Source organism: Mesocricetus auratus, unplaced genomic scaffold, assembly GCF_017639785.1.
Source record: "Mesocricetus auratus isolate SY011 unplaced genomic scaffold, BCM_Maur_2.0 Super-Scaffold_100691, whole genome shotgun sequence".
In the NCBI taxonomy this organism is placed as follows: domain Eukaryota; kingdom Metazoa; phylum Chordata; class Mammalia; order Rodentia; family Cricetidae; genus Mesocricetus; species Mesocricetus auratus.
Window position 1 is genome coordinate 25,731,274 of NW_024429267.1, and position 142,686 is coordinate 25,873,959.

General features: G+C 41.5%; 3 protein-coding genes and 1 long non-coding RNA gene across 6 annotated transcripts; all 4 read left to right on the forward strand.

The window, feature by feature from the left end:
• The first annotated feature begins 23,666 nt into the window (after positions 1-23,666).
• On the forward strand, positions 23,667-28,279 carry Ripply2 (ripply transcriptional repressor 2). Its single transcript, XM_005073668.4, has 4 exons — positions 23,667-24,096; positions 24,319-24,397; positions 24,728-24,792; positions 28,010-28,279. The coding sequence occupies exons 1-4, from the start codon at positions 24,005-24,007 to the stop codon at positions 28,164-28,166; spliced, it is 393 nt and encodes a 130-aa protein (XP_005073725.1). The 5' UTR covers positions 23,667-24,004; the 3' UTR covers positions 28,167-28,279.
• Positions 28,280-30,366: 2,087 nt separating this feature from the next.
• LOC101833334 (cytochrome b5 reductase 4) lies at positions 30,367-82,914 on the forward strand. 3 transcript variants are annotated; one of them, XM_005073666.4, is made up of 16 exons: positions 30,368-30,587; positions 35,329-35,482; positions 40,130-40,230; positions 41,896-41,977; positions 54,444-54,473; positions 56,955-57,015; positions 58,728-58,785; positions 60,222-60,315; positions 62,906-62,938; positions 63,519-63,641; positions 71,371-71,511; positions 72,756-72,908; positions 74,554-74,704; positions 74,984-75,070; positions 77,839-78,003; positions 82,361-82,914. In XM_005073666.4, the coding sequence occupies exons 1-16, from the start codon at positions 30,513-30,515 to the stop codon at positions 82,413-82,415; spliced, it is 1,563 nt and encodes a 520-aa protein (XP_005073723.1). In that variant the 5' UTR covers positions 30,368-30,512; the 3' UTR covers positions 82,416-82,914. The 3 variants fall into 3 exon arrangements, with proteins under 3 accessions (XP_012971575.1, XP_005073723.1, XP_021084975.1); XM_013116121.3 differs by lacking the exon at positions 72,756-72,908 and having other exon boundaries at positions 30,367-30,587; XM_021229316.2 differs by lacking the exon at positions 54,444-54,473.
• A 2,597-nt stretch (positions 82,915-85,511) lies between these two features.
• On the forward strand, positions 85,512-89,303 carry LOC110341556 (RING finger protein 17-like). Its single transcript, XM_040740218.1, has one exon. It carries the CDS (start codon positions 88,661-88,663, stop codon positions 89,216-89,218), a length of 558 nt encoding a protein of 185 aa, XP_040596152.1. The 5' UTR covers positions 85,512-88,660; the 3' UTR covers positions 89,219-89,303.
• Positions 89,304-90,795: 1,492 nt separating this feature from the next.
• On the forward strand, positions 90,796-111,501 carry LOC110341547. Its single transcript, XR_002383514.2, has 2 exons — positions 90,796-91,095; positions 109,943-111,501. It is a non-coding gene; the product is annotated as an uncharacterized LOC110341547 (long non-coding RNA).
• The last annotated feature ends 31,185 nt before the right edge of the window (positions 111,502-142,686 follow it).

The window sequence follows — 142,686 nt, forward strand, 5'->3', positions numbered from 1 at the left end:
ATTGCCCCAGACCTTGTGGATATTTTCATTAGCACATAGAGGCAAATCCCCAGCCACACTAGGACTTTCTGTTTCCTTTAAAAGAAGTGCAAAGTACAAATGTTTACCAAACCTAGCTTGTCTCTGCTTTCTGTTATGCTCTTAAATGTGTTTTGCTATAAATAGACCAATCAGGAGCAGAAACCACTGACGTTCAGTTCCATAACTTTTCTCCAGTCGCAAAGAAAGAAAACCTTGGTGGGAATTTTTCTACTAGCCATGGTAAGGTGACCTGTCTCTAGTAGAAAGTGCTTTTATATCTCAAAGAAAATGGTTTGTTGTTGTTGTCATTTTCGTTTTTTCTGGCAACTGTGTTTTTAAAAAACATTTGCCCCAAGAATCTCCTTTCCTCTTATTTAAAAAAAAAGTTCCACAGCAAAAGTCACATTTGTACAAGGACAGGCACTGGTGGAGACAACTGGGGAGCATTTGCTGATGTCCTGACTGTATCGTTAGCGTTTGTTTCCTGGAGAGCAGGGTGAGATAAGATGAGATCTTCAGAGTTACCACTAAACCCTGTGCAGGGCTTTGTCAGACTTGGATCTGACTCCCAGGGCACAACATTTCAGAACAAGATTTTTTTTTTACTAAAGACTTTCTAGGATATAGAAGGTGACACACCTGAACTGGGTGAATTTTTTGTTGTTGTTTGGAGGTTTTATTAGTTTGTTTTGTGTGTGTGTGTCTATGTGTGTGTGCATTTGACCTATATAAATTCAAGTTCAAAAGGATATGCAGGGTATCCCACACAATTGCATGAAGGAAGTTAGAAGTGGACATGACTGTCTTTATTTTTTTTTTTGCATCTCTTTTCCCCTAAAGCATAGTTTACTAAGAGAAGCACACTGTCCTAATGTGCCAAGAGCTTATCTGTCTGGTATTAGGCGGTGAGTATTTTACTTTCCAGGCTTTTTGTGATGGGGATTGACTCCAGGTTCTTACCCACCAACACAGGACTTCCCACAGACCTGCATCCTCAGGATTCTCTCCAGCATTTTATAGTTTACTTTAGCTTCATGACTGTTTTTGCTTTTGAGAGAAAACATGAACATTGCTAAAATATAATTTTTTAAAAATGAAAAGAAACATTAGCAATTCCAACCCTAACTACATTTAAAAAGATGTTTTAGCCTCTTTTTTCTAGTCACCTGTCTATGGTTGTACAAATGCCTACATATAATACCTAGATACTGATTTACTTCCAGGACTGAATTCATGCCATGTATATCTCTTGTTTCTATTTTCATTAGACATCATAAAATCAAATTTTAGTCTTCTACTCAATATTCTTGATCATATAACCTTATATTGTGTGCATTCTGTTTGGGGCATTGTATTTGGTTGTATTTGTATAATATGAAATGTGTGTGCTTGGGTAGATTATGTTTACTGAGTGTATCCATGGAAGATTAAAGGTCAACTCTGGGTATCTTCCAGTACCACATTTCATCTTATTTTCTGAAATAGGATCATTTGCTTAAACCAATTTGGCTGCACCAGGTAGCCAACAAGCCCTAGGGATCATCATATCCCCGCCTCCCCAGTGTGGGGTTACATGTGAGTACTGTCATGTCTGACCTTTACATGGACGTTTGGGGTCTGAACTCAGATTTTCATGCTTGCACTGCAGAAACTTTCTTTACTGAGCCATCTCAGCATCCCCTGAGCACAGGTCATTAGATGAGTACAATTTCCTTGTTTTTATGAATAATGACTATTTTAATGCGTACATTTTGGCATATGTCTTTGATTACTGCCTTCATATGGTACTGGGACGAGAAAGGATGAATAAGATATAGAAGTACAACTTTCAAAGGTTCACAGTGAATTCTGCCCTTACTGTTCTGAATGAGCATGCATTGACATCTGTGTAGAGCCTCAGGTCACATTCTACTGCATCCCACACCTGTTCAGTCTGACTTTTGCCATTAAAAAGTTTCCAGTGATCTGTGCAAAAAAGAAAAAAAGGGAACTCCAATGTTCCTTTAGTTTGCTCTTTTCACTTCTAAGTAAGCCCACCATAGAGTTGTCTTTTCATTTGTAAGTATATCATAGACTCACTGGCTGTAGTGGGGGCATGCCTGTAATCCCAGAGTTTTGGAGAGTGGAGACAGGGAGGTGAGATGCTTAAGTTGGCTTATGTAAAAACTTTAAACGCCAACTTTGGGTTTCATGAGAGAGTCACAAAGGGACAAACTAAAAGAGGATGTTCTTTATTCATTTGTCATCTCATTGCCAATCCTCACTCATTTAAAAGGTGCTCTGTTCTCAAACTTCTGTGTGATGTGGTTTAACTATTTATTATGCACATTCTTATCCATACACCTTATGCTTGTCACGAATAAGACTTTGATCTATTTCTGTGAATCCAATTCAACTCAAAAATGCAGATATATATTTTCAATTTGCTCTTTTTCTGAGGGGAAGAGCTTCTGAATTACGCCCTAGGTGCACAGGCTAGTAAGAAAACGTAGCCAAGAATAGTTATTAATAATAATAAGAGCCAAGGGTAAGGGCTGCTGTAATACATCCCACTCTCTTGAGACTCTGCTATGATGCCACAAATCCTGGAAAAACTGTGTTTGCACAAAGATGTGTGTTATGGGGAGTAGGGAGAAGAGAGACAGAGACAGAGAGAGAGAGACAGACACAGAGACACAGAGACAGAGACACAGAGACAGAGACAGAAGAACGTGACCTTTACATCCCACTGCTGAGCCACGAAACATAAGCAGTGTGGTCATAGAGCCAGAGGGAGAAACATAAGCAGTGTGGTCATAGAGCCAGAGGGAGAAACATAAGCAGTGTGGTCATAGAGCCAGAGGGAGAAACATAAGCAGTGTGGTCATAGAGCCAGAGGGAGAAACATAAGCAGTGTGGTCATAGAGCCAGAGGAAGAGAGAGCTGAGGCTCCATTCTGCAACCTGTCCTCTGCTGAGTTTGCGAAGTTATTAAACAGTCTGCTGGTCACACACAGGGCAAGGCTGCCCTGTTTCTAGTATAAGAACTCTACAAGTCAGCTCTTGGCTTCTGCTTCCAGGAAATAGCTCCAAGCCAAAAATCCTCGAGAGACCAGAGGAGGCAGAAGCTGCCACACTAGCCCTGTGCCTCTCCTATTCTAAATACACCAGTCTGGCCTGCCTGAGGGTGGGGGGAGGGGAGATGTGTGCATACATCCATGAGTACATCCCCTCATTCACTAATTCCTTATGGAACAAACACTAAGCTATAACATTTTCTCACCACGGTCAGGTACCTCCAGGTGTGAACTTGGTAGTGAAGGCAGAGGGCTTTCAGGAAGGACCAAAAGCCCCTACACTTTTTGGTGGTCAGTTCTGTATACTGGTATTTTAAAAACAAATGACAGATTGAAGAATCCCCACAAAATTCTAATTTGAAATATGCATTTGCCAATATACATTATACATTCAATCACAAGACAGTGCACAGATGTGTGTGTAATTATTATACTCCTGTTAATAGAAATTATGATTTTTCTATCAAGTCTCAAGTAACTTAAAATAGTCTAAAATCTCACTCTAGCAGTAACTTGGAGGTGGGAGACCAAGAGAGAGAACAAACATGTAGGTGCAGACGTTCTGGGAAGAACTGGGGGAAGGAAATATTAAGATTAAAACACTTTATATAGAAAACATTTAAGTTGGAAAAATATGGAAGAAGAAAAGAAACAGTAGAAGTCAGACTCAATCCTGTGGCATGCCTACTCTGTATTAATAAGCCTGGAGGTCTGAGGCTGGGACTGGGGATACAGTGGTGTAGTGTGCTTACAGCGTGGAATTTTGAACTTTGTGCAAGAGAAGGAGGAATAGTGGGAGAAGAAAACAGTGAGGGAGAAGAGAAGGAAGAGAGAGAGAGAGAGAGAGAGAGATGATTTTAGTTGTTTTAAAAAGATTTATCTGTTTTATTTTAGTTATATGAATGTTTTGCCTACATGTGAATATGCACAGCACATATAGGCAATGCCTAAGAAGTCAGAGGAGGGAATCAAACTGCATGGTACTGGAGTTACAGATGACTATGAGCTACCACATGGGAGCTGAGACTTGAACCCAGTCCCCAGCAACTGCTCTTAATCACTGAGCCATCTCTCTAGTCCCTGAATTTTAGAACTCACAATTTTTATAGTATAAACATTCCCCCTATGTTGAATTTAAAACTAGCAATGGCAGCTGTGGAAATTCCTGACAAGTTAACAGTTCCTGAGCTAGAGGAGGCCAGGGGGTCACAGCAAATCACCAGCAGATTTTGATTCTGAAATGGTCAAACTTCACATGTTACCAAGGAGATGAGTGTGATGCTAGGAAATATTGTCTTAGCATTAAATTTTATGTCATTTTACACCTCTGAAAATGTCACAAACATATAAAGGGCATAGAAGTGTTTTTTAAAAGAAAGGGACAGGGATGCAGAGACAGTGCAGTCAGTAAATTGCTTGCCATGTTGGCATGAGGGCCTGAGTTTGATCCCATGCACCACATATAAGATGCTGGGCACAATGATGCATGCTTATAATCCCAGGGCTATAGATGTGGAGACAAAGGTATCTCGGGAACTTATTATATAGCCAGCATAACTTAGCCAGTAAACCCAGGCCAGTGAGTATCCCTATTTTTAAAAAAAGTTGGACTGCACATGAGGAACAGCACCTGAAGTTGACCACTGACCTCCACACACATGTGCACTCAGGTATATGGGCAACCTACACATGTGTGTATCTACATACACATGACCATGCATATACATGCACACACACACACACACACACACACACACACACACACACACACACACACACAGGGCCATTCCTGTTACTGTCAGCTAGCTTTCTGTCGCTGTAACAAATATCTGATTGGTGAAGCTAAAGGCTTACATTGGACTGCTAGGAGTGCATGGTGGGGCAACTTTGTGATGGCTGAGAAGCAGGGTGTGTTGGGACTGAGAAAAGGTTGCCATCCAAACCTTTGAAGAGCAAGCCTCCACCTAGGCTACACTATTAAAAGTCTTAAAATTTCCACCATTTCCTGATAGCATCACTCTAGGGAAAAGGCTTTAATGCATAGGACTTTGGATAGGAGGGTTGTATAGTAGTTTTCTCAAAAGTAAAACCTTCCTTCTTGGAGGGAAGCTCATTAAGAAACAGGATGCTAAGAGGGCGGGTAAAAAACAGGTTGTTCTGAGAGGATGTGAAACATCCCATCCTTCAGGGAAGCTCATTAAGACAGGAAGTGAACTACTCAAAGGCTTCAGGAAATCCCTGAAACTGACCAGAATGACTAGGTTCCTCCCTCCCCAAGCATACATAAGCAGTAAAGAGTCAAACTGTCCAGAAGAGGTTGTGATCAGCTAAGCTGCCTGGAAGAAGAGGCCAGCCAAATTGCTTAAAGGAAGCAGAGACCAGCTGAGCTCTCTAGAAGAGGCTCAGGCCAACGGAGCCACCTTGAAAGGCCACTCCTTTGCCCATTAAGCTGTCCTGTAGAGTTTGCAGTAAGCTTGGGGTTTCCAGCATTCATGATCTATCACCCACATTGAGGGGGGTTTTGGAGATGCAGCTGTCTTTTGAGTCATTTCTGATCCTGTAACTGACCCCTCACACCTATTCCTGTAAATAAGCCCATTAAAAATCATTGGTTCACCATGTTGGACTTTGGTGGTATCTGTGCTTTGGTCCATTGTCACTTCCCTGCCTGGGATCAGTAGACATTAGTTTAAACGTCCCCAGTAGTGTCATATAGTAGAGTGGCACTTAAGATCCAAACTATAGCACCAACTACAGACAATTTTAGTAATCTCTAACACAAAAATAAGATGATGATTAACTTTTTATAGACTTTCATTAGAATTTACATCTGTATGTCTAAAAAAATGTTCCATTCTGATTTTAGTAATAGATATCTCTAGAAAACAGGGAGAACAAAATTAATATATATATGCATTTCATTGAAATGTATTTTTAGATGAGATCGGGTGCGTTCAGGGTGGAATGGCCGTAGACTTGAAATGTATTTTCAAAGGAGACTCCCCTTAGCTATCAGTCCCCTCCTCACTTACTGCACCACTTGTTTATATTATTACATCTCCTATTGCTGACTTTGAACCGCCTGTTTACCTCTTCCAAGAATCTATAATTATTACCCTACCCAGCTAACCCTGGGTAATCTTCCTGCTGGATACTCTTCACCACATCTGCACAGCCCATTGGACCATGTGGGTAAACACTGTCAGGGGCTTTGGGGGATTTTGATTTGGATACCATTCTTGGTAATCATGGGTACCATGCTGGTTAGGACTCCTGGATTATATGTTTCTAAATGACTGAGTGCTTTTAGCAGATTACCCCTGAAGTGTGAAAGAATAGACTTGGGACAGTCTGAATGAGAGACGGCAGAGGTCTTGGTCTGGTAGAAGATAACGGGAATGAAGAAGAATGACATCAGATTCCCAGCAGAATGTAGATGTTTGGTAATTTTGATTATGCAATATGTTTTATTCTTCCTTTCCTCTGATTGAGAGGGCTGGAGTGGAATTATTTCCTCACTGGCTGGGAGTTTTCAAAGACTGAGCCCGTTGTGCCCTTGGAGAAAGGGAACTGCCTATTCCTGCAGCTTTGATCTCTGCTCCAGACTTAATGAGCCGCTGGAATCTAATGGGAGGGTGCAGCAGAGGGATAAAGAGGTTGTGGAGTGAAGGAAGACTATGGAAAGAAGGAGCAAACAAGGGCAATACCAGAGAAGTCCTCAGAGGCTGGGAAACTGATCTGAGTTCCAAGAGAGCGGTCTGGGGAGTGGGGTCCTATTCTGTGATGGCTCCATGACTACCTAACAAAACCTCCCTCCACACAACACATGTGTCCTTGGGCTCTCCAAGCCATATTGTGTTCCTTCTATAGACACAGGAACTTCCAGCCTCAGACATCTCTGTGGGACACTATGACTGACATTACCAAAAGGCCACAGGTTGAAGTACTGAGGGCCACTTCCAGGCCTGGAACATGAAATGTTGTTGGTGCCTGATTTTGCTCTGGCTCTGCATTTGACTTTGCCCAAGCCAAATCCAAATTGACTCAGATCATATCAAGCTAGCGAGCTTGGGGATTTATCTGCGAAAGTAGCACAGCTTAACTTGTCGTGACTAATACCTAGATTCCAAAGCCAAAACTGAAGGCAGAGCTGAGGCTGCTTGTGAGTCAGGGCCCTGCAGGTGTCTCCTTCCTGACAGCAACCTGATTTCTTCATGGAGAATTCTTGGGGGTCAGAATTCCTGGCTCTGCTCTCCCGTTTCCCAGAAGCAGGGATGTCCCTTGCCTGATGTCAGACCACCTTATTGACTAGTGGATAAGTCTCAGTTATACTCAGAAGGTATAAACATGGTGGGGTTAAATCCAGTTTCCATGTGTATTACTTGTCTTTTCAGTTGCTGTGATAAAATGCTCTGAAGAAAGCAACCTAAGGAATGAAAGGTATGTGTTGGCTCACAGTTTGAGGGTGCAGTCCCATCATGACTCACAGTCTGAGGGTGCAATGTTGTAATCCAAGCAAGCCTGGCCCTACCCTTGGGAATTTGGCATAGTGTGCCACCCTGCTGAGCATGACAGGCTGCATACTCTGGCCCTTTAAGAGGAAAACTCCACCCACTTTCATCTCTCTTTTTCTGCTTGTTCACTCTGAGGAGGCAGCTTTCTCTCTCTTTTGTCTCTCCCTGTCTCTCTGTAGCTCTCCGTCTCTGTCCATCTGTCTCCATCTGCCTCTGTCTGTCTCTCCATCTTTCTCCGATAAACCTTTCACCAATAAGTTTTCTACAGGTCTCTGTCCCTCACGTGGGGGAATCATGGTCCCACCTCATCCAGTATTCACCTCACGCTGTATTCTAACAGAAGTACATCACAGTGAAGTCACAGTAGCAGAAGGAGAGAGCCTGGCTACATCCGTGGCTAGGAAGCAAGAATCATGAATGCTAAAGGAGCTTCCTGTTTTATAGAGTTCAGGATGCCCTCTCAAGGCCTGGTCCTGCCCATAGCTGTCTTCCCAATGCAATTAAGATAATCCCAGCAGACATGTCCAGAAACCCATCTCCCAAGGGATTCCAGATCTTGCCAAGATGATAGTAAGCACTTACTATCACACTTACCCTAGAGTAATATCTCCTTGGATCAGCTGATTTCAGGTGTAGGACAACTACAGGTATTGAGTCTTGAGATGGAAGCAAGAAGCTGTCTGACAACGGGTCTCGCATAGCAATACCTTCCCTAGCAGAATTCTGACCTTTCTGAGTGGATTGTTACCCTTGCATCAGCTTTTCAACTCTCCTTAGTCTTATTCTTTTCAGTCACCTGTGGGTTACACCTCTAGGAAATTCCCCTTCCGGTAAGCCATATTTGAGCTTTGTTGGGACACTCGGTGACACCATAGGAAGAGGGCTAGAAGAAGGGCAGCAAGAGTGAGATCCTCACCCTCTCGAAAGAATTCAGTTTCAGCCCCACCTGTGATCCTTACCAACTGTGGTACTCAGACCCCAGAAGGCATTGTGTATGACGTGTGCCTGCATACAGGAAGTTTGTTGTCACATGTTTGTAAGTAGACTTGTATGTAGGAACTAGCTCTTGTTCCATCTTGCTAGAATTAACATTATCAACGGGGAAAATAATTCCTCTAATTTCTTCTTTGTCAGTACAATCAGATTAGAAAGAATATCCACTTCCGATATTGTACTGATGTAGAGGTTTCCTTGGTTCTGCTTTACTATGACTTAACTTTAATGATATAATAAAAGAGAGTCTAGAAATGTGGATTGAGCAGACATGCTTTTCTCAGTTCCCTAATAAGTGCTGCTCAAAGGGTGTTAAGGAAACCAAAATAGGCTGTGTGCACAGAGACAAAGGGGAGAGGAGGAGAAGGCGGCCATGACTGACTCATCAGCCTGAGGAAAACTGACACCTGAGCCAGCATGGGAGACAGAAACAAGCTGACTCATGCTGCAGAGCTCTGGGAAGACTCAAGAAGTGAGCGGTGGGGTTCCTGGCAGAATGAGAATTTGGGGGAGACATTAAAACAGACCGACATGAAGGTGTATTTGCCACAGTTAGATCCCTTTCCCCACAGACCAGGAAAATCCCCCACTGTCCACCACAGCAGCAGACTGGGAAGGTCAGCCCTGACTGCTCCCTGGATCAGAGCACAGCAGTCACAGCCCAGGAACTTCCTGAAATGATGGGGCCATTAGTTAACCCATCACAAGCAAGCATCGTGCACTCAAATTCAGCAGCACTGTGGACAGTGAGTTGCTGTGTGTATTTCAGCACCTAAATGGAATGAATGTCATTGACTCTAAGGAATAAGGATTTTAGCATCAGATTTAGACTGCTGAGGCATCTAGTTTCATGGGCTGAACAGCCACGGAGGTTTTCGGATTCTGCAGGATGCAGATAGCCATTGTTAGAGGACCTAGCCCTTGTTACAGAAAGGAATTTATTAAGTCTCCCTGTATATTATTTATAATATTAATCTAGTAAATCCCCTATATTATATATAGTGTATAGCATATATTATATATATTATGTTATATATCAAATATATTATTATAACATGTTATATAGTATATATATTATAAATGGGGATTATTAGATTGCTTTTATGTATAAATTATATATAATAATATGTGTGTTATATATTAAATATATTTATATAAAATGTTTTATTATATATATGATAAAGGGGGTTTATTCAATTGACTTTGTAAAACAAGGGCTGCATACTATATATGTGTTTTTACACATATATATTATAATTGAATACACACATGTAAATCCTGTTCCTCTAGAGAACTCTATTGACAGACTCTCAGGTAGAATTTCAAGGGATTTATTCTCAAATATCAAAGATTGCTTTATTTTGACCCACATCCACCAAGTTAGTTACTTCTCTCATTGCCATGGGCAAAGAGAATCTTACAGGAGAAAATATTTATCTTGGCTCATGGTCTCAGGAAAACAGTCCCTTACGGAGGGGAAGGTGTGCTGGAGTAGCTCTCTGTCCAGGCAAGAGGAGCGTGGCATGGCCCCTCCCATCCTGGCAGATAGACACCAGAGAGCTCAGCTGGAACCAGAGTTGAACAACCTTCAAGGTCCACTCCCAACAACTTACTTCTGCCAGGTAGGCCATGGTCCTAGCCTTCCCAAATAACACAATCAAGGGCACTAGGTGTTCAAGCACATGAACCTGCAGGGGGCATTTCACAGTCGAGCTATAACACCCTCAAACAGAATTCTATGACTCAGAAAACCATGATTCAGTGTAGGTTCCCTAGATTGTTTTTGAAATTAAAAACTAGAGGCCCGCAGTGTCTGCTAATGTCTTAGCAGTAGCAACAGAGCTAGAAAGCCTCATTTTGAAACGATATTCATAGAAGTAAATGTGGACATGCCAAAAACCAGAGGTAAAAGCTTCTTGGGAAACAGAATATTTACATAGTTTCAGGGCATCTCAGCATAATTCCCTGTTGATCACTAATGGAAAACAACTGGACAGGCACCAGGCAAAAAAAAGTGACTGAAGTTAATATAACAACAGAGAGACAAATCCTCATGGGGAGACCTCCAGGATAAATGTCACTGCTGAGTTCCTCCAAAATTTACATAACATGGATTAATCATCAGGCTATGTGTCATGAATTTAAATATTTAAAACCTACAAAATAATTCATTGGTACGCTTAAAGATGCTGGGGTCATAAAAGGCAAAGAAAGGCTGAGGAATTGCCAAAGATCAAAAAGGAATAAGATTATATGTAAACTAAATCCAATTCATGGTCTCACATTGAACCCAGAGCAGGAAGAGAAGAGATGTAAAAGACAGCACAGGGACCACTGGCGAATATCTGAATATTGGCTGGGAATTAGATAAGTTATTACTTTGTATGAAAGATTGTCCTTGATTTTAGAATACAGACTCTATAAGTCAGGGGGTTCTCTAAAGGAACAGCACTCAGAGAATGAATGAGAGAGAGAGACAGAGACAGAGACAAAGACATAGAGAGACAGAGAGACAGGCAGAGAGAGAGAGAGAGAGAGAGAGAGAGAGAGAGAGAGAGAGAGAGAGAGAGAGAGAGAGAGAGAGAGAGAGAGAGAGAGAGAACTGGCTTACAGGACGTGGTTTTTGCAGTCCAACTATGTCTGTCTCACACTGGAGAGGCTGAGAATCCAGTAGTTGCTCAGTGTGCAAGGCTGGATGTCTCAGCAGTCCCGATCTGGCATTGAGGGCCTGGAGAGCTGCTGGTCTTCAGTGTACATGGGAATACCAAAGAAGATAGCTTCCCTGTTAGCGACAGAATGCACAACAACAGGATAGATAGACTTGGCAGTGAGAGTGAGGGCAAGCAGGCAAAAATAATTTCCTTCTTCCACATCCTTTTATCCAGGCTGCCGCCAAAGGTGCCATCCACATTTAGAGTAGGTCTTCCCACTTTGAACAGTGTGACCAAGAAAATCCCTCATAGAAGTGCCAGCAGCTCGAGTTTTAGTTGTTTCCAGTTGCAGACAAGTTGACAACCAAGATTAGCTGTCACATAGACAATGGGGTATTTAGGAGTAAAGGAATATAGACTCTGTAACTTACTCTCAACCAGTTGAGGGAGAAAATGAACATTAAGATAGAATCCATCTAGGTATCAGGAATGTTTAAGAATGAGTGAACCCAGGTGAAACATACTTCATTGTGGCATTTTCATTCATATTCTGCTCTAATTCATCTCCCTGCTTTTCTCATGCTCCCTGCCTGCTCCATCTCGTGGTCCCTGTCCTTCCCCCATATTGTCCCCTCTTCTGATTCCGCTGCGTACTCTTTTCTCCTCCTTACTTAAGATCTCTTCCTTCCCTCTCCGGAGTCCTTATCTGATTTTATCACACACACAGGCACAGAGATTTGTGTATACATTTACGTAATTTTAAATCTGGGCTCTACATATTTGCCTTCCTGAGTTCAGTTTCCTGCAAGTGTTGTGATAATTAGCTTACATGAAAGAAAAATAAAGTATCTTTCTTAAGTCATTGTTAAGTTTCCGCTACACAGTCTATCACCAAACAAATAATAATATTTAAAGAAACCAGGCCTGACCTAAGCCTCATGATCTCTATAACACATCAGTGTGTCCTCCTGAGCCTCATTGTCTTCACAGAGTTCCAGCTGAGGAACATATTTGGAACTAATAAGGATTCTTTTTACAAAAACAACTTTAGATTGTTACCTGTAACAGCTATGAAAATTCATCCTAAGGTTGTGTTCATTATTGTTTGCTAAAAATGTAACAGTAAATGTAATATTTGACAGAAACATAGATATTTGACTTATAATAATTCCTGGTCTTCAGTTTTTTTAAATTATAAACTGTCCTAGTATATTTTTATTTAGATAGTATTCTTAACTAAAGTATAATGAAGTAACATGACTCAATGGGAGAGGCTGGGTTAGTCCTAGATGTAAAATCCCCAAATCCTACTGGCTTGTAAAAACAAAGATTTGTGGTAAGGGACGTGGCTTGCTGTATAAGCACGATGACCCGAGTTCACTTCCCAGCACCACGTGAAAAGGTGGGTATGTGATGACTCATGCCTGCCCGGCACTGAAGGAATAGAGCTATCCCTGGAGCTCTCTGGATAGACGCCTAGACAAACTGTTAAGTTCCAGATTCACTGAAAGATCCTATCTCAGAAAATAAAATGAATAGTGACTGAAGAAGGCACCAGACCTGGCATTGAGTGCTGGCCTGAACACACACACACACACACACACACACACACAGCACACAGCACACGCACACACAGCACACACAGAGCACACACAGCACACCCCATTCCCCAAAGTTTATTCAATTTAGTAGGGGCATCTGGTTGACATCATCTTTATTGAAGCTGATATCATCTCTTCCATCCAGATAGGGAACTCTCTCTCTCTCTCTCTCTCTCTCTCTCTCTCTCTCTCTCTCTCTCTCTCTCTCTCTCTCTCTCTCTCTCTATCTCTCTGGCCTTGCCCATTGCCATTGGTTCTTTGCACCTCCAACCAGGAGTGGGACATATCACTTGTGCTTATATTTTATTAGCTGAAATTAGAGAGCCACATGCTTAACCCAAGAGGTCAGGAAGTAAAACTCCACTTCATACACAGGATGAAGATGCCAGAATATGGAGAGTTCCCCTATCCTCCAGATACAATACTTCTTAATGACATTGACCTTCATAATGAAATTGACCTCATGATTTCCCTTTAGTCTTCTCCTGAACTTGCTCTCACTTATTTTTAAGGCTAACAGATTTCTTGGTTAATAGAATTAGCCAGCTGTATTTTGTTATGGTCTTAGGAAAGGAATTTTTCTTGGGGTGATAGCGGACATTTGATTGTATCTGGTGATGGATTCAAGTCGCCTTGACCTTTCAAAGTCTCATTGATGTAGTCTGATGTGTTATCTTAGATGTGTGGAATAAGTAGGCAGGACTCTTAGGGATTCTCCAGAACACAAGGAGATTACCAAAAACTTCCTTTCTCTGACATACTCATTTGAGAACAGAGTTTTCTCCCTGTATTCCAAGCAAGACAAAATATTATTTAAAAAACTGAATACAAAGAAGACATGGAAAAGAAGATATCTTCTTAGGCTGAAAATTAAAGAGATTTACAAAAGAAATTAATTATGAAAAATATTTTTGTAATATATAAAAATATATTATCTATTATATAATGTATATAATATAATGTGTAATATATAAAATGTATTAAATAACAATGTTTTGTGGAGATTATAAAGATAAGTAAGAAAAAATAAAACTTGTATTATTAATACAGGATCATTGTGAGGACGCATTTCCTTGGCGGGAAGATGGTTTAATTACCCTTGTTGAAACACCAAATCAATTGCATTTCTCAGTTATAAGAGGGTATGCTCAGATAATCTCCTGAATAACATTTGGTAAAAACTAGTTACTGACTGGGATATACAAAGCAGCAAATAGAAAGTTCATTAAAGACACAAAATTAAAATAAACAAATTCATATTCTCATCTACTGGGAAGCGCAGGAGCCACCAGATATTTACAGATGGCAACTCCATAGACTCAACAGTGTAAACACAGTCTCAGACTTTTACAGCCTCCACATCTATTTGTTTCAGCATGCTGGCTCAGGAAGCTGGCTTATCTTCTGAGCCCCACTCCTCATGTCAAAAATAGCCCACCTGGGCTTTCCTATCTGTAGCTGAAGAAGCAGCCTTCCCAAAGGTACTTGATTCCTTGGTGTCTGAACAAAATTGGCATTCATTTAGCAAGAATGAGGGTGGGTGGGATGGTGATTGGATAGTTGACTAAAAAGATCTTATTCTACTGTTGCCACAAATGAGATGCCTCACTGCAGTGACTAACACTACCACAAAACATTGGGTAAAATCCTACGTGATACCAAGGTCAAAGTTGCCTACGGCTCAGTAGTCACTGAGAAGTCAAAGCATCCCTCAGAGCATTACAGTTTTCAATCATGTTTTCTTAAATGCTTATAGACAATCCACTGCTAGCATATATTATTCAACAATAAAACGTGGTCCCATTCAGCCTCACACTACCACGCTTTTGTTTACTTTCTTTGGTCATAATGTACTTGTCACTGATGACACATCCCATCTTTTTTTAACCATCTTTTTTATTAACATAATTTTTTTTATTTTTTTTATTTTCCATTTTAAATTTAGATAAGAAACAAGGTTGCTTCACAAGTCAGTTCGAGGTCCCTCTCCCTTTCCCTCCCCTCCTCCCGTGTCCTCCCCCTTCCCCCCCCCGTTATCCCCTCATTCCCCCAGGGAGGGTGAGGCCCTCCATGGGGGTGTCCATAGTCTGTCATTTCATATAGGGCAGGGCCTAGACCCTTCCCCAAGAGTTCAGGGTGAGAGTGCACCTCACATTGTTCTATGGGAGTCCAGAGTCCGTGTGTATACTTGGGATGGGTACTGATCTGCTGTCCAAGGCTCAATAGATTACCTAGGCCTCCTCACTGACACCCAGATTCAGGGGGTCTTGATCAGTCCCATGCTGGATTCCCAGGCTGATGCCTGGGATTCAAGAGTTAACCTTTGTCTGGTCAGCTGTTTCTGGGGGTTAAACCAGCCCAGTCTTAATCCCTTTGATCATCAGCCCTCCCTCTCTGATACTGGCTTTCTTGAGTTCAGCTCAGTACTTAACCAGCCACTAAATGAAGTTTCTGTTTCCCAGACTCTCTGGCCATAGGATTGTAGGCTGGCACTCCCCAGATCTATGTCTAAAATATATGAGAGAGTACATGCCATGTTTCTCTTTTTGTGACTGGGTTACCTCACTCAGGATGGTTTCTTCTAGTGTCCTCCATTTGCCTGCGAATCTCATGATTCCATTATTTTTTTCTGCTGAATAGTACTCCATTGTGTAGATGTACCACATTTTCTCTATCCACTCTTCGGGTGAGGGACATCTAGGTTGCTTCCAAGTTCTGGCTATTACAAATAAAGCTGCTATGAACATAGTGGAACAGACATCTTTGTTATATGAATGGGCATCTTTTGGATATATGCCTAAGAGTGGAGTTGCTGGGTCTTGTGGTAGGTTTATTCCCATTTTTCTGAGGAATCTCCATACTGCTTTCCAAAGTGGCTGAACCAGTTGGCACTCCCACCAGCAATGGAGGCGTGTCCCCCTTTCACCACATCCTCTCCAGCATAAATTGTCATTGGTGTTTTTGATTTTAGCCATTCTGACAGGAGTGAGATGGTATCTCAGAGTTGCTTTGATTTGCATTTCCCGGATGGCTAAGGATGTTGAGCACTTTCTCAAGTGCCTCTCAGCCATTTTAGACTCCTCTATTGAAAACTCTCTATTTAGTTCTGCAGCCCACTTCTTAATTGGGTCCTTTGCTGTTTTGGAGACTTGCTTCTTGAGTTCTTTGTAAATTTTGGAGATCAACTAACATAATTTTTTATAATTCTTTGGGAATTTCACATCATGCCCCTCAATCCCACTTATCTTCCAGTCCCTCCATATCCTTACCCTTGTAGTGTCCCCAGAAAGTAAACTAAAAAAAGAAATAATAAAAGTAAGATAAAAATAAAAAATGAAAAAATAATAAAAATTAAAAATAAACACATCACATCCTTTAAAATAACGCTTTCAATTAAAAATCAGGAGTTATTTACTCATTTAAGGAGTAAATAAATTTTATTCTAGAACCCAAAATATTCTCTAGTTTAGGTCACTAATAAGAGCCAGAAACAAATACAGAAATATATTATCCAATACAGTCTTGTTTTTTTTTCTGAAACAACCCACATACCATCTGTCTCGTATGCTAATATGAGCCAATCAGAAAAGAAATGTATTTGCTATGATGATTTTGCTATAGTTGCAATAATGTATAGATCATTTAGGAAAATGTTCCTTGGTCAGTTTCCTTCAGGTCTCAATTTAAAATCCTTTAGGGGACCTTCCCTGACTACCCTATACAGAAGAGGCGTCCTCTGGTTAGTTCCCACCACATCGATCTGAGGTCTGATTCTGTCTATAGAACCCTTGCCAGTCTGCTACTGCCTGGGTGCGTTTGTGTTCTTTCCAGCTTCTCACTAGGGGTGTAAGGACTAGGAGGTGTCTTCTGTGCTGTACATCCACACTTAGCACTCATCATGCCTGATCAGTGAGTATTGGGTAGTTGATCTACTTTTCTGAATGATCTCACATTGAAACACCTTATCTTGTATATCAAAAGCAAACTCTAAAATAAAGATGTTCCTGCTATCTATGCTATTTTGGTTAATGATACTTAGTGGTATTGGGTTTTAAATTTGGGTCACTAGAAGAAATTTAATAGAAAATATCAGATTTGCAAAAATAATAAAATATATTTTTACACTGGGAAAGACTAGTTTCTTTTTAAGTCTGTGGGTAGACACTTTCTCGCACTGTGTTTTATACTAAATATTTTATCATGTATGAAAAATTAATCTGTTTGAGACAACAGAGAGATTGAAAATATCTAGAAGTAGAGCCTTCAAGAACCCACATTTATTTATCTGTTCAAAACTGAGTTTCTGGAGTTGGTTTTTATCTTCATAAACTTCGGATTGTAACCACCGCTTATGAACATCTGTAGCTATAGTATGAAGCATTATCTATCCCATGCCCTCAAATGTTAATTATTCTTGTAGTTATTAACTGAGTAAGGCACCCCCCATCCCACATCCCCCCACACTCCCTCCCCCCTCCACCCCCACACACGGGAAGAACCCAGGGAAACGTGGCTGTTTTCAGTGGAGGCATTCCCATGCGTGAGTGTGATTAGCATAGACTTGCTAAGTCTCTCTCTGAGCCATCTGTGAACACCTTCTTGCTTTAAAACAACACACACCAGCTCTGCTCAGTTCTAAGTCAGTTTTTGTCACAGCTGGGGACCTGGGGACATTCTCCAGCTTGTAAATGCCACCTTAGATAAAGAATGTAGTCCTCCAATTGAGAAAGATCTTCATCAAATTAATTATCTCGATTGAATGTTGTTGCTATAAAATGCTGATCATGATGTTTCATCTCATTTGTAAAGGGGGAGAAAAGGGAGCGTTTTGGTTGGACAAGTGAGTTCCAAACATGTTCATCTCTTCAACCCTCTTGCGATCTAATAAGAAGTTCACATCACTTGGGCTTACTGTTGGCTCTTTGATGCAACGTCCGGATTGATATTAATGCTCCTTTCATGAGGGCAGCCTTGGTGTGAGGTCCGGGGCTGGCAAGTTAGCACTAATGGAGACCTGACTGACAAGACTTGGCAGGGAATAACAAGATGCTCTGGTCAGACACCAAGGTCTTTGCTGCAGACTCAATACTCTCAGACCTGAAGGACTTGCTCTGATTACCATGATAAATCAGACAATTCATGTGGAGCTTCCAGACAGTTGCCGCAGTAAAGGCATCTGGGCCTGCCTGGAGACCAGCATAAGCATAGGCTATACTTTAAAACAGATAATGATGTCATCCTAGGTATCATAGCCATGTTCTTTACCAATGATACATGTGCAAACCCTGATCTTTTAAAAATGGGTTATTTTAGCATGTATTCATATGTATGTTTGTGTGTACACTCAGATGTTTGGAGAGGCCAGAAAAAGGGTGTCAGGTTCCCTGGAGTTGGAGTCATAAGTGATTGTGAGTGTTGGGAGCTGGAACTCGGGTTCTCTGGAAGAGTAGCAAGTGCTCTGACCACTGAACCATCTTTCCAGCTCCCAAGACACATGTTTTTTTCAAACCTGCAAACCTGCAACATTTAAAACAGGCTTGATTGTTTAGTTCATCAAGACCAAACTGAGAGCAGTCAAGGGGTCCATCCTTTAATGTCAGTTCATTGTTTTGCATACAGCTAAATTATATAGCCATCTATGTTAACAACGTTGAGTTAATCACAGAACTGTGCACACCTCACTACAGTTACATTTCACAACTTCTCAATTACCCCTGAGAGACCCTCCATACACATTAGGTTCAGGGCTTTGTATTCAATTTCTCATAAGTTTTCCAGGAAAATATAGTTATATAATTAACCAGAATGCCAAAAATGTTAATACATTTTACCCAATTGGTATTCAGATGGGAATGGGTAATTTTCCTGTCAGGGCACATATTTTATATGTGCAATGTTTAAACAAAAAAGTCTACTTTCAGCTGGGCATTGGTGGCACACACCTTTAATCCTAGCACTTGGGAGGCAGAGGCAGGCGGATCTCTGTGACTTCAAAGCCAGCCTGGTCCAGGACAGGCTCCAAAGCAATAATACATAGAAACCCTGTCTCGAAAAAAAATTCTACTTTCTTAGACAGATGTACAGCCTTCCTTACCTGTACAGTCTTCATAAAACCATGAAGAAGAGATGAGTACAAAGTGCCCTCTGATTACTAGCGAAGCCAGCGTTATCTGGGGGGGGGGCACACGGTGGCGGCAACAACAGTGAGTCGTGGCGATGCCCATTCTTCACATATCTCCTTGCAGTGGGAAATAAGCCATACCCTGTGAGGTCATCCTGTCCCTGGGGAAGTGTGCCACAGAAGGCCACATTCAAAGTGGGTGGGTAGTTCACATTCTGATTTTATCTTTTTGTTAGTGTTTTTCAGACGCTGTTGCTACTCAATTTGTTTAAAATGTGGTTTTGCTTCTTCCTGGCTTTCTCCTTGGGGACCATCACCTAGCTCTTTGCCTCTCGGATGAACTCCCTTTCTCATATCAGTCTTGTGTAAAAATAAAGAAACGAATAAGACAACATGCTAAGCAAGCATATGCAAAGTAAATTTATAATTTTTCTCTAGTAGAACATAAAGCTTGATGGCTTGGATGTCTGTGAAACATATAGCTTCCTGAAGTATGGCTGCTGTGAGCTTTTTTGTTCATGACCGGAGCCTAAATTTGGGATGAGGGAGACGGGTGGGATCAGGAGGCATGATGTGAAAGACACAAAGAATAAAATAAAGAAAGAAATGGAGCTGCAACAGATGTGTGAAGGAATGGTACATCACCATGACTGCTGCTGTTGCCACCGGGTGCCCCCAGATAGAGCCGGCTTCACTGGGAATCAGAGGGCCATCCCTACTCATCTCTTCTCTACAGCTTTGTGAATACTGTACATGTAGTTAAGGAACACCCAATAGTGTGTGTTCAATAAATGCTTGACTAAATGAAGTTTTTAATATCCAGTCCTAATAGATTATGGAGGTTGATCTCTAGCTCATGGGTGTGTTTCGAAGAGCACGCTTAATATGTTATGGAGTGCATGTACTGCAAATGCGCTCGTGGTGCTCAACATGGAATTCTAAAACTTAACCTCTAACATGTATATGTTAGACTATAGGTCGTATTATCTATCAATCTGCATTTTATCATATGTTTGAAATTTTATTACACTTTAATTATTTGTGTATGCGTGTGCATGCACATGCATGCATGTATGTGCGCATTGTGGAGGTCAGAGGACAACTTGCTTGCAGAGTAGGTTCTCTACTTCCACCATGTGAGTCTCAGGGATTGAAGCCCCTGAACGCAGACTTTCCATGAGCATCTCAGCAGTCCTCTGTGTGGCTATTTTATAAGACTTTATATTCCCATGATGAATCAAGCTTAAGAAGTATGTGCATCCATTCTAAAATAGTAAATATGATGTTCTTGAAAAGTACACAAGTGTTCTTGCCTTCTGGAACAGGTTAAAATTAACAATCTCTTCATGATTTATCTATGTGAGCCTATCTTTGATGAAAATGATAAGCTGTGCAGAAAAAAAAGAAACACTTCATAAATAGAAAAGAAAATAGTATTTTGTCCCTGGTGCCATGAGGGACTTGGCTTCAAGCCTCACACAAATAGATGGTTTAATGAAACCAGTGTAGAAATGGAAGGTTTGGAACTTTCGTAGTTCTAGTAATCTATATTTGTACTTCTAAGTTTAACATGAACTTGGCCAAGAACTATTCTTGCTAATTCTTATTAACTGGCTCTCTCTTTCCCTTCTGGGATGCAATGTTCTCGGGTTTATGTATGTAATTACCATACTCTCCTCCCTTCTCCATGCAAGATCTATTCACCTTGACTGTCAACTTCTCAGCTATTTGATTGCTACCAACACTAATTTCCAACCTCATTAGGATCTTCCTCCAGAGTTATTGAGCTCATTTCTTCTTTCCTCTTTGGGGATCACAGCCATCACTCAGTCCCCCCTGTCTTGAGGACCCTCCTCTGCTAATCTGCATTCCCCTTCTTTATTTTCTTCTCAAGAGGGTACTCTCAACATTCTTCATTTCTTTAGCTTGAGTCTATAAATGAACTTGCAGGAAAAAGCTTCTGTCCCTATGCATTCAAGCAATGTTGCTAAAGTCATAAAGAATCCTTTAGTGTCCAAATCTAATGAATATCTGTCATTATTTTGTTTGGCTTTCTTCTTTCTTGTTGGAAGTCCTTTACCTCATCTTCAAATGTCACCTGAACCTTGACTCAATTTTTATTGCCACCATTCCTCTTCAGTGATTCTGTTGATGCTGGGTCATCTAAGGAACGTCACCCTCCAGAGCTCTGACCTTGGTTTGCTCTCACAAGCTACAACATTTCCTTAGGAAACCAGGCAATTCCTGTTGTTGATCACCTTTTGTTGATGTTCCCACATTTAAGTCTTTAGTCTTAAGTTCTCTGCTCCATCCCAGCACTCATAACTCTGTTTGCTTCCTGGGTATCTTCATCTGTACTCATCAGGACTACTCAGAAGCCACCAGGTCCGTCTGCATTCTTGTCCCTAGTGTGACTGTGTTTCATGCACAGGAAGGGCAGTGAAATGAATATCCATTCAGTAGCAGCAGGGAGAAATGTTCTCCATATACTTTTTTTTTTCTGTTTCTCTTCTTTGTGGGAACATGGTAGAAATGCATTTCCCTTTGAGATCAATGTGTCATCTTGCTAGTTTAGGACAGGGAAGTGTTTGGGGGGGGGTGGGTCTATGTGTCAGTTTAGGCACACAATTTTCCTTGTGTCTTCCTGTTAAAATAACTGGCAGAATTCCAGTGATATCAAGCTTCCTCAGCTTGTCTCCAAGAGACAAGAAGCTTAAAAATCAGCCTTCTACTAGACAAAACAGGTTGTATACAGGATAACTGAGAAATTCGCCCCTGCTACATTAAGCTTGTGAAATTTTGTAATTATTTATTACTACCATATGACCAGTCTATGCTGACTGATTGAAGAACCTGTATCAAATTTGGTTTTTTTCCTCTCTGGGCCATTTTAAAAGCAGAAACATGGAAGTATCTCTTCTGCTCTGGGTCTGCAGTGATCTCGTCCTTGCCCGAGCCAACACCACCAGCATTCCACTCTCCTGCTTATAGTCTTCAACCAGGACTTACAGAATAAAGTCAGAATGTCTGAGCACAGCCTACAAGATTCCTAACAGCCCAAGACTGCCCTGTCTGTCTCTTTAACCACATCATCAGCAATCCTCATCCCTTCCCCTCTTACCCAGCTACTCCACACACAGGCAACAATATTCTTAAACTGATCCTTCTAGAAATCCCACTTAGGTTTCATTTGCTCTAAGCAGGCTCTCCTAATTGTACCTAAAAGACACACTAAGTCCCCTTCACCTTCATTTCTAAATGTAAAATGCTCTTTAGAAATTAAATATGTTCTTTAAAAAATCATTGTTTTTGCAGCCATTGTAATGACCATGGATTCTCTTCCTGAATAAGGAGAGAACATTTAAGTCATCATATGTAAAAAAAAAAAAAACATGTTTAACACATCTCACATGCATCAAAGATATTTATTCAACTGCAATGGATCCCTTCATTAAATAGGTCACATAGGTCACATATGTAAGACTATTATTATATTTGTATTACATTCATTTATGTAGTGTGTGTGTGTGTGTGTGTGTGTGTGTGTGTGTGTGTGTGTGTGTGGCTGTGGAAGTAGTGGGTTCTCATGCCACTGCTGTGTGGGATCAGAGGACAATTTGTGGGAATCAATTTTTTCCTTTTACTGTGCAGGCTCTGGGGGTCGAACTCAGGTTATTGAACCTGTCAGCAAGCATCTTAACCTGCTGAGATATCTTGCCAGCAGGTCATAATATTTTTTAATCATTTTTGTCATCTGTCAAGGGAGGGCTTACTGTGTGCCAGACACACAAGCAAGCATTTAATAAGCGTTGTTGCTCCAAGCCATTGAGTCAAGCAGTAGACATCTATCGTCTCTGATAGGTAGATCTCATTACCGAAGAAAACGGTACCTCATCCTCCTAGTAGTTGCATTATTGCAGCTCCTAAGCAATAATTAAACTGATTATTTTCTTATGAAGTGACCAGGTGAATGGAAGTAGTACTACAAGTCACATCAAGGTTTTTAATCAGCAGTGCTTGAGGAAATTCAATTTCATTACTTAAAATGCCTTGGCAAGAAGTTGTAACATTTACCCATTATATTTACTTTGAAACAGAACATTTTTTAAAGCCAGGATCAATGAGCCTCTAAAGATAAGGAAGGGTAATTCCCAAGAACTAGTACAGGAAGAATAAGTGATTTGTTTCATATCCTGTCCTTCCACGATCCATTATCATCTACATCTCTCCCAAACTACAAAAGGATTGTGTAACTATGCACTGACAAAGTACCAAGTGAAGGCAGTGGTGTCGAGATGATACACTCAGGGCTTGCTGGAGGAGGAGAGACGAGAGTTTGGGAGAAAGCCATGAGGATGTGGGGAGGCACTGGGACCACATGACAACTGACTGCCCTGCATGGCTTACCAATCGGATCTTCACATTCATCTCTTGTAGCTGAAGAGTTTCTGTCCCCGTCAAATAACAGGCCGATTTGGGACAGAACGTATTAATACAGTTTTTTAAAAGTACATTTATTATTGATCCATATTTCCACATACAGAGACACTTGGGGTTTGTGTGTGTGTGTTGTTGTTGTTGTTCCAGAGGGGAAAAACAAAGGCTATTCTTTTTTTCTTCTTACTCCATATCCAATTTTTTGAACACAGGCTGCTGAAAGCCAGCTGCATTTGCTGAAGGCCAAAGAGCCCAGCCAGAGTCAGCCAATTACCAGCCCTGGGGCATTTTTGCAGAAATACACAAAACGTGTAGAATCGCTTAATTCCATCCCCTCCTAACCTCTTCACATGGAAATTGGCTACTCGGGCACATGCTGTTTTTCTCCCAGGCCGTGTGTCAGGGGGGTTATTAACACTGGCTCTTGCAGCCCGTTCCTGGGCCATTTGGGATGTGCACGCGTTCACACCAGCACTCGGCCCGCGGCGCTTTCACGCGTTGCCGTTTTGTTTATGTGGAGCGAGGGCAGCCGGGGTGCGAAGGTCTGAGAGCGCAGCGGGCCGCGAGGACTAGATAAAGGCTGGCTGCGACACTGAAGCTGTCCCGCTGCCATGGACCCGGCGGAGAGCGCTGAGCGCGCGCACAGCCCAGGGTGCCCACCACCGCGCAGCCTCTGCCCGCTACCGCCGCCTGAGCATCCCGGGTACCTATCAGGCCAGATCCATCCCCGCACACTCTCCACCCTTGTCCCATGCCCACTGCCCTCGGAGCCAGAGGACCGCCTGGCCCCACGCATCCTCCACCTCAGCCCTCGCCCTGTGCCCGCTGCCCTTGCCCGTGCCCAGTGACCGTGCTCGGTCCTAGTTGTGAGCCGTGGCCGGGCTCACGTTCTTTATGCGCGGCTTGCGCGATTGCCATCCTGCAGGTCGGAGGACTTCTGGAGACCTTGGCTTAGAACCTCTGGCGAGAGAGAGGAGCGGGCGGAGCATCATGCTGCAGAGGCGGTAAGTGACAGCGACAGCGTGGTCCGCAGTGGTTCAGGCTGCAGAGCATCTCCACTCCCTTCCCCCAACCTAGGCCTGAGGACTTAAGGCCCAGGGTGACCTGAGCTCCCAATCTGCCAACTGCTTAACAGTGTGCCTGCCCAGGCCCTGTGAGTATGAAGGCAGGCTGGGAAATTCTCTCAGTGATGCAGCCACTTGCAGATGAAGAACTGGTTTGAGAGGAGGCCCAGGGTCACAGTCCCCACCTGAGTCAGAGACACTGGGTGACATACACCTTCCCAGTTTCTTCAAAGAGATGCATGGTGACTACAATTATTCCTTTCCTACTAGTTGCCCACTGGCCCTGGAGTGACTGAAGCCTCAGGGAAGCTTTCGCAGTACAAACATCCTGTCAGGTGAGTCACCAGCCTTACTGAAGGTCTGCAACTCCAGCCCTAGGGAGGATATGGGGACATGGTCATACAGCCTAGTTCGGTAGCTGGCTCTGCATTTTTTTCTCTCTTGGAAAATTTACCCTCAGTTACTCTGTGTTCCCATTCTGAGGATTCTGTTACTCTGTTACTCACGGAATGGGAAAATACAGGATTTATTACATAAAAGGACTGTCAGCTGGTGCACGGCGAGCAAATGCCGGAAGAACCGGCTACAAGAGAGAAAACAGACTGATTAGAGAAGCGAGGGCTGGAGCTGGGGATGTAGTTCAGTGGCGGTGAACTTACCTGCCCTGAAGGAGGCTCTGGGTGAAAGGATGGGAGATAGCCTGTGCCGGAAAAGTTGTTTTGAATTTTTATTTTAATTTTTTTTATTTTTAAAGGACAGTGTGAAACTGCCTTCACAGCATGCACAGTGTATGTATTACTTTCTTGCAAACTAAAAGGGGTCAAAAGTGACCCAAGACTGGTCTAGCTGTTTGCTGTTTTTGTTTGCTTTATTTCTTTGCCATAAAAAGTCGGCCATCCTGTAAGATTCTTTGTAGCTTTTTCCCTTTTATTTGAGATGAAATGTTTATAATCGTGCTGTGTTCTCGGGACTTTTAAAAGAAGACCTGTGTTAAAGAAAGCCTGGCCTTTGACTGTGTGTTTGATATGTGTTGGTTACCTACATATGCTAAAAGTAATTGAGGGACAGCAAATGACAAGTGTTGGAGTATTTACTGTGGTCAGATTCTTTTTAAGCTTTTATTTTTAAGTGTCTTATTATTTTGCCTGCGTGTATATATGTGAACCATGTGTATGCCTGGTGCCCTCAGAGGCCAGAAGAGGGAGTAGGATCCCTTGGAACTGGAGTTGCAGAGGGTTTTAAGTTGCCATGTGGGTACTGAGACCTGAACTCAGGTCCTCTGGAAGAACACTCAGTGTCTTAACCACTAAACCATCCCTCTAGCCTTCCTTTGGTCACTTTTGAAGTGAGTTTAGGGCCCTAAATGTGTAATCGTTGAGGGTTTGGGGACAGTTCACAGAGGGTGTGTTATAAATTAGTTATGGTTACTATGTTGAGTCTACAAGAATCAGATAAGGGGACGTTCAGATCAAAAGAAATGACATTGAAAAAGAGAGACAGGATATTTCAACAGGATGGCTCCTGCTGGAACTCCAAAGACCAGGGTTTTGGCTGTATGTAGCTGCAATAGTGACAGCCAGGTAGTAAAAGGCCAGAACCTTTAGAGTTGTGTCCATAGACCATGGACTTTACTCTGTAGGAGGTATCAATGGCTATTGGTTTTACCCAGAGAATGGTGTAATTAGATAGATGTTTCAGGAAAATCATTAAGGGACTGGAATAAAGACTTTAAAGTGATGTTGGTAGTAGCTATAAGTAAGAAATGAAGGAAAGCCTTTCTACGCCTTCAGAAACGGAAGTGGGGCTTATGGAGATGTAGGAGGACTTAGGCGGCAAAGCTGGGCTTTATACTGCACTGGGAAGGGAGGTGGAGAAGAGCTAAACAGCCAGAATGCCTCCCACATTTGTGGCTGATGACCAGGTGAGTGCCATCCTATGACAATGCAGGTGTGGGGAATGAGGAAGCCAGTCTGGATTTTTATTTGTTGTATTGCGTGTGCCTTTGGGTATCCAAGCAGAGTAATTAGAGAGAGGGAGTCATGGACATGTCAGGAGCCTGCCTGAAAACCTTCCCTGCAAGCACAGGTGAAAGGCTGGGTGAGGTCATGGGAGGGGGTGAGGTCATCCCAAAGATGTGCAGAAGGAAGAGGTGATCATTCTCAAAGAGAAAGGCAGCCTCCACCTAGAACATGGAGTAAGGTTGGGCTACGGAGGTGATAGAAAAATCAGAAGAGGGGAACTCAAAAAAGGATGGCATCCCTGGAAGAACTGTCCACAGAGAAATTCTGACCAGAGTGTGATGATACCAGCTGACCATTTTTGGGGGTGTGGGGTTGGCAATTTCAGTTACATATTAGAACATATATTGGTGTATTGTAAGCAATTCTTTATCTTTGCTGAAAAATTAATTGTAGTTTTCTTATTTAATTTTTATTAATCTCTGTGTTGTGCATCTCATGCTTTTTATTCAGTGGTCAGTTCTTTGAGGATAGGGTCCTTGATTTACTCACTTTTGACTGGTGAGTTATGTTGGAACAAGACCTCCCTACCACATTTATTAGATGCATAAATGCTACTTGGTTAAGCATCTGGATTATAATGTGCCATGCTAGAAAAAAATATATATATACATACACACTGTTGCCTAGCTTCCCTTCTTTTAGAATTGAGCACATTAGACAAAATATAATCTTTCCTTGGTTAGATACACTCAATTATATGTAGATGGAGTTCTTTGCTCTACACTAAAATGACTTCACAAGAGTTGTCTGCTCAACCCTGTCTATTTCTTTTCTTTGGATGAAAACTAGAAGTGGACCACTAGGCCAGATTAATAGTGGTCAATCTTTTGAAAATTCTGAGGTAATGACGCTTACCTGCAAATTAATTGTATAAAACTTACATAATTATTGATACATTAATATAGTGTTCCCAGATTTGATTGGATGGGAGAGAAGAGGAATTGGGAATGAAGACTGGTGTTGGGGCAGATTTTCCACCGAGTAAGTGTGGAGGCACAAACAGGCTTTTGAAAACAGTTCTTGTACATGTCTGATCAAGTATATTAGCTGTATCTATAGCAAAAAGCTGTATCTAGAGTTTTTGCTGGAAAATGGGTTCAGGGTCCAAGGTACTGCATTCCTTGTAAAGCTGGCTATCACCCATGCCCATGTGTTTGATGTAGTGCTGGGGTGTATTTGCCTTCTAAAAACTTTAGAAAATTATTCTTCTACATTTTGTAGAATAAATATACACATAACTTGAAAAGTAAGATAAGCATTGATCTTCTACTTCTAGAGGCTGTAGCCAGTTTTTAAATCTAACCTATGCTCAGATAAATATGTGAAAGAATCAACCGTTTATTTTTACTTTGGCAAGCAGACTCTATGAAAGCTGTGATGGTAGCTGTTTTCAACTCTCCATCTCAAGGCCGTCTCTAAGATGTGTAAACAAATTCCTAGGCATAGAGATCTTGTAGAAATTGATCACTTTGTGGCTATTAGGATCCTGGATGCAAAAACATAAGGTTGGTATGTCTTCTGCTTCTTTCAGACTGTTCTGGCCCAAGTCCAAGTGTTATGATTACTTATATCAAGAAGCAGAAATTCTTCTGAAAAATTTCCCAGTTCAAGCTACAATTTCATTTTATGAAGATTCTGAGAGTGAAGATGAAATTGAGGGGTTGGCCTGTGAAAGTCAATCTAATTAGTTACTTCTGGTGACAACTGAGTTGCGTAGGATTTGAATTTTTTTGTATAAATGTATCATAAGTTTTAAAACTAATTTATTTGTATAAATTGTTAATAAAAATTTTGTAATCAGTATAGTGTTTTGGCTTTTTTTGTCCATACACTAGAATTAAAAGTTGGGATTTAAGATAGGCATCATGTACAAATGTTCTGCTTGTGTTATAAACATCTGTGGTTCATAAAGGATACTTTGGTCTCTTTATTAAATTGCAAGTTTATCTTTAGTCATAATTTTTCAAAGAACAATAGTATTTGTTTGTTTGTTTGGTCTTCGAAGACTGGCTCTTGCACTGTATGCTGTTTGCTATTGATCTCATTTGAATGTTGTAGTTACCGATGATGTAATCTTGGTAGTTAGTGTAGAAGATTGCATCATGCTGTGAGTCTCATATATATTACTATATGTTTGCTCTATGATGGTGAAAATGCTTCAATAAGTTATCTATAATTGAGAAAGGAAAACATTCTTATGTCTCTTAATTTTTAAGTAGTACAATTGATCAGTGAATAGTATGACTCTCCATCTAATACTCTCCTTTTGTCCTTGATCTGGTGTTCAATACCTACTGTACATATTGAGGGATTCCTACAATTAAAACAAATTGTTTACATTGGAATGATTTGTATGGAGTTTAAAAAATTCAGAGCATGAAAGTATTTTTTCTTGTCCTAGGTAAAGCTGAGATTTGGCAGACATGAACTTTAACATTATCAGTTTTCCTTTTGTTCTAGTTTACCTGCTCACAATATTCTGATATAAATATTTTCTTATGGAAAGTAAAATCAGTTCTCTAGTTTTTCTTACACAGCCATCACATAAGAAAGCTTACCCTATCATTTAATGAGACAAAATGGGCAATTTTCATGGTTAAGGTGACATACAAACTATAATCACGATGTCCTTTTAGTTCATACATAAACATCGTATTAACAGTTCAACTAAAAGTAGGCGTATTTTTTATTAACTTATAATCTGAGCAACCTGTGAGGATGAGGCAGAAAAGCTCAAGCTTGATGCTTGCCTGGCAATATCTTTAAAATATTTTCCTGCAATATTCCAGAATAAAAATTGGTAAGGTGGAGATGAGAGGTAATTAGCTAGCTAAGAAATGCCTCTTGCTTGAATGACTAAACATATCCACAGACTTTCCCTTATAATAGTAAAACATATCATCATAACTTTGACTGCCAGGAACTCTAGAGACTGCATAATTCAAATAAATAATGTGTCCAGAGTCAGGAAAAAAATAGTACCCAACAGAGAATGGATAGCATTATTCAGAACTGCTCTTTGGGAAAATGTTCTCTTTCTGTTGGATTCTACTCTATGGATCTGTGTATTCACCCAGATACATGCAAAAGATGCTTCTCTTGTTAACAAATTAGGATAGTATAAGGTGCCCTGTCTTGTCTTTCCTTAGATACCTATTAGTAATCATATGTGTGGTGTAGTTTAGATACGGCCATTTATGCCTACAGAAACCTAAGCCCATGCAGCTAGGTAAATGTTCCTTTAAGAAACTAAAAGTAACTTACACAAACCATTAAGTGTAAGGACGACACCAAAACCAAATCACTCCATTTAGGGGTGAACTCCTTGGAAATTTCAAGGAAAGTGAAACGTTATGGGAGGAGGAGGAATGTGTGAGTGTGTGGATAAAGCAGGATGCTGGAAACATCTTTTAGTTGTTTTCCAGACAGGGCATGTGGAAAGGTGACGCTGTCTTCTTAACCCACAGCAGAGGCTCCTTGCATTTGGCTTCTTAGCTCATGAAGTTGTGAGGTCCTGTTTTTCTCGACCTTACAGTAGAGAAATACTCAGCCATCTGAAAGTTTTGATAGTGCTATTTCTTCCACATCTCGGGCAGCTTGATGGTGGTGTTTATCAAGGGATAGGAGCTGATGTTCTGGGTGACCAGGGCTCTGCAAGAAAATACCCTCGAACTCGATCAGCACCAGGGTTAAGGAACAGCTTCACCCACTAATCTTTCAGCAGGAAGCTGTCATTTCCCTGTGGTGCTGAAGTTTCGGATCAGAGACTAACTGAGCATGCGCTTCTACCGCAAATCCCATCCCCCTCCTCCACCCCCAGCGCGGGCTCCTTCCCTCTGACTCCGCCCCCACCCCGCCTCCCGTGAGCGTGCTACGTCATGGCGCGCCTGACCCTTGGCGACCCCGGAAGTGGGTCGGGGGCTTGGCCTCTGCCCGGCCGCGGAGCCGGAGCAGGCGGTGGTGGCTGCTGGGGTCCCGCCAGGCGAGCCTGTCTGGTGGCGGAGCCCGTACGCGGCCCGGGTAGCGGGCCAAGGATGCTGAACGTCCCTTCCCAGGCTTTCCCGGCCCCCAGCTCCCAGCAGCGCGTCTCCTCCCAGGGTCGCAGCAAGGTAAGAGGGGAGGCCGTTGCTTACTGACTCTTTGGTGCTGCTGAAGCTGCCGCTGTAGGTCAACCCGGCACCCTGCTTCCGGCGTAGTTGCTTGCCTCCCTCAGGCTGTCCTGTCCAGCCCTTTGTTCTTTACTGTCAGAAGGACAAGGCTGAGCAGTAGCGGCCCGAGAGACTTCACTGCAAGGCTGGTGGCTAGGGAAGACTGGAGTCTGTAAACCTCCCATCAGATTTACCGCCACCTCCCCAAGTCATACTCCCCTATGTATGTGACAACCAGTTGTCCCAGCACTGCCTCTTCTATGGCCACTCCTGGCTGACTCTTGAATGTGATACCATGCTCTTGAATATTTGTCGGATGTGGTTACTGTTAGCAGCAGGTGGGATACGCATATATATTTACAAAATTCAGCAAAAATTGTGCCTTGTGTTCATTGCAAGGCTAATGCTGTCTGCTTATGGAAGTTTGGTACTTCCTTATTCAGTAACCACATCTTGGTGTTTTCTTTTGGAACTTCTACCTTCTTGGGCCACTTGATTTCTGTTTTGAGTTTTACTTTCTATGACTTTGGGACCTCCACTGAACATCCCTATTTTTCTCCACTTAGACCTGAAGTTCTGACCTTAGATCAGAAAATGAGTTGAGATTTACATTTGTTTTTCCGAAGTCTGTGAACCCAGCTTTAATCATGCACGGTATTGAGATGTTTTATGTGCTCATCGATGGCCTTGTCCTTGGTACTTTTCCTATGGCCATTGAGTCTTCATAGCTACCATACGGAGTGGGGCCTTTTACTGTCTCCATTCGGGTAAAAAGAAATAGGTTAACAAAGGCCTGACATTAGTCATATAGGCTCGTGATGTGATTATGAAATTTCCTTCATTGCAATCTCAATCTAAATGCTTGACTGCATAGTCAAAGGCTACCCGTTGCAGAATGAGAAAATCAGTTACTGCCTTTCTCCACAAAAACTGTTTTCAGCAGTCATTTAAAGGAAAAAAAACTTTTGAGCAAAGGCAAAAAGCTACATAGATGTGGTAGCGAAAGTGTAGTGGTTTGAGTGAGCAGTTAAGGCATTTGACCATGTGGTCCCCTCTTGGTGATGCTGTTTGGGGATGTTACGGAACCTTTAGGAGGTTTGGCTTTGTTGGAAACAGCGTGTCACTTTGGGCAAGCTTTGGGGGTTCGTAACCAACCACAGCTCCAGTTTTCTTTCTGTGATTCATTTCTGTGTGCAGGTAACATGATCAGTCAGCTCTGGCTTCCAGCTGCCATGACTTCCTCGCCATTACTTACAACCTGTCTCGAACCATAAGCCAAAACAAACTCTTTCTTCCATAAATTGATTTTAAACACAGCAGCAAAAAGTAACTAATACAGTATGGTGTGGTGAAGATGTGGTCTCTGGTTTCAAGGATCTTAGTCTCATAGGCCGTACAGATAAGTAAACAGACAGTTATAATTCATACTTTAATAAGGTGTTATCACCAAGAAAGGGTTGGAGTCAGATTGGAGAAACACTGTGAGCCAGTACTTGATACCAATGGGGTAATTTATTCCCATTCAGCCAAAGCATTTGATAAAAAGGAGCTGAGGCTAAAACATAATGCGAACCATGACCAAGTTATAAAGGCTGTGACTAACAGTTGAGGGATTTGAAGACATTACTATACGGAACCACTGTAGAAGGGAGAGCCATGATTGGTTTTGCTTTTCCAAAAGACTAACTGCTCTGGGAATCTCTGGAGAGAGAGCCCAGGGATTTTCTCTGGGATAGGAATTGTTTTTCACAGTCTTCATTCTTTGGTTGGAATTGTTCACCAGAAGGGTTTCATGAATAGTCAGAATGAAAGTGTAGAATGAGAAGATAGGATGTACCCCAGAGCTACTGACCTATTTATTTTGGAGGTAAGTGAACGCTTAAGATAGATAGGACTCTGGAAAGTGAGCTATACAAGCTTCCTAAGTGTGCATGCTTCTACGGTGCCATTCTCCTGGTACTTTGTAATGAGGTAGTTGGACAGATGTAAAAAGTGGCCCTATTCGATACAGATTATTCTACTAAACTATCTTAACTAATTAAAATACTGGTGTACCTGTGTGTCAGTACACTTTGTGCCATTGTAAGAGTGGGTAATGGATAAAGGACAGATTTGTTTATTATAAGGGGAGGGTAAAAACACTCCTATCTGGCCAGGGTGTTTTTCTTTGCTGGAATGTGGTGGAAGGCATCATAGGGCAATAAAGAATACAAGGGACTGTGTAGCTTCAAACTTGTTCAAAATTTACATATAAGCCTTCAGAACCTAAACATCTTTCAATGGGCCCCACCTTGGAGAATGAGTTTATTACATGTGTTTTTTGAGGGAGCACATTTGGACCAATCCTTCACCCTAAAACCTTGAAAATTTATTTATAAAAGAAAACAGAACTCAGAGTATCCTGTTAGTATATCCTATAGGCGGGGGTTGGTAGACATTTTCTGCAAAAGCGCTCCACTATAAATACAGTAGTCTCCCCCAGTTCATGATTCAGTGTCCCGTATTTTCTGTTACCCACAGTCAACAGCATGAGTGGTCTTGTCCTCTGTCTAAGGTGCATGTACTGCCCATCCCTTAGTCACTCAGTAGCCATCTATTTTGTTATCAGATAGACAGTTGAAAATGAAAGTTCTTGTCTTCAAGTTACCATTCACTCACTTAGTAATGGCCCAAGTTCTGGAAAATCTCCTGTGCCAAAGAAAAGCCATGAAATATAAGTGGAAATGTGAGAGTTCTTAGTAGAAAAAGGAAAAAAAATGCTGAGGTCACTAATATCCACAGTAAAAACTACTTTCCATGAATTGTGAAGGAAAAAAGAAAATGTATGAATTAAAAAAAAATATCCTTAGGATGTTTGGTGCTGTCCTTGGTTTCAGGAAATCTTTGAGGCAGGGTTAGCTAATCTTGGTAGGAGGTCTCTGTAGGGAGCTCATTGCACAGGAGGAAGTTGTGCTTGGTAGTTTCTACATATGCTATCAGCATTCACACTCAAGGCTAGAAGATGACTTTGCCAGTTCCCCTGTGTCTGAGGCGTTGAGGTCCTTGACATTGCTTCGGTGTTCTCATATCTGTGACACATTCACTTACGCCTTCCTCCGATTCCCATTCCCCTGCACAGTGCTAATATTTTCCAGTGCTTGATAAACTTTACCAGTGTGTTTATAGAAAACATTGTCATACAGTAATTTCTGATGTTCTGTTTATATTGATAACTCAGAGAAGGTGCACTTTAGCCAATCATTGGTGTATCTTCTGTCAAATCTCTTGATTGTTAAGGTCACAAATTTTGGTTCAAATTAGCAACAATAACATAATTAGTAACAGAGCTAGAACCTGGACATTCCAATTTTTGACTTTAGAGTCAATACTGTGTCTGGTATACCATAATACCATTCTGAGGAAAATTTGTGAGAGCATTTCTAAGTCCTATCTCATAGCTAGGTATACTAAATAGTATTTTGTTTAAAATTGTAGGCATCTGAATTTCCTGGACATCTTGAACTAGACAGAAGGGCCCCCTCCCTCCCTGTAATGATAATAATGATAAAATCAATTAAAATTATCCAAAAGTTTAAAAAAGTAAAAGAAAATGAAGGGGATGTTAAATTTATAAATAAATAAATAGATAGATAGATAGATAGATAGATAGATAGATAGATAGATAGATAAGAAAGAAAGAAAGAGCCAGATATGGCATCTTACCCTTGTAATCCCAGTACTCGGAAAGGTTGGAGTCTACCAGTTTGTGAACAGGCTGAACAACTACATGTCAGAAACTCCCCTTTTGAAAACAAAGTAAACTTCTAATATAGTGGAACAAATTTGACAAACCTCCCCCCCCCCCATGCACACAGAAGATGAGAGGATTTATAGAATTATTGGGCTCCAGTTTTATCTTTTTCTTTTTCTTCTTTTTTGTACTTTGGTATATTACTAGGGAGTTTCTTTTCTCTTTTTTTTACCTTTTTTTATATTTAAGTTAGAAACAAGTTTATTTCACATGTCAATTCCAGCTCCCTCTCCTTCTCCTCCTCCCCATCCCTCCCCACCAGGCCTCCAAGTCCCCCACCCAATCTCCACTCAGATCCCCAGGTAGAGGATTCCCATGGTGGATCTCCTGGATGTCATGTCATCCAGGGTAGGGTCTAGGTCCTCCTTCAAGAATCCAGGCTGAGAAAATATTCCTCATTTTGGGATGTGCACTCAAAGTCTATTTGTATGCCAGGGGTAAATACTACCCAAGGCCCCATAGATTACCTAGGCCTCCTCACTGACACCCACATTCAGGGGGTCTGGGTCAGTCCCATGTTTTCCACACAGCCATCAATCTGGGGTCCAAGAGCTCCCCCTTGTTCAGGTAAAGTGTTTCTGTGGGTTAAACCAGCCCAGTCTTAACTCCTTTGCCCATCAGGTCTCCCTTCTCTCTCTCTCTCTCTCTCTCTCTCTCTCTCTCTCTCTCTCTCTCTCTCTCTCTCTCTCTTTCTCTCCTTCCATCCTTCCTTCCTTCCTTTCTTTTTTTTGAGATGGACTCTTGAGTGTAGTCCAGGATGTCTTCCACTTTGCCATGTTTCCACTTCAGCCTCCCAGGGTTTCTTTTTAAAGGAGAATAAAAGGACTGATGTAGCCGCAAAACAACTCGAGGGAGGAGGAAAGGGAAGTGGCCCCCTTGAAACTGGCTGTAATTTCTGTTTTACACTCTTAGGTACCTTTAAAACAAGGCAGAAGTCTTATGGACTGGATTCGACTGACCAGAAGTGGAAAGGACTTAACTGGACTGAAAGGCAGGTTAATTGACGTAACTGAAGAAGAGCTTAAGACACACAACAAGAAAGACGACTGTTGGATATGCATAAGAGGTAGGTGGTGATAACTTAGCACTTCAGAAACTTGTTAACTTTCCATTGGTAATGTACTGAGCCAGAGTCAGGATGTATTTCAGATTTTGATAACAAAATTACCTCACTGGGCGGTAGATAATGTCATTCTCACTTTGGACCATATTCTTCCTTATAACCTTTTACATTTTGATGCAGAAGACAGGAAACTTCTGAATGGAAATCATTCTGTAGAACCCCTATATTGCATTCCTTTGAAAGGAAGCATGTGTTCGCCAAGTAATTTACCACCATGGCGATGGGGTTATAGTGTTCAGTGGTACCCAGCATGTGGACTGAGTGCCCATCAGAGCCTTGTGGTGGAATACTGCTAGAAAACTGTCTCTGAGAGCCTAAAGGAAACCGTGTGTGTGTGTGCTTGCTTGTGCACATGTGCACTTGTGAGAACACTGTTCCGTGTGTGTCTGTGGAGACCAGAGGCTGATGAGCTTTTGGTCCAGTGAGACATATACCACACACATACACAAAGAATCAGTTCATTAGGAAGACCATGTTAACGTGTGGTTACAAAGCTTTAAAATACATAACAGACACTAGTATAATTGAGGGATGGAATTAAAATTTTCATTGAGAGTTGTAAATTTTAATCCTGTTCAGCAGTTGTGAGAGCTAGACACAGTAATGAAAGCAGTAGTAGTGTAGTTTCCTTATTGAACACAAGATGGCGAAATTGTCACAGTACTTACACTTTTAGGCTTGAGAAACTCCCATCTTTGTAGTTGAAAAATAGTTACACCATGTTTTACCTTGTGAACATATCTCTTCCCATCGTGTCTTAGGGCCAACTTAATTAGCAATGGTAAAAATTTTAAGTAAGTGAAAATGCTGTTCTATAATGGCATATACTTGCTATATACATGATCAACATTAAAAACATTTATTGAATGGATACCATCGAAAATTTCAATATTTATTTGAATGTTGAGACCAAAAATTAGTCTTGAATGTTTACCTTTACTTAGCTGAGTGTGTCAGACTTTTTTGGGGTCTTGAAATCCCCCTCATCTTTTAACAATTGATGAGAGTTGCTTTTGTTTGCATGATGTCTCTAACATTTCCATTAACTAAGAAAAGTAAGGAATATTAAAAATTATTTAATAAAGGTAATAAGCCCACTGTTTGTTGTAAATGGTATCTATGTTTCTGAAAATAACTTTTCTAAAAGAAAAATACAGAAGTGCTTCATTTTCTATTTTGGTAAATATCTCTAATGTATAGTTTAATAGATGACAGCTCATATGTGTTGTTGTGTTACTGTCTCCAGTCTCATATTACTTGTCTATGTAACTTCTGGAAAACCCCACATTTATGAAAGATTAAGAATTTTAAGCAAACATAATATTTTAGTTTTATTGGGAAAAATTTTCCACCTTGGACCACCAGAAGTGTCTTCCTTGAGCTTCCTCTGGAGTTCCTGGGCTCTATTATGAGACTCTGTGACTTATGGAAGAGAAGAAAGAAGAAATGAAAAATTCTAGTTAGTAACATGTGGCCCAAAGTATGGTGATACCATTGTGGTTCACATGCATAGTTACCTAGCCTGAGAAACTGTGGCATCTTCATCTGGGAGACAGATGAATAGACACAGGTGTCACTTGGGTAGGGATTGTCACAAAGATCTGGGTATGAGGTTACAGTGGAGTATGTTGCAGTTCTGAATCTAGTCATCTGAGGTAGTGTGGCCTGATACAGGTTCTGAAGGTTGATAAAGGCTTTCCCTGTCTCTGCAGAGTTGGCAATAGGACTAAAAACCAAGCTCTCCAAAACTGAGACATTCAAAATTGCCATTGAGGGGAATACATGGTGTAATACTTAGTACATACATAATAGACAGTGATGAGCATTTTACCTAGCCATCAAACAAAAAATACTTAGGCTTGCAACAGCATGGATGAACCTTGCAGATATGCTATTGGAAGAAGGAAGCTATAAAAGATTATGTTTTCTGTGATTGCACTTCTATGAAATGTTCAGAATAAGCAAACCTAAGCAAACAGAATGGTGTGTGTGTGTGTGTTTGTGTGTCCACATGGCTTTTACCTCTATCCCATTTTGTGTATCTTACTGTTCTGCATCTGTCTGGCTTCTCCACCCTTCTTCTTCCCACATTCTCTCTGCCCCAGAAGTTCTGCCTGGCTATTGGTCATTTAACTTTTTATTAAACCAATTATAATGATGTATCTTCACATAGTATAAAAGAATATACCACAAATGGACTAGAGAGAAGGCTCAGTCATTAAAGGCTAGGCTCAGAGCCAAAAATATAAGAATATACCATAATATTTCTTCCTTTTTGTCCAAATAAAATAGAAAGGTTTTAGCTCTAAAGTGCAAAACTAGATACATGGCTTGGTTACCTTTACTTTGTAATGCCATGCTACTTGCTCTGCGTCCCTGGTGTCTTTCTGTGTCTCTGCCCTTCTTCTTCCCAGTGTCCTGTCTCCCCTGAGAATTCTACCTAGCTTTTTATTAAACCAGTCACAGTGACATGCATCACACAGTGTAAAGGAATACTCCACAACACTCAGATTCCTGCCGCCTTGACTTCCCTGCGGTGATGGACTGTCACCTGGATTTGTGAGCCAAAATAAACTTTTGTTCGAGCTGCTTTTGTCAGGGTGTCTTACCACAGTAACAGGAAAGGAGACTAAGCTGTCACAAATAGCAATTATTTCTATGTAACAGGCAACAACATGCTCAGATCTGCTGCTTTCTCATGTCCCAGTCAACGTTCAATGTCCTTCTTTTTGTTTTCCTTTTTTTGATTGTTAGGAAATGCCTTTTAAAAGAAGACAAGATAGATTAGGTGGGTATAAATCTCTGTATCAAAGGAGATCAACTGGTTTCCTTTCTATTTAGCAAATTACAAAGACACTGCCAAGTGTGATTGGCTCTGATATGTCTTAGACCAAGAGCCTTCACTGCTCTTGGTGATGGTGGGTTCTGTAAACATCCCCAGCTTTGTCCCTCTAGAGAGTGTGATATTCTCAGACCCACAGAGTGGTCCTGGATTGTCAGAACAAAGGAAAGAGTACTAGAAGGTTATCAACTTGATGGTCTGCCAGGCTGTGGAGAACACGTGGGGTATGTCAGATGTACTGACAAAGCTATTAAAGCTACTTGAAAAACTAGCTCCCGAAACATGTGACACCACTCACACGGAGGACATCTTGTCTTGAGTAATCTGATCAAGACTTGGTTGCCCAGAAAGTTTGAAATTCGTCTAAGAAGTATCCTGTGTCTTAAAAAATCCTATTGGGAGTGATTTTGATCCTGTTACAACTCACATTTCTGAACTATGGGTTTTGAAGCATTAAAGAACAGGAAAACATCCTCCTGAATATGATGGACTGCTAGATTGTCTGTGAATTCACCACCTTCTGTGTTTGCCTCTGTAATTTTGTACTGAACTCTGAATTATAAGTTATTTCCTAAAATAGAAAAGTCACAGTAGCGTTTTTGGATTTCCAACAGCCTCCTCTTCCCTCCAAGATGAGTATATCGAATGAACATTTTAGTTGCTTGGGGTTGTTTAAATGTATGAAAGTCTTCCTGAATGAGAAATCAGTTTTAGATATTCAAACATAAACACTTCTAATTGCACCTTTGAATTGCTTTTACAGCTGGATTAGTCTGCTTTCTAGTACTGATATAGAATGCTTGTTTCCTTGATGAAGCCTCCAGCCAGCATTTCCTGCTTTGTTCCCTGCTCATTTGTTTTCAAAGATAAAAATGTAGTTGAATGCATGCATAGATTAAATAAATACTTGGGGAAGGTCAAAAGATGAAGGTCTGAAAAGCTTTATTCTTTGGGCAACTGCAGAGATGAGACAGGCCACCCTCTATAGAGCAGGCCAAATGCTCATCGTGGCTTAGCCTTACTAAAGATCTGACTCATGAAGAAGAGATCCATCTTTCTCATCAGACTCTTACCAGGGCAGTAGACAGCAGTGGGGCAAAATGTTATTTCTGTGTGGGGGGTGTACATTAAAAAATTACATAGTTTCTTTGTGTTAGGAGGCAATTCCGTGTGGTCTTTTGCATTTCTTTGTTTTATGAGCAGAGACAGTATTCTGGTCAATATTTTCATGGATGTTTGAATTCTAAAAAAAAAAAAAAAACCTGGTTAGTGGGACATCTTCTCCTAGAACAGAACCAGATTACTCATGGGTCAGTTTAATAATGAACATGTCCTCTCCGGAGCAGAGAGAAGACACTCTCACTGGGAGTTAGGACCTGAGTTTCCTAAGGCCCAGATTCCTCTACTGCAGGAGTAGGGGTGTGCAGCCCACTGGGCCCTCTTCACATAACTCGTAGGAATTGGGGCTCAAAGAGCTGGTGCAAATGTTACTTTTGTAGTGCAAGTATTGATATATTAAACTTTCATGTCTTAACCAAGTCCCCTGTTGTTTATAAGAGACCAGGAAACTGGCAGGCTAATTAGCTAGCCTCCAAGAGCAGTGAAATTTCAATCTTCACAGCTCATGGTACTTTGAAAAAATGAATTCTTAAATGAAATGTTGACAGAGATTTATTGGACCTTATATTTATAGGTCTTGTAATTTCTAGAAAGTTCATTGGGTATTATTTGTCCTTGCCTTGATGCAGGACTTGTTTACAATGTCAGCCCATACATGGAGTACCATCCTGGCGGGGAGGATGAGCTCATGAGAGCAGCAGGAACAGATGGAACTGATCTATTTAATGAGGTAAGTTTCCACAGGTAGTCAGAGCATGGTATGCATAGATTTAGCAGGGAGAAATTTTGTAGGAAGAAATCACTTGTATTCGTTTGAGATGGGTGGGCTTGAATTTTGAGATGCAGGCAGGTGTTCACAGGTAGCAGCTGTTCATGTGATTTTTCAAATCACTATTAAAATTCTAGAGTGGTTTCAAATATGTGGCATGAACTTTGATTCCTCTGCCAGCAAGTCTTGCATCTGTCTTGATTTATTTTGGTAGTGATGGTAATTGATTTACACAAGACACTATCAATGGGAAAAGGGAACAGCTGCATCTGCCATTACAAATCACTTTAGTTTTTTTTTTTATTTAATTTTAGTTAGCATACAGCATTCTTGCTTTTTCCTTGTGGGGAGATAGTTGTACATCTGGTCCGTGTTACTACGTGGAACCCCTACCTCTTAGAGGAAGTTAAAGTTAGTTAATGAATAAGAAACTTTCTTTTTCTAAATTAATAGCAGAGGTTCAACATGTATCTCAAAAGCTGTTTGCATCTGTACACTTTTCTCCAAATTTACAAAAGAACATTAGTTTCCCCACCATTTAAAAGTTATATAGAATATGTTAATTGCCATCAGTTTTGTTAATGGTTATTCTGATATTATAGTCATTAGAGGTTTAGTAATTTGCCCTTGTTTCACATTTCATTTTGCATATTAATGATAACTGTGTTGTATAATACTAGGTTTTAACCACTTAAGATATCTGAATCAGCTTGGGGTATTTTATGGTGGTTTTGATCAAATATAATTTGATTTCTATTATTTTTTAATTATTTTCTTTATCTCTGAGGTCATAGGTCATTTTTGATCAAGTTGTCAGAAATGTAATTTGTTTTATGTTTAAAAATACTTAGGTGCATCTGCTTTAATGATGGGACTTGTTTGTTCTGGTGCTCATCCTCGGGGTGCAAAAGTCTTATTTGCTCTTTGGTTGTGTTAGTATTCCCTTGGGAGAGTCTTCTTGTTCCTCTAAGAGCTGTTCCCTTTGTTGTTTACTGTTTGTTACTTTCTAACAAGGCAAACCAAGTCAGTTTAGCAACATTTGCCTAACATGTTTGCTGTAGTTGTTTCCTGGCTCTCCCTGTGTTCTCTGGTATGGTACCTCTTCAGCAGAACCAGCACCAAGTTTATGTGGGACTCATGTGAGGAAGACGGTGCTTTACTTAATACATTGGTGCATTCCTGGCTTTAATGAACCAGTAACATTTATTATTTATGACTGTAACTCACTGGAAAAGTAAAGTTTTGTATTCTAGAAGCTTCTGGTGTATTCACTGTATAAATTTCCCTACACACCATGTTAGAGATGTACAAAGAATCTATTGGTTCATATCTTTATTGTCTTCATCTGTTTCCAGTTTTGATCCCACTGCTGAACCCTTATTTTGTCATTTCCACATAACTGATAGGCCAGTTCGATGGCCTGTTGGTGTTTCTACTCAGGCTCTGGTGATCATACTGGCTTACCTTCCCTCTGTGTTTCCTGTTGCTCATTTCCAGAGAAAGGGACTGAGCTACTGAGTAGTCTTTTCCCACAACGGCCAGTATGTGGTCACTGGCCAGATTCTTTCATGACCATGCATCCTGTGGAGGTAGAGTCATGTTGCTTGTTGGCCATTCGTCTCCCAGGTTCATCGTTGGGTCAATTATGAATCCATGCTGAAAGAATGCCTGGTTGGCAGGATGGCTATGAAGCCTGCTGTTACAAAAGGTAAGCAAAAAAAGCGAGTGCTTTTAAAAATAAAGCTGGATTTCATTGAATAGGATTAAGTAAATCATGGTATTGTCCCCATTTTTACTGGCCTTCTGCTGTAAGTGCTCTAAAGGGTTTATTCAACCTTGGGCCTCCACAGTGCATGCACACACATACATGTGCATGTGTACCCATCCACATGTGCTCCCCCATGCCCACACATGTAAGAAAATGCACACGCTCACCCATACACACACACACACACACACACACACACACACACACTACATGAAATGGAGAAAATAAAAATAAGGAATTCTATAGTGACTTCACCTTAAAAATGTGATGTGTTTTGTAGAAAGTTGTAAGGAATAAATATCATAGAAGAAAAAACTGTATTTGCTTCCTTATTTTCAGTAATCTCACATCCTGTCATTAAATAACCAGATTAGTGACAGTATTGGTTATGAATCTTGGCTGAGTTGGTTTTTTTTTTGGAGGGGGAGGTTTAGTCTAGTGGTTTTGTGGTTTGTTTGGTTTTGGGTTTTTTTTTTTTTGGTATTGTTGTTGTTTTGGTTTGGTTTTTTTGAGACAGTGTTTCTCTGTATTGTTTTGGAGGCTGTCCTGGAACTCGTTCTGTAGACCAGGCCTCGGACTCACAGAGACCTGCCTGCCTCTGTTTCCCGAGTGCTGGGATTAAATTTAGGCATGCGCCACCAACACCCAGCTTTAATTTTTTATAATTTTTAGAGTTGGTATCTCATTGTGTTATTCCAGGCTAGACTCAAACTCATGATCCTTTTTCCAGGCCTCTGAAAGCTTAGGATTACAGATGTGGCAGGCATATTGTCCCATGCTCAGCTTATAATTTAACAGTTCTGATTGCTCTCACAGAACTCAAAAATCAAAGACTATAAGAAGTTATACTGTACAATGTCACCTCCTGGCTTTATCTCCTGCTTATCTTGAATCTTCCTTGTCACTTCAACTGTGTAGTCCCCTTTGTGGTTAAGCTTCTTTTACAGTATAATTACCTCTAAGTTAGAGTTCTTATTACAACTGACCAAGGTCAGTTCTTCCTGACCTCTTTCAGAAGAGCATGCTCTGAGGGTCTGAATGGAATTGCAGTAGCAGGAACACTTCATATAACCCCTTTCTGTGAAGGGATATAGCCATTTCTTTTTAGTCACTCGTGACTTTGGCTCTCAAGTTTAGAATGAATAAGTCTATTCAAGCAGAGTCTTGACTACATAGTTCAGTGAGTTTTGTAATTCGACACCTCATTGCTAGAAGTTTCTCTCAGTAAACTTCTGTGTAGGTCCTGGGGTTTTAGATCTGCATAGGAATATCCATTGTCACATAGGGGTAAGAGACAGGGACTTGGATCTGTAAGAGACAGGAAGTTGGAACTGAGCCCCTATTTATGGCCTGTACTTGGTAGATCTATGTGTTTAATGAAAAAAGTATTTAACAGCAAAGGGAGATGCTTGAGGCTCCAAAGGACGCTGTAACGATAAGCGACACACTTACTGAAAGTAAAACTAAGTATTTATTGTAGAAATTACTCACAAGATACCAAACAAGTAACCCAGATGAGCCAAGTAGTTTTCCACTGCCGAACCGGAAGCCGAACTCCGGGAAAAGAGAGCAAGACTTCCTGTGTGCTGTCTTTTATGCCTTCCCCCCGTAACGCCCCCTAGCCATGCCCAAAAGTGGGCCTGGCTAGTGACGTAGTTCACCGCCTACGTACCTATACGTCTTTACGTCCGGCCGTATACGTCTTTAGTCATGCCTAAAGTGGGTGTGGTTAGCAGTGTGGCAAACCGCCCTTTTATTACCTCATCCGTATGCGCCTCTAGTAAGTCACATGGTTAATGGCGGCATACAGGCTTCCTCCTACAGATGCTGGACTGTCTTGTATGTTGTGGCCTTTTTTTATAAGGTGATGAGGGAGAAAAAAAGAATTTTCCTCTGAGAATCTGGCCATAGTTCTCATAGCCTCGAGGGCATGCTTCCTGATGTGCACTGAAGCCAACATTGTGGAACTTGGTTTTTATTAAAAGAAAATCGTCATTGTACTTCCAGCCCAGCAAGGAGGCCAGGGGCTCTTCAACTTGGATTTATTACCCACTTAGGTAGTAGCAAGGATTTGTATGAAGACCCAGGAGAAGCAGGTTGTTGATCAGATGGCAAGAAAGCATTTTAGGCTTCTTACTGTAAGCATAGGAGAGCAGTGCTCCTCTTCACAGATTACATGTGTCTTTTGTTTTTGAGATGGGCTTGCTGTGTAGAGCAGCTGTCCTCTAGGCTCTGCCTCCTGAGTGCTAGGATCATAGTACACACTACCATTCCTGACTGTGCAAGCAAGCTACTTTTATTTTATTTTATTGTAGTGCTGGGGATTGAACCTAGGGCCTCGTGTATACTAGACAAGCATTCTACTACCAATCTACAATACTTGCATGTTTATTTTTGAGGGGAGTTAGTATGTTATCCCTTGGGGGTGTTGAGTTCATATTAGAAGAACATTGACTGGTAGAGCTTGCTACTTCTGTGCATGTTCACTCTTGAAAGCCAGCCTCAAACCATACTTGGGAGGGTGCTGGGGGTACTTCCTGAAACAACTCGGGTTCTCTGTTGCTAGTTATGGACTGGTGTTGCCAGGCCTTTCCTAACCAACCAGTTCCCACCTGGGAATTCAGATAAGCCACTTACCAGTGTGAAGCAAGTTTGGAACTTAAGCATATTACTTGTGTGCTCCCAGAAACCTCAGACCAAGAGCTACTTCTCACTGCTGATTTCCCAGTGTACCTAGCAAATGCTTCTGTGGGTCTGTAGAAGACCATGAGGTCAGTCCCGAACACTCTTCCCACAAACATGGGTCAGTTGTTATGACACCCAAGGCAATAAGTCAGAAATAAATGACAGTTGTTTTATTTTTCCTGTCCAGAGCCAAAATAACTGTGCTTTAAATATTTAGGGAAGGGGAATTGAAATGATAACATTTAACATGGATTATTGAAAGCAACCATGCAGAATTGAAAAAGAACCAGCTAGGAATAATTTATAGGAAAGAAATAAAAAACGAAGCAGGTGAAGTTAAAGACTCATCACATGACTAGTTCAGTAGGTTAGACACAATGGAAAACTTCAGTGAACACAAGATTGAAAAGCAGAACGTATGCAGAACATGGTACTGGGAGATGAGAAGATGGAAAACCATGCAGGAGACATGGAGTCTCTGAAGCCTAGAGCTTCCAGTCAGATTTCTAGAAGAAGCTGTAGTGAGAATGAGGAGGGAAGAGGCATTGCATGAAGGGGATAAGGCCTAGAATTTTTCAGAAGTAAATAAAGTCAGATATCTAAAGTTCATCAAAACCTAAACAAGGTAAATAACAATAGCAAACATGGGGACTCTGTGTTTGCTTACCAAAGATGGTAAGAAGATATGAAGTGTAGCCAGAAGGAGACTCACCAACACAGCAGTGACTTGCACACAGCAGCTTGTTTGGAGCTTGCTACTGCAGTTGAATTCCCAAACAAGAGACGAGGATTAACAAAAAAAAAAAAAAATAGAATAGCACTTTGAGAGTATTAAGTAAAAACAACTGTCCACCTAAGTTACTCAGTAGAAAATTTAAAACAGATGTGCATTAGCCCAACAAAAAATTCAATCTCCACCCATGAGGGTAGAACCAGGGGGTGAGGAAGTGAGGACTTCAGACTGTGCCCATAGAGGACTGTTATAAGTGCGTAGTTTGTGGGTGGACAAGCATGTTTCTTAGGAAAACAAGGTATGGACTTTCAGAAACAAATAAAAACCTCCTTTTCCGTTCCATCTCTATTCCCGATACTGATTACTGAGGCAATGTGGCCTTTGGAGTGAGCAGAGATTCATAGACAGATTTGGGTCCAAGTCTCATCTCTACTACTTAGACCTGGTTTCTTAGGTACTAGTGGCATCAATGAGCACACATACAACAACTTACATATTTCATACACTTACACAAATGAAGGACCATTTTAAAGTCCTCGTGAGATTTAACTGAAGCAAAATTTGCCAGCTACCTAGAACCTAAACTTGCTGTGTGTGTGTGTGTGTGTGTGTGTGTGTGTCTGTGTGTGTGTGTGTGCATGTGTGTGTGTGTGTGTTGCAGGTGATGGTGGTAGCTAGAAATGCCACTGCTATTCCTGTGGCCCTCCTTTGCTTTACTACTTATAACAGTGAGGCCATTTTTTATTTTTCAGTATATTTCTGTAATTATTAGGTATGAACTAGCATGTGATACTGTGATTCACATGAAAAGATGGTTTTGTTCCTGTGAAAGAGAGCATTCTTGTTATTGTCATGACCTATGAGAGTATGGGAGAGTTTTTGGGTCAGGAATATTTTGTGGATTAGTAGCAGACAGTGATTTGAAACAACATGCAAGCATTAGGAAGCAAAGACAAGAATTTTACAGAGCAGAAAAGCAATGTTTGTGAACAAAGGGACATGTTTTGATCATGTTCTTTTTCTTCCCCAGATCCTTCCTGCCTCTGTATTCACCCACCCACCCATCTTTGTATGCGCTCTCTCTCAATCAATCAAAACAAAAATCAAAGAAAAAAGCCAATAAGAATACACACACCCACACGCGCACACACACACAAAACAAAAAGTCTGCAAAAGCAAACAAAAAACATGGAGATTGTTCTGTGTTGGCCATCTACTCCTGGGCATGGGGCCTGCCCTGGAGTGTCTGATATACCTAGTGATACTCCATTGGAGAAAACTGAGTTTTCCATAGTCTTTATTAGTTGCATATAGTTTCTTGGTTAGGAGTGCGATCCAATGTTTACTTCCTCCTGTCAGTGCTGGTACCACGTCTGGCCTGAACTTATGCAGGTCCTATATGTTCTGCCGGTCTTCATGAGTTCATTTGTGCATCAGTCCTGTTGTACCTGAGAGACGTTGTCTCTTTGGAGGCATCCATGAACCTTTAGGAGAGGGGAGCTTCATAAAGACATCTCATTTAGAACTGAGTGCTTGAAAGTCCCTTACTCTGTCCATTAACAGGTTGTGAGTCTCTGGGCTAATTCCTATCTACTACAAGAAGAAGCTTCTCTGATGACTGGTTCAAGGCACTGTTCTATAGAAATAGCAACATATCATTAGGAGTCATCTCATTGCTGTGTTCTTTTATGAGAATAGTAGCAGTAAGTTTTCCTTGAGGTTTATAACCTATCTAGTCTCAGGTTTCTGACTATTTTAGCAATGTCAAGTATGGGTTCCACTCCATGGAGTAGGTCTTAACTCCAATCAAAGAAGTAGCTGCTTTCTTCTGTCCACTTGTGCCACTCTAACACCAGAATATCCTGCAGGCACATCACTGTTGTATATTGCAGGCCTTGTGCCTGGGAGATATTGACGAGTACCTTTGTCCTCCTGTAGTGTGCAGAGAGAGCACTTTCCAGCTATTGCTTATCACCGCCAAAGAAACATCAAGCCATTGCCATTTGTAAGGGATCACTGATGCCCACTGCCTGGCACTAATGTCAGTTGGGTGGGCACAGACTCAGCTTCTCTGGGTTCAATGGTGTAAGTAAGTGTTGTCTTCATAAGCAGGGCCTTAACCATCAGATTGCAGAGAGCAGCCAGTAATCCTGGCAATAGCCTATGATGTTTTGATGGGGGTTCCATGGTTTCCCTTTAGCCATCCAGTAAAGATACTATTAAAACTTAGTCTTAACATATCCACCCAAAAGACTGAAAGACAGTCCAAACAAGCCGTGGGGTTGGGCAGACACATCATGTAAGATCTAGAAAGATGCAGACTGAACAGAAATTTAAAGGGACTGAACAGTTAACAGAGAAAGATTTGATGATGTATCAGAAATAAGTAAACTGTTTAGCAGTAAGTATCTTGTATGCCTCTTAAGGAATTACATTAAGCTTACCCATAGTAGAACTCCTAAATGACATGGGCACAGAGCTTGAATCAGGATGTCTGAGAACAGAGGGTGAAGAGACTACCTGCAGTGGAAGTTGGTGGTGGGTGGTAGAGATGCTGAAGAGGAATGTTATACAATGGCCTTTTCAGTGTCAAAGAAGGAGACTTTCATAATTATATAAAGTGAGCACTTCACCATGACATTTCCATACATGCATATAATGCATTCTGCTCATATTCACCTCCTATATCCCCTTATTCTTCTTTGCCCTGTCATATCTACAATGTTCTAATCCTTTTTACTAAAATTGTCCTACATGAGGCAAACTGTTAGAACCCAATGTAGAGAGTCCCAGAATTAGCATTTTGTGGGCATTTCTACACTAGGCAATTCTAGTCCTCAGTTTACCTGGTGGATTGTAGTGTGGTCATGGTGAGTATTTATGCCAGTAGTGAAAACAAGCAAAGCTGGAAGACCCAAGCCATGGCAGGAGTTACTGTCATCAGGCAAAAATGTTTTAGTCCTTTGTTTAAAAGATAACGTAGATGCATTGTGCCTTAGAAAGATTTACTAGTATTAAAGAAGAGACCACTTATTGATAATTTGTATCACAGCAGCACCAGATCTTCTCGTAAATATGAAAAATGAGTCATGTTCTGCCCTCGTTCTCTCGCTACCATGATGGTTCCAGTCACATGTGGCTATTGAGCGCTCTCATCAAAGCCGAGTGCTATAATACACTACACTGCAAGGGTTAGTATGAAAAAAATCAAAGCGAAGTCTCTCGTAACTTTTATAATGATTTCACGTGAAGTGGTAATATCCCAGATGCGATGTTAAATGTAATGTAGTTTATTTCTTGCTTTTACTTTGATAATTTGGTTATTAAGAAATTTTGAATTATGCTTTCAGTTGTATTATATTTCTTTTGGGGTGCATAGTTACAGTTTATAAGTGTACTTTAACATTTTAATACCATATTTTAAAAATACTTATATTTTTCAGTGGCAAAGTATAGTCTCAGTGATATTCTTAGTCTCTCATTGCTCTTTCAGTTAAACTTATGTATTTAGGTTTCATAACCATTTCCTAACAGTGAATGGCTATAAACAGCTAGAAACATAGACTAGAACAGTCAGAGGGACAGGCTAGGTATTAGAATTTAGAGCTGTCCTCCCATCTTAATTTAAAAGTAGAAAATCCAAGGGTTATAGACACACATACCTTACTAAGGACTACAGCATTGTTTATCTGCCTGATGTTGTCCACTTCTGAATAATTCATTCTGCTTTGTTCTCAGTGCTTATTAGTTGGGGTTGATTTCATTCTCAAGGAGCATTGTCAATACCTTGAAACATTTTGATTGTTATGGCTAACCTAGAAGCTGCTGGTAATTTCATGGACAGATGTCAGTGCCCAGGACAGATTCTCATGACAGAGAATTATCCAGCTCAAAACATTACAAGTGCTGAGATTGAGAAGCCTTAGTGCATGCATTGGCGGTAGTAGTAGTTGTTCTAACTATATTATTTTAGCACAGGATCTCATCTAGCTCAGGCTGAGCTCAAGCTTGCTATGTAGCTTAGGATCACCTTACATGTGTCCCAAGTGCTGGAATTGCAAGTTGAGGTGCTGAACCTTACTTTCAAGAAGTAGTGTCACCATTGCAGCCCTGTCAGAAAGCTCAGGACAACTGGTAAATGGGCTTACTACCAGTGGAGGCTCAACTTTGGTAGAGAGTTAGTCAGAGGTTCTTTTCTGAAGCCTTCGTTTTCTTTTTGGTAGAATGGGAAAGTTAAGATAGACAAAGCAGAAGCTTAGAGGCCAACAAGACCCCCAGTGTGGACATAGACAAGGGGGCTTGTGAAGCAGCCTGCTCTGGATGAGAAATGTGCTGACTCAGTTGTCTGCCTTAATTTGTTCTTGCTGCCATAGTGCTCATCGTCTGGATGATTTTTTTGGTATGTTTGTGTGGTATGTGTGTGCGGTATGCATGCCTGATTTAAGGGAGGCAATTTGTTATTACAGGACTTTTATCTGAGCCAAGCTACTGCCATCTTTGAGAGTCCTCTGAAAAGTTCACCATAGCTGGACTTTGTTAATGGTTGACATTCATTCATAAATGGAAGGTCAGGGAGAGTCATGGACCACTAATGTGGTAATATTAAGATACACAAAATAGGGATGTCCTATGATGTTTTATTGAGGAAGAAATCACTTACGTGAGAAGCCAAGAACCAAAAGTCCGCACACTGCTTTCTAAGCCGAAAACTGGAACCCAAAGAGAGTCTCTTCCCAGCTCTTTTTTATCACCCAAATATTCTACATACCTGTGAACACACCCACACGGGTGTGGTCAGCGCTATGGTTATGTAAGATATCTCCCTACAGACCACTCACTTGAGAATTCAGCCATCCTTCCCAACTTGTTGGGTACAGTTCCCCCCTAATTGCCCATGGCCTTGGGGGTCTTAGAGAAGGACTAGGGGACATAGGTGGGGAAGAACTAGGAGATAGGGCACTATCTATACAGCCATGGGGAAGTTATCATTCATGCTGAGACCTTTCAATGTGTCCTCTTTAAGGTCACCCATGCTTATGCCTATGACTCCTCATGCATTGCTCTGTAAGTGCACCTGAAAACACAGTGGTTCCCAGAGTGAACTTTAGTAGAATCATTTGTTGATTTGTCATTGGGACACAGGAAGAAGGGGTTGACATTGTTCATGTCTCCCCCAGGAAAGGAATTTTAGCAACATAATTCAAGCTAGGAGGTGAGGTATCCCTGTTAAGAGGCAGATGCACATCTGAACTGCAGTTGTGTTTTGCAGTGTTGCAGTGACTGGCTGATTATTTATTTGGTTAGTATTCATTTTGTTTTCTGGTAAAGCTGATCTGAGGACATGTGTATGTTCACTCTTGTCACTCCTGTCTCTAATCTTCCCTTTTCCTTACCCCATGCTGAAGAAGTGCTGTTGGCTGCCAGGGCAACCTCTGAGTAACTGAGCCGTTGGAGACAAGAGGCTTTGGCCAGACAGAGCATTGCCATTTGGCCAACATAGGAAAAGATCTCAGTTTGTTTTTTCCTAGAGACTTCCAAATGGTTCAATTAGTTATCAAGGGAGAATATTGAATTTCTTCTCAGGGGAAAGGTTTCTTTCCAACTAAAGCAATGCAGATGTAAATGTGTTTAATATGGAAAAGAGTTTCTGTGGCTCAGCTTTAAAACAGACTGGTGTAAGTTTGAAGGTAATTTAAATAATTTAAGAGCAAACTTGCTTCACACTGAAATTTCATATATTAAAAAAATGGAGGGAGGGTACTTCTGCAGAATCCATTAAGTTCTGACAGACTGAATTCAGTGCATATTAAGAAAATAGTCCTCTGATGTAATATTTTTCCTAGAAACAAATTACCTGGAGTAATTTTTCAAAATCTATGAGTGCCTTGGGTAAAAACAGATTTTTTTTTCATGACAAATGAGATTTATCAGATTGTTGGCTTTGTAACACACTGAGATGGATTTAGTATACAGTACTGTGAATTTGCTGTTTGTTCTCAGATAAAATAGATAATCATAGCTGCAATAACCATAACAGGTAAAACTTATGGAGGACAGCGCCAGGCAGTGGGCACCAGTGATCCCTTACAAATGGCAATGGCTTGATGTTTCTTTGGCAGTGATAAGCAATAGCTACTTGAGGTACCACTTTTATGGTGTTTTAAGTCTTATATGTTTTTAGGAAGCATGAAACAACAGCATGTCAAGAAAAATAGGGCTGGATTTCAGGGGGAGACAGATTTACTCTTGACTTGTTGAAGGGCTTTGGATCATTCTAGGCCTTGGCCTCTTATTTTTATTCTTTTTTTATTATTACATTTTTAAAATTAGAAACAAGCTTGCTTCACATGTCAATCCCAGCTCCCTCTCCCTTCCCTCCTCCTGCACCCCTCCACCAGCCCCCCCCAGCCTCCCACCTTATCCCCACTCCCTTCCCCATAGGGACTATCCAGAGTCTGTCATTTTGTTCAGGGCAGGGCCTAGGCCCTCCCCCAAGAGTCCAGGCTGAGAGAGCAACCCTCTTTGTGGTATTGACACACAAAGTCAATTTGTGTGCTAGGGATAAATACTGATCTACTGCCCAGGGCCCCATGGATTGTCCAGGCCTCTTCACTGACACCTACATTCAGGGGGTTTGGATCAGTCCCATGCTGACCTCCCAGATGCCGGTCTGGGGTCCAAGAGCTCCCCCCTTGTTTCTGTTGGTTTCACCAGCCCATTCTTTACCCCTTTGTTCATCACTCCTCCCTCTCTGTCACTGGGTTCCAGGGATTCAGTTCAGTGTTTAGCTGTGGGTGTTTGCCTCTGCTTCCATCAGCCACTGGATGAAGGCTCTAGGATGGCATACAAAATAGTAGTCAAACTCATTATCAGGGATGGGCATTGCTTAGTTTGCTAGTTGGTGTCATCCTTGTAGATCTCTAGAGATCTCACTGGTGCCAGATCTCTCCTCAAACCTATAATGACTCCCTCTATTATGGTATTTCTCATCCCGTTCTCCCCTATTCTTCCCCTTCTGCTCCCCCGTGACCTCCTCTCTCCTCCTCTTCTCCCCCTCTCTTTTTCCCACTCCCTCCACCCCATGCTCCCAATCTGCTCAGGAGATGTTGCCTCATTCCCCTTCTCTGGGGTACCATGCATACCTCTCTTAGGTTCTTTCCCGTTTCCCAGCCTCTCTGACAGTGGGATTGTAGGCTGACACTCCCCTAATTCATGTCTACAATCCATATATGAGTGAGTACATACCATGTTTGTCTCTTTGTGACTGGGTTACCTCACTCAGGATGGTTTCTTCTAGTGCCATCCATGCAAATTTCTTTTTTTCTTTTTTTCTTTTTTCTTTTTTTTTTTTTTTTTTTTTTTTGGTTTTTATGAGACAGGGTTTCTCTGTATTGTTTTGGAGGCTGTCAGTCCAGCATGGCCTCAAACTCACCTGCCTCTGCCTCCCGAGTGCTGGAATTAAAGGTGTGCACCACCACTGCCAGGCCTTTGCCTGCAAATTTCAAGATTTCATTGTCGTCCCCCTTCCCCCCGCTGAGTAGTACTCCATTGTGTAAATGTACCACATTTTCTCTATCCACTCTTCGGCTGAGGGGCATCTAGGTTGCTTCCAGGTTCTGTCTATTACAAATAATGCTGCTATGAACATAGTGGAACAGACGTCCTTATTGTATGAATGTGCATCTTTTGGGTGTGTGCCTAAGAATGGAATTGCTGGGTCTTGTAGTAGACTGATTCCCATTTTCCTGAGGAATCTCCATACTGATTTTCAAAGTTGCTGTACAAGTTGGCACTCCCGCCAGCATGGAGGAGTGTTCCCCTTTTTCCTCTTGAAGAAGAGAAAGACAGTACTTTGTTGCATATTGTAAGAGTCCTTTCAGTTACAGGATTATTTTGATTAAAAGGAGGAAACTATGACAAGGTGGGCTTCTTAGTCATTGTCACTCTGTTGAATGAGTGAGTTAGAGTTTGTATGGGATTCTGGATTATTAGAAATTAGAAGATAGAAAATGAAAGCAGAGCAAGGTACACACCTGTAACTCCAGCATGTGGGAGGATAAGAAAGAACGGCCACAAGTTTGTGGGGTGGGGGAGGGCACTTTGATTTAAGCATATTTCTTTTTCTATAAAGCAGGGAGATGTCATTATACCATGTGTCACCTTTCAGTTTGATTTGGGGATATGTTATTTTAGTTTATCAACCTTTAAAGCTTTTTAAAGTCCCTGATAAGTTGCTGAGGGGATTAAACCATAATTGTGTCACTGTTGTGATTGCTAAGATATATTAGACTTTTATGAGTTGGCTGCTATCCTGAAAGAAAATACCTGTCAAAATTTTTCTGGGTTGTAACTCTAGTAATTGTATGTACATATAAAAGTCTTAACATATTTTTCTTATTTTGGCCACTTTATGTTTATAACAGTATAGATTCAGATGTAGACAGGCAGACTTATTATAGATAATAAGATTTCTTTGGAGTGTTAATATTTGCATTTTGTAGAACATAACCTGATAAATTCTATTTTCTTTATACTACTTTAGAATATGACATCTCAGACAAAACTTGGTATGTGCGCTCTTTGGAGAAATTAACTGTAGCTCAGTGGTAAAAGACATACTTAGTTTTCTCAGAATCCACAAATTGATTGCCAGTACTTGGGGGTAGGGGTCAAGAAATAAATTTACCAAGATGTTTGGGCAGCAGGGTTACACACACACACACTCTCTCTCTCTCTCTCCCTCCCTCCCTCCCTCCCTCCCTCCCCCCTCTCTCTCATATTCATGCATGCACAGAACCTGGCCTGATGGTCTCCAAAGACCAAACTGACCTACTTGAAACCAAGGTTTTTCCATGTCATAGCCCCATCTGTCCTCAGGCCTTAGAAGAAAGCAGCCCTTGAGACTGTTAATAGTTTAACCAATAAAAATGATCTTCTCTTTAATATTATAATCTTTTCTGACTTTTTCCTCCCCAACTCATCATACAGACTGTCATGAAGGGAAGAGAGTCTTAAATGGTAAGTCATAAATTAATAATAAAAATGACTCCTATTCACATGTTTGCATGTGATATTGCTTCTCAGAATTGTCTTGGTTATTTTAGATTTTTTAAAAATGCAAAAGTTGTCTTTGTTTGTCCAGACTTAGGGGATTTAATAGAACTTTATGGGCCTCTTACTTCAACAAATGCCTTTGAAACAATGGCTTCCATGAAATCTCTAAACCCAAAGCATAAATGCTTATAGTGACGAAAACAGGTCTAAGGTGACGCCCTTGGGTGTGCTGTGAGCTCACACTGATGTTAGGACAGATTCAAGTAGCTTATTAATCTGCTCTATTCCTAAGCAGCACAGACCTCCATGGTTGGTACTGCCCCTTTCACAACCAGTTGTGGTGTGGTGATCAATACTGATTCCTGAAATGAATGGGGCTCCTCTGACTGAACTATGTTATTGTACCTGTAGATCCAGATGTTTTACCTCCCTTTTTATGAAACACAGTTACAGAAATAGAGCTAGCAAGCTAGGTTTTTAACAGACTCACCTTCTTGCAATTTGTGATGTTGAAGTTGTTATGACATAGCACTGCACTAAGTGCCGTAAAGGAAGGACTGATCTTGGGCTTCATTTGATGGTTGGCTCTTCTGTGATGCTACAGAAACAGCCAGCCTCCTTGCCTGCCACATGCCACTTTCAGCGTCTTTATGTGATGTAACTTGGATTCTGTATAGTAGTGGGGTATATTGTATCTATTTCTGCATATGTATCTGTGTATATATGTATATGTTTGTATTTTGTAACTTTCTCACATTTGGCTCAGATTAGTCCATGTGGTAATTTTCTATGTTTGCAAATGTGAAATGCCTACTTTCCATGGCATTATTCCAACAGCTGATTAAAATCCTGAGTGGGATAGATGAGCCCTTAAACTGATGTCACTCTGTCAGTTAGCACTTTGAGAGGGAGAACGTTCTTTTGGACTACCTCACTTACTCTGCTGTCCCCCAGACTTCCCCCAAGTTCCCAGAAAGATGTGCTGTAAGATTTAGCTTATGGAACATGTTGGAATCAGGATAGGGTCTGTTAAGTTTGGCTCTTCTAATTGCTGTATTTTTGTACTACTCTCTTGACTTTTAAAAGGTATCTGGAAATGGTTTCCTTTGTGCTTTCCTGTAGTTTGAGGAAGAAGAAGCAGTAGTTCACATAACATCCCAGTGCTGGCACCAACCTTAAGTCCAGCCCTTTTCTGATATTAATCAAACATATAAGATCATGCAAGATCAAAAATGACTGGAAATTTATGAATTCTGTTAATGCCTCTCCTTACAGAAAATTGTAAATTTTGATGCATTTTTAAGAGACCCACCAAAAGAGAAATGACAATCTTTTAGTAATTGTATTTCAGTGATTCTCAGATAATTGAATAAGATTGTCTTTTTTAGTGTATTCATTTTAGAAAAAAATAATTCTTGTGGCTCTGACTTTAGTTACAAGGCTTTGTGGTCACATCTCTGAGGCTTCTTGGTCTGAGAACGTAGTGTGCTCTGCGTAGTTACAGTGGAAGAGACGACCGCTGAAGAAGCCAGATGGCCTCACCAGGAGCCCTATTGCAAAATTAGGAAAATAAGTGATTGATGTGGGAGGGCCCAGCTAATTGTGGGTGGTGTTTTCCCTTGGCTGATGGTCCTGAGTACTACAAGAAAGCTGGCTTGAGTAAGCCTTGAGGAGAAAGCTAGTAATAGACTCCTCTATGGGCTTTTGCATTGGTTCCTGCCCCAGGTTCCTGCACTGGCTTTCCCTCAGTGATAGACAGTACTATGGGACTGTTAGTGGAAATAAACTCCCTAAGTTGATTTTGGTCACGATGTTTTATCACAGAAATGAAACCCCTAACAAAGACAGCAGACATTTTGAATAAAGCTAAACATGCATGTATACTCTATGCCCATTAGAAATTTAGATTTTTGTCTTTTAAGAATGTGTGTGTAAGTGTGCAAGATTTAATACTATTCCTATAATAGCTCCTGACCAGGAGTGACCAGAATGTCTATCAATAGAAGAGAGAGTAAATTGTGATTAAGTCATACAGCACAATACTTTCCAGTATAAAAAGGAACCGACTACTTACGCACTTAACAGAATGGCTAGAATCTCGGGAAATTCTAGGTTTGACTTGTTAGAACTGTAATGTGTATAAGGATGGACAAAAATGCCAGACCAAAATAAGCCATGCCTTATGATCCCCTTTCTACATAGTATATAGTGCCACTAATATATATCCATCAATGTAAAACCTAGTATGGTTTCGTAAGTCACAATAGTGGCTATCCTTGGGAAAGAGCAAGCTACCGGAAAACACATAAAGAACATGCTGGTGACCAGGGTCTGTCTTGTTTTACGAAAATGTATTTAGTAGCACATTTATCACTTACGTCCTTTATATATGTGTGTACATGAGTTAAGTGTGGTGTAGATAAATTACTGTTTTTCTTTGTGAAGGCATGCGTCCCAAGAGCCAAGTGACAGATACACTGCCCAGGGAAGGCCCCAGTTCTCCAAGGTATGAACTCTTTTACATTTCAAAGTGAGCGCAGTTCTACACAAGCCCACAAACATTGCAGGAAAGAACCTAGCTCAGGGAGGGATTGGCTTCTTGCTTTCTGCAGCCAGTTTTTCTAGTGCACAAATGGCGGTGCCTCATTTATCAGATGTGGCTGCAGAATGAGGCTGTTCCATAAGTGATTTTTTGATCCACTTTAAAAACACTTTCAAACCCTATTTTTAATGTTTTTTTTTCCTGCCAGGTAGTGGTGACTCACACCTTTAATCCCACACTCATAAGGCAGAGGAGGTGGATCTCTGTGAGTTCAAGGCCAGCCTAGTCTACAGAATGAGTTCCAGGACAGCCACAGTTGTTATACAGAGAAACCCTGTTTTTGGGGGATAAAAAACCAACAACAAAAAGTTTTTTTCTGATGATGAAATATATATTCAGGGTATAAAGTTTAGAAAACATAGAAAAACAAAAAAAATTGTAACCCCATTAAACCTTAGACATAGGTTCCTAACATTGGGGCTAACTGATTTATGCAATACCTTACCTTTCCACGCTATGTTTATATTAATGGTATCACAGGCTCGTCAGTGAGCAATATCTTTTGTTAATATTCTGTGCAAGCATTTTCTTGTATTCCATCACATAGCCTTACCACCATTTATTTCAGTATTCAATCTTTATATGTCATTTTGGTGGGTTTTTTTTAAGTTTAAATGGAAACACTTTAAGATGTATTAGACACTAATTTTCTTGAATAATTAATACCAAGTTTTTGTTCAACATACCTCAAATGTTCTCAGGGTTCTTTTTGTTGTTCTTGTTCCCCTCCACCGGTCTGCGTTGTTCTAGCGGCAGCATCCTGCTACACATGGTAAATAAGGTTGTGGACAGTTTTGTTAAGGGACTGAGGATGCCCCCTCTAGATCCGTGCCGTTGTCTTCACACAGGTAATCGTGCACAGCAGTATTGATTGGATCAACAGCTAGAGCACAACAGAAGACTTTAACTTTTATTATTGGCCCAATGGCCTTGAAGAATGAACCTTCTTTAAATTGTGTGTACAAAAATGCTACTGTGCATGTATGAAGGTTTTGACAACTTTGGGCATAGGCACTCATCTTCCAACTTGTTTATAAGAGGCTTTTTGTTTTGTTTTTTGTTTATTTTCTTTTTTCTCCTGTCGTTTGCTGCTAAGGGCAGCTGGCCTGTGAGCTTTCGGGGATTCTCCTGCCTCTGTTCTCCATCTTGTCACAAGAACACTGGGATTACAGATGTGCACTCCCTCATCAGGCTTTAGGTGGGCTGTGAAGATTTGAACTCATGTCTTCCTATTTATTTAGCAAGCATTTTCCACTGAACCATCTTCCCAGCTCAAGAATGAATTTCTTTAGTAGTGACATTTTCATTATCGAGAAAGAAGGTGATGAGCATGCAGATTTCTTTGTGCTACTTAACAACACATGGATATATTCTGTTATTACTCCAAGAAGATTTTTAGTAGAAAAATATATAGCTTTTATTTTGCCCAGTTTGGTGTTCTGTTTGGACATAAATGACAGGTGTATCATGATGACTATAACATGTTAAGGTTACCATTGAGAGATGAGTTTTACCTGGAGAAATGTACTTCCCACTGTGGATTTTAAACATTACTGATATCGTGTATTATTGCACATTATTCTGAATGTTTTCTCATTTCTCTTCCTGTCTTACAGCTATGACTGGTTCCAAACAGAATCCTCAGTCACCATTGTCATATACACCAAACAAAAGGTAAGCATGCTGTTGGAAACAAGAGGAAAACAAATATTAGGCAGGAGTTGGGTTTATTTATATGCAGGTCTGTATTTACTCATTCGTTCTCCACAACAGCCCTGAGGCAGAAAGCAATCTTCTCCCTATTTTACAAAGAAGGATTAATTTTTTTCCAGAAGTTTTGTGTTTGGAAACTAGGTTGGTATTCTGGCTCCTGCCTGCCAGATATGCCGTTACCACACATGCTGTGTAGCCTTTAAACTTATTAAGCAGATAACTTTGCCGTGAGAGTACACATTCTGGAATTAGAAAGACTATACTGCCAAGGCTTGCTGTGCTTGAACTATTACTGGCATTTGGATGCCCCTGTGAACAAAAGTTAGGGAGCTCATTCATTTATGAGTCCTCAAGAAGCACCTCTTTTATACAAGGCACCGTTAGATATCGGATACAATTCTGGGCCAGGTCCATACAGACTTGGCTTTCACAGGGTAGATAGCCCAGCTGGAAGGTTGTGTGAATATATTTATAGTGTTTGCAGCCACATCCTCCAGCGCCTGCTGAACTTGCACATTTGAGGAGCCTTGTGAATTCAAAGGCAAGTTCTGACAGCCGGGGAGTTTCAGGCTTCTTCTGTAGATGTATAGAGCCTTATCTAAGCCAGGGCTGCCTCCCTCTTTTGCAGCAGTGATTTGACCACTGTGCTGGAATGGCCAGCCTCTACCTGATGAAGCCAAGTTGGTTCAGCACACCACTAGTCCTACCTTCTACTCCCTATCGCTATTGTTTCCTCATCCCACAGTCTAAAACCAAGAGAGTAGGACCTAGAGACACTGGCACCTGTTCCTACAGTAATTTCAGAGGGATTTGAAATGCAGTGGCGGAGGAAAGGGCAGCTTACGAATGGAACAATGTGGTCATGTGGTCAATGCATGGTATGAGTACTAAGTACCATAGCACCTTTCTTAAGTCTACAGAGAAATGAAAGTCATCTAGAAGTTCCTTGAGCAATTTTGGGATAGGTGAGATCAATAGGTTATATACTTTTCCAGCATCACACAACACAGTAATGGAAAAACTAAAATGAAAACAACTAAAGATCTTGATTTCTGGGTCATATTCTTATTTTTTGCTACATTGGTTCTTTAAAATTTTTTTTTTCTTGAGCCACTAAAAGATGCTGACCAATACTCTGCAGATAGTCTCTATGGTTCATGACTTCAAGACCATGGCCACAGTAGATATCAAACAGAGGAGATATAGGCTTAGGATTACAATGATGTTCATAGAAGGGAGGGCATTGGCTTGTATGAGGCAAAAATAAGAACATGGAATAATATTTATGTTTCTTGGGGACCTGTAAAGTAGTACCATGAAAACTTCACTCATCACCACACAAGTAGAGTTGTTTGGGGCAGTTCTTTTTAATCTTTCTATTTTTGCTTCCTCTTAAGAATATCAATTTAGACTCAGTAATCGTTGACCTCCAGGATGATTCCTTGAGAGCAGAAGTGGCTATCAAGGATCATTCATATCTTATACATATTGGTGAGTATCTCATTTTTTGTTAATGAGAATATTTTTATTTTCTTCCATAATGGCAATATCATTCTAGTAGGCTGTAATAGTTTATCTGCTATTCTGACCATTTTAGTTACTGTTTTTCCTTCCTGCTAATAAAAATGGCAGCATGGTCCCCTTTCCAAGTGGAAACAATTAGAAGTCTAATGTGCTGCCCGTTGCGTGACAGAGCCCCTACTTTACTCAGTCAGATACGATCAGAATCAATCATAAACTGTTGGCCCAACTTTATACATCCTTTTATGGCTATCACATATTTCTGACTTGTAACTGGAGTTGTCCCCAAAGCAGTGCTGGAAAGAGTTCCCAAAAGGATGTGTCCCCATAGTGTCCTAAATAGATTCTTCAGAGAAGGAGTCCCTAACCACCAGTCTCCATCTAGACTGATGGTTCTCAATCTGTGGATCTAGGCCCTTTTGGCAGATCTCTATCTCCAAAAATATTTACATTATGATCCCTAACAATAGCAAAATTTCATGTATGAAGCAACAATAAAATAAGTTTAGGTTGGAGGTTACCACAACATGAGGAACTGTATTAAAGGTGGCAGCATTAGGAAGGTTGAGAAGCAATAGTAGACACATACTATGGAAACTTATTTCAGAGGGGCTGTAGCATAGCTCAGGATGACTGTTAAAAGGGGGATTTTATTCCTCATTATGACTATAGTGACGCAAAGGAGGAGTCAAATTGTGTGTATATAAGGATTTGGGGGATTTGGCTCAGGACTGTAGCTACTTGCTTAAGATGTTTTGGACCATTGGACAGCAGCATCTTTCAGTGTCTGAAACTATTCCTAACCTCTGGTAGGCCTCAAGCCCACAGAGGAAAACATGTAACTGACTGGATTCCATCAAGGCACTTTGTATGCTACAGGGCAGATGAGGCTGGTTGGAGAAACTGCATGTGTCCCACCTGTACACATAAAACCCAAAAATTCCAGAAAAAAAATTATGATATTCAACATAAATGTACTCAAGCTGGAATTGAGCTGGAAGCCTCTTTCCTGCTTCCTACTTTCAGAATGCTAGAGGTGTCATGCAGGCTGCTAAGGGGAAAAGGCAACAAAGAGTTTTCCCTAGCAGTGAACTCTGTGAACTACAGCTTCAGCCTGCCAGTGGCATGGCGTTATTAGGGTAATTAACCTGATTAGATTTTAGTATGTTCCACAGAAGGGATCTCTACACCTAGCCTGAAACCTCATATAAGTAGACATAAAGTCAAAGTGCCTTCTGTATACTCTTTATAAAGAGATTAATCTCAATCCTACTCAGAAAAGTTTCTATTCTTAGTGAGTGGTGGTGAATACAGAAACTCATGGCTGCCCAAGATGCTGAGAATAAGAGACAGATGAGGGCTTAGCCCTAAAGAAGTCATTTATATCACCACCTCATAAGACTCGGGGAACTCTGTGGAAGAGGGAACAGAAGGATAAGAACCAGAAGAGAGGGAGAAGGGGAGTGAAATCCCATTCTCCAGATGATATAGCCAATATAATTACAGAATCACAGCCACTATGGTTATTTGTACTGAATCTACACAATATAGGTCTTCTCAACAGTCATTCATAGATGGAGGATGGATGTAGGGGAGGGGACTGTGGGACCCTATCCCTTGCTACTGAAGAACAGGTACTGGTGGAATCTGGGTGAAAGGGGGCCACTGTCTTCAGTTGTATGTACACTGATGAGCTAGACTCTAGTGGATGTTCCAATGCAAAGACCACACAGACAGCTGTGGTCCAACCAGAGGGATACAAACAAAAGACGTGAGTGTGAGAAAGAGATGAGTAGGGAAGAGGATGGGTGGACAGGGGGGAGAGGGAAGGAAGAGAAGGTAGGGCTGCAAGCAATCTGAGTACATTTGTATACATGTGGAATTATCAAAGAACAAATTAATAGTAACAAAAAAGCAGCTCCTGGATGCCAGTGCTGCACTGGAAAGACTAAAACAATGAAGAATTCAGATGCCAGATAATCATATTGAGATTTAGAGCAGAGAGTGGTGAAGCCACACCTGCCTTTCCCGTTTGTAGAATAGATGTTAGTAAGTATAAAGATCTGTCTCCTGTTAACCACTGCACCCTTAATACCTGAAAGTGCTTGCTTGCTTATAGACTCAAAACAATTGTTTGGGGGCACTAAAGGGTGTTCAGATGTACACACACACACACACACATGCACACACACACACACACATGCACACACACACACACGAAAAGCCAAGTTGACTCTGTATCCCCTGTGTGAACAGGGCCTAGGGTGCACGGCTGGGCCTGAACTCCAGGTGTTGCCACCTCCCTTGACTGCTCTGCTTGATTTTGTATGTTTGTCAGTTTGGAATGACATGGGTAACTAACTGCCTGTGGGTGCTTGAACATTTACTCCTCGGTTAATAGGGAGAAGTATGGAAAAATGGAAGAAATTCAAGTAATTTGACTCTTTGGGGGCATGTACTTTCTTTTAGTCTGTCAGTACATTAAAATGATCTTATATGTATAAGATTGGTTTATTGAATTGAATTTTGGTGGTAACAAAAAACTTTTTTTTAATCTCAGAGCTAAGCCATGAAGTTCAAGAAAATTTTTCTGGTAAGTACTAAAATCCAGAATAAATTATGTACACACACACACACACACACACACACACACACACACACACACACACACACCTGTCTGTATGATATATATTTGTATGTATGTGTGTATATATACATATATACATACACACACATGTATAGGAAGATAAAAAATGCCAGGCATTATTTTTCTTACATACAGTTTCATGTAATAAATACATTAATTTTTAAAAACATTCTTCCTGGTTTCTGTTTTTCCCTATTTTCTTTCTCCTTGCTCTTACCTCTCTATTTTTTCCTTTTTCTTTCCCTTAAAGATATCCGTGTCTCGTCTTTGTTACTCTTCTCTGCCCTGTTCCTCGCATTAGCTCATAGGCATGTACTAGAGCAGACACTTTTATAGCTACGTACACTCAAGTGGGTGCCGGGGCACAGAACACTGAGCTGTGATTATTGCCACATACCTGTGGGCAGTGTGTGTTCCTTGGTAGCTGGGAACTCAAAATAGTTTCTAGCTTCCAGGCTTCTCACACTGGTTCAGCATCTCCCCTTACCAGACACTGTAGTGTCAGTGAATTTGCTTTTCTTTTCAGTGCGGGTCATTGAGAATGTTGGAAAAATAGATATTGTTCTACAAAAGAGAGAAAATATTCCTTGGAAATGTCTTGGTCAGCCCTTGGAGAAGCATGATTCCTTTATTCCAAAGAAAGATACAGGTATGCAGTGCTCTTATTTCTTATATTTGCTTTTTAAAATGTTTTAAATTGCATTTATGTATTTATTTGGCATGTGTCTCTGTGTGGGCACATGCATACAGTGGCTTTTATGTGAGGGTCAGGGGACAGTTTGCAGGAGTTGGTTCTCTTCTACCACATAGGCCCTGGGGATCAAATTCAGGTTGTCAGGATTGGCTGCAAGCACCTCTACCCACTGAGCCATCCCACTGGCTCATCTTTTTAAAAAAATAGCTGATGGTGTTCCAGGGTTTTCTTCTCCCTGTGTGACCTCTCGTCTCACAATCTTGTTTGTTTTGATGCTTCATACCAGCTGCTGCCTTTGATATCTCCGATTCTCATGTCTGTTCATGTTTCAGCTGATAACAGCTGTGCATGAAGGGTTGGGCTTGTTGCCAGTATATTCCCTGTGCAGTTGAGTGTTTTCTCTGAGGAATGTTTGATTCCAGAATTTGTGAGTCTCTGGGGAACAGTGTTCTTCCTTGCACAGTCTTTTGGAAGCCTGTTTCCAAAGGAGGCTGCAGTTCTGTGAGTGTGAATTAGTCATTCTTCTTTTCCTCCCCCCCACCCCAGAATACCATCATAGTTAGCTAAGGCAGTATAATGACTGCTGACTATGTAGCTTAAGAACAGAAATTTGTTCTTTCTCAGTTGTAGAGTTTATAAATCTAGTCACAGTATTGGCAGGGTTAGTCTTCTCTTCTTGGTGTATGAGAGGCGTGTGTGTGTGTGTGTGTGTGTGTGTGTGTGTGTGTTCACTTTTCTTAAAAGGGTACCACTCTTCCTGGAAAGGACACCTATTGCCCTCACTTTACCTTAAGACCTGGTCTTCAAATGTAGTTACATTCCAGGGTACTAGGTGTTACAGTTCTGTCACTCTGATGAAGAGGACACAGTCTGTCTAGTTCATGTCCATTCCACAGACCCTCGGCTGCTTTTTTAGAGAGCCAATCTGTACTATTTTGTTCAGATTAGAGGGGCTCCACTGCATGACTATGCTAAGTAAAGAAGATTAAGTGGGGTGGCAGAGCATCTGAGCCCCTTAAACTTTTAACCAGAAAGTTTCCATTCTACCTTGATCTGGTTTTAGCAGTGGTAGATCCTGCTAGCCTTGGGGTGTTACATGGATTTTTCTGTTAAAATGCTGCTTACATTTCTGGCTTAGAATTCTACTTTTTCAGATCTGCTGAGTCAGTCGCTACTCATCATGCTTGCCTTGTTGGTTCCTAGCATTTATTTTCTTCCCTTTTGTTCTTTCTATCCTTGTAGATTTATGCCATAAACAACCAAGCATACGTGCACAGTCTATTGCAGTCATTTAGCGGGTTTAGACGGTAACTCCTTGTATTCAACTAAATCATCTTTTAATTTTTAAAATAACTACAAGCTGTGGAAAGCCATATTAATTTTTTTGTTCTCACAGTTCAACACAGAACTAACAATGTGTGGGAATTTCTCCTCACCAACAACCAATTACCTAGTAACTGCAATTGAGTATCCTAGAGTCTGAATTAATTGTGATACTAAGTGGAGCTAGTGCAGACCCCATTGTTTAAGGGCTTGGTCTCATAAACTTCCCAAACTTCAGGTGCCCATTGTAGATACCACACTGACATTAGAGTTTTCATTACCCCCACCTTATATTTAAAAAAATGTGCTAGGGTGTTTAAAAAGAGCCTTTTGAGAAGAGGTATGGAGCTTCTCTGATGTCTATAGTTGTACCCCCCCCCTCCAGGCACCCCATGTGTCCAGCAATCTTTAAGCTTCCCAAACTGTCCCAGGGGGTTCTTGTAGAGACTTCATTAAGTGTGATGGGCTACATCATTGACTATTGTTATCAATTCAGCATTCAGGCCCCCATCCAACAGCCTATACAGAGTCTACTAAGAGTTGCCTCCTTAGAGCAGAAGATTCTGTTGTCCTGGAAATTCCAAGTGTTTCCCAGTTCTGTCTCAGATATACTCATCACTTAGAAAATTACAAAGACTTCAAGAACTAGAGTGAAGTCCAACTTCCCATGGCTGTAGAAGCTCTGTGTCAGAAACTGGAGGCAAAAGCCAGTATCTTTTTTTATTATTCCTCAATTATAAATTTGTATTTGTATCAGACATCCTGTTTTTTGTATTTGGTTTTGAGTGATGTCGTATGCTGAAGGCTAAGTTAGTCACTATACTGTGAAACAAAAGCAGAAATTATATTCCCAGGAAGGAATGAGAACATATACAAATATGTAATGAGATAGACTCAAGAGAAACCAACAAGGGTGAGTTATGTAGTCCAAACACAGCATACTTTAAGGGAGCCTCAAGTAAACAGACGGGTGAATTTGATCTTGAGTGACAACTGAAGAAGGCGGACTTCTAGTGTTTTGAAAGTGGGATCCATAGTTTTCACCAAAGCAATAATCTTGGGAGGATGTGTGGTAGGAAGCTGCACATTCTTACGGGCTGTTTTGTGCCAGGCATTGTACAGGCTATAGAGGGAAACAGGCATTGCACAAGTTATAGAGGGAACAAATGTAAGCATTGTATGGGACAATTTAAACCAATTTGATTTGGCCATAGTGGGAAGCGTGATAGTGAGCCTTGTGGTATTATGTAGGAAAAGAACACAGAAATTGTGGCCTGATCCAGCAGTCCAACAGAGAATAGGAATTGGACACTGCCAAGTGAAAAGAGCTCCTAAAGGAATGAACCCAGTTGCCCAGGATTATCTGACTACCTAGTGATTGAAAAGTCCTAGCCAGCCAGATAAAAGCCTAGTCAAAAATCAGTGATTCCGAAAGCCAAGGCTGGCCTCCATTTGAAGATAGAATGATAGTCATTGAACTGTTTTTTCCCTGTAATTCCCTGAGGCTTTCTGTGAATTCCTTTATCTCTGCTATAAGTTACTTTTAGTCTTGTGTCATTATTAATAAAGAAAGTTTGAATTTTAAAAAAGGAAAATTAAGCAGGAAAGTTTCAGCCATGTTCTTGCATGACATTGGAGCAGGAGGGGTGGCGTGGAGATTCACAATAGATTTTCTGCTTTGTAAACAGCTCAGTGTTTAGATCCATTTTCTTTGACAAATGAGCAAAGACAAATTTTCCCTTCCCTTTCTTAAATCATGACCTAAACTGTAGTGAAGCTGAATTCTTATCCTCGCCAATGTATTATTGACTTACTGTCAGTCAACATTGCATTATAAGGTAGCCACCATATGGTTTCTAGGTTTTTGATGTGTATGAATAAAATTATTGACTTTTTAAGATTAGTATGTTTCTTAGGTAAAATAGTTTTAGTTTGAAGGCAATCATATAAGTTGGAAAACTGTAGTACAGTGTGTTTTCGTGGCAAATCTTTGTTGCCATCAAAGATTCAGATACTGTCAAACAGTCAAACACATGAATCAGAGAATGGAAACCATTCCGTAGTTTCCCTTTGCTCAAAATGCAGTTGTTTATATTTTTCAGATTGTGTGGTGCTTCTGACTGCATTTTTCTCCCCAGAATGAAGACCACAAATGTATGGTTGTATGTGTGTATACACATGTATGTACCTGCATGCATGGACACATTGAGGAACCATTGTTTTTTTCCAGTCCTGATTTCATATTTTATTTATTTGCTTTTTCTTGCAATATAGACTTTGATCACCAGATAAGGGAGTTTTAAAGATGTCAATAAACAACCCAGAAAATCGGTATTAAGGGAATTTTTTTTTTTTTTTTTTTGGTTTTTACGAGACAGGGTTTCTCTGTATTGTTTTGGAGGCTGTCGGTCCATCCAGCCTGGCCTCGAACTCACAGAGATCTGCCTGCCTCTGCCTCCCGAGTGCTGGGATTAAAGGCGTGCACCACCACCGCTGGGCGAAAATATTTTTTAATAATGTTATAATTTTGATATGTCAACAACCGCGTGTATGCCTTTAGGTTATATGTGCGTGCCCGTGCACACACACACACGCACACACACATACACACACACTCACACACGCACGCACCTTAAATTACAATTGCTAATATTTAATGCTAGTTTCACCAGGGCCTTAGCTGCTGGCACACATGTGTAGAAAGGAGTGTATTACTGAAAATTCTCACTCTCTTGAATATTTTGTTTCATCATGTTTTACTCAATGTATAAATTGGTATATACCTGTAACATTTGTCATTCTTAGTGCTTGAAGATTTCTTGTGATTATATTCCTCTTATTTGTGAGTGATTTAATTCAGAGTAATAACACTATAATACAAGAAGTTAAATGAAGCCTTTTCAAAATTAGCGGAAAGACTGAATAATCATCAGCAGAATACATTCAGACATTTAATTGTTTTTAAAGTATCTAAGACTTCAGACTATGCTAATGACCTTATGAATGAGTTATTTCGTATACCAACTGCTCTTCTACATTCCATCATCCTGCATCAGCTTCATGCTGTTCATCCTGTCTGGCCCCACAGTACTGAATTTGTTTTAAGTCGTAATGTAGGACCTATGTTGAGGAAGGTCATGTGAAACTAAGCCTGCAGTTTGTAGGTAAAATGATGAAGTTATCTCAGTAATGTTGAATGGTAAGAATGTAAGTCTCTTAACATGGGAAGTCTCTAAGTCACAGTAGCCTGGATTCCCCAATGAGTTAAGCACAGCTGAGGAAAGGGATACTTACTACAGCAAATCCATTGTGGCGAGTGTGAAAATTGGTAAATCATTTAAGGTAGCCTCTTCACTATTGTTTAGATTCTTAGTTGGGTTCCTAGGAAATTTCCCTAGTGCCAGGTTTATCGTTAAGTCCATAATGGCTTCTTCTATTTAGGTATATCTTTCCTTGCTCTCCTCTGTTCTTCCCCCAACTTAACCTTCCTGATTCCTCATGTTCTCTTCCCCCTCCCTTTCTCCCCTCCTGCTTCTGCTACCTTCCTCCCCCCTCCCCTTGTACTTCCAATTTACTCAGGAGATCTTGTCCCTTTCCCCTTTTTGGGCTGGGGGTCCATGTATGTCTCTCTTAGGGAACTCCTTGTTTCCTAGCTTCTCTGGGGTTGTGGATTGTAGGCTGGTTGTCCTTTGCCCTATGTCTAATGTCCAGTTATGAGTGAGTACATACCATGTTTTTCTTCCTGTATCTGGGTTACCTCACTTAGTATGGTTTCTTCTAGTTCTATCCATTTGCCTGCAAATTTCAACATTCCATTTTTTTTTCTGATGAATAGTACTCCATTGTGTAAATGTACCACATTTTCTTTATCCATTCTTCAGTTGAGGGGCATCTAGGTTGCTTCCAGGTTCTGGCTATTACAAATAATGTTGCTATAAACATAGTTGAACAGATGTCCTTGTGGTGTAACTACCTTAAATGCCATCATAGAGCCTTCATCCAGGAGCTGATGGAAGCAGAAACAGAGATTCACAGCTAAGCACTGAGCCTAACTCCTGGAATCCAGTTGTAGAGAGGGAGGAGTGATGAGCAAAGAGATCAAGACCATATTGGGAAACCCACAGAAACAGCTGACCTGAGCAAGTGGGAGCTCATGGACCCCAATAGGACCAAACCAGTCCCCCTGAATGTGGGTGTTAGCTGGAGGTCTTGGGCAGGCTATGGGGCTGCTGGCAATGGAACCAATATTTATCCCTAGTGCATGAATGGCCTTTTGGAGCCCATTCCCTATGGAGGCATACTCTCTCAGCCTAGATACACAAGGGAGGGCCTAGGTCCTGCCCCAAATGATGTCATAGACTTTGATGATCCCCCATCTTCCCTGAGGAGCAGATGAAGGTGGGATGGGGAGATGATGGGGGAAATGGGAGAACTAGAGGGAGAGGGAACTGGGTTGGTTTGGAAAATATGTTTGTTTTTAATTTAAATAAAAATTAATTTAAAAAACAGTTGACAAGTCAAAAGCTGAGTAGTGTCATCCATCAGCAAAGTCAGGACGACATGTATGTAATTAGATGGAAACACTGTGGCCCTTAGACTAGGCACCTGCCCAGGTTCCTCACTTGAGGAGCCCATAAGGTTGTTTGTTTTCAGTTAGTTACACCTTCCCACATAGGGGAAATGTACAAGGCTAAGATGATTGTTCCTGTACTCTGCCTTCTGTTCTTCAAGACCATTCTCCTAGGGTCTGAAACCTCAAAATTCCCTGTCCAGTGGCCCCAAGTCTAATTGTATCCAATGAGTACCCAGGACTGTTGATGAAAGAACTTGGATGAGTTTTAATGTCTGAGTTCATCCATCCCAGTGTAAACCTCACTTGGTGACAGTGACAATAAAGAAAGGAAAGGGGAGAGTTGGGCTATAGGCCTTGGGTATCTCAGTGTGTGATGCTCTGAGGAACTAAAGAATGCTGACCTGGGGCCCAACATTCTTAGACATTATGAAGGCATGTGTTTTCAAGATGCAACACAGAACATATTACATGTGAGAGTTTTGGGCTCATGTATAATTTTTTACTATTTGGTTATATAATATTTGAGTCTTTGGTTGTATTCTCAATATGGGGCCCAAGAGCTAGAGCAGTGGTTCTCAACCTTTCTAATACTGATACCCTTTAATACAGTTCCTCATGTTGTGGAGACCCTCAACCATAAAATTATTTTCATTGTACTTCATTACTGTAAATTTGCTACTGTTATGAATCATGATGTAAATACTGTGTTTTCCAATGGCCTTAGGTGGCCTCCGTGAAAGGATCATTCAGTCCATAAAGGGGTCACCAGCCATAGGTTGAGAACTACTGTTATATATGAATTCTAGTTTTCTTTAAACATTGATTGCTAGTTTGGAGGTCCTTCGTTTCCTGCGATCTGGAGTAAATTTTTCTATACCAAGTTACATACTGTTAGATGAGACAAAGGGAAAGAGAGAAAAAAAATGGAATGAATATATTATTAATCAATTCTATTTCTGTAAATACTGTTTTCTGAGAGAGGAGATAAAACATAATCAGTCTTCGGGGGTATACTATTTATAATGAAAGGATAATTTACAAATGACAGTGTTAGAATTTCTGGAACAAATCCTTTAATAAATATGTTGTTTTGTGTGGTACAAACTATTTTGGAAACATGGCTATTAAAGTATTTCCAGTATTTATAGAAATGTGTGGTTCTCTTTACTGAAATCGATATATGTCACAAACCTATTGCTTCAGCTGCCACTTTGGTAAGAGGTTATGTTTTTGTTTAGTCATTTAAACAGGATGTTGTATGGTTCTTATGCATATTTAATTCATATATACCAGCATAGAGTAACATTTTTCTTTCATCAAAATGTGTTGTTAAGTCCACTATCACTTGACAGTGATAGTATTATTAAATTCCAAGTACTCAACTTCCAAAATGTTTTCATTAGGAAAAAAAAAGACTTTAGAATGTGACCATCCTTGTCAAGTATTTTTCATATGTACAATTGATATCATTGTAAATATAAAGCTTAACATATGGAGTTATTTACAAAATAATAAGAAATTAAGTTTTAATTTCTTGAGACATGTTTTTAATGTGCTATTACAAGTATGAAGAAATAATATTCATTGTATTAAACTAGATTATTAATTCCCCATTTTTCAGATTATAGATGTGTTTGTTTATAAAATATCTTGGAAAATGAAATAAAGGTAGCCTTGTACAGTTAAGGAGTTTTACAGCAGTATAGGCATCTTAATGAAACTGAAGTTCTAAAAGAGCAGAGCGGAGTGTGGGTTTTCACCTAGTGACCTGGTTGTGTTGCCTTCCAGTCTTGTACTACAGAAAGTGCCAGTTAACGTCCAAGGAATATGTTACTCATGACACGAGGCTTTTCTGTCTGATGCTGCCTCCAAGTACTCACCTTCAGGTGCCAGTTGGGCACCATGTTTACCTCAAGCTCAGTGTCACAGGTAAGGGAATTAGAGGCTGGGGTCTGGCGGGAGACACATTCTTTTGTACAGACATCTAAGTTACTGGTCTTTCTGGGCCCCTGGCTGTAATGTGTCTTTGCTACTGATTACCTGGAGCAGATTGCCTCCAGTGGGAAAGAGGGAGTGAACACACAGTGGTCCTCCACAGGGAGCACCACGAAGAGCATCACTAGAAACAGACCAGGTCTTTGGTATCTCCTAAGGACTACACCAATTACGAGATTGAGTTCATAAAATTCAAAACAAGTGAATAATTGCACATGGTTTCCTTATTATGCTACCAGTTCAAGATGTTCAAAACCATGTTCCTTGCTGTGTGGATTCTTTTTCCTTTATTTCATCCTAAATCTCTTCATCTATTTATTTCAGTTACCCCAATTCTTACTGGTAGCCAACATTTCTTGGTCTCTTGAGGCTGCAGAATCCTTACTTCAGTCTGTGTTTGCAGTGGTCCATCTTGTAGACTTCCTGCTGGGATTTGGTGCAGGTGGTGTTCCATGATGGTGCTCTTAGGTTTTTCTTTATCATCATCACTAATGGCAGATTGTCCCTCACTAGCTGCTATCTTCCATAGCATAGTTCTTAACCAATGAGCTTTGAGATAAATATGAAGTCATTAGAGCCATGTATGAAATTTTAGTCTTTCAAATGTTTGATGACTTTTCTTTAGAATTGGGTTAAATCATTTTACTTTTAAAAATAATACATTCCATGAGATAATTAGATTAGCGTTCCTTTCATTCAACTGCCAAAATAATAATTTTAGAACATTAAAAATCCAATATATACATTTACATATATACATATATATATAATTAAAGGTGAAATGCCTCACTTTCTTTCCCTAGTGAGCTCATTAGTGACCACTAACTGTCACTAAATATGTGATTTATAATTGGAATTGTTCTATCTTTATTATTACATCTCCATGGAAAACTTTTGATTCCATTTTGTCGTAGCCTGTTGCAAATTTTATATGTCTATCTAGATTCATTATTATAGACTATACTTAAATTTAAAAATAAATTGTCTATATAATGGTTAAGCATTGGTTTGTTAAAATTGTAGCCTTGAACTAAAACATGGATGTGAAGCATCTTGTTAAAGGTATGTACACATTAGCCTTAAGCACACACCAATAGCATCATAAATATTTTCTGTTTTATCTTCATTAAGAGATTTTTAAGTATTACACTTTTCTTTGTTTTGATTTTTTTTTCCAGGTGCAGAAATAGTAAAGCCATATACACCCGTGTCTGAATCCTTACTCTCAGACTTTAAAGAACCAGTTCTTCCCCCAAATAAATACATCTACTTTTTGATCAAAATCTATCCTGATGGACTCTTCACACCAGAGCTTGATCGTCTTCAGATTGGTTAGTAATGTTGATTTGTAGCCCTGTTTGTACTATAGATTGGACCGGAGACCCTCTGTTACCTCCATGTGGAGTCTATTATGTACCTTAAACTCCACATGTCTATAGTGGCCATCATCTTCTCTTTGTCTGGTACCACATGTCCTCCATCTTTATTATTTGCAGCATCTCTGTTCATCTCTGCCCTGCTCTGGAAGACTTGCTCATTCCCCCAATCCAGTCAGCCACAAAGTTTAAGGTCATCTTTCTTCCCAACATTGTGCTCTGAAAGCAAACCTTCATCCTTTCTGTTTTGTCCTCTAACTAATCTCTCACGTGGTTCTAAGTGGTGTGTTTCTCCTCATCTGCATCTTCCAGGAACTTCTGCAAGCTCCTCTGAAGGTTGACTTTTATTGCTCCCCAGCTTTGTAGCCTCTGCCCAGTCTGCTTTACCTGTACTGCTCAGCCCTCCTGCAAGACTTGCATGGACCTCTAGGCTCTGTGTTCCTTGCAACCTTGGCTTGTTATTCTCATTCTGAGGTTGCTATAGGACCCTTATCTAGAATACCCATCAGCCCTTCCTTTCCCATAGTCCTTCTAAGAGTCAGCAGAATGGCCTTCCTGTTATGAAACCCTCCTTCTCTGAATCCCTTAATAACAGCTGCTCGTTCTCTGTTGTAAGAGTGAGCACATGGCTTGTTTTTAAGATTGACATATTGTTTCCAGGACCTAGCATGACAGTTGGCACATACTAGGCTGCCAGGAAAATGGACCTGGAAAGATGCAAAAACTTTCCTTCTTGTTTCGGATCCTTTCTCTTTGTTTTCTCATTTTTCTCTATCTCCTTTTGATTCCTTTTGTCTCAATAGCAAAATGTCCTTCCTCTATCTCTGTCAGCATCAGCTCACATTGGGGCAGCAGGGCGGTCTGTCACTTAAGTCTTTATGTTACTTCTGAAAGTTGACTTAGAAATCCTGTGTGTGATTGTCTCTTAGTACTATTATTACTATCTTGTGGTGGAAAACTAAAAAAATTATAAGCACCCAAACACTCTCAGATACAATATTTGAAATTAGCTGAAGACAGTGAACAGTTTTGTTTTTTTATCTTTCAAGCTACATTGGAGATTTCTGGATGTACCCCTGGTGGTGGTGGTCTTAGGTGAGAGGTGTGTACAGTCCTGACATCTGATCACCACAGAAACTAGGCACTTGTCTTGCAACTGCCTAAGTACAGCTGGTTTCTGGTCTTGCCGTTTTCATAGGAATTAAGCTCATAATGGCTCTTGTTTCTGTTGATAGGCCTTTTCAGATTTACTGGAGAATTTATGACACTACCAGTGTACAGCTCTAGAATACATTTGTTCCCAGTCTCTCTCCTGCCAGACTTGACTCTGGTTACTAACCAGTGTGTCAATATCAAGTAGCTCTTCTCTACCTACGTTGTATTAATTACTCATTAATCTGTTTATGCCATAGAATCCTGCCATATGTGGATTTCTGATGATTGCCTCTGAAACTCCTCTCAAACTCTATAGAGACTGATGTGGCATTCACAGCTCAAATATCCATCCTGCCACTCATCAGTGCTCTGTCCCTGTTTCCCTTCTAGCTTTTTTATATTGTCTTGTTTTCTGATTTTGTTTATTCCTTTTTTTTTTTTTTAGGAGATTTTGTTTCTGTAAGCAGTCCTGAGGGCAATTTTAAACTATCTAAACTCCAGCAAGTAGAAGATCTCTTTTTATTGGCAGCTGGGACAGGCTTCACACCGATGGTTAATGTGCTAAATTACTCGTTGACTTACGTGCCCAGTCTCAGGTATGTTCCCTTTTTCTGGTCACTGTTGTTTGGGAGGCTTTGTAGTGCAAGGCCCTCAGTGCACATGGGCAGTCGCCTGCTCTCACAGCCTGCTTGTCGTCTGTTACTCTGCCTCCACCTCTCCCGTGACTGTTTCAATGGTTCTTCTGTCTCGTTTCATACTTTTATAGTGGGCTACCTGAAAGCATTCACCAAGTTCTCTTGGGACATTTCCACCTGTGCATATTTTAAATGTAACAGTGACTTACATTTCATGAGGTTCCTTTTTCTCCTTTTAAGGAAGGTGAAGTTGATGTTCTTCAATAAAACAGAGGAAGATATAATTTGGAGATGCCAACTAGAGAAACTAGCATTTAAAGATAAAAGGTATTGCACCTGCTAACTCAGATTTGAATTTTCCTGTGTCCTGTGGCAGTTCAGTCCAGCTGGTAGCTGGAGTACAGTTGACTGTTGGGGGCTGTCTTGGGTCCTCTAGTAAGCCACATCTCTGTGCCTGTATGGGAGAGGCGATGCTCACCATTGTCAGCAGACAGTCTTCATTTTTAGTTGACTGAGTTAATGGGTATTAATAGCCCTGTCACTGGTTTCCTTTTTTATGCTGGTATTATCAAGAGAAAGCAGACCTTGTCAAGCTGAACTCAGGGAGAAAGACTAGCACAGTAAGAGTCTATGTCGTTATGAAAGAAGAGAAGCAGTGTAGTACAGTCAGCTGCAAGCAGTACAAATTCAAGAACATTGAGCTAGACAGGCCACCGTCCTTTGTAAAGCATTTATGCAATCATCTATTTCTCAAAGTATCAAGACTGTCTAAGTTGTATAGGATATCTGCGGTGATTATTTATGTTCATATAGTCTCATAAAAACCAAGTTACCAGTCCTTGAAAAGCCTGGACACCCTTAGATGCCACTGTCCCTAGGCTAGGTCCTTGACTGTTAGTGATAAGTGATGCTGTGGGGCTCTTTGCTGTGCTCTCTGTTACTGTCCACAATCCTCCGTCTCCTGTAATAAGTGGCTCATAGGTTAAGGCTATAACTTGAACATGCTTAGCCTTGAAGCACTACTGTTCTTAACCTAGGAACATATTTATTCTGGTGAGGCAGAAATACAGAAAACCAAATTCCAAGCATTCACACTGGGAAACATTGCCCAGGAAGCCTATAGACCAAACCCTAGTTCCCATGTGCTCAGCTTTAATCCTTCTACTTCAGGGCGCAGCAGAGATATAGCTCAGTGAGTAAGAGCCCTGGTTACTGTTGCAGAGGACTCACATGATGGCTCACAACCATCCATAACTCCAATTCCAAGGAACCCAGTGCCCTCTTCTGACTCACAATCACCAGGCACTCACATGATGGTGTATATGCATGCAGGCAAAGCACTCATTCATAAAAAGTAAATCTTAAGCCAGGTGGTGGTGGTGCACACCTTTTATCCCAGTACTTGGGAGTCAGAGGCAGACAGATTTCTGAGTTCAAGGCAGGCCTGATCTATAGAATGAGTTTCAAGATAGCCAAGGCCACACAGAGAATTCTTATCTCAAAAAACAAACAAAACCATAAACAGTCTTTAAAATTTTAATAAAAAATAAAGCTGATTGCTTGAACTCTTCTTTAAAAATTGCTTGGCTTCAATGGCCTGTGCCTTTGTCCCGGATTCAAACAGTGATGTGTCCTGTTCACTTCACTACCCACTGTGAGGTATAGAGACCATGTAAATGCTTTGGGAACACCTCCTTGGGGTGTTTAGAATAGGCTCAAGGCCCTCTATAAAGGAGAGAATGGTTTGCCTTACTAGAACCCCTGTACTCCCCAACATTTAAAAGATTTTAAATGGACATGGATAGGTTTTAAAATAAATACATGTTTCTAGTAAATTTTTGACAGACATATTATTAGGTTCCTTAAGGAGAAATTTTATAAAATTTAAGAGATTTATGTTAATGACTAGACATTATACTTTATTAATAAGAGTTCATTTTGATCAACTGTTATGAAAGGGCATATACCTGTGAACATGAAGTGGTTTTGTTGTGGTCTTCGTCATCAGGTTGTTGGTTGCTTAGGCTACAGTACTGAGGATCTGGTTTTACTTCTCCCTGTGACTGTACTCAGCTGCTGAGTGATCCTCACTTAGTGTATCTGATCATAGACTATGTCTGTCAGCCTGAGGCCCCCGTCAGTCATCCTCACGGATGCTTCTGTTTGGAGACAAGTTTCTTTGTTACTAGGTTTTTTGTATGTTTGTTTGTGGTGTATGTGTGTGTTTTCTATGGCAGGGTTTCTCTATGTAGCTTTGTAGACCAGGCTGGCCTCAAACTCACAGAGGTCCCTGCCTCCCGAGTGCTGGGATTTAAGGCTTGCACCACCACTGCTGTGAAGAAAAGGCAAAGGCACCATTTCTACAGTACATAGAGCCAAGAGTAGTGGGGCCATAGCATTTGCTGATGGACATGAAGCTTGAGCTAAGATCAGAAGAGTGAGACTCCAAGAGCATCACAGAAGGAAGACTGAGTAGGCAGTGCGTGTTGTGAAGACTAAAGGAGGGAGGCCGGAGCCAGGGCTGCTCATAGGCTGTATAGGAAGCAAGAAAGGGGAGACTTCCAAGAGGAAGGCTAAGGTTCTGGCTCACACAGCCAAGTGAATGAGTACCATTCACAGGGTTAGTACTAGGCTCTGGACAGAGAGACTACATCTGCCTGATGGAGTTGGAACCACCAGGGCTAAGAAGTCAAATAGGCTTCTTAGATTGTCCCAGGGTCTGGAATTCATGGGAAGATTTAAGTGGGGATTAAAACACCTGTCACTGGAAATGACTCCTTCTGTGACTCACACAGGCACACTATTAATAGGAGTGTAACAGCCTCTGAGATCCCTTGGAAGTGTCTTGCTAATGAGGTCAAGAAAAGAAACAAACAAAAACAAATCATTGCCCTTATCCACAGCAAAGCTAATACTTATCCATAGCAAGGCCAATACTTAGTGAATTTGCATTCATATGTGTGTCTTTATTAATGTTTATTTAGAACCTGTCCAGTCTTGATAAGCTGTCATTAGGGAAAGGAGCCTTACTGACTTTGAAATGTGACAATAGTGGGTTTGAAAGATGAAAACTCTCTTTTCTTTGCTTGTTCTAGATTTGATATTGAGTTTGTTCTCTCAGCACCTTCTTCAGAATGGAATGGCAAATGGGGACACGTGTCACAAGGTCTTCTCTCTGAATTTTTGCAAAGAAGTGTAGAAAACTCCAGAGTCTTCCTTTGCATCTGCGGACCAACACCATTTACAGATGAGGGGATAAGGTGAGCGGCAGCCAGGGCACTGGAAGTCTGAAGTGGAAGTTCACAGATTGCCCTCAGCAAGCCTTTTGGTTCCTCCTGCCAACCGACATACACTCAAAACTCGGTGGTAGCTGTGAAAATATTGGTGTTTTCAGTCTCTGGAGCAGGGGTTGGGGCCTGGATTATAGTTAGCATTAGATACCGCTAGAAAAGCGATATCCAGCCAGCAGTTAGTGTTCTCTGCCCATGACTGTCAGTATGAACAGTCGCAAGATCAGGGCCGCAATCTCATTTGGAACATGGGACTCTCCATCTTGTTCTTTACCAGCTTGGATGTAAATAATTACTAGTAAGCCATTTTCATTTCAGTGTGGCTCTCTATCTTTATTCTCTGCAGCTGTGTAAAAGTTGGTGAATAAAATGCAGTGATCCCAAGCCAAGCAGCAATCTAGTGAGGATGCTAATTGTACAACACAAGTAAGCAAGACCTCACAGTGAAAGCAACCTTAGATGCTCTAACTCTAAAATGGCACTTTAAAATATTTGGTTAAATATTCCCAATTTTGGATTTTTAGAATTTAAGTTCTGATTTCTTAAATTTGTTTTGTATAAACCTAACATTTTCTTGATAATTTGAGTCTTGTTTTACTGTAAAATTTATTTACAAAGACTCCAATTTTTAAAGAAGCATTTACTTTTGTAGGAAACAAAGGCTATGTATTACACTCTCACTGCATTACAGCTCTTGCTCAGATGTCTCCAAGCACTTTTTAGGCTGCAGTGATGCTGTTAGGTGTTGGACACTTCAGACCTTTGGAGTAGAAAGACTGGCTACAGAGGAATCTACACACCTCCGTTTCTCCCCAATTGGTGGCCTCTCAAGCTTGGGGCCATGTCTTCTTCATTTTTGTTCATCTGTTTCTACTCATCATAGCTACTCCTTTGAACACTGGAACCACTAGATATGTACATTAGAGAGTAGCTTTTCATGACTGTTGGTTTTAAACGCTGTAAAGCAACTATAATCTCTACAGCTCTTTTATAAATTTTGCCTCAAAACTAATCCTACAATGCTGAACTGACTTATCTAGGAGGCTCATCAACGCTCTTGCCACATGACACCCTGAGATTACCTGCCCTGAGCAAGCTACACCAAGCTGCCTGTCAAGGTGTCGTGATCCAGATCAGTATTTGCATTTCTTAGCATCTCCCTTGTGACTTTCAGTTCAGACTCATTTCCCTGATTTCTTGTCCTTACCTTCTTAATGGAATGTATCTTTCTTTCTTTTTGAGACCAGGTCTCAGTATGTAGCCCTGACTGACCTCAAACTCAGAGATATGCCTGCCTCTGCCCCTGCCTCTGTCTCCTGGGTGCATCTAATGTGTCTTTCTATCAACAGTGGTAGGAGGCTCTTACTTGGTCAAAGTTTTGTTGTTCTGTAAAATAAATGTCCTTGCCATCCTTTCCTAGGACCCCTGGAGTTAATCTCATGTCTGCTACATGCTACACAAAAGTCAATTCTCCATCTCCTTCAGTTCCACTTCAAGCCATGGATTAAAAATACTCTAAAACATTGTAGCCGGGTGGTGGTGGCGCACGCCTTTAATCCCAGCACTCGGGAGGCAGAGGCAGGCAGATCTCTGTGAGTTCGAGGCTGGGCTGGACTGACAGCCTTGAAAACAATACAGAGAAACCCTGTCTCGTAAAAACAAAACAAAAAAATACTCTAAAACATTGTAGTGGTACTGAGCATGTGACAGTTGCTGTCATCACTCTCTAGGCAGCACAGCATAGCTATATGGCATTACATTTTTTTTATTTATTGTAATTAATCTAGAGGTAATTTAAAGAATCTTGAGAGACATCCTTACGTAGTACACTGCCACTTTATATAAGGGTTGTGAGGGTCTGCAAACTTCGGTGTCCATGGACAGGCCTAGAATCAGTCCCCTCAATACCAGCTGGATAACTAGCCAGATATCATGAGTACTTGGCTATTTGTATAGTAAAAGTTTACAAACCTGTACCCTAAAAACAAACAAACAACTTAGAATTCCTTGGCCAATATGAATGCTTTGACCTACTTACTACCTTGTATTGAAGACCTGAATAAGTAGACTCAACTTCAGAGGATCACACTGGTCTGTGATGAGAAAATGTGACTAAAATACAACTTGGAGCACCCTGGATAGCGTCAGGTACTGTCACGTAGGGATATGTGTTCTGAGGAGACCAGAACCATGTGGTCATAAAGGACCTATGTTATGCATGATAGCCACACCAGTCCGAACTGGGCCTGATGTACACAGTATTCTGGAGACCAGGACAGTCTGAGCTATTTAATTAGACTTGTCTCAAAAGACAGAACAAAGCAAAACATCAGAAAGGGCTAGGGATGCAGCTCAGTGTTAGAATATCTGCTTATCATTGTCATTCACAGTACCACATACACACCAAAAAAAAAAAAAATAAAAGCAATCAGAAAGAGTCGAGAAGGGCAGAGAGAAACCATGTGTTAAAGCCTGTAACCAGACAGTCTACTCATTCGCTGTCTGGTTACAGTGAAGCCCTTGCCTGTGAGAGACTGTATATACATGTCTAGGAAAGTAGGGTAGCTCCCAGAGAGAGGTTTGACTGCTGTGCCCTAACCCTGGCCACCTGGGCCCTTCGTGTAGATGAGAGTGCTGAATAGCAATGATCATTTTAAGCAGCCATTTCTATGGTCTCAGTCTCTAGTTGTCGATTCTCCAGGCTGAAGTGTATTTCCACAGTATGTTTTCCTACTCCTCACTTTGAAAACTAGGGAGTAAAGGTGGGAAGAGCTTTATTCTGCCTTCTCTGTGTGAATTGTGTTCCTTTATTCTGCCTTTCTCTATGTCGGTGTACAAACATGTTGCTGGGTAGCCACCAACCACAGAGCAGGTTTTCTTTACAGAGCCCTGCAGTTGATCAATGAAGAAAGAATGATGGAAGTGGAGTCTTATTGAATTCAGAGGTTGCCAGTGGTCACTAGTATCTAATAAGAGAGGCAGCCATGTATGATGTGTCCCTTACAGTAACAGCCCTGATGAAGTAGCCAAAAAGATTTAACCCTGTGTGTGATGAGGTCCTAGACTCCACACACTTACTAAGTGTGAGGAATGAGAGGACACAGGGCCTTGCTGTTGAAGAATGCCATAGGATGCAGCAGAAAGGACTGGGAATCCACAGTGGAATCTTATGGTTCCAGTAGGAAACTGCAGAGGTGGGAGCAAAAGGGGAAGGGGGATGTTAGAGATAAATGTATCCAAAGGCTTACCCACCATTTACGATGAGTGGATTGTAATTGGGTCCTGACTCAAGTCATTTAAAATTAGTAGCAGTTGTGGAATTTGAAAAATGTGTACACATTAACTATCTAGTGCTGTTTAGGAATTGTTAAGTTTCTGGGGTGATCATTGTATTTTTTTAAAAAAACAAATGAGAGTGGATAGAGAAAATGTGGTACATCTACACAATGGAGTACTATTCAGCAGAAAAAAAATAATGGAATCATGAGATTCGCAGGCAAATGGATGACACTAGAAGAAACCATCCTGAGTGAGGTAACCCAGTCACAAAAAGAGAAACATGGCATGTACTCTCTCATATATGGATTTTAGACATAGATCTGGGGAGTGCCAGCCTACCATCCTATGGCCAGAGAGTCTGGGAAACAGAAACTTCATTTAGTGGCCGGTTAAGTACTGAGCTGAACTCAAGAAAGCCAGTAACAGAGAGGGAGGACTGATGATCAAAGGGATTAAGACTGGGCTGGTTTAACCCCCAGAAACAGCTGACCAGACAAAGGTTAACTCTTGAATCCCGGCATCAGCCTGGGAATCCAGCATGGGACTGATCAATACCCCCTGAATTTGGGTGTCAATGAGGAGGCCTAGGGAACCTATTGAGCCTTGGGCAGCAGATCAGTACCCATCCCAAGTATACACACGGACTTTGGACTCCCATAGAACAATGTGAGATGCACTCTCACCCTGAACTCTTGGGGAAGGGTCTAGGCCCTGCCCTATATGAAATGACAGACTATGGACACCCCCATGGAGGGCCTCACCCTCCCTGGGGGAATGAGGGGATAACGGGGGGGGGGGGAGGTTGGGGGGAGGGCACGGGAGGAGGGGAGGGAATGGGAGCGGGACCTGGAACTGACTTGTGAAGCAACCTCGTTTCTTATCTAAATTTAAACTGGAAAAAAAAGAAAGTTATTTGAATGCATGTTAAAAAAAAAAACAAAAAAAAAACAAATGAGACTTGAAAATGAGGAGGGTATGTTGGCAAGCTTTGATCTCATCTTTATTTGTAAACACTTTCCCTAAAAATAATACACTTTCTGTTTTTCAGGTTGCTGCATGATCTTAACTTTTCCACTGATGAGATCCATGGGTTTACAGCATAACAAAAAGCTGCCATCGTCTTTTATTCAACTGGTTTATATTTGTGATTGCCTAGGATTTTTTAAAAGAATTTTGTATGTACGAAAGGTTAACAGGCTTCCACTTCTGGAATGAAGTCATGTGTCTTCAGTACAGGTACCTTGGTTTACTTTTGTACTGTGACTTACTTTACTACTGACCCTGACCTGGGACGTCAATCATGGCAGTAGATGCATACAAGAATCTTGGTTATGAACTGTAAGTTTTCCTTACCACTGAAGTGTATCACTGTTCTGCAATAAACACTTGTATTTTATGACATGATAAAGTAAGCAATCATTTTGATCACTTTCTATGCTGCAAGATGTCTTCTGAGCAATACAGATTAAACTTTACACTGTACTACTTACTCAGGAATTGATGGTGTATGTCCGCTCATTAATCTTAAAACATGGAATGCTGTAACTATTGGTGTTCAGTTCTGTGGGTGTCCATATAGAGTAGAATAAAATTATACTTTTATTCCCTGTGTTGGACTGAAATGTCACAAATGGAGTAGCTGTCTTAAAGAGAATTTTTTTAAACTTTTTTTTTTTTGAGAGTCTCACTTTGTAACTTTGCCTGGGCTGAAATTTGTTATGTATACCATCCTGGCCTGAAACTTGTGGCAATCCCCCTGCTTCTGCCTCCTGGTATTGTGTTTAAAGGTGTGTGCTACCATGCCTGAGTTTACAGAAGATTTTAAAGACACCAATAGAGTTCAGTTTCCAAGCCTCAGATGATAGAAGAGAACTGAGTCCTGCAAAATATTCTCCATGTTCACAGAGTAGCAATGCACCCCCCCATGCACAGACACTACGTAAATATAATTTTAAAAAAGTTTAAGGTATCAATGAAAAGTAGCTTGGGACTAGGTGTATAAGGACCTTACCAGAACACTAACAACTATTTCTAAGCCCAGACCAAAGGTATCAGCAAAGATTGAAGTGTGGCATCCAGTCCATGGCTTGATTGATAACCATTCATCCTCTGCAGCCCATCCATACCAGCTGGGGAAAGGAGGAACACTCTGTCCTCAATGGTTCTCTCCAGGCTGTCTGCTTCCCCAGCAGCTGACAGATCCACGGGGAGCCCTCCTGGCTCTGGTATAGACAGTCTTCAGATCCTTTCAAAGCAGAGAGTATCAAGAGCTTTTCAGAAGGCTGTGTTGAACGCATAGGTGGCTGCTGCTCTGTCCTAATCCACACAGCAGCAGTGTTTATACAGACAGCATTGGGAGGCATCCCTGGTTTTCCATGAATGGTTTTGTAAATAGCCACCATCTCTAAATAATGCAACATTAGCACTTCCCAAAGGACCAGCTTGCTGCTTGTGAAGCCTCTGCTGGCAATGGCTGGTTGAACAGCCATTGTTCCTGTGTCTTCCTCTTCCAAGTCAAGAGTCCAGCAGCTCAGCTGCAGCCCCTGCTGCTCATAGGACTTCAGCTCCTCCTAGTTACCGTTCATCTTTTTCCTTAAGGAGGTGTGTGCCATCTTTTCACCTTTATTGTTTTCAGTAGTTCATTGGTAATATTGTCAATTAACTGTGTTTCATAAGTATCTTTATGTTTTGTCTTTTTTTTTTTTTTTTTTTTTTTTTGGTTTTTTCGAGACAGGGTTCCTCTGTGGCTTTGGAGGCTGTCCTACTCGCTTGGTAGTCCAGGCTGGTCTCGAACTTACAGAGATCCGCCTGCCTCTGCCTCCCGAGTGCTGGGATTAAAGGCGTGCGCCACCATCGCCCGTGTTTTGTCTTTTCTAACGTTTTCTTTATCCTCCAGTTGTTAAGAGAAGCTTTATCTTGCTAGCCGCTTTGGTATATCACCCGCCAGTCGCCTGGGCTCTGCCACATTGTAGTCCCCAAATAACACACAAGACGCTGTATTAATTATGAAGGTGTTGGCCTTGCTTTTTTCTTACTGGCTAGCTCTGACTTAAGTAATTACCCCATAATTGTTAATCTAAGTATGTCTCTTACCGGAGAAATTTCCAGGCCTCCTACCTAATGGAGTTACATCTCGAACTCTCCTGTGTTTCTCCTTCCCAGAATCCTCCTGGATTCCTAGCCCCACCTATCTAGATTCCTATTGGCCAGACAGTGCTTTATTGACATATACACAGGACTTCCCCAACATCTCCTCTTTTCTGTTTAAACAAAAAGAAAGGTCTTAATTTTAACATAGTCAAAGTGTATATGACAGAACAGTTATCAAGTAAGAACACAGTTACAACATTTTGTCTATTAACATTTAGCAAGATCTAAAGAAAATGTCATCCATCCCATCCTTGTGAGTCCAAAGTCCTATATGTAGCTTATCTTTTATCATAACTAAGGAAAACTATAATTATAACTATCTGTCTTCAACTCCATCAAAGACCACAGAAGGATAATATATAAACACTAGGATTGACAGAGATATCTTACTGCCTGAACAGTCACCCGAAGTTCCTCTGTAACGTTGGGGCACCCATCTTCAGCCCATAGGCCACAATGTGTCTGGAACACTTCTCAGCAAAGCAGGAAATTTCAAACTGTCCATCTGCATTGGCAGTCTGTCAGTCATTTTTCTGTGTCCTGCAGAAGGTCTGGTAGACTCTTCCATGAAGCAGGAATCCTGTAAGACTGAGTTCAGCAGTCACTTTCCCATGGGTCCTGCATGTCCAGTTTATACAACAACAGTCAAACAGTCTAGGCAAGAGCAGTTTCTTGCCCAAATGGCTAATCTTGCCATGTTGAAAGCAAACTCCATAACGAGTTTCTTCGATGCCCATCTTCCTCTCAGACGTAATTGGTGCTGCCAGAAGCAGACATTTCTCATTGTCAAGAAAAACCCTAAACCATTTTAAATGCCATTTTCTGAAGGTCTTTGAAAGGTTTGAAGACTGCCTATCTATCTCAAATATATTTCTGTATATCTAGAAAACCTAACTAACCTAACTATAAGTTCTGACTATTATAAGTAACTATCTATAATCTGTATTCACTTATGCATTACATTTTAAAAGATCAGTATAAGCACAATACTTAATCAAGAGGAGAAATATACATATCACAAAATTGACCTTGAATTTGCATCAATAAATGAAAAACCATACCCATACCATAATTCCCCTTTTTACCATTAAAAAGGATTGGCTGTGATCACTAGCCAATTATAAACAATCCCATTTAAATGAAAACAAAGATTGTGGTACTTTATAGACTTAGGATTGTTTTGTCTATTTCTGGGAAGAATGTCATTGGAATGCTTGATTTCTTTTTTAAAAATACATCTTTGTTTTAATTTACTGCTGCTACTTAAAAAAAAGTCACCACAAGCTTAATGACTTGAAGCTGCATGCTTGTGCTATTTCCTGGTTCAGGGTGGCTCACCTGGGTCCTCTGCAGAAGCCCAGTCAGGATTTCGAGCCACGGTGGGCTCTTTCCTAGAGGCCCCAAAGCCACATGTTCTCCCAGCCTCCTCCAGGTACTGACATGAAACCAGAGCATCTGTCCCCTGGTCTGCAGGGCACCTGCTCCTTAAAGCAACCTTAGGACTGCCCTCATTTCCTTCATGGCCATCTGCTTCTAGAAGGTGCATACATTCCTCCCACTTTCCACATGGCCTGCGTCCAGCACTGCTGGATTGTGTCCTTCTCAGACATTGAACCTCAAAACCCTTCCTGCCACAGCTTTCTTGCCCCAGCCAGAGAAGACCCATTACTTTGAAAGAGCTCTTGTATTTAGAACAGCCCTACCCAGATGTACAAGGTGGCCTCCCTGCTTTGGAGATCTGCAATCTGTTCTTCTGCTACGTAACAGAGTGTAACCAGAGGTTGCACCATTACAGTGTTGGAATCTGTTGGAGCCGTCCTGTTTATTGGCTTATAAGGAAGCATATTTGTCTACAATAAGAAGGTTAGATTTTGTATAACTATCACTATAGGCCCTTGCACACATGCTCAAATTCCTTGTACTTATACAGGCCAACTACTATCTTCTCTGTGGTCTGCCCTCTCAAGCCTAGAAGGGCATGTCTCAAAACAGCTTGGTGCCCAGACTGTTGATATCTACAGATCTCTTTGACAGATAAACCAGTCTGTGTGTGGTTTACACTGTTTAGAATTGTTGCTGACAGTTTATAAAAGAAAGTGAAATCTCAACCAGTCCAGCCTCCTTGTCTTTTAGCTTCAGTTATGGTGAAGTCATTTTCACCTGTGGAAGACCTCAAACCAGAATGTGAGAGTGCTTATCTAAAATGCAAAAATGTCTTTGTTTCTTGGTTAGAATTCCTTTGCTTTTTTAATTGGGGTGGGGTCCTGTGTTGTGTATATATGTGTGTTCCAGCATATCTAACAGGTGGGTACATTTGCAGGCCCATGTGGTGTCCAGAGGGTGTCTTCCTCCATCACTCACCATCTGAGTTTTGTTTTTGTTTTTGTTGAGCTAAAGTCTTGTGTGTGAACCTGGGAGCTTTTGGTTTCACTGACTGGTTAGTGACCCTGAGGGTACACCTGCCTCTGCTTTTCCAACAATGAGGTGTCAAACATGCTCTCACACCAAGATTTTATGTAAGTGCTGGCCATCTGAACGCAGACCCTCATGCTTGAACTATAGCACTTTATTGGTAGAGACATCTCCCCAATCCCTTTAAAGGTCCTTTCTAATATCCATCATGGAATGGCGGCTCTAGCTTGAGTCCAGCATTACTCACAAAGCTAAGTTATGAGAACAACCCAAATATTCATCTGTGAATGTATTGATAAAATGATAGTGTTTGTACAGTGGAACATACTTGGACATAGAAATGAAAGGAATATTAGATGAGCCTTAAAACCTGCTGAACATAGGAAAGAAATCCAGCTTTTATAAATTGCCACATTTATGATTCTTTCATGTGAAATCTCTACAAAGGGATATGTATAGAAATAGAAGGGGATTGTGATTGTTTGGGGGTGCAAGAATGGAAGATGGGAGGTATGGGTTTGTGTTTATGATTTAAGTTTTTACAGTTAACATATTCGTGAATATGTGCTCAATTTAAGTAGATGCATTGTATGGTATGAAAAGTGTATCTCAAAAAGGAATGATTTTAGATAATTTAAGACTAAACTAGAAAGAAAATAAAAATGAACAAACCCCAAACTTATTAAAGTAAAAAGGACACAAGTCTTAAAGTTAAGATTTAAAAAGTCAAAGGAGGAACAGTAAACAATGTAGACAATGAGGAGTGTCTACCAGAGCGTGACGGCCATCATTTAAAGGAAAGAAAAAGTAGTTAAAAACTACATACTGCAAGAAAAAACTCCCTTAAATTAACAGGAATACTGAAATGAACGGTGAAAGACCAACACCAAGGTGACTTCAGGAGAATGATTGAACCTTGCAAAGCTTTAATCATCTAGAGAAATAAAAATAAGCCTTAAAGCTCATGACTTGAGGCAAAAGAAATGGGGTCATCATGGGGCTCTTCAGTAACCTGGCTGAGTGTTGTAAGGTGCTGCAGGGCGGGGTCTGGTCTGCATGAAAAGCATTCACCTAGCATGGACAAGGCTGTGCTTCGTTTCATTCCAGCACCGCATAGCCACAACAACAAAACAGCAGCAGGAAACCACTTTTGAAAAAAGGAGATTTACCCTTAAGAGCCACAGGAAAATGCTTACTTTTTAGTGGAAAAGCTTGAGTGGGTGAACATGAAGAAACCCTGTTGCCAGAGGCCTCACCTAAGGCATCTACAAAGGATAGGACTGGACACAGACTAAGGCATTTATATACAGGCTGTGGGGTCCATTAACCCTGTGGGGCCGAGACTAGATGAAGGTTAAAGGAGAAAGACTCCAGACACAAGCTAGGACACGGGAGGGTAACCTAAACATGAGCTTGGAACTGGGGTACGTAGCTTAGTTGGTAGAGTGCCTGCCTAGCAGATGTAAGCCCCTGGGTTCCATTCCCAGAAGTAATGAAATTGTATGCATGGTTACACAGGAGCTGGAGGCAGGAGCATCAATGTCATCCCTTACTACATAGAGAGATCAAGGCCTCATATCTCATCCCATCAAACAAGCCAAGGAACAGTGCCTTAAAAAGACACTGCCATCCCTGTGGTAGTTATTTTAATACTGTGATTTTAAGGATATTGAATAAAACAAATTGGGACTTTTGTTTTTAATGCCTTTTAGTCCTCAGCCTCTCTCTACTTCTCATTTAAATTCCTTTGTGGTGATGTGGATTAAAACTAGTTCTGGGGACTCACATGTACTGCTGCTGCTCCTCACTGAGAGTGATGGCAGCAGAGGCCTCGACAGCTGGGCTCATCGCATCTTGCTCCCACATAGTGGGGAGTAAGAGTGGGCCGCTGGATGCTTCGGAGTGCCAGTGCACTCGGTGTGGAAGAACGGTGTTCGTTGCCTCCGGTCACCACCGTGAGCTTCAGTGTGGACATGCCTTTTGTGAACAGTGCCTATTAGTAACTCAGGAGTATACCTCAAGCAACTGCCCTGATTGTGAGGGTCATACAATTGTCAGTAAGAATCAAGGTCACTACTCAATAGTAAAGAAAGAAGATTCTTCTCTGGAAGCATTGCAACATAAAACAGTAAAGAACTGGTCTTCAGACATTAAAAAGACAGTGGACCAGCTAATTGTTGATTTGGAACATTCATCCTCCATACACAGGACTGTTTCAAGCCCATCAGCTATAATGTTGGAGACAGAAGAAATTGATGGAGCATTGAAGATAGCAGGCTATAATTTTGAACAATTAAGTAATGCTATAAAAGTAAGCATTTTGAATAATTCTACCAGGAGGTAAAGCATGGCCTCTTTGTGAAAACAACACATCTTAATAAACATTATTATAGTAAAATTACAAATAAAACATCATGCATCAAAATTCACCACATCAGAACTCTGTACATCTCTGTACACAGTTAGAACAACAACTCTTAAGCTGTCATGCGTCATGTTAGATTTTTTGTTTTGTTTTTTGTTTTTTGTTTTCCAAGACAGGCTTTCTCTGTATTGCTTTGGAGGCTGTCCTGGAACTCACTCTGTAGACCGGGCTGGCCTCGTACTCACAGAAATCACCTGTCTCTGCCTCCCAAGTGCTGGGATTAAAGGCACATATATTATTGGCTGTGTTCTGCATATGAGTGAGAACATGTAAGTGATTTTTTTCTTCCTGAGACTGTGTACTTCACTTATTATTACATTCTAAGTCTACACATTTCCTCTTTTTAGGTAATAGGGTGTGATGCATATGAAGCAAGCCCTCTACCACTGAGCTACAGATCCAGGCAAAATGACTTCTAAAGTGTCTGTATTTGTATGTGTATCACCAATGTTAGGTTTAGCTCTCCATTCCATAAGTGTCTGTATTTGTATGTATGTCACCAATGTTAGGTTTAGCTCTCCATTCTATAAGTGTCTGTATTTGTATGTGTATCACCAATGTCAGGTTTAGCTCTCCATTCCATAAGTGTCTGTATTTGTATGTATGTCACCAATGTTAGGTTTAGCTCTCCATTCCATAAGTGTCTGTATTTGTATGTATATCACCAATGTTAGGTTTAGCTCTCCATTCCATAAGTGTCTGTATTTGTATGTATGTCACCAATGTTAGGTTTAGCTCTCCATTCCATAAGTGTCTGTATTTGTATGTATATCACCAATGTTAGGTTTAGCTCTCCATTCTATAAGTGTCTGTATTTGTATGTATATCACCAATGTTAGGTTTAGCTCTCCATTTTTAAACACAATAATATAATAATAGAGAAACATGCAAAAGAATTGAAAACTACCCCTGCCCCATGGCCTGCCAGCATTGGGTTTGTAACATTGTTATTCTAAGAAGGTTAGTAAAATGGGAGACTGAGGAATCAGGGTATGTCCTTTCTGTGAACTGAATTTTCATCTTTGCAGAATTTGCCCCTTGTTTGGCTGTATCCTCCAACAGAGAGAGCTCATCATCTTTGCTACTTGCTCTGCCTGACAAGAAACTAGCCCTTAAGCACCCATCATCAACAGTTTTAGAATTAAGGATTTCCAGGGGTTTTAGCTGGTTATGTTGTTACTACTTTCTTTAATATAGAAGAGGGAGATATTTTGGATTGACTAAATTTCACTATAAAAATATAAAGCTTTCAATGGCTATTAAAAAAACTAGTTCTGCCCATTAAATCAATTTTTGACTTTCAGAGTTTTTTTAATTCTAGCTCTGGGAGGCCCATGAGTACAAAGCCATCTTGGAATACATAGTGGGCACCAGCCTGGGGTACATAGACCTTACCTAAGGTGATGATGCTGATAATCTGTGCTGGAGTAAATAAAACCAAAGTGTTACAGTTGGTTTTAATGGCAACTCGATACAAATTAGGATCACCTGAGTTGGTCCCGCCCCAGAACTGATTGCCTTAACTGATGCCTGTCACCACTCAGCAGTCCATCTTGGCTCTCCTCTTGCTGCTGAGTTGATTTGCCCCATTGCTACAATGAGCCTTCTGCTAACTTCAGAACCAGTGTGTCTAGATTTACGATCAGTAGCTCTCCAGGGACCTTCCAGGTTTTCCGTGCCAGACTTCAAGTGCTGGTGCACCCAGTCTTGTGGACTGAGAAATTGCCAGTGACAAACAGACAGCTTCTGGACCAAACTTCAAGGACCAAACCGCTGCTGGGTTATTGGTCTCCCAGGTAAAGTTCTTTAGAGTGTGTGTGTGTGTGTGTGTTTGGTTCTGTTTCTATAAAGAACCTCTAATATACCAAGTAAATTCTGGAAATGAGTCAGGAGGCATGGGCATAGATCTCCAGGTGTTAATCTGAGAAGGAATTAGACCAGTTTTCAACAAAGATCAGGGGTGACAGCTGTTCATGTACTGTGTAAAGAATGGGGGAGATGGCCGTTCACGTATTGCATTTGTTCCTAAATACCAGCCTGGGCCAGTTGTTCCTCTTTTAAGAATAAGTAAACATAAGTAAACTTTTAAAATCCTATATAGGATTTACCCAAAAGTAGTGTTAAGACAGACTTCTGTACTCCCTGGTTCTTGAGGCCATCTCTGCTAAATTACTTAGTTCATAATTAATTAGTTTGTAGTTACCTGTCTAACTGCCCATTGTCTTCTTAAGGCATTACTGACTTGACTACATGTTGCTAGTCTCTGAACACGCTTCTCCCGGCCCTCCTCAAAGTCCCTGGGATGGATTGATACTGGGCGTCTGCCAAAGTGAGGCACACACCCTCACCCCTGCTTCCTAATCAGATTATTGACTTCTCTGTCTCCATGAGACTCAGCCCTAACCAATCATTGCCCACGCCTTGGAAATAAGCACTGCGGAGGGCTGGACTTGCTTCACACTCCATTTTCCCAAGCCTGACGTGGGTCACCAGGAGAAATAGCGTGTTCTTTCCCCATTAGTTTAACCATACAAAAGAGAAGCCATCTGGAGAGTGTGGCAGGGACAAAGGCAAAGGGTTAGCAGAGAGATGCGCTGTAAACAGCTCCACTTACAGGAGGCTGCACCAAAAGCGAGTCCTCTCTTCCATTGTAGGTGGCACGCTCCATCCCTTTAATCAGTCTTGCTTTGGAAAGCTGCACTTACTCATCATTCGGGGTTATCTGGCTCTTAAAGGTGGCGCTATCAGCCCCTACTTGAACTGTCTGGCTGAATACATGAGAACCTTTGTGGAAATAGTTATTTAGAGCAAAATACAAGTAAAAGCTACAGATGTCCCTGCCCCCAGGGGTGGGAGATAAGACTAAAAACAAGGACATCTGAAAATTCAGCCACAGAGTAATGTGCAGGTACCAAAAAAGTGTGTGTACATACACACAGGTGCAGCGTGTTTCACACCCTTGCATTGTAACCCGGCTTGCCTTCAAATGCTCCGTCTTCCTGCCTATGCCTCCCGAGGGCTGAAGTTACTGGTGTGTGTCACACTAGAAAAGTGTACTTTCTCATGAGCCAGAAGCTCTATGACAAATTTATTTCAGTTACCTGTGACCTAAATTGAATTTGTTAACATGTTTCCTGGCAGCCCGTGACTTTAATACAGTTTCCTAGCATTCCAATAGAGTAAGTTTTGTCTGCTTTCAAATCCATGGTTTCAGTCATTAAGCTGCCTGTGCCCGCACATAGCCTGTGCTCATACCCATGTAGCCGTGAACAAAGAAAGTGCAGACACTTGCTGTTGGGGTTCAGTGAAATACAAGTAAAGTAGTCAAAGTTGTAACTGTCAGTATGAAGGCACATATAAAGCCTGCAGCTGTGTGTGCTTGGCTGTGCAGGAGGAACAGACGATGTCAATGTTGTGGTACAGTTTTGTCCTTTATTTTGGAGAATTGGGGGCTTGGAGATGAGCCTGAGAAAGAGCTAGCAACTTGCCCCCATCACAGAGTTATACTCTGATTCCAGACATTGTCATTGACCATATTAGTCCCTGGTGATTAGACCTCGAGGGGGTGTGCTCGCAACCATGTCTTCAGAGGCAGGCTGTGTGGACCCCTTTACAAGACTTTCCTTCATGTAGAATGTGCTGAGAAGAGCGGTTATTTGTGCTTCACAATGGCTGTTTAAATGAGTGTGTAGAAAAGCCTTCCAAATTTTTCAGTGAAGCACACTCAGGTGTTTGTTGTAATAGAGACTCCCCACTTTCCGGGCAAGTTAATATTTTATTATACGGAAGCTTCAACAAGCAATTTGAAGACTAGACTTGAGAAACAAATCAGAAAATCGCAGCATGGCGTCAGGGCTTGTTTGCACTGTTACACTTCATGTTTTATTAATATGTATGCTTATGTTTTAAAACCTAGAATTTATTATCCTGAGCGCCATGTGAGGTGGGACATTTGCACACAAATAGTTAGAAACTGCAGTGTCTAGTGTTCAGTGTCCAGTCCAGAAGTAAAGAAGAATCCCAAACAGGGTTCCCTGCACTCACGGGTGTTTGGGGAAGCACACAGCCCAGATACTAAAATGATATGAGAGCATCAACGGTTAGGAAGAAAGCAGCGCCTCTTCAGAACTGGGCTGAACACAAGCCCTCATCATGTGCACAAGGTCTTGCCAAGATGGAGTGCAATGTTCCTGTGGAAGCAGTGTTCAGTCCAAAATGTTCCATTCTGGCTCCTTTGGTCTGTGAAATCTTTAATAATAATGGCTAGTGTTTATGTAATACTTTTTGATTAGGAAAACAGTTTTCAACAGCTCTTCAGCAGGCAGGCCCTGGGGAAGCAATTGTCTAACAAAACAGCACAGATAGGCAAGTGTTCCACTAACTGAATGACATTCCCAACCTACTACTGAGGGTCTTAATGTGGAGGTATGTGTGTGTGGTGTGTGGAGTGTGGGGTGTGTGTGTGTAACACTGAGCTCTTCCTCTTTTAAGAAGCTACTGATCTAATAAGTAAAACATAAAGATAAAATCGATCTAAATCTAGCCCATACCTGTATTTTTTTTATAAACTCAGGCAGGTGGAAAAATTACCATTACATTGTTCTTAGCATTTGAATTATTTACTAATATTAAGCTTTTCTCAGTGTACATAAAAGTGGCCCACATTATTTTCATTCTTTTATCATTCTAACCTGATTTTGATAGCAAAGTCATATCAGTCATACAACCTGTGTTTTGGGGTACGTAGTTATTTCTATTTATGATATAGTTCATCCAACAGAGATCTACTCATTCCTTCAGTACCTGGACATAATCACCTGAATGACTATATTTATCAATATTTTCCTGATGTTGAGGGCAGATTTTTTTAAAACCTTGGTTAGTTTTCTTTAATATTTTTAAGTTTATCTGGCTTTGCGTTGGTTTTGTGTTTTTTACCTTTGAGTCAGTTTTGCTTATGTATTATTTATTTAGAAGATGGTCTGCTTCATCTTACCTTTCCAATGAATTGGGGGGAAATTGTTCAAGGCATTTTATTATTTTAAGCGTTGAGAATGTAACTCATTGGGAGAGGGCTTGCCTCCAATGCAAAAGGCCCTGGATTCAATGCCTAGAATAGCAGGCATACATGTGTACATGTTCACAGAGAGACAGACAGATGTGCAGCTGTGTTACTAGTCCTACTGTGCCTGTCGGGTGATGTTGTGGTTGTAGTATTGCCCCCGTGCAGCCGAGGCCATTTTAGCATGTTCCGTTTTCCAATCGGTCTCTTGCAAGTTTCAGCTATTTTAGTGTCTTTTGAAGAGTCAATCTCTGGCTGTGTTGGTACTTTACAGGTTCACTCCCTTTTCTTTGTTTTTATTCTCTACTAACTGGCTGCTCATCAGACCTGTTCTCTGTGAGACGCGTGGGGGTGGGGGAGTGGGCAGAGGAAGAATGTGTTGTAATGTGTAGTCATGTAGTAATTTGGAATTGAGATTAAGCTAAGAAAAACAGAGACTGCCATTTCCTCTGAAAAGTGCTAGACGCAAGCTGTTTTGCTGTTGTTACTGTTTTGTTCTTTGTTTATTATTTTAACTTATTTGCTATGTATGGGTCTTTTGCCTGCATGTATGCCTGTGTACTGTGCCGGTTTGGTGTCCACAGAAGCCTGAAAAGGGCATCAGATCCCCTGAGACTGGATATGCAGGTGGTTGTGAGCTGCCATGTGGATGTTGGGAATCAAACCCAGGTCCTTGGAAGAACAGTCAGTGCTCTTAGGAGCTGAACCATCTCCAGCCCTCAAGGAAAAGTCTTTGTTTTCTTTTATGCTGTTTGGAAAGTCCTGCAAGCCATGCTGTAAAGCAGTGGTCCTCAACCTTCCTAATGCTGCAACATTAATTTATTTTCATTGCTACTTCATGACTGTAATTTTGCTAGTTTTGAATTGTAGCATAAATATTTTTGGAGGCAGAAGTAGCCTTTTTTGTTTGTTTTTTTCAAAATAAACAAACTAATTAAAATGTTTATTATAACAATGATGATGATGAACTAATCAGACAACCCAAAGGATTAGCCAGAAATAATGTCTAGATTCACATTGATATGTAGGAGATACAGCCTTGGCAATAGGTTTTATCTGCAGATTTCTTGTGTCTCAATGGGAATGCCCCTGAGAGTTAAGAGTGGCATATACCCAGATGTATATTTACCACTGCCAGTGTCTGTCTTCTGTAGGCAAGAATTGGATGGATTCAAGAGCATGAACTCCTCCTTTGACAAATCCTTTTAGATTATTTTTAAAAGAGCCAGGCTCTAGTAATGATTGTAAGCATGTTGCTTCCTAGCAAAATAGCTCCAAGTTTTAACACTTTTTTTAAAATTTATTTCTCAGTTTAAATTTAGATTAGAAACAAGGTTGCTTCACAAGTCAGTTCCAGTTCCCTCTCCCTTTCCCTCCCCTCCTCCCATGCCCTCCCCCAAACCCCCCATTATCCATCCCCTCATTTCCCCAGGGAGGGTGAAGCCCTCCACGGGGGAGTCCATAGTCTGTCATTTCATATAGGGCAGACTCTCAGCATTTGAACGCTGCATTTGGAGCTTCCTGGACTTAACATTGCAAAAAGTAAACTAATAGCTCATTTACTTGGGATAAGTAGAAGCATATTTATTACTGTTTAGTAGAGGGCTCCTCACCACAAATGCCATCAGTAAGTAAGGTGGGTGGGATCCAAATTAATCAGGAAGCTAACTAATAAGCCATGACATGCAGTAGTCATCTCACAGAATGAGGAGATGAGGGTTTCTCTGTCTCCAGCATGTGGGAGTGCAAACAGAATGAAAGTATTTAGAAGTATCTGTCCAGTGACTGGACTATGAGCTGATGTCCCTATCCCTGTATAATGGAATCTTTTTGTTTTCATCAAGAATATGGTCATGAACTTATGACCTTATGAACCTTATGAACTTAAAACCATCCCCATGTATGATGAGTATATGCTAATAAAATTTTTATTTTAGAAGAAGCTCCTGGGTCAACCAGGCACACAAATAGTGCAGCAGTTTGGGTGTATAAAAATAAATATTAGATATATGTAAAAGAGGGCTGTAGAGGCGGAACCTGCATTAAGCAGGTCTATCGAGACACCTGGAGGAAGAATCAAAGCTTGAGTTGTGAGACAAATGGAAAACATTTCAGAGTGTGTCTGAATGGCTATGGGAAGTTATGGCTAGAAGGGAAAGAGACTGATTGGGGCTCTGTGAAGTCAATGAGGCCAGGCCCACCCACGCAGGAGCCAGTGTTCTCGTTTGCTAGAACACTCTGGGATGTGAGAAACAGGGCAGGAGAGGACAAGGAGTGCCATGGTGAGTGTTTTAATTGGATGTCAGTGGTGCTGGACAGCACAGAGGTGTGCAGCCAGCTCTCTGCGGTCACCTCAGAGCAGAACACCACCCCCGCCCCCAGGCAGACCTGTTGCAAGCAGTAGCATCTGCTCTCTCCCCTTCCTGGCCTCCCACCGGCTTGTGCTCACAAAGCAGCCATTTGAAGATATGATTTCTCTCCCCATCTAGACCATGCCCTTGGCTGACCTTACCTCTTCATCATTTGTAGGCAGGAACTCCAGCTGGGAGTGGAGATGGGCCAGGGCTTACAGAGTCGGAAGAGCAGAGGCTCTAGGGCATGACAGCTGATGAAAGCCATACTGGTTTATCAGCTGGATGACCTTCCAGGTGCTAAGGGGCTGCAAAGCCACACATTCTACTGAAAGAATGTTCTAGTTCAAAAGGAGTTTCACAGCTCCTGCCCTAGGAAGAGAAAAACCCTGTGGTATGGCAAGACCAGCTTCCTCGACTTGTGTCATTCACAGTGGCTGTAGTAACAGACAGATGACGCTGTCACATAAGTACCTGGGAGCTAACGGAAGCCTGGTTGCCTCTCACGTGTCCCCACTAATCCCCATGAGCTACACTGTATCAGCTCACCCTCCATGAGCAGGCGACTAAATGCTAAGAGAAGCTGCAAACGCTTCTGGGTTCAGGCAAGGTGGTCTTTGACTCCTAGTCCACACTGCTTCCCCTACCTGGGACTGTGCCTCCTGGGGAACTGAAGGAACCCGTCTCCTTCCCTTCTCAGTGGAGAAGCGGGGAGATGCAGGAAAGCTGATCTTCTGAGGTCTGCTCCACCCACCAATGGGGCACTGCAGGGGCAAATGCTTTTCACAGTAAGACATATTCTCATGCTGCTTGATGACTCTGAGAAGTTGCCCTGCTTCCCAGTTCCCAGGCTGGGACATTAAGGGGTGCATGCAGCCTGCTCTGAGGGTGTCCTTCTGTGTTCTCATCCAGAAGGCTGAGAGCACCTGTGAGAGCTGTTCTTTCCTGTCAGGCGGGAGCTTTAAAGGTAACAAGGCCACTATTCACAGGAGGGATGTTATTTTAGATTATGAGCATTGACAAACTATTTCTAATGGGTTTATTATGTGAGCTGACATTTGTCAGAAGGTCGGATTTTGAAGATCAGTCCTGGGGGCAATTTATGAACACTGGAGAGGTCTGGTGAGCAATTTGGAACTGTGTATGAAGGTGCTATCCCCTTCTCTCCCCCCCCCCGCCCCTCCTTTTATTATCCCCCTCATAATATCCTCTACTTATTGGATTCTTCCAGATAACCTAGTTCAGACCCCAACTGTTTCCCAGGACTTTGAGATTACAAAGCAGTCACATTCCATAGTACAATTTTGTTTTATATTTTGTAGACTTAAACAATTGCTTTGGGGGGGCGACAAATAGAATTAACAGTGTCTGTCTTAATTCCTTCCCAGCAGTGAACTTTCTAGCAAGGACATCAAAAGCCTAGAAGCCCTGGTTGGGATGTAGCTGAGTAGACATAGTGTCTTTCAGCATGCACAAAGTCCTGAGCGCCACCCAGTACATGTGGTGATCCCAGCACTTGTGATGTGGAAACAGGAGGATCAGATGTAGCAAGCTTTTTCATTGGCTGCCAGCTAACAAATAGCAACACAGAAATGTATTGTTAGTTATGAAAGTTGTCTTAGCTTAGGCTTGTCCTTAACAAGCTCTTACAGTGCCACCTCATCTCCATACTGCAATCCTGTGTCCTCCAGAGTCTTCTCAGAGTTCTCTCTCTGCGCCAACATCCCAACTATATCTCCTGCCTGGCTATTGGCCATTCAACTTTTTATTACACCAATCACAGCAGCACATCTTCACATACTATTAATATATCCCACAGAAATCAGAATGTAAAGGTCACCTTCAGTGACACAGCCAGTCGCATCCAGCTTGATACACAGGAAAATCTATCTCAAAAAAGACCAAACAAAACAATAGATTTGACAACAGATTCAACAGTGACAAAACATAAGAATCTGGAAATGAGATAATCCCCCCCCCTGAAATTGGCACTAATAAGCACAAACACAGTTGTACCTCTGATGTGAGACTTAGACATCATGTAAGAATGACATGGCATTGCAGAGGAAGCTGGGATGTTACTGTACCAGGGTAACATCAGGCTGCTTCCTGAGATGAGATGCTCACAGTGGGGGATTGATGAGGCGATAGGGAGAAGGGTGAGTAAGAGATGGCCATTGTTTCTCTAAGGCTGATAGGTTAGGACGCTGAAGTTCAAACACATCCTATATCTCCCAGATGGCCCTCATTTCATACACACGCACACGCATGCGCGTGCACACACACACACATTCTGTCTCTCTCTCTCTCTCTCTCTCTCTCTCTCTCTCTCTCTCTCGGTTTAAAAGAAGAAGACCCCCAAAGGAAGTGGCACTATTAGGGGTGTGGCCTTGATGGAGAAGGTGTGGTCTTGTTGGAGGAAATGTGTCACTGTGGAGGTGGACTTTGAGGTCTCATATATGCTCAAGATGCCACCCAGTGTCTCAAGACCACTTCCTGTTGCCTGCAAGATATAGAACTCTCAGCTACCTCTCCAGTCCCATGTCTGTCTGCATTCTGCTTTGCTTTCTGCCATGATGATAATAGACTAAACCTCTGAAACTATAAATAAGCCACCACAATTAAATGTTTTCCTTTATAAGAGTTGTCATGGTCATGGTGTCTCTTCACAGCAATAGAAATCTTAACTAAGACTCTCACATATACTCATACACACACACATACACAAATACACACAGACACATGCATGTTTTTTAATTTCTACATGACCTAGGAGGCAGACCTCCTCCCCACTGCTGGGGCCCAGTTTCACTGTCTGTGATATGACAAGGCTGAGCCAGTACATCTGTAAACTTGCTTCATCTCTGACTTTCTGTGAATCTGTAATTGCTTTACCCAAATTGGCTCTGTGATTTGCAAGAGAATTCGGTGATATTCCAGTGGACCATTATGGTTATTTCAGAAGACTGAATTGAAACAGTCGTGCTTGGGCATTCACATCTGCCATTGCCAGTTCTGATTAGCATAGCGTTCTCCCTCCCAAAGCACTTGCAGATAAGTTTATCCCATCTCCCAGGCCCTGCTCACACCCACTATAGCATGCACAGGGCAATGCAACAAGCCTTTGCATGATCATGACATTCCCCAGGGGGGTTGCAAGGTGGCATGCTGGCCCTTGTGTATCCGGCTTTCTTGGACCACCAGCCTCTAAATCATGACATGGTGACTTATAATTCATTATGAATCTCAGCTTTAGGCTTGTTTCTACCTAGCTTTTTCTTTAATTAAATCAATCCATTTCTATTCATCTATGTGCTTCCCCAAGGTTCATTTACCTCATCCTGCTTGCCTGCTTCCTCTGTGTCTGGCTGGCTCCCCCTCTCCCACTGGCTGATCCCCAGCTGGCTGATTCCCCTTTCTGTCTGCCTGCCAGGTCCATCTATCCGTGCTCTGTCCAGCTATTGAATACCCAGTTTTTTGTTTTTGTTTTTTTAGACCACTCAGTTGCCTTAAGCAGGCAAGGTAAAACAACAACACATCTTTACATAGTTAAACAATTCACCATAAGCAAAAGCAACACATCTTTACATAGCTAAATATTCTATTCCACAATACCCTTGGGAATGGAATCTCTTCTTGCCACAAACAAAATAGCTTTTAAATCTTACCAATAATATAAAAGTCACACAATACACAGAAGTATAAAAACAAATGTATAAATGGGTAAAAATCTCTTACTCACAGATAATCATGCTTAAGATGTGACACTTTCTAATATTTTCTCTATTAATATACCCATATACACGTAATTTTGTGGGATATTGTGGTTATAGGGTTTATTGCATGTGGCATTATAACAATTCTTTTATAATCAATTTAATGGTTTACAAAATGCCTATTTTACATTTTATTTAAACTATAAAAATTTAATATATTCTTACATTTAGGAATTACTGTCATAAAATAGGTAGATTAGAAGATTTACTTTCTATTTTTACAGTTGCATTTTGGAAAGGAACACAGAGATATCTCAGTACTTGCGGGGGGGGGCTGAGTTCAGTCCTCAGAATCTACATATTAAAAACTAGGCTTGTTGGAATGCATTGGGGAGTGGAGACAGGCTTTCTGGCCATCTAGCCTAGTCTGACTAGAGTGGTCCAGGCCAGTGAGAGACCTGTCTCTCTTTAAGAACAAACAAACCAAAAAAAAAAAAAAAACTGTAGGAGGCACTTAATGGAAGTGTGTGTATCATGGAAGTCGTGCCCTACAGGACTTGTGAGACATGCCATTTCCCTCCTAATTTTGAATCCTACCCCTGAGGTGAGAGGTTTTGCTCTATCACACACTGTAGCTAGGATGTGACGCTGACTCCAAGGTTGAGCACCAGGGCCAACTGATCATGGACTGAAACCTCTGAAAACAGGGGCACTGTAACCCTTCCCTCGGCATCAGAACACTGACGCTTGCTGCTGACTTGTTCTTGTGCCTTGTGTATTTTGGTTACTAACATAATGCATAGCTTAGAAATGCTTTCTCCTAGTCTTCAGTCTGTTGTCCCCTTTGCTAAATAGAAGCTTTTTATTCTGATGCATTTACTTTAGTTTAGTTTTCTCTTCTTTCCTATACTTTAGGGATTAACTTCAAACAAACAAATAAGCAACAACAACCAAAAAACAAGACAAAACAACAGTGGAAGCATATGGATGTTACATAATTTGTCTACTTATAGTGGATGACAGTTTCTAGCCTATAAAGCCTTTAGTTAATTTTGAGTTGATATAGTTAATATAGTGATGATAAGGTTTCAGTTTCATTCCAAATGTGTGAATATTGAGTTTCCCAGCACTATTTATTGAAGAAACTATCCTTTTGTTGTAGAGTATTCTGGCACCCCTGTCGAAAATCAGTAGTGTGATGGCACCACTATTCATTTTATTCATGCTTTTGGCCATGTGGGCAGATGAGTGGATTTTATGAATGTCTCTACATGAATTTTAGTATTCCTTTTCTTTCTTTCATGTATTTGTTTGTTTGTTTATTTATTTATTTACTTATGTGGTACTATAGTTTGAACCCAGAGCCCCCAACCCCAGCCAATGTGACACTGGAATTTTAATAGGGATTGCATGGAATCTGAAGATCATGATGGATCCTATGAACATTTTAGCTACATGAATTCTTCCAGACCATGACTATAGACCATCTTTTCATTTATTTGTTCTTAAGTGCCCTTTATAGTTTTTAGTATATATGTCTTTCAACTCCGTGGTTAAATTTCTCCTAAGCATTTTTTTTTTGGTTTTTCGAGACAGGGTTTCTCTGTGGCTTTGAAGCTGTCCTGGAACTTACTTTGTAGACCAGGCTGGCCTCGAACTCACAGAGATCCGCCTGCCTCTGCCTCCCGAGTGCTGGGATTAAAGGCGTGCGCCACCAACGCCCGGCTGCATTTTGTTATTTTTTTAGCACTCTTGTAAATAAGTCTATTCTCTAAATTTCTTCTTCATATAGACATCCATTCATTTCTGTGAATCACAAGGTATGATGTCTAATCTTTGCTGTCAACTTGACTAGATCTGGAATCAACTAAAACCCAATCGATTGAGTATAACCTTGATGAATTTTTCTTATTTGGATCATTTGAGGTGGAAAGACCCACCTGAGATCTAAGACACACCCTCTGATGGCAGGCTATACAAAAAGATGTGGAAGAAGAAATTTTTGGTTTCTTGCTTGCTTGCCTTCACCCTCACTAGCAAGTTTATCTGTCCTACTGATACATGCCTTTACTGATATTAGAGCCTACTTCTTTGGGATTCTAATGTATCTGGAAGAGCAGCTGAGACATCCAGCCTTGTGGACTGAACAACTACTGGATTCTTGGACTTTCCATTGGAAGGCAGCCATTGTTGGGTTAGCCAAACCACAGCCTGTACACAGCTCTAATAAATGCTCTATAGTGGATTGATTCCATATATTCTGTTCCTCTAGAGAAGCCTGATACACATGGATACCTCAGGCTTTTTCCTAAATAGAGGAGTTCCAAAAAAAATCCAACATGTGGAGAGTTGCTAGGCATTCTTTGTGTTGAGGGTGGAGCCTGGGATTTCTCATTCTGGTTTACACTCACTTTTCATGTTGCAACAAAATAAGTTGCAATTTAAGGGCTAAAGAGATAGCTTACTGGTTTAGAGCACTTGCTGTCCTTGTGGAATACCAGAGTTGGGTTCCTAGCATCTATGACAGGTAACTTACAACTGCCTGTAACTCCAACTTCAGGGTAGCCAATGCATTCTCCTAGCCTCTGTGGGCACCTAATCATGTGCATATAACTACACACAAGCACATAATTAAAAATAAATATTTGTAAAAGCAACTTAACAGGGAAGAAAGTGCTTGTTTTGGCTTACAGTTTATAGAGAAGCAGTCCTGGCAGGGTAGGTGAGATGGCAGGAGCGTTAGGCTGCTGTCACATTGCATCTGTAGTCAGGATGTAAAGCATTGAACGTCTGGTGTGTGGTCCTTTCTGTCCCCTCTATACAGTCCCTATTGAATGTTATTTCCCACAGTTAAGTTGGTCTTCCTACCTCAATCACTGTAACCTAGCACATCTCTCGCAGGCATGCCTAGAGGTTTGTCTCCTGGATAATTCTAGATCTTGCTAACAATATTGGCCAATGTAATTCGTCATGTTTTGATTTTTTTCATGGATACTGAAAAACGTGACAACTGATTTTCTAACTTACAAAAAGAAAAAAATCCCTACCAAATGTAAATGAGATAAAGAAGTATGAGAAACTGTGTTCCCTACTTTTTAGATTATATGACCATGATAAAGGATGTATGCAGATGAACATTTTTAGATAATATAGTTTCAAATGTTTTGTGGCAAAATTTTTATGTTATCATTATCATTATGTGTGTGTAATGGTGGGGCACATGTGCTGTGTTATAGGTGTGGAAGTGACAGGTTGTCTTCCTGAAGTCAGTGTTAGTCAGTATTCTCGAGGAATAGAACTAGTAAAGTGAATATATAAGGAATGGCCTGGATATTCCAACAATGGCTGATCTCCCAACAGAAAGGCTAAAAATCTACAAATATTCAGTTCACATGGATGGATGTCCTAGCTGGTCTTCCGTCTATGTTGGAATCTTGAAGAAATAGGTTCTAATGCCAGTGAAGCAGTGGCTCAGTGGCATTATAGGTAAATTTATCAGCAAGAGTAAGGGAAGAGCAGGCAAGCAAAAGTCCCTTCTTTCATTGTCTTTTATGTGGAGGGCCATCAGGAGGTATGGCCCAGATATAGAGTGGGTCTCCCAATCTCCATGGTCCAGAGTTAGACTGGGTCTTCCAAACCTACCAATAAAGGTTTATGCAGCAAGCACCTTTACCTACTGAAACATTTTGCCAGCCCTGCAGCCAATTTAAAAAGCAGTGACTCCGAGTTTAAATAATAAATTCTGAAAATATTTAATGTCTTTAAATATTTTCCTGCCTGCTGAGATCTTTAAGTTTCCAAGATTGCTTGTTACTGCTCTCTGAACTAGAAATGAGCATGCCCTGAGTCATTTTTAAGTATGGCCCTGTGTTGCCTTCACTAGGGGGAGGGAAACAGTTAGGGGCCTTTTTCAGTTCTATGGTCAGCTGCCTTTGAAAGCATCCTGGATGAAAGGGAGCAGGAGGGATCATAGAATGCTTCCCAAAGTCCCAGTAACTCACGAAAACTGCTTCTGCCGCACACAGGGAAAAGCAGCTCGCCTAGGTAGCTGGCAGAAGCCTGAATCAGCTGGCTGATCACATAGCATCTACAATCAGGAAGCAGAGAGTGAGGGACTCATGCTGCCACTCCGCTTCTTTCTTCATATATTCAGTGAAGGCGAGGATGTAATGATATCACTAAACCCAAGATAAATGATAAATGGGTGTTTATTGGGGAACAATTACACAGAAAAATACAAAAGACTGTGGGAGCCTTTCCCTGTGTGCCCTTCTGGATGGATCTGCTGACCCACCATAAAGAACAAAGGAAAGTCATGCCTCAAGCCCCTCTCAGCTTCAGTCTGCCTGAAACCACACCCAAAGGGGTGTGGCCACCGTTACAGATCCACAGACCAGAGGCCTACAATGACATGCAGGGTAGAAGTCAGGGAAGGGTACCCAACACAAATGAGTAGGTCTTCTACCTTAAAAAAAAATCAAGATAATCTCCTTCAGGCATGCCCAGAGGCCTCTCCCAGTTGATTCTAGATTCTGTGAAAGTGGCAAGTCAACACTAACCATCACAAAAGCTAAATTAAAAATTATTCACTGTACTGCTCAGAAAGAACAATTTTCATTAGGGATATTATTAGACTTTGAATCTGTTAGTCTGTGATTTATTGATGTTTGCTCCCTTAGCTGTTGCATGAACTCTAATTATTGTTAATAATAAAAACCCAGAGACAGATATTGGGGTTAAAGCTGAAGATCAGAGATGCAAAGCAATCAGTCACTAGAGAGTTCTCACCTCTACCAATGCTCAGACCCAAGGGGCGATCCTGTCCTCAGACTGCTTCTCCAGACTGCATTGAGTTCCTGTCTCCTCCTGCTTTATATTCCTCTCTAGTGCTGGGATTAAAGTCATGGAATCCCTAGTGCTGAGATCACTTTTGAGTGAACTCTTTCTCTTTTAAACTAGATCAATTTTGTGTAGCCTAGGGTGGCGTTGATCTAACAGAAATCCATCTGCTTCTGCCTCCACAGTGCTGTGATTAAAGGTGTATGCCATGACTGCCTGACCAAATAGTGTGACTAGTTTTTCACTCTTATCTTCAAGCAAGCTTTATTTGTTAGATCATAAACAAAATATTATCATACCTAGCATTCCAGCAGAGTTGCTGGTATATTTGACACATTTATGTGTGTTGTCACACAGGAATAATACAGGGTCAAGCCAGACAGGAACCCAACACTGTGAGGGGCACAGGCTCCCACCCCTGGCCAAGAAGCCATCTGCAATTGATAAGCTGTTAGCAAAGGAAAAATCAGTTTTCTCCAATGGAGTTTCACAGGGTATATCAACCCATAGTACAAGGCAGGCCCCGTGCCAAGGAGTAGTCAACACAAAATGAACTCAAGGGTGTTGTGGAATTTTTGTTTCCCTTTGCTTTTTTCTGTAATATTTTTGTCTTATTGGTCTTTGCCTGTTTTGATTTGGAGTTTTGTTTTGTCTTGAGGTATGGAGGAGGGAGAGAGACAGAGAGGGAGGGGGAGGGAGGGAGAGAAAGAACAAAGTTGGATGGGTAGGGAGGTGGGGAGGATCTAGGAGGAGGAGTTGGAGGGGGAAACATAGTCAAACTGAATTATATGACATTCAATTAAAAAAGACATGTTTGTTGAACAACTAACTGACAAAATGCATGAAGACTGAGCAAATAGGTTCTTTACTTAAAAGAACAAATTTAGCTATACACTTATTACATCCTAAGTTCAAAATAAGAAGAGACGCCCAGCATGTACCACATCAGGAGCCACCTCTGGTTCGGAACATCATTCCTCATCTGATAGGTTGCCTACAACCCGCTCTTGAACCCCCTCCACACACCTTTTGTGCTGTTCATCCTCCCAGACTCTGCCATGGTCCATGGCATGACCCGCTGTGCCTTGAGGGCTTTGCCTGGAAGCAGCATAGGGTAGGAGGAGAGAGGGTAGGAGGAGAGAGGGTAGGAGGAGAGAGGGTAGGTTCATGGCTACTGCCTCCTACATGGGTGAACTTAGGCAAGTTTGTCTGTGCAAACAGGTGATGATGAGAACTATGCCAGGAAGTCTTTGCGAAGTGATGAGAGTGATGCCTGCATACAAAGTAATGTTCTTACAAATGTCTATTAAATATATAGATGAATTAGCACGGAACAGCTGGCTGACCTTTAGATGCCTCTCAGACACTTGGTAAGTGGGAGGACCAGGGCTTTCGCCTCTCTGCCAGGAATTGCTTATGCCAGTGAGCAGCACCTGGATCTGAGTCATCCTTCCCCACCGACTCATCGGCCTGTATCTTAACTCAGCCAGCCTACCTAGGAACCAAAGACTTCCACATATGGACAAACAAAACAGCTGCCTTACAATTACTTCACAATTGCTAGGCTAAAAGAGCATCCTCCCAAGGGCAGCATTTACAACAAAACAGAAAGATGCAAAAAGTAAGCTTATCCTGGGAATGAAGGTCTCTGAATTACAAGTCATATACAGTTGGGTAAGTAACCCTGCCTAAAAGGATTAATGAATCCTCCTTGCTGTCACATGCACACAGTGAAAGCCATGTGACTGGGATGACTCTGTAGTCTGTGCAAGAGATTCAGGTAATTATTGAATATTTGAGATAGTCACATTATCTCAGTAGAAGCTTCAAATCATTTCTAAATGGGTTAGTTGCAAACCTTTCTGTTTCCCCTGGAAGCTACAGAACCTGGGGTACAGATATGCTTAATTTCTTATGGGATGTTAATGAGAACAATGTTCTTCAGAGCAGGAATAAAGGAACAGTCATCTTATATAAGCATCAGAGGCCTAGGAAATCTCCAGAATTACTATGCCCTAGAGATAGGGCCCAGCCACTGTGGAGGAAGAAAAATCAATAAAGCTCATATGGTTTTTTTTTCCACAAGTGACTCAAAGTCTCTGAGAATAGACAACTATTAGCAAGATCAGGAAAAGACTGCTGCATTTGCTGATGGATGGTGTGCAGAGCAGTCCACAGATCTAAGCAACCGACTCTTCCTGGTGGTGTAACTACAAGAAGGCATCAGCAGTTTGTATACAGAGAGGGGCATGATGCCAAGAGGCAGACAGGAGAAGTATCTGGGGTGGCATTACTTTTCCTGAAAAGATGTAAATACATACCTGTTCTCTCCATATGGGCACCGATGGCAGAGCAAAGAAACGAGGAGTTTACTAACAAGTGCACGGGTGGCTGGGTTAGCAGAGCTAGTGGGATCAGAGCTTCGGCTCTGGCAAGCTAGGCTCAGCCAGAGTCCAGCATCTTTTAATTATTAGCAAGCATGACTTGGAGTGTGCAGTATTACGACAAGTCTGATCATCTTTTCTCGAAGGGAATAATCATGATACAGTTAGGATCACATGAACACAGGTCTTGGAAGGGTTGGCAGCAGGGACAATTCTACTTGGTATGATATCAGCTTGGCAAAGTGTTCTTGTAAGGAGAATGTCTGTGTAATACATAGAGGACACACATGCATGGTCCATATGAAGAAACCAATAACAACTAGCTGCACTCCACAGCAGAAATGCACTGAAGTCCTTCACACCGTACCTTAGCTTCTACTTTTATTTGAAAATTTGACTCTTAAGCTTATTATAACAATGATCTATAGCACTTAAGGGGGGGGGAAACTGAAGCTCTCCTGCAAAGCTACGGAATGGTAGCTAGTTACCATAAAGAGACTCACTTTCTGACACAAGCCCATCTCGTTATGGACAAAGGCAAAATACTTCTTCAATCTTAGTAATAGATGTAGAGCAGGATTTCACACGGCAGGACTGCCCACATGGCAGGTTTCTCATTTGAATAATGAATGATGCTGATTACAAATAGCAGAAATGCCAAGAGAATTTCCTTGGTGGTTTTCTATGTCAAGAGTCCAGATACAATGCCTATTGGATCAAAGAGGGTGTTTTGGATTACTTTGCATGTGTTGAACCTATATGCCTTTAACTCCACAACTTTTGCATGATATGTAAAGTTTTTATACACACACAGTTTAAATCACAGATCCATAAGGGTTTAAATGTGCTTTAAAAGATTACCTTAAAATAGTTGCTTACAAAGACTCTGACATTGACAGAGACATTTAAAGGAACCTTGACTTAAGACACAGTTTTTGAAGTAACCCAAGGACTGGCAAAATTGGAAGAAAACGTAGTAACTCACAACTCCCCCCAACTGTGTATGTTGATACCAGCTGTCACTGACTAGATTCATTGTTCCAAGAGGTACCTGAATCCAGAGAGATGTCACAGGCCTCAGAAAATATGGCAGGCCACCTGAGCAGAGGGCAGAAGCTGTGCTCTCTAGAACAGACTGTCTTCACCCCTCCTTGTAAAGCCTGATGGTTGTGGTGATAAGAGGGAAGACAGTGTTTTGATTGTTGTTGCCATATTGCATTTTAGATGCCTCCTGGGATTGGCAGCTCTCTGATTAAGGCAAATGTAGCACGAGTTTTAATTGATCTTAACAATAAAAACCCAGAGTCAGATACTGGGGTAAATGCTGAAATATCAGAGAGACAAAGAAGCAAGCTACAGTCACACCTTACCTTGCCAACTTCTCGGCCAAAAAGAGAGTAAGCTCCTGTCTCACCCTGCCTTACATTACCCTCTCTGCCCAACCATGTCACTTCCGGTCCAAACCTCTATGGTTAACTAGTGGATAGCTCTGCCCTCTCATCTTCATGCAAGTTTTATTTGTTAGAATACAAACAAGATACCACCACAGGCATACCTTGGAGATCCAACCCTGTGTCCCTTGCTGTGTTTGTGGTACAAGCAGCATGATCTCTAGCTTTCCAGACCTGGGTCTGCCGATTCTTAGAAGCCAAGCCAGGTGTCAGATGTCCTAAAGTATAGTGCAAAGCCCTATAGTTCTCCAAATGCACCTACAGTGAGAATCTGGCAAACTCTTATTTCTGCAACTGCTCATTTTTTTATACGATATAACAACCGATAGCTGAGATTTACCTTCCACGTATACCATCACTGAGAACTAAGACAAAGAACAAAAGTTTGAGGTTGCTGCTCATTCATTTCTACCTCCAGTTCCCACTGGGAGAATCCCAGAAAGCGATGTTCATATTTGCCACTACATTTCTGTCCCTGTAATCTGGAGCCAGTCAGTGGGTAGGTCACTTCACACAGCTCTGATTGGAAATACAGATCAATTTGTCTTTCCATGGCTCGACAGGGATCCTACTTACTAAATGTTAAAAGAGAAAAATAGTTTACATTTTGACTTACAGGGAATACTGGAGATTTTCAGAGTACATGTTTTCTTGCAGAAGTTGTGGGAGCCATAGTTCACTAAATTAAGGTGCTATTTGGTTGTTGTTCATTTTTTAACAGTCACCTACCTGGGTAGACAGGAGTAAATAAGAAATCTCATTAGAATCCTTTCCTTTCCCCACAGTCCTGCTCCAGATAGCTTTGAAACAAAAGAGAGATTCATTTCCTTTGTTTCACAGAAAGGGAAATAACCTGAAGATTAAACTGTGAAATCGCTTGACAGAAGACACCATCAGATTGACTTCATCATTAGTGATGCATGTTCTCAAATTTACACAGCCTCTGTACCTTACAGAACTCAAGCTAATTTACCTGCTTTTCTCAGCACTTCCTTCCCAGTCATCCTTCTATCTCGCCCATCACTGATGCCAGTCAGTGCCACCAACAGCATCCATGGCCACCGACAGCATCCGTGGCCACCAACAGCATCCGTGGCCACCGACAGCATCCGTGGCCACCAACAGCATCCGTGGCCACCGACAGCATCCGTGGCCACTGACAGCATCCGTGGCCACCGACAGCATCCGTGGCCTCTAGTAGCCAGGGCCATGAGAGGCTTAGAGCATGAAGATACAGCTTACTTATCAAGAAGTCTCATGGTCCCTTGGCATCTCCATGCTCCATCTTCCTTACAGAGTTGTTCTGTCATTTTGGTTGTCATGACAGGTTCACAAAACAGCAGATCCCAGCACTCCGTCCTTGTATGACTTCAAGTGCCAGCAGGAATACAAGGGCTGGTGCTGGGGTGGGAGGAAGTAACTGTGCATACTAATGGAGAGACTAGTCCAGTTCTTCAGAAGCGTGCAAGTTAGGAAATGAAAGCGAAGAATGGCAATACCACTGAGTACTTCTTTGTGACAGCACTATTGTTTCCCATTGTCTCCTTTAACCCTCACAACAGTGCTGTGAGATTAGAAACTTCATTTTACAGAAACAAAGAGATGCAGCAAAATTAGAAGTATTCTAAAACAGGTTTTGGATGACATTTTACCTTGTCATTCTTTACATACCATTTGCATATTTATCCCAGATATGGACACACAGGACTTAGATCTATTTTCAAGAAGTACCCATTGCCTCAGCTACAGGAGTCTTGTCAGGTTTCCTGTTAGAGGGTTAGCCGCTGCAGAAGGAAGGGCAGCTCCCCCAGGAGGATAGCTGCCTCTTCTCCCTGTGTGGCTGTACCCTGAGGCTGACTAGCTTAGGGTTACTAGAGAGTGTTCCATGCCATAAGGAGTAACTCTGTGTAGTCCTGATTTCTGTCCTCCCATCAAGGATGCTCCATGGTAGTCTCAACCCACTCTCTTGGAGTCTGCTTCCCAGTTGAATTAGACTGTAGTCATTTTGCCTCACTATGTAGCCCTCCCTGACTGACCTAAAACCCACCATAAGGACCAGGCTGGCCCAGAACTCACAGAGATACTCTTGCCTCTGCCTCTATGGTACATGCGTCATTGTACCTGGACATATTTCTATTTTACATTTCTGCAGACACATTAAAGTGCTACTTTTATTCTAGTTTTTGAGTGTTACATTCCCTCATTAATAGTTCTTCTCATTGACAAATATCTTTTAAAACTTACCTTTTAAAAAAAATTAACTAGGCTGGTAATATATAGCTTTGCATGTGCAATGTCCCAAGTTCAAATCACAATATTGTAAACAAATAAATTTGAAAGTAAACTAATATAACTGCCTTATACAATGTCTCCAAAAAAATAAAATAGGAAGTTACCCATAATCCTCTATCAAACAGTTGGCTCTTTTTTTTTTTTTTTGGTGTACTCCTTTCGGGTCATTTTTATTCCTATTGAATATTTTTTATGATTGTAATTACAATCTCTGAGGAGTGTCCGTTTCCACATTCATTCAGAATTACTTCTTTTTATGTTCTCAGTTGGGTCAGAGAGTATTAAAGGTATTTTACTAAACAATATAACCTGAATGAAAGGTAAGCTAGGTGACAGCTGGGCCCGCCCTCCTGCTCCCTTGCTGGTTTATGTAGACATGTATAAACATTTCAGCATGTTGTAAATGTGGGTCGAGAGCCATGTAAGAATGGGAGCATGTCTACCTGCTGTAAATCACTCTATCTTTCCATCCCAATTCCTTTGTTAGTTCACGGATCAGGTTGACTATGCGTCAATCTGGAAATAGGCACAATGATTCCTCTGCTTGTCAAATACGGGCACACATAAAATCCACAAAACAGATTGAAAAGAAAAGAGAGAGCCACTTAAATCCAGTAATTTTGACTCCGCTCCCTTCAGCAGTGTTTTGGAGACCCTGTCTTTCAGGATCCTAGTTCTCCTCTCACAGACAAATTCTTCCCCTTCCATCATGCAATAGCAGTTCCCCTCACAGTCAAGCCTCAGTGTCATTACATACATACATGCATACACACATACATACATACAAACATACATACACACACATACATACACACATACACACATACGTGAATATTTGTATATTTTCTGAACAGGGTTATATTCTACAAGGGGCTCTCTGTTTTCAATGTTTGAGAAAAGAAAAGTTCTTTTGATTGTAACTATAAAATGAGAGGGTATAGAAACTAGTTGGAGAATGGAGTATGATGCTAGGAGGGGCCACCATCACACTCGTGTGTATCGCGAAGTTTCTGTAAACATTGCTGTGTAGGGTGAACGATATGAAATCCCCAACATTTCAAAGAATATGAATTTGCTGGGCATTGGTGGCACACACTTTTAATCCCAACCCTTAGGAGGCAGAGGCGGGTGGATCTCTGTGAGTTCAAGGCCAGTCTGGTCTACAGAGTGAGTGCCAAGATAGTTTCCAAAGCTATACAGAGAAACCCTGTCTTGAAAAACCAAAAACAAAACAAAAAAAGTATGCAAACTGAAGTTCCCAGCAAAAATGTCATACCTATATTGAAGATCCCACAGAACTGGTTGTTTAGAAATTCATAAGTTTGGATCAATAGTCAAATTATCTTTAGCCCCCCATAAAACCTGTCTTAGGTTTCTATTACTGTGAAGAGACACCATGACCACAGAAGCTCTTATAAAGACAACATTTCATTGCAGTGGCTCACTTACAGTTCTAGAGGTTCAGTCAATTACCGTCATGGCAGGAAGCACAGTGGCATTCAGACAGACATGGTGCTGAAGCTGAGAGTCCTTACATCTTGACTCACAGGCAACAGGAAGTTGACTGACTTTCACACTGAGTGAAGCTTGAGAAAAAGAACTCAAATCCTGCCCCCACAGTGATACACTTTCCAGCAAAAGGTGTAGCCAAGGTTATAGGTGTGCCTGCCAGCCTCCAGGTCTGGATTAAAGGTACATGTCATCCAGCTTCCTCCAACAAGACCACACCTCCTAATAGTGGCACTCCCACTGGGAGGTGCTGGCACAAGCCTTTGATCCCAGCACTTGGGAGGCAGAGGCAGGCAGATCTCTGTGAGTTTGAGGCCAACCTGGTCTACAAAGCTACACAGAAAAACCCTGTCTCAAAAGAAGGAAGGAAGGAAGGCAGGAAGGAAGAAAGGAAGAAAGAGAAAGGAAGGAAGGAAGGAAGGAAGAAAGAAAGAAAGAAAGAAAGAAAGAAAGAAAGGAAGGAAGGAAGGAAGGAAGGAAGGAAGGAAGGAAGGAAGTGCCACTCCCTATGAGCTTGTGGGGGTCAAAAGCATTCAAACTACCACAATACCCATTCATTGTCCACTTCTGTGTCTGACCTAACATCTTTGTGATCATCATGTGGAACCTTGTGGAATGTTTTAATAGACCACTCGCTTTCACCACTCAAAATCAAGAATGTCATCAGGTACTCTCTGAAACCTATAGCAGGGATGTTAGTACTTTGTAACCTGTGTACCAGTTGTTTCCAACAAAGTATTTGCAAGTTCCTAAATTTATGACTTCTTTTTGTTCTGCAACTAAAACTGTCATAAATCTATTACTGTATTAGAACATAGAGTTTGAGGCAAATATTTAAATTCATATTCATGACCAGAGCCACTCATAATTGGCTCCAGAATAAACCATTTTTATTCCCTTTGAGATGACAGCAGCAATCAATGTATCTTAATAATTCAGAGGCTTTTGGATCAGCAGAACAGAACACGTGGAGAAGAAAAATGGGTTCCTTGGAGATTGCATAGAATTGAGAGGAACATCAAAGGAAGTAACACATCCAGTGAAGTGTCAGCCTACAGAATGGATAGAATCTTTGCTAGCTACACATCTAACAAAGGACTGTTATCTAAAATATATAAGGAAACTAAAAGACCAACTACCAAGAAACCAATCAGTCAATAAATGGGCTAGTAAAATAAACAGATACAAATGACCAGTAAGCATATGAAAAAGTCAACATCCTTAACTATTGGGGAAATGGAACATAAGACAATATTGAGAATCCATCTCACACCAGGCATAATGGTTACATATCTTGGTGAAGCTGTGGGGCAAGGGGAACACTTTATACACGCTGGTGGGGATGTAAGTCCAGTCGCTGTGAAAATCATTGTGGAGGTGCCTCAAAAACTGAAAGTAAGATTACCAAATGACCCAGCTCTAACACTCCTGAGTACTTTCCTGCAGGTTCTCTATTGAGATATGTCAGAAATACATGTACATCTGTGTTTACTATGGAACTGTTCAAAGTAGCCAGGTTGTAGAATTAGCCTCAGTGTCTGTCTTCAGATGTATAGTGACAATATGATATAGATAGTTACAATGGAGCTATACTCAGCCATAAAGCAGGACAAAACTATGTTGCTTGTAGGAAAGCAGATGCAAGGGAAGATCATTCTGTAAGCAAAATAACTCAGAAAGATAAATATTGCATGTTTTCCCTTCATTTGTGGATTTTAAATTTTATGGAGATACATAAAATCATTTATGTGTAGAGCACACGAAAGTACAAGCCAGATTGTGAGAACGAGTGAAAACAGTGTGAGTTGAGAAGGGAAGGGTGGGAGGGAATGACCATGGCCAAAATACAAGATGTACTTATATGGATCTGTTTCAAGAGTCCATCACTCCTGAAGCAAAGTGGGCATGTCACCATGACTCAGGTGGGTGGTGATTCACGCCTTGCAGCTCGAGCCTTTCTTCTTCGTCTCTCACGGGCACTCTTACCTCATATCTTGCTCTATAGCCATGCTTAGTTTTCTTTCTCTTCTACTCCAGTCCCCCAACCCATGTCTCCATTTAAATCACTGTGTATACACAAATAGAAATAGTCTATAGAAGTGGTCCCCAGAATTATGAATCTGCAACTTCTAGGAAATGTGGCCTTGCTCTGGAATGAAACGGACAATGCAGGGAGGAGAGTCAGTTCCAAGAGGATGTGTTCAGTTTCTTGAGGGTAGGAATCCCATCGAGATTGTTTGCAATTGGAGTTAGAGAGTATATGAACAAATCGTAATGGTGGTTACTGGGGCTGACCTGGCCTTTGGCTACCTGTGGACATCTGTGAAGAACTGGAAATGACAGTATCACTGTCAAAGTCAGTTCCCAGAGAAAGGGTAGGTGGATGCAATTGGGTGCTGAGGTGGAATTTGGAGATGGTTTTGTAAAGAATGAATCTGTGAATACAGAAGTGTCCATAATTAGGACTTTTGTTATTTAGCCTGATTAAATGTAGCATTCTTTTTGAAGGGGGAAGGCATCTTGCTGGGGATGAAAAATGATTTTCTGCTGCTTGCTGCAGTGAGCTCTTGTTACCATAACAACCGATGATTCCTTCAGCCAGGAGGGAGGATTTCACTGCGGAGGCAATCTACACGGGACCACTGTGATTTCAAAGGGGAATCTTTACAGATCTGTCAGCAGAGTTCCTGTGGTTGTGGTTGTGATAGCATGGTAGGTTACGTTCTAGTTTAAGGTTTATAAAGAACTTGTCCATGTTTGACTCTAAGTAACCAGTAACTGTACTGTTTCTGGCTCATTATCAAAAGCCCTGCTGGAGGTTCATCCTATGGTGGCTGATGTTGGTTCATTTTTTTCCTTTGAGTTCTGCTTATGGTAAAAGTCAATGGCTCCCTTTTGGGGTCTAAACCAAACTAAGAGACTAACAAAACAGTGTCCTATGGCAAGCTTTTACCTCACTCCATATGGAGCTCCAAGGGTTCCCATATCCTTCCCATAGAAAAGTCTCTCCAGCAAACACTGGTGGGAAGTAGATGTTTCACCAAGGCTTAGTGGGAAAGTTGGTTCAGAGCTCAGATTTCAGGACCTTTCACTCCGTCCCATGTAGTCACCATTACTGCAAGAGGCTCATTGCGCCACAAACGGAATTTCTCTCTCCTCTGCTCCAACCTCCTTCCCTCTGCCCTCACTCCCTCTACCTTACAAGACAGAATTATTGGCTATGATGCAGGCTCCTCCTGCTGGGGCTGCCTACAACATCTGTCTTTTAAAAGTCCCTATAAAGACAAGTCGGAGGTCATCATGCTGTGGAGGATAGTGGCTTCATTTGTGTCATACAAAGAAAATATTTACTAGGATATTCCCTTCTTACATGATAGAGGGTGCATGAGTGCCTGTGTGTGTGTGTGTGTGTGTGTGTGTGTGTGTGTGTGTGTGTGTGTAAATGAGTTACTTAAGACCTTTGCACATCTTTGGTTCAAAGCCTGGTTTTCTTGGTTTTTAACGTGTGACATCTCTCCAGATTCCGTCCACGAAAGATCTAAGTACAGTTTCTACATCAGTATCATAACTGGTGAAGGTTAAGAGTCATCCAGACTCAGCTTTCTTCTCATTGTGTGTAAGGTTGGCTCTGATCTTTGCTAGTAGCAGCGTTACTATACTGTATGCCATTATGATGGTTGTTTAGCTTATTTCTTCCTCCATCCCGCAGTGGCATTCCTGACTTGAAAGATGACCTTCCTGATTAAATTAGGGAAATATTTGCATGAAGAGAGATTTTTGAGGAGGAAATGTTGAGGGCTCTTGCATATCTCCAGCCGCCTTTCTGTGCCCTGTATTATGCCACTCTTAAACATAGTTCATTGGAGAATTAAATACTATCGGAATCTACTTATAAACACTCCTCATTAAACCTCCTTGAGTTCTTCACCAAACATAAGATCTCTTGTTAGTTCTGCTTTCATCTGTAGGTTTACTGATGTGTTCTTGTGGGCTTTGACTGCAATAGTGAATTGTTATGTGCATTGTATCACTGAAAAGAATCCTGAGATAACTTATAATAAGGAAAGGTCTATTTTGACCCACAGTCTTAGAGCTCTCAGTCCGTTGTTAGTTTTCCTATTGCTGTGGATAGTGGTGCAGGAAGATGTTCACCTTTTGGTCTGCAGGACCAAACAAAATGAATACAGGAAGAGCTTAAGGTCCAATATCCTCCTCTAGGACGCATCTTTAATCCCACTTCCTTCCACTAGCCCTTATGTCCTGTGAGCTACACCACCTTCCAGGAGTATCTCAGATTGCAAACCAAGCCTTCAACACAAGGCCTTTGTGGGTGCTGAAGTCCAAATGACAGACACAGTGTTCATACTATGTTTGAATATGCCTCTGGTAGGTTTGTATTTTGGTTCATTCCTGTGATAATTAAGAAAAACACTAGACTCAGAATCTGAGACTGTTCAGGCTAATGGAACAGATCCGTCCTTTTGCTGTTTTTAAAAGGACAATAACTAAATTGGAGTTTAATTTTTAAATATTTCATCATAGTAGGAATTTTCATCCCAAATTATTTATCTTGAGTAGTAATTGGCTTTCATAAAGGTATGTATGCGATGTTACAGCTTGATGAATTTAGGGATAATTATGTCTCCCATAATCTGCTCACACTTCCGCGGGTTTCTTCATCATTTAATATGTTGCCATTACTTTGTGCATGTGACATGAATAATTAATATCTAACCATTTGAAAGAATTACAAGTATGGGAAAGAGCACTACCAGCTATAGGCACTTCAGGGCGCAGAGGAGCCCTGGGACTAATTCATCTTTGCAACCGGAGCCCGTGCCCTCTAGCTGTTGTCTGCATTTCCCCTTCCGCTTCCCGCACCCGTTAAACATCATTTTACTCTACCTCATGAGCCAATTTTAGATTTGTCCTACACATCCCATCACAAAGGTTTTGTTTTCTGCATCTTATTTTCTGTAGAATGTTTTCCAGTTTCATTTACATTGTTAACAAATGGTTAGATTGATCTCCTTCTTTTTAAAGACTGAAGTAATATTAACTGTGCATATAATGTTTTCTCTGTCATCTATCAATGGGCCTATTTAGGTTGCTTCCGTGTTATCTTAGTCTGCTTGAACCACTATAGCAACATGCCCAGACTGGGCAGTTTATAAACAACAGAAGTGTATTTCTTGCAGTTCTGAAGGGAGGGAGGCTAAGATGGAGATATGAGCAGATCTGATATCTGGTGAGGGCTGCTCTTTGCTTCCAAGATGGCACCTTATGGTTGTATCTTCTGGAGAAGAAGCAGAGAAAGACAGTGAAATACAGTGTTCTCGTGTGGTGGGAGAGGAGGACAGCTCTCATGCACTGCTTTTATAAAGTCACTGACCCTGCTTGTGGATGACCCTGCCTCTTAATGCTATCTCAGTGACTGATTTTTAACACCTTCATTTTAGGACAGACCTGCACATTGGATTGCAACACTGTCTTAGCTTTTTGAAGAAGGGCAATGAATAAACCAGGACTCTGTATCTGCAAAATATCTGGCACAATCAAAAAAACTGGGAACCTGGTTCAGTTCCTTTGGATGTATGCCCCTAACAGAATTTTTCTCCATGTTCTTAGTCAAATGCCACTAACTGGTAGAGTTTTGGTTCATCTGGACTGTCTGAGAAAGGAAACTTACACTCTGGTAAAGGAGGATTAAATTAAATGATGCTGTATAATAAAGGCAATGGCTGAGAATGTTAGGGGAAAGCTGAGAGGGAGGGTGGGGGACAGAGAGGGGAGAGGAGAGAAGGGGAGAGAGAGGAGAGAGAAGAGGAGGGGAGGGGAGAGGTGGGGAGGAGAGAAGAGAGGAGAGGAGAGGAGAGGAGAGGAGAGGAGAGGAGAGGAGAGGAGAGGAGAGGAGAGGAGAGGAGAGGAGAGGAGAGGAGAGGAGAGGAGAGGAGGAGGCTCATTGAGGAAGTCAATGGGAAACAGACCAAGATAAGTGCCTGGTTAGAGTAGGGACAGTGACAATGTGATCAGGATGCTCCAAATTTAGAACACAGACAGCAACAATGGGAAGCGGAATATTGGGATAGCAGATGGAACACCAATTAGAACCAGCCTTTTGAGACTCTAGTATTCTCTAGATGTAATGTGCTAGCAATTTCTTGTTCACAGTTCAAACTCTTCTCTATTGCAAGTGAGGAGCAAGGTTTTAGGGAACCGAGTTCTTTTCTGTACTAGCACAGTTACGACTGAGGGGCAAGCCCAGCCCAGCCCAGCTCAGCCTGACTCTGGTGCTGTGTTGTGCTGCTTCTCTCACGCAGGTGCAAAGCCAACCGGGCAGAAAGGAGGCACAAGTGTTTCTAGGAGATTCAATGTCCCACTAAATCACAATTTTAGCAATTGATCACACAATGGATTCAGGTGTTAGAACAAGGCGTTGGAGATAAAATATGAACCTGAAATTGAATTCAGTGGTGGGCAATTATAAATGAAGCATAAATCAGAATATCTTTTTCTGACATGTGATAAACCTGGTTCCCCAAACCTAGGCTTCACAAGGAGGTGCTATTTACAATTATTTTATGATTGGAGACACATAGGTTTGTATAGTGAGGAGGAGGTAGAAACATTTGCAAGCTTTTTTTCTTCTCCTTTTACTTCTTAATGACATAAGCAAAGTGCTATGACAAATGGGCCAAATTTGGAAGTTTTGAATCTAAGGATAGTCACACCCTCACATCATCACCTTCAAGCAAGCATGACACAGCTGAGGGAGCTGGACTCTCAGAGCTACTTTTGCTCCTCTAGACCCACCGAAGGGCTGTGTTGACAAACAAGGCCACTGTACCATCTGAAGTGGATGTGTTCTGTGTGTTAGTAACCTAGTCAGTCGACTCCAGGGCTCTCGGTAGATTCTGTTCCTGGAGAAGTCAACACAGTAAAGCGGACATTTCGATTTACTTATTTCATGTGTGTGACTGTTTTCCCCGTGTGCATGTCTGTGGGATCCTCTGGAACTGGGGCTACAGATAGTTGAGAACCCCCATGTGGGTGCTGGGCATCGAACCTGGGTCTTCTGCAAAGGCAAGATTCCTCTTAACTGCTGACCCAGCTTTCTGGGTCCCCAGTTGAGCAGACTCTTAATCATTCTGCTTTGTAATTCGATACATTAAAGACCCAGAGACTGGCATTGGGGTTCACATTTCAAGCTGAAGATCAGAAAAGCAAAGCAGCTGGCCACTACCTCAGACTGAAAGGGCCAGTCCTGCCTCCGAGAGCTCTCACCAAGCCTCAGACTGTTGCCTCTCCTCAGCATGACCTCAATGTCATCCTATCCTCAATGTGATTGAAGAATGAATTCCTGATACTGACTGCTGAAGACCCTGCTCTTATCTTTTATACCCCTCAATTGCTGGCATTAAAGGCGTGTGATCCCAGGTGCTGAGACGATCTTTGTGTGAGCTGTTTCTCTTTAGTACTGAATCAATCTTGTGTAGGTCTGGGTGGCCTTGGACTCACAGAGATCCGTCTGCTCTTAATCCTAAATCCTAGGGTTAAAGGTGTGTACACCTCCTAGTTTGTGGCTGCTAGGATTAAAAGTGTGTATCACCACTGCCTGATATCTATAGCTTGAGGCTGACTTGGCTTTCTGAATCCCCAGGCAAGCTTTACTAAATCATAAATAATATATCACCACACTGCTTCCTTACTGTGTTTGGATTATGGAATCCCAGAATGAGTGCCTGTATTTTCTCTCTCCCTGCTCTGTATTATGGCCCCTCCCTCCACATGAAGCAAGCATAGCTGGAGAGCAGGTACTCACCTCATCACACAGGCTTTGACAGATAAAGACAACACCAGCATTTGCCAGAACTTAATAAGGTATCAAAGCTTTATTCCAATAGAACAGAGATGCAGTCAGATTATAGGAGAAGTCTCAGAAGAGCACAGAAATTAGGCCATATTCCAGCAGGATCTCAAAGTGCCTTGAAGATGTTGTGACCTGCTGCATTTTAAGAGTGAAGAAAAGTTTTCTAGAGAGACAAGCCAAAGGATGCTCAAGGAAGTGAGACCAGCATGGGCAAAGGCGCAGTGGCATAGAACAGTTTTACTGTGGGTTTGAAAAACAGGAAGTCACACCAGGCCAAGCCTTGGGTGCATTGTGTAGAATAAGAGAGAAAGTGTGTATTGGCTTAATCCAAATCAATTTGAGTAAGCAGAGAACAATTTGTATTTCTGTCACCTGTCACCTATCCTTCTGGGCTATATAAGTTAATTTTCTTCCCAATCTTCTTTTTAAATAAAACAGTCACTTGTTCTTTACTAAGCAACACATGTATAAAACCCAATAGCGCCAACCCTACCTTACCTTCCATGGGGCCCTTTTATACTCTTTCCAAAGAGAAATATTTTTGTGCCTTTCCTGTTTGTTGCTCCAGAATCATATGCATATAAAATCCAATTCAGAGGCTGTGGAAGGGGTCATTAGATAAGACCCGAGTCTGGATCCCCAGCCTCCACATAAAACCTGAGTGTGGCGGCGCATGCCTAGAACCCCAGAAGTAGGAAAGCAGAGACAGCAATCCCAGGGATTCACTGGCCAGACAGCCTAGCCAAAATGGCAAGTTCTAGATTGATTGAGGACCACTGTATCACAAAATTAAAGTGGATAGCAGTAGAGAGATATATCCATTGTCAACTGCTGGCCTCTGAGAGAGTATGCATGGGCATACACATTTTCATATACATTCATGTGTGCATACACCTCTACATAACACACAAGGCACTTTAAACTTATGTTGTTTTTTCTTCCTTCTTTCTTTTCTCCCTTCCTTTCTCTCTCTCTCTCTCTCTCTCTCTCTCTCTCTCTATCTCTTTCTCTCTTACTTTATTTCTTTTTTTCAACTGAGTCTCACTATGTAACACTGACTGGTCTAGAACTTGCTATGTAGATCACGCCTGCCTCAAACTCATAGAAATCCTCCTATCTCTACTTCCTGAGTGCTGGGATTAAAGGCATGTACTAACACAACTAGCTTTTCTTCTTTCTTTCCACCAAGTGTTAAATTTCGTACTGTTTTCCACCTTGTTTGATTTCCCACTGAATATCTAAAAAGTATTTTCAAAGAAGCTTGTATAATTGTTTCTCTTCCTCCTTCTTCCTCAAAGTGTGTGTGTGTATGTGTGTGTGTGTGTGTGTGTGTGTGTGTTGCCTCATTTATGTCTGTACACCATACACATGCATGCTGTCATGGAGAACAGAAACGGACACTGGATTCCCCAGAACTGGAGTTACAGATGTTTGTTAGTCGTCATGTGAGAATCTAACATGAGTCCTTCAGAAAGGCAGTCAGTGGCCTTAATGACCGACCTATCTCTGTAGCTCCTTGTCTTTGTTTTCTGAGAAGCAGCACGGTATTCCACTGTGTAGTGACTATACAATAATTAGTTTAACCACTCTCTCCACCTCCTACCTCCATTGATGAGAGAATGTGCACCAGTGTTTGCAATGACAATTCACACGCGTGGTATTATCTTGAAACTAAATTGTTGGAAGAGGAATTTCTACTTCCAGTGATATGTGCAATTGTAGTTTTGATAGATAAAGCCAAATACATTCTCCACGGCAAGGCTTTGAGAATTCGTTTCCTCACACACTCACTAGCAGAATGGGGTAAAAACTTAACAATAGTTCCAATCACATGGTAAGTCTAGCAGGTAGGTGACTTTCAATCTACATTTCTACTACTGTGTATAAATGTGAAAAAATACAATTTTAAGAGACCATAAAAATAAATTTGTAATTGTATATGTACCTACTTTTCTATGAAGTATTTATAACCTTTGTCTGAACCCATGTGTCCTTCTGACATCTTAGAAGCTTTGTATAAATTTTATATTATGCTGCACATGTCTTTGGCAATCAGCATTCATTTCTACTCCATATTATGCCCTTTCCTCCATCATGGGAGGTGGAAGCTGGAAAGGATTGTTTATTAGCTTCCCTTTCTCGTGATGCAATTTACATTGTGTGCATGTGAGGCAATACTGAAAACCCCATCCACTCTCTTTCATTATATTGAGGTGGATGAATGGATTCAATTCTTGAGAGGATGACCATGCAGGATTCCCCAGGTTCCTCTGCCAACCACATCCCTCAGGACCAAGGGCTGCTGTGACAGTTAGTGACTACAATTTCCTGTCAGACAAACACAATAAACGTCACTGAAATGTGTCTACAGTCCTTGTAAGGTAATGTACGATTAATATTCAGAAGCACACATATGCTTATAAAGTTCCTCACTGTAGTGTCAGCATAACAATATTATGGAATAAAGGAGCCTATTTACAAGATAAAATGCCAAGAAATAAACATAATTATGCAAAACCTGAGAAAGCCCTGTGGAAGGGAAGGCAAGTCTTAGACAAGACAGAAGAAAGCAATCTTCTCTAGTTGTTTTATTGCTTTAAAAAAATTGTATTTATAGCTGGGCTGTGGTGGTACATGCCTTTAATCCCAGCACTTGGGAGGCAGAGGCAGGCAGATCTCTATGAGTACAAGGCCAGCCTGGTCTACAAAGTATATTTGTTTGTTTATTTGTGTGTATGTGTGTGGGCATGCATGTGCCATGGTGATTCTATAGAGATCAGAGGGCAACTCCTGTGAACCAATACATGCTTGGGTCATCGGGCTTGGCAGCAAGTACCTTTACACACTGAGCCATCTTGCTGGAACCCATTTACTTACTTTGTTTTGCCTTATGGATTATTTATCTGATATTTAGTAAGTTCACTGGGTCTCATAGTTCACAAATTTCTGAGGAATGCTGTTTTCAGGTTTCTGTTTATTCACCAGCTGAGCCCAGACTGTTATTTTGGGGTTTGGATGTCCACTTTGAACCTACCCCTACCCAGCTGCTGATGCTCTTTTGGAAGGTGGTAGAAACTTTAGAAGATAATGGCACTGGCATCTCCAACATCTTGGGTTCTCCAAGGCAATCCAGGCTTCAACTTCACAGTTTCTCACATTGTCCTCTCTAGGCCTCCATTCAGAGACACCCCTGACACGTGCCTGGCCTCAGTGGCTTTTCTCGAGGGCAAATTTCATAACCTGTTTCTTCTATCCTTAACTCCAAATGTCAGAACCACATGGCTGAAGCTGCCAAGTTCTGCTGCTTACTGGGGTTGAAACATTGTCCCTTTGTTTAATTACATCTTCACCAGATTTTGTCTTTTACTTGCTAAGCCTGGCTGTCCTGAAACTTGCTTTGTGGACCAGGCTGGCCTCAAACTCCACCAGCCTCAGCCTTCCTAGTGCTGGAATTAAAGGTGTGCCCCACCACATCCAGTTCTATCCTTTTCAGTAGTTCCTTTTAACAAATTGGAAACAGCCTGGTAGGATCTTACCCTGAGGTCCCCACTCCCTATATTCTTAATCCATTTATCTCCTTGAACACAGGACTTGGTTCCATTCTATTTCCTCATGCTCCTTGTCTCCTCAAAATTTACATTTTAAAACTTACCCTTCTCAGCTTGCTCCTTTTTACTATAACTCATTATAAGCAGGACAGATGGAATTAATCCAGAACTCTTCACTTTAACCTCAGGCGGACTCTTTGGACAAGAGCAAAAGGCAGCCACTTTCTTCACCAAAATATCATAAGAAACAATCTCTAGGCAATATACAACATTCTTCTCTTCTGTACCCTCTTGATCTAGTCTCCCTGGCAGTTCATCAAATCACATTCAACACCACTGTCTTCCATGCTCCTACTAGTATGGCCCATTAAGCAGTGCTTAAAGCATTCCACTGCTATCCTAACCCAAAGTACCAAAGTCCAAATTCCTCCAAACAAAAACGTGGTCAGGCTTATCACAGCAATACCCCAGTCCCTGGTACCAACTTTTGTCTTAGGGTTTCTATTGCTGTCAAGAGACACCATGACCACGGCAACTTGTATAAAGGAAAATGTTTAACCGAGGTAGTAGTTTATAGTTTCAGAGGTGCAGTCCATTATCACCATGGGAGGGAGCATGATGGCATACTGGAGAAGTATCTGAGAGTCCTACAGGCAACAGGAAGTTGACTGAGACACTGGGCAGTATCCTGAGCATAGGAAACCCAAAGCCTACCCCCAGAGTGACACATTTCCTCTAACAAGGCCACATTCCAACAAAACCACACCTCCTAATAGTGCCATTCCCTATGAGATTATGGGGGCCAATTACATTCAAACTACCACACCTTATATCTTTGTGAATTCTTCACATTTAATAAATTAAGTCCCATACACTTACATCTTTCCTTAAGCACTAATAAAAAAACATGGATGAAGATTCACTGGCAGATGCAGGAACTAATGTTAATCTGGCAAGGCATTCTGGGTAGGATTTCAGGTTTACTCAGAAGATGCTTCGAGTTCCCATGATAAAATCTCTTCTCTTCAACTACGAGAGCTTCTTCTTGCAAATGCAAACTCTAGCAGAAAAGCAGTGCAAAGGCTCACTGTAAGAAAGCAAACAACTTATGCCTGCTTCTGGATCATCTTTAATGAGTTTCTTTCCTTTTTCTATTTTTCCCCACCCAGCTCACATTATCCCAGTCTGGGGTTTAGAGAAGGAGCATCAAACATGCATAAGTTCATATTATTATAGAAACAAAGCATGAGATTTTTTTTAATCATTTGGAATCAGGAACACAATTTTCTTCCATTTGTTATGATTTCTGTGGTGGGACTTTAGAATCTGACCTTGCAAAAGAGGAAATTGAAAAACATAAAAATCCAAAAGTGATTTTCCAATTTCATTTTTTCCTTCTGAGACACACAGAGAAGGAAACTTTGTATGACAGCAATCAGGAAATGAGATGGTGGTCTTAGAACTTTCTGAGACGCCTAGGGTCACTTGCTATTCATTTCCTTAAGTCAAATTACCAACCAGCTAAAAGAAAATAATTGGTGTGACCTGACATTGTAAAACTGTGTGGCTCAGAATGAGCAGGGCCATCCTGAGCAATGACAGAGGCAGAAATTACCACCGAAAGTGCTGTAATAGTTATCAAGTTTCTATCATTGCTATACAATGATTTTCTCTGTTGCTCAGTAGATGTCTTTGGGGGTCTCTACCTTTGTGGTTTTCTCAAAGCATATGCAAGTCATTTGAATCACAGCATCAAAACTGGTTGTGACATTTTTTTTTGCCTTCTTTTCATTTTGGGATGCCTCATATTCTATTCTAAAGAGACATGTGGAACCCTAGAGGAATACATACAGGGCTTATAAATAGTAGTTAGGTATAAGGATTCAGGCACTATACTGACCTGTCCCCTGTCACTGGGCAGAATGCACTCAGGCAGTACCCTGGTCAGTCCACGATTCCATGGCTGCTACATCATTACACAGTCTGCATGTAGGTCAAAGGACCCTTTAAAAGAAAAGACCTCACCCACTTCTGCTCTCTTTCCTGCTGTTCCTCTGAAGGGGTAGACAGGACTTTTCCTGTCTCCTTCTCTTCTATCCTGTCTCTGTTTCTCTTCACCTCTTTTCTCTTTCTTTCTCCCCTCCTTTCCCTTTCTAATAAAACCTCTCACTTAAGCTCTGTCTGCCTGGCATTTTTGTTCCTCACCCTCCATGGAATCTGCCAAGGTCCCCCTACTTGCTTTATTATAACATTAGGAAAACCACATGAGCCCATAAGCTAACATTTCTTCTAGGGCAGAAAAGTGCCATGCTATAGCACAAGGGGACTCTGATGACCACATTAGGTGACATCAGAAGAAGTGTGGACACTTTACATCTTCACTACACTAGGTCTTCTGAATCATAAATACTTAGTTAAAGGCTGTGTAATGAATGCAGTGTTTGGGTCAGTCTCATCAGTCCACTGAAATAGGTGTAGAACTACCTACAAGACCGGCCTCTGGGAATGCCTGTGAGGTTATCTTGGCTACACAGATTGAGGCAGGAAGACTGTTGGGAGCAAGAAGGTAAATACACACAGTACAACAAAAGTTATATTTTATTATGCTGAGGGTCATCACACAAGGTTCACACTCTAAATTCCTACCTATGATCTAAACCTTTTCTCCAAGCTGCTCACCTGTGTGATATATCTTAGCTGAATTTTGGGTCCAATCTGTATTAGAAGTCTCTGATTTGAGGGTCAGGGTCCTGAAGAAACTCTCCAGCCACAGGACAGATCAAGGTGGTGATTCTCCAGATGTGCAGAGCACAGCATTGTGTGGTGAGATATTGTTTGCAACTTATTAAAGCTTGCCTAAAGATTCAGAAAACAAAGTCAGCCACAGGCCATAGATGCCAGGCACACACCTTTAATCCCAGCAGCCAGAAGCTAGGAGGTGATGGTACATACCTTTAATCCTAGGACTCAGGATTAGACAGATCTCTGTGAGTCCAAGGCCGCCCAGATCTACACAAGAGTGATTCAGTCTAAAAGAGAATTATAGCTCACACCTTTAGTCCCAACATTAGGGAGGTGTATTAGACAGAAGCAAGGTCTTAGACAGGCCTTTTGTTCTCAAGCCACACTGAGGAGAGGCAAAAGTTTGAGACTTGGTGAAGAGTACATTCATGGATCAGCCCTTTCCACCTGAGCTAGAGGTGAGAGCTAGTGGCTGGCTGCTGTGCTTTTCTAATATTCCGCTTGAAGCTTTAATAAATAGTAAACAATATCTCACCACAGCATTGCTCTTGGTCCCTGCTTATGTACTGTCCAGTGGGTATCATGGAGTTCCAGGACTGTGTCTGATTATCTTGAGTGAATGGTGTCACTGAGTTCAGATTATCAGGTGCAGCCTTGGGTATAGTGAGGATCCCAACTAAGCTATTTTTACATGTCTAAAGGGCATGTTTTCCTACATTACAAGGACTAGTTCACTCTGGGTAGCAGAATTCCTTGGGCTGAGATCCTAGCTTGTATAAAAGGAAGTGAACAGAGCACAGGTATGCATTTTCTTTTCTTCCTAACTATATATGCCATGAGGCTAACTGCTTTAATCGGACGCCTTGACTGCCACAATGTGATGGACTGAACTGTGAGCTGAAACAAACTCTTTCTCCCTAAAGTTGCTTTTATCACAGCGACAGAAAAAGTGATGAAGATGCAATGGTTTAGGTTTTCCCTCCCTAAATCTTATCATGTATGAATACTGGAGTTGAGAAAGCATTGGCTTGGAATATTTCCCATGCCTTCTGATTTCTTGCACATTGAGAATGGTAGCACTTCTGTGTCTGTTAGAATGGACTTTTAAACTATATTTTCTTCAGGTTGTGTTTCTCAAAGGAAATACAGAAACAAAACCCAAAACCAACACACACACACACACACACACACACACACACATACACACATACACACCAATTTCTGGTCCTGTAACTGTCATTTTTTTTTCTTTCAGGGTCTTTTTTTTTAATCTATGAACACATTCTTTACTAGCCTTTTAATCAGATACAGTTATGAGTAGTTGATTTTTTGTATGGGTGTGTAGGAATGGGGGAAAGTTGGTCCATTTAGAAGTAAGTTGGCTAACTTCATAAACATGAAGGCTAGCACTTAAAAATTCCGAGACAAACTATGTAAAGTGTGGTTCTTATGTCTCGGGCTAGATTTGAACAGTTTTGCTAGGTTCTCCCACAAGAGCATCTCAGAATGTTGCCTTTGGCATAACTCTGGCAATTTCTCAGTGATTACTTGAGAACACTGTTCAGATTGCCTTTCTCTATCCATTGCTATGACCTCAGAGTAGCAAACCTAACATCTCCTACTGCCCTGGAGGCCTGTTAATTGACTCTTGAAAGCCTGCGAGGGCCTCTGGCAAGCTTTTTCTTAAACAGGCCTTGTGTACCTCGGTTTTGTAGCTGTGTACAGATGGTCTTTCCATACTGTGTAGGATACTAGGACCCTCCACACCAGTGGACACATTTATCAGACGTACTTGGACATATCCAGCATGAGTTGTCCTATAAAAGGAATTATGGCTTTATCTAGAGAATATGAAAATGAAATGTTGATTTTAATAAAACTCAAGGCTATTAAAACAACCATTTTTCATGGAACCAAGGTGTTCTTCTGAAAGAAATTACAGAGCTGAGTATAAAAAGAAATGTATGTTCTTGTTGAGACTAGTTCTCTCCAAATCATCTACTAACCTGCTACTGAATGAAGCTAAATTCATGGAACACAGGTCTAATCAAGCAGAGATAGACACCTCCTAGGAGTATAGGTCTAATCAAGCAGGGATAGACACCTCCTAGGAGCACAAGTCTGATAAAACAGGAATAGATACTTCCTAGAAGCACAGGTTTAATCAAACAGTGATAGGCATCTCCTAGCAGCTCCTACTATCTGGTTGGCTACTTCTGGTTAGGGAGGATCCACCTTCCTCAGCTGAGCATACAGAATTACACGAAAGGTCAGAAGAAACGACAGGCTCTTCTCCCAAAGAAGAATGTGTGGGTCCATAATGCTCACATAATATTGTTAATTTTTTAAGGGTAACCTTAACAGAGATAAAGCTATAAAATCCTAATCTTTTGTTTTGTTTTTCCAGACAGGGTTTCTCTGTATTGCTTTGGAGCCTGTCCTGGAACTCACTCCGTAGACCAGGCTGGCCTCAAACTCACAGAGATCCAACTGCCTCTGCCTCCAGAATGCTGGGCTGGGATTAAAGGCAAGAGCCACTAACACCTGGCTTATAAAATCCTAATCTTATAAGACATACAAGTTAGCAGTCAGTCTCTTCATAAAAGATAAAATTCTTTGGTATATTCAGGGTTAGCTTCTCAGATATGTTTTCAAAGCTAAACCTAAAACAAGTAACTAGAAACCAACAACTTTTGTCTAGTTTAGATATACCTAACAGGTAACGATCCTCAAACACTCCAGAGATCTGAAAATATGGCATTTAAAATGTTTACTCACAAAGCTTTTTGTGAAGAGACTCCTGGCAGCACCCCTGTCTCCTCCAAAGAAGATGGATGGACACAGGAGAACCTCTACAGGGAGCTTCCTTTAAACATAGCAAATTCAGTCAGGGAGCTGGAAACAACTGCTCACCTCTCACAACTGCTGCCAAGACCCTGTCCAGATTGTGTACAAGCAGGACACCGGGGAATTGATTGCTCTGCTTTGCCTAGACAAGGTAGGCTGACCCCTGAAAGTTCCTACTCCACAGGAAAGTCTGTCAGATCTTCTGGGCCTGGCAGCTGAAGACTGATGGTGCCCTAAGACCTCTGTCCTCAGCGACCATGGAGGAACCTGGGGTAACTGTCCAGGTAGCCACTAAATCCCTGCCATTTTTAATAGATTTGGAAACTACTTGGACTGCACTTACTCAGGTGAAATTTACTCTTCTCAGATATGACGATATTTGATGACTAGCCTACTGATAGCTTTGCCAGTTTGCCTCCCCCATCTCCCCCAGGCTACAAACACTTTGGTAGCTCATTAGTTCATTAGTTAAGTTTCTTGTCAAAATATACAGATGGCTTTGCCTTGATCACAGGCTTCATAGTAAAGAATAAACAGGTTTCAGATGTAACTTTCCACTAAGGGAACACAGAAAATGACTTAAGATTATAAATGCAAGTTGTAAAGGTTTAAGTAAATGATTTAAGGTATGTAAAGCTGTTTCAGACTTTGTCCCCTTTCTATGTTACTATTATACTGGAATTTCAGAGGTTCAGAGTTTTAGCATTGATATATGGAGTTCTGATAAACTGATAAGGGCTCTGTTTACTATTCAGTCACAAGTTCAAGATCTTAAATTTCCTCTGGTTGTCTACTAAGTAGAGACTTACAGGTGTGTTTCATCTGGCTAAAACCAGGCTCTCTAGACTCAGGAAAAATTTTCATGCCTTTTAACCCAAAGCTATAGCCTTTGCTATGACACCAAGGTGTAAATTTGCTCCGACTGTTTTGCAGACACCTCTATGTTCCTGGAGACAAAGGCCTGCTACAGTATCAACAAATCTGGCTGGTGAAAATTTATACCAAGTCATTCCACAAATTGTCTGAAGAACTTTGCTAATTCAACCAGGACACATCTCTGTTCCATTCTCCCTGGAAATCTTCCCTCTTCCCGTGGCCAGCCCTGCTCATAGGACTAGTGGTTAGCAATCTGTTTTTCTCTTAGAAACTTGCCTTCTCCACTTCCTCCAGTAAAGGACTCATGAGGTCTCCAGGGTGATGGTTAACCAAATGCTTCTTCACCCATACCTCCCACTGACCACAAACCCACTGACTCCCGACTCCCAGTCCCCACATCTTCCCATGCCAACAGGGAGTAGCCAGATTTGAACCTGTGCCCATATACCCAAAAAGGTCAGAATGTTCGGTTGGAACTTCCAGCTCACTCCTGCTTGATCCAGAAAGCCCATTCCTGCCTCTCCTCCTCTCTCCAAACCACACCCTTCCAGAGAATCTCTAAGCAAATGGAAGGCACCAAAGAGTCCAGTTCTGCATTGTTAGTGGCTATGGCAGCTCCTCCCCAGAAGTTGCCAGCTGCTCAAGTCCCCACCCCAAATCATCCCAGCTTTTGACGATACTTGGGCATAAACCCAGCTTGGGGTGGGCACGTCATCATCCATCACCTACACACTATATAAGCCTGGGACTGGAGAACCCACCTGGCAGTTGCTTTGCTCAAATATACTTGTTCTTTTGCTTTGTCAGTTCAGCATGATCTGGCTTACTGTGACAGTGGAGAAACCAATTACCATGCTACAGAAAACCTATTAAATACAGTCTTCAAAGAGTGCAGATACTACCGCCTTCTACTCACAGAAAGATCATCTAACCTTACGTAGCACAGCCTGGAGTCACACATGTGCTCCAGTGGCTCTTTTCCTCACCCTTTGTACTTAATTAACATCTGCCTCTGGTTCTCTGGCAGGTCCTTCCATGACACATCACCTACGAAACTGCCAATTCTATTCCTAGTGTTCAGTATTGTATGTCTTGTAAACTTTTAAAGTGAGGAATGGTCAGACTGGATAAGGAACTACTGTAAAAAGTACTACTGTATCTGGGCACCCTGGTGTTTGATACCATCTACCCTAAAAATATAATGTACTATACCAAGTCATTTATCCTTCTTTCAAAAGTTTGGTGATGTGAACATTGAATTTACCTCGTTTACTTATATAATCAAGCCAGGGACATAAAGATGGCTAATAATATTCAGTGTGACTCATACTGTTACCATTTAGTATATGTGATGACTACTCTTGGTTGCCAATTTGAAAGTATTGGAAATGAACTACAATTCAGAAATGGAGGGCACACTTGTGATCCGGATCTTGAGGCAAGAAGACAACACACCTTTAATCTAGATCTTGAGGCTAGAAGATACACCTGTAATCTGAGCCACACCTTCTGCTGGAAGCCTATATAAGGACAATAGAAGAAGGAAAGTTTGTTCATTCTTTGCCTGCTTGCCCTTCCCCTACATTGTCAGCAATCCTTTCCTTCACTGGCATTGGAGCCTACTTCTTTGGGATTCCAACAAATACAGGAGACCAGCTGAGACACCCAACCTTGTAGGACTGAACGACTATTGGATTCTTAGACTTTCCATTCATAGCTGGCCATTGTTGGACTGCAGCCTGTCTGTAAGTCATTCCAGTAAAGTTGCACATATGCACACACATACACACACACACACAGAGAGGGGGGGGAAGGGGAAGGGAGATTCATTTTGTAAGGTTTGTGACTCTAGAGCCCTAACTAGCCTAACTAGCATAGTATGGATGCTCAATACACATAGGATACATCACTCTTCTCGAGTCTGGTTGAGGTACTTGGGATTGACATTAACTTCAGGGTTTGCCATGCCCTGCTGTATCACATTCTAGTCCCATTCTTCACTTACTAGAAGAGACTCCAGTGTTCTTCACACCAGTGTAAGCCTGACATGCAGAGGGAGTTCATGAGATGCATTAATGAATAAATAATCTCAGGAAAATTATTTCGTATTCATTGGGCAATATGAATTCAAGAACTTAAGCATAGGGAAAAAAACAAGGAAACAGGTAAATCCTCCAATCAGGCCCAGTCCATGATGGGAGAATTGGGATGGGAGAGGGGCTTTGTAAGTCTGTATAGGACAGCAGGACACTTCTCTCTGTCTTGTGCATTATCTCTGCCCATTTTTTTCCTGCAGTCCCCAACACATACACTGAGGATATAATGTGGGCACCTTTTTGCTGTTGTTACAGAAGCAATATTTTAAGACAGAGAAGGAATTTAATGCATTTAAATCTTTTGAATAAAAACACCGAGTTGGGGAGATGGCTCAGTGGTTAAAGCATTTGCCACACAAATGCAAGGACCAGATTTGGATCCCCGGAACAGATGTAAATACCAGGTGTGCCTGGTGATGTGCCTATAATTCTAGCACTGGGAAGGTGGTGACAGGGAATGCCGAGGACAAGCTCATAGTCATATTGGCAATCTCTGGATTCAACTGAAATCCCTTGCCTCCATGAATCATGTGAGCAGCTGAGGAAGGCTGCCAACATCAGCCTTGGATCTCCACACACACACCCACACACATGGCAAACACCCATTTACACACAGGCATACCACACAAACACATACATGAGGAGAAAACGGTAGGATAGCAGAGTGAGTCAGAGCATAGGCCTCTGTGCTAGAGTTGAATCAGGTGGGTTGGATGATTTGGGGCAAGTTCAAACTCTGTCCAATTTACTCCCAAATGGAGATGATGTTAATTATAGTATCTAAACTAACTTCAAATGATAGTTATGAAGACAGGACAAATTAATCTTGGTAAGACACGTATACCAAACACCATATAAATGTACATCAAATTTAAACAGTTATCTTTGGGGAAAGGAAAATAAAGATGTTATGATGTGTCAGTCACCAAGGCCTCTTATTTTGTTGCAAACAAACATGACTTCTTTGGAGTATGTAGATGTCTACTGTCTCCATCTGAGATTTACAAAGGTGCGATTTATCTGTATGAACCTCATGTCTGGTAGAAAATCATCCTTCCCTTGGCCAGTGAGACATCTGAAAAGAAGCCTGTAGTTGATTATTTATGGATGGCTTATTTTCATCACAGCAGTGGCTGAATCTACTAGGGACTGGAAGAAACTATTCTCCAATCTCCTTTTGTTTGCCTCTGGAGCTGGAGGGGGAAACTGGTTTTCAAATAATCTAATTGTTATCTATAGGCACACATGGTTCAGTTCAGTTTATGAGTTTAGGTGTTTTCACTGGCTTCAGTGAGGAAAAGGACAGCTCATTAGGTCTCTCATCTCTGTTCTACAAATAACTGTTTCTGGTAAGCCCAGCAATTGCATATACATTCATATTCTGAAATTAGCAGATGTCATGCATCTTATGAACTCATTAGAGTTGCACAGGAGAAAATGGAAGAGACAAGAGGGAGGGCAGCTTTCCTTTTGTCACAAGGATGCACTTCATAAACTGCTTTTTTCCCCCTCCCTTATAAAGTAGGTACCTTGGTGAGGATGAACCCAGAGGGAATTAAAATAAATAACACAAGAGGAAATGGGCAGAACGTCAAAGTGATTGGAGTCTGAGGATAAAAATAGACCCTATGAACACGTAGCTCCATTGGTAAAAGTCAGAGGTGGGAGCAGGCTGCTTGTGGGCTGCCAATCCACGTGCCACCCAGAAAACAGAGTTCCTACTTGACGTCCTGCTTGGCTAGCTTTCCTCAAGCCTTCCATCCTGCCATTACCGTTAGTACAATCCCTGCTCAGATGTTCTCTGATGAGTCAGGCTTTGTGTGCATCCTTCAAAGACATCCATAGAGAAGTTTGCAGCAAAGACATTTGAATTTGAGGGAAATCTAAGTAAAATGATACTAGACAGGTTTCTAAAGTCCATTCCTTTGTCCCCTCAATAATCATCTAGACTATCTCATCTTTTTTGTTTGCTTGTTTGTTTTGTTTTGTTTTTTCGAGCCAGGGTTTCTCTGTATCGTTTTGGGGACTGTCCTGGAACTCACTCTGTAGACCAGGCCGGTCTTGAACTCACAGAGATCTGCCTGCCTCTGCCTCCCAAGTGCTGGGATTAAAGGTATGCACCACCAACACCCGGCGACTATATCATCTTTGAGGACCAAGCTCAAAGCTTTGATATGGGACAGATGGGACAGATGGGGTACCTGTTTTCAGTTTATCTCCCAGTCTGGTGATGTGTGACACTTGCATGCCTACCCCATGCTTCACCAAATTCCTTACTGTTCACCAGAGAGAGGCTGAAAAATGACAATAAAATGAATTAGATATCCCATCCTCTGAAGAGCTCTACACATGATTTCAAAGAGACACTGTGCTCAAGAGGCATAAGGAAACAGAGAAGCCCAAAAGTTGACCCAGCCAGTCTAGGTGTTTACAGCCCCCTTTCAAAGTATGTGATCCATGTAGCTCGGAGGAACACAGAAGGCATCAAAACCATGTATACAGCTCGGTGGGCATTTTGAGTCTTAAAATGTTTGAGTTTGTTTGTTTTTGTTTGTTGAGACAGGTTTTCTCTGTGTAGCCCTGGCTGTCCTGGAACTCAATCTGTAGACCACACTGGCCTCGAACTCAAAGATCCCTCTGCCTCTGCCTCTCTAATGTTGGTATTAAAGGCGTGTGCTACCACTGCCTGGCAAAATGTTTGATTTTTTTAAATTTTTATTTTTAAATTTAAATTTAAATTAGAAACAAGGTTGCTTCACATGTCAATCCCAGGTCCCTCTCCCTTTCCCTACCCTCCTCCCATGCCCTCCCACCAATCCTCCAATACCCCCTCATTTCCCCAGGGAGGGTGAGGCCCTCCATGAGGGTGTCCATAGTTTGTCATTTCATCCAAGGCAGGGTCTAGAACCTCCCCCAAGAGTCCAGGGTGAGAGTGCATCTCTCATTGTTGGATGGGCACCCAAAGTCCATTTGTATGCCAGGGATAAATATTGATCTACTACCCAAGGCCCAATAGATTGCCTAGGCCTTCTCACTGACACCCACATTCGGGGGGTCTTGATCAGTCCCATGCTGGATTCCCAGGTATCAATCTGGGATTCAAGAGCTAACCCTTGTCAGGTCAGCTGTTTCTGGGGGTTAAACCAGCCCAGTCTTAACCCCTTTGCTCATCAGTCTTCCCTCTCTGTCACTGTTTTCCTTGAGTTCAGCTCAGTGCTTAGCCATGGAAGTCTGCCTCTGCTTCCATCAGTCACTTGATGAAGGTTCTGTTTCCCAGACTCTCTGGCCATGGGATTGTAGGCTGGCACTCCCCAGATCTATGTCCAAAATCCATATATGAGAGAGTACATGCCATGTTTCTCTTTTTGTGACTGGGTTGCATCACTCAGGATGGTTTCTTCTAGTGCCATCCAAAACATTTGATGTTTTGACTGGGCTAGTGGCATAGTTTCATGGACTGTGATATGAACTCTTCCTCCAGATTCACAGATCCCAGGTTTGTCCTCTAGAATCAATCCAAGGTAGTCTGGTGAGCACAGCACACGCTATCTGGGAATCTCCCAACAGCAATATCATTCTGGAGCATCTGAGCTCTGTCACCAGCATCTTGGCACAGAGATTAAAGCACGTCATCCTGGCCCTTAGTTACATTTCTATTGCTGTGATAAAACACCATGGCCCAGGCAACTTATAACACAAAGTGTTTAATTTGGGACTTACTGTTTCAGAGGGTTAGAGGCCATGACCATCGTGGTGGGGAGCACGGCAGCAGGCAAGGAGGCAGGCAGGCAGGCATGGTGCTGGAGAAGTAGCTGAACACTCACATCTTAAGACACAACTACACACAAGGCAGAGAAAGAGACACTGAAATGGTGTGAGTCTTTTGAGACCTCAAAGCCCGATGCCAGCAATACAACTCCTCCAAGAAGACCACACCCCCTAATCCTTCCCAAATAGGAAGTTCCCCCAACTGGGGACCAAGTACTGAAATATGTGAGCCTGTGGAGTCATTCTCATTCAAACCACCACATCGTGTTTTGCTTGACTTCTCTTGAAACAAGGTTTTGAGATCTCCACACAGTCAGCATTTCTTGTGAGAAGAACGAATATACCTCTTTGGCTTCAAATGCTACGAGGCTTTCTCCTTGACCAAAGAGTATTTGAAGACTGAGCATACTGCAGTGTTTTAATGAACTTCTCTCTTTGTTTTAGAGACCTGCTGGAACCCACCACAGAAATACACATCACATCTTCCTTTCTTAATTTACAAGTGCTGAGAATGTCCTTGATGTAGCAAGAAAGCTCATCTGCATAATTCGTCTGGTGATTATCATGAAGGCCTTTGTAAGGTGCTATAAAACTAAGGGCCAGAATTTAATTAAGCAGAAAATACTGAAATGTACTGGAAAAAAACTTACAAAGTTCTCAAATGCTTTGGAAAGAAGATGAAATCAGACCCTTGCTTTTGTATGGCAACAGGTATGAACAGTTCATTTCTGTAACCAATATACACATCCTTATCTAACCTGTATTGTTCCTTTAATGGTGCATTAGATACCATGGCTTCCCATTTCTGGAGTTCTGTACTTTTGAGAACAGCATAACACGGGAGTAATAGTTTATATTTCTATGCATAATATTAGCAAACATATAAAACATCCATTATAAAACATGTGTAATGCACCAGACATGGTTTTTAAAAAAATGAACAGGATATACAATCTGCCTTCAAGAAGCTCATGACTTAGTAATTAAAATCTGTTAGGCTTGCAGCCAGAGTGGCATCTGAATTTAAGCTATTTGCAATATAAAAAAGTGGTAGTGTTTAGAAAAAGCAGGACTTGCTATCCACTCTTGAAGTCTGAGGCTAGGCTATGGGAATGGAGCTCTCCCAATGCAGGGGGTGCTGGTCGGGCCGTGAGGCTGGCCGGAGAGCTGGAGGCTTTTCTCCTCCCTCTCATACTCATTGTGTGCTCTTGTGCAAGTCAGGGAGCCTCCGGAAGGTTTGACTTCTTCATCCACAGCACGGATGACCTACTGACCCCATGCACTCGTCATAGAGTCAAATGAGAAAAGCCCTGAAGAGTCTGAAGGACATGCCAGGCATTTCTTGGTTCCACAAAAGCAGGGAATCTGGTCTGTTTTGCTGGGATTCTTGTCATCTAAAGAATTACTGGATCTCGATATACACATGGTCCATATTTACTGAATGAATGCACAGGGTAACAAAGAATTGCCCTTTCACTTTAACAATTCAAAATGATGGCAAATTGATTCTTTGCCATTTTACAAGAGAGAAAGAGAGAGAGAGAGAGAGAGAGAGAGAGAGAGAGAGAGAGAGAGAGAGAGAGAGAGAGAGAGTGTGTTTTCTAGCATCACTGTGTCATGGGGGAGAAAATGATATACAAAATCAGAATGTCCATCCTTTCAGGGCATCCTTGCCATGTGTTTGTGTGTCTAGCTTGCTCCAGATCATAGCCACTGCGAAGGTGTTCTTTGGGTCACCTAGCAGAATTTTCTCTTACCTATAATGAAACCCACCCCTACCCAAAGTCACTGCACAATTCTTCCCATGTCCTCAGTCTTCAAGTGTTTGAATGCAATTATCAATTTTTCCCTCCTCAGATTTCATGTGTCTAGACTAAATGGAATGTTACTGGTTAGTAAGATAGGAAAATAAAAACTCTTACTAGTATGTGTCTAATACTATGCAGTAGCTTCTTGCTTGCAAAAGTGGACAGGACTGGCCCACTTATTGGCAGGGGCCTGAAAAATGCTGACAAGCATAAAATAAACATAAAGGGACCTGGAAAACACCTGCTTTGTACTAAGTCATGTGCAGCATTACATAAGACAAATGTCGTTTTAGCAATGCTATGGGGGAAAAAAATCTAGCATCTACCTAAAGCTCTGCCAAGAATGACTTAAGTAAATCCTGTTACATACTCAGTGAAATACTACCACTACTAAAAGTTTTTGCTTGCTTGGCATGGTATTGATAGTTTGAGTCCAGCTTAAGATACATAGCATGCTTCTATGTCAAAAAATAAGAAAGTTGATGTTCATACACATTATGTAATAAAACACAAAATAGAGTGAAGTTATATGAAAAAAACAGTGTTCTAAATTTGACCTTCACATCTGCATTGTTTAGGCTCTATGGGAATGTTCCTGTCTTACAATTGTGTAAGACTAATAAGAAGCTGCCTGCTGTTGGTGATCTTGTGGCAGTGAGGGATAAATGGTCTTTTCTTCTATAAACTGTTGGTGTTATCCTTAAAATAAAAAATTCAATGTCTATATATGTAATTTAATTTCAGAGATTTTATGTACGAGAGAGAGAGAGAGAGAGAGAGAGAGAGAGAGAGAGAGAGAGGAGAGAGAGAGAATGTGTCATCTCATTGTTTTCATCTTCTTTGCATGTGTCTAGTGGAGTCAAAAGTCAAGAGTCATCTTAGAGATAATTAATTTGGGGAGAGGCAGAGTGTGCTAACTGCCTTTACCACATTACCTATGCTCCATTCCTTGTGAGTATTGGCTCCTCCTTTGCATGAAGGGGAAGATGATGAAAGCAGTTCTTTGAATAACTATCATTTGTTTGCCAAACATTCATCATAGCATGGAGCAGTTTAGAGTATGAATGTCTTCTACTCAAAGTTAACCATAAAATTCCACCAAAGATGAAGACTGTGCAAAGGAATCAGGGCAACTTCCCCAAAAGTAGCTGCTCCCTGCTGCTGAGGGCTACATGAGGAGGGTGTGGACCTTGCTGGAGCGACTCCAGACTGGCTATGCTAAGGCACCTTTAGGTGTTTGGTGGTGTCTCCTGATTTAGTTCTATGGGTGGTGTTTAGGGACAGCAGCTAGATTTGGTGCATGTTTAAGATGGCAGTAGAGGCACACAGAATGGGTCAGAGCTGAAACCAGAAATGAAGAAGAAACTGTGATGGTTTGGAAGAAAATGGCCCCCAAAGGGAGAGGCACTATTAGGAGGTGTGGCTTTGCTGGAGTAGGTGTGGTCTTGTTGGAGGAAGTGTGTCACTGTGGGAGTGGGCTTTGAGTTCTCCTATGCGGAAGCTACTCCTGGTGTCAGAAACCATTTCCTGTTGCCTGCAAGGTATGGGACTCTCAGCTACTTCTCGAGCACCGTGTCTACCTTCATGCTGCCATGCTCTCTGACATGATGATAGTGGACTGAACCTCTGACCTTTAAGTGAGCCACCCCAATTAAATGTTTTCTTAGTAAGTGTTGCAGTGGTCATGGTGTCTCTTCACAGCAATAGAAACCCTAACTAAGGCAGAAGCCTCTGGTTAAGGTGGTGAGTACAAGAGAGGGAAGGTGGGCTTCCAGTACAAGATGAAGCCTGCTGGACCAAAGGCCCGGTTCCCCTTACAGCAGTGCTCACCAGGAAGGGCTGTTGGCATGAAGAAAAGAAGAGGGGCTTCAATACCCGTGATACACCACCACTTAGCTAACCACCAATGTCGCTGGAATCAATTGAAATTTCCATTTTGGAATTGTTGTAGTGTGCCTTAAAAATTGGCTGTGATGTAATTTAAAGACTAACAGGAAGCCAAGAGCAAGGCCAAGCCAAGCCTGTTTGCCATTTGCTGCCAGAAAATACAGGAGTCCAGAGCCAGTAAACCAAAGCTTCCTCCTTACTGTGTGATAGTAAACATTCAAACACCTTCAGAGAAACTCACTCCAAAAAAAAAAAAAAAGAATAACCCTCTTCCCCCTCCTACCACCCAGTGCGTGTGTGTGTGTGTGTGTGTGTGTGTGTGTGTGTGTGTGTGTGTGTTAAATGTATTCTATTTGCCATTTCAGAGCTCCCAAAGCCCCATCTTCCAGACTGAATGTCAAGCATGAAGGGAAAGACATTAGCTGTTTTGTCTGGCTGGTGCCGCACTGCGTGGGTGGATGTCTGTAAGGTTCTAGTGGAGGAACAGTAGCACTAGATGCCAAAGGGATAGTTTGAGTAAATGCTCCAGCATCGGACAGGGAGATCTGGAATACACAAGGCCTGTGTGTACACTCTTGCTGGATGATACCTTGCGTTGGTGTGTGAGCCATAGATGAAGAAGTGACAGCTTGCAATTGAAAGCTAAGAACACAGACTTGGGAATGATTGTGCTAATTTGGTAAGAGCCACAGAAAACTAAGACAAAGCAAATTAAACCCAATTTATGACAAAAAAAAGTAAGAAAGGTATTATAATAAGCAGTAACCTTCAAATTAGCTGGGGAAGGCTGGGAACTACTGCAGGAAGAGGGTGGGAGAAGTCCTGATTGGCAGGAGGATACTAAGCCTATGCTTCTCACAGTCTAGCTTGGGCTTCTGGAATGCTTACTGTCTTGCTTGGTTTCTGAAACTCCAGTGACAGGGGAAACTGTCCTTGTTCCCTTAGGTGACTTTTACTGGCAGCATATGCAGATATGTGTTTCTGCCTTAGGTTTAGCTAGGTGATGGATTATCCAATTTTGGAAAGAAAACAGCCAAATTAGAGCAGCAAATATATCATTTTAGGCATTCTAAGATCTGAGTCCCATAGCAGTTTCTCTGTCTCACCCACTGGTTCTTGCCTTACTGTTGACCGCATTGGGATGCAGTCAGGTTCCCCAGGCCAGACACATTAAATATTCGCAGTGTATCCTCAGAGACAGCTCTGGTTTTACTGATTCCTTCTGGGCTGGCTGACACAGGTCCTAATCATTCTGAAAATAAACTGTGCCACCTCAAGTCTCCAGCCAACAATGAGCCCCTGCTTCTGGCATCCTAAGAGCTGCCAGTGTCCCCTGCTAGCAGGCCAGGGACATTTCCTCCCATTTCCTCCCTACTGTTTTCCTTATCTTCTGCCTACCTCTGCAGTGATGCCTCTGGGTTTTCTCCAGGTTCATTCTGTCTCCAAAGTGTTCTTGTTTACTTAGATGATTGGGTACATCCCTGATATGCTTTCTTTCTAGTTTTTATTCTTATTGTTTTTTCATGAAACAGTTCTCAATAGATGGTATTATCTTAAGAAAGCAGAAAGGAACAGACCAAATGCTTTCTTTCATATCTGCCTCATCTCTTTGGAAAGTTCCTTATCTCCAGAAGGGCAATGTGTAACACCCACCATTAAAAGAGTAAATGAGTGGATGCTCAATTCTTCCTATAGCATTCTCCTGATATGTTTTCTTATTCATTTCCATCAGTTGTTTTCTCCCTTGACTCTGTCTTTGAGTTCTTTCTTCCTTTGGGAAGACATGCCCTTCACCTTTAAAAATGTTTGTCTCTAATCCAGTGGTTCTCAACAAGTGGGACATGACCACCAGAAAACATATATTTCTGATAGTCTCAGGAACTGAGACACTGCCCAATAAAAATTTGCAGTTATGAAGAAATAGCAATGAAAGTAATTTCATGATTTGGGGTCACTATGACATGAGGAACTGTATTAAAGGGTCGAACCATTAGGAAGGTTGAGAATCTAATCTGAAAAGAAAAAATGAGTAAATGCTAAATAAGAGCAATGCAACCTGACATTGTGCATCCCATTCATTTACTTACCCTGTTGGATGTGCAGTCGGCATGTGTCCCATCAGGTTCAGAGAGAATGGCTATTAAAGTAATGGACCAACAAACACAAAGAACTCCAGCTATGGCCATATACCAAGGCTAAGCCAATGGTGTCCTTATTGGAAGACCTGCCATTGGTCCTTCCAGTAAGATGACTTAGCCTTGGTGACCAGCCCCCTTGTCCCATGGCTTTCCTATGGTTCCACCCTCTTCTTTTTTTTTTTTTTTTTTTTTTTTTTGGTTTT

Excerpts from the sequence above, each read along its gene's own strand:
- Ripply2 (XM_005073668.4), top strand. The coding sequence starts at position 24,005 with ATGGACCCGGCGGAGAGCGCTGAGCGCGCGCACAGCCCAGGGTGCCCA. Across the intron at positions 24,097-24,318 it reads CCGCCGCCTGAGCATCCCGG|GTCGGAGGACTTCTGGAGAC; the intron begins GTACCTATCAGG and ends GCCATCCTGCAG. Across the intron at positions 24,793-28,009 it reads CAGTACAAACATCCTGTCAG|ACTGTTCTGGCCCAAGTCCA; the intron begins GTGAGTCACCAG and ends TGCTTCTTTCAG.
- LOC101833334 (XM_005073666.4), top strand. The coding sequence starts at position 30,513 with ATGCTGAACGTCCCTTCCCAGGCTTTCCCGGCCCCCAGCTCCCAGCAG. Across the intron at positions 35,483-40,129 it reads CTGTTGGATATGCATAAGAG|GACTTGTTTACAATGTCAGC; the intron begins GTAGGTGGTGAT and ends GCCTTGATGCAG. Across the intron at positions 63,642-71,370 it reads TATTCCAAAGAAAGATACAG|TCTTGTACTACAGAAAGTGC; the intron begins GTATGCAGTGCT and ends GTTGCCTTCCAG.
- LOC110341556 (XM_040740218.1), top strand. The coding sequence starts at position 88,661 with ATGTACTGCTGCTGCTCCTCACTGAGAGTGATGGCAGCAGAGGCCTCG.